The following is a 141970-nucleotide window of genomic DNA, read 5'->3' on the forward strand; positions in this document are numbered from 1 at the left end:
CACTGGAGCACCAGGGAAGTCCCCAGAGTGTTTTGTAAACTCCAAAGTCTACTGAAAACATGAGGGACTCTTATTTTTGGTGCACCTGGACCTAGGCAAAAGGAACCCAAAATAATGTTCCTATCAACCTGCCCTCAAGGCCTCCAGCTCCCATCAGCACAGGCCTGCCTTAGAACAGGGAGATTCCTGGGTGGGGCAGCTTGCTCAGAGGAAGGTGTAAAGACATGCTGTGCTGCCAACCCCATCTTTAGTTAGCATATCCTCAGTCAGATGGCCAGGTTGCAACACAACTGAGGCTGAGACAGTTTGCTTTGGTCTCATTCCAGGCCTAAGGCCACACCCTACACCAGTAGATGAGGTAGACTCCTGCAATCCTTCAGGCAACAAGTATTTATTGTGCGCCTGGCTGCTCTAGATCAAGGCCTGTACAGGTGCTGCGGATATCCTGGGAGCAAACACACTATGGCCTTATCGTTGTGGAGGTGACAGTCTGATGGGAGGCACACATTAATCAATCACCCAGGACAAGTGCAGGGTGCTGTGGAGAGGTGGAATGGGAGGTCCTGACATCAAGGTGGGAGGAGGGGTTGTGGGCATAACAAATTTCCTTTTAGAAGTGACATACGAGCTGAGCCCTGAACGCAGTGAGAGGCCATGTATGGTGTGGGAAGAGGCTACAGCATGTGCAAAGGGCCTGTGGTAGCACATGTGAAAGTCTGAAATAAGGCTGGTAGGTTTAGAGCACACAATACGAGGAGGAGAGGGATGCAAAAAGTAACCATGGTCACGAGGCAGGCAGAAACTAAATCGCCCTGTTCTCTCTAATGTGACACTTGCAAAAATGAAGAGACTAGACTGGCAGATTTCAAGCCTCTGAAAGCTGTTTCGCAGAAGGAGGGTGCTTAGAAGCCAGATGAGAGGAACTCCCCCAGCAAGTGGGATCTGAGTCAGACAGCACAGACTTCCTGGCCCAGAGGAGGCCCTAGGGGATTACTTTGTCTACTTCACCTGTAGTGGGGGTCTGCTAGGTAGCAGAAAGGGTATTTGCTCATTCACTTCTCTATCCTGTTCCTGTGCCACATCACTCCCCAATCTTGTTGTTTAGTGGGGGAGGACAGCAGACAGCTCAGTCAGGGTGAGTCCATTGTATGGAGAAGGGGCCGGGGCTGGGAAAGGCAGGGAGGGAAATGTTATCCGAAAAACTGGGTTTGCCTCTTGGTGGTGTCCAGCCGAAAGACACAACCAAGCCAAAGAGTGGGAGAAGGAAGGATTAATTACTTGCAACAAGTAAGGAAAACACAAGGGATCTTTCCCAAAGCAGCAAAATTGAAGTTTTAAGCTAAGGGTACATGCACACTCTTGAAGGGAATTGGGCAGTGTATGCATATTCATGAAGTGGCTTGAGCAGAGGAGATTCAGCATAGAATTGGGGCAAAGGTGGACAGAGTTCAAGCTTTAGTTGATTGAAGTCAGAAAAGGTCAACATCATCACTCCTTTTGTTCCGATCAGTCTGGGGTCTCCGCTGTAGTTTTCATCTTCCACCTGGGTGGGGGCCTTAATTCCTGCAGAATTCAAAGATATGCATCAGATTGTGATGTATATCCCCTGAGAGTTAGTGTTAGGGTGAGGGTTAGGAACTAGGACTCTGTTTAATCGCTGAGCTATTGTTTCTTGACTGCCGTTCCTTTGTTCCTGCCCTTAAAATCATTAATGACTGATACCTGTTTAAGGGCATGCTTTGTAGCCAGGCTTGGATCACAAAATGGATTAGGTCAAAAATGGCCTCACTTATGTCAAGAAAGCCAGGCCTGGTTCTCTCTCTCCGGGGACCCCCTACCCCATCTGCTTACAGAAAGATGCAGGTGTGGAGAGGTGTTTGGGGTGTTTCCAGGCTGCTCAGGGAAGGTGGAAAAGAGAGGGAAGGGGACAGCCAGTAGCAGCCAAGGAGAATGGTCAGGGTGGGGCATCTCTAGGGGACCCTACCCCTGGATTATGAGTCTCTTCTTTTTCCTGGAGGCACCTCAGGTCCCAACTGCCTCACCTGCTGAAGGACAAGACAGAAGGGCCCTGACGGTCACAGGTGGAACAGAGCTGCCAGTTCTCTGAAACCCCACCCCGCCCCCACCAACCAGAGATCGAACCCGTGCCCCCTTCAGTGGAAGTATGGAGTCCTAACCACTGGACTGCCAGGGAATTCCCTCTGACACTCTTTTGGGAAGAACTATTTGCTTGTCTGGGTCTTCCCTCTAAATTCTAACTCCTGGATGGCAGGGTCTGTGTCTTGCTTAATGTCATATCTCCCAGTGCCTGATGCAGATAATGTCTGTTGAATGAATGAATGAAAGGACAAACCGATAAATACTGTATAGTAGTGGTGATTTAGAGAGCAGGAGACTGGAGCTCACAGCTACTGATGCGACCCAGCTCTGAAGATCTGAGCCTTGATCTATGTTATTGCCAGATTCTTCCAAGGATGGGGTGGGGGTGGGGCAGCCTATTCCGATCTATAGGAGGGCAACTCAAAACTCAGAAACTTTTAAGGCAGGCCATGTGATGATTAAGGATAGAGCTCTGCGGCTGACTGCCTGGGTTCAAGTCCTGTTTCTGCCTCTTCCTAGCTCTGTGACCTTGGACAAATTACATACCACTCTCTTTGCCTCATTTTTCTCATCTGTAAAATGGGGAAACTAGTAGATCATAGGCTTGATGTGAGAATGAAGAAAGCTGAGGCTTTTGGAACACTGCTTGGCACACATTAAGTGCTCCACCCATGTCAGTAATTGTTGTCTAGGAAGGAGATGAGATACCTGGAAAGGGATTTATCCAGCCCTGATCCCTAAGCCCCAGCACAATGCCTTAGACCCAGAGCACCTAAAACAGATCTTGCAGAACTGGCTGAGTGGAGTCACTCCCAGTGGCCTCTTCCACGAAGCCCACCTGCATCAGTTACCAGATCCCCCAGGGAACCTCTGCCTTCTGCAAACAGAGAAGTGCTGACCTGAACATCGGGACTGACCGCCACTTGCTACACAGCGTCTTTGGGCAAGGTGCTTTCTTAATGTCCCCAAGCTTCTGCTTTCTTATTTGTAAAATGGAAATACTAAAACCCATCTGCCGGGGTTGATGTGGGGATTACGTTCTTGGCACCCAGTCGGTGCCTGGTGCCCGAATGCAATTGTCCCGGCAGCGATCTGCTCCTCCCTCCGGCCCGTGCCCCTCTCACCACCAGGCAGATTGGAGAGTCAGAGGCCACATTCCTGGCCTCCCGGCCTCCCAGGCCTTACAACCAAAACCTCGGGCAAGAGTTACATCCTCTTTGTGAAGACCAGCCGGAGAGCTCCATTCCTGGCCGCCTGAGTCAGGGTTCACCAGGGACTCCTGTCCCTGTCACCTCAGATGACTTCCATCCCCACAAGCTCTCTGCCAGATGGACTGAGCTGAGTTCTAAGGTGAACCCCATGGGAGGGGAGGAAGTTCTGCAGCCAGAGCGCTGGCCAGAGGCCTCAACCTGCTGGGGGCAGGGATGGGGTGTGGTAGCAGGTGGAAATTCCCATTCCCTCCGTCCCCATCTTTAGACACATGGCTGATCATCCAACTTGCTTACTCATTGGCACAATGGGAGGGGAAAGTTTAAAGAGAGATAGGCTTTGCATCCTGAAAATTTTAGTGCAGGGAGAACTAGGAGTTTCTACATTTATTCCATAAAGGTGCTTTGCACGAAGCCCCTGTGGAACTTTGGTATTCCTGTGGCTGGAAGGCGAAATCAGGCAGTAGGAACTCACTGTAGGCGGCTACAGGAAGTTCTCTGGGCACCCCTCCTTCAGCCCCAGGGGTGAATTTGGAAACAAGGTTAAAAGGGCTAATTGCATAAAAGGGACTAGAATCTAGTGCTTCCTGAGAGCATGTGACCCTGGACAAGTCATTTGATCTCAATTTCCCTGTTGTAAAACGGGAATAAATCCAAAGTGACTGTTGGTGTGAAGATTTAACAGGGAATACAAGTGGAGCGCTAATGTTGGGGAGACTAATGTTGAGGTGAACACAGCAGGGGACTTGTTTCATCCAACAACAAATATCTAAGGCCTACTATGTGCCAGGGTCTATATGCTAGGGACGAGGGGGACACTAATAAATAAGACAAGTATGGTCTCCCCCCGAATGAGAGGGTGCGGCGTGATGATTAAGGCAGCCAGGTTGGAAGCCCAGCTCTACCATTCACCAGCTGAGTGACCCTGGTCTAGCTCCACTCTTTGTGCCTCGATTTCCCAACAGTAAAACGAGCCATGCACCCACTTCATAGGGTGGTGAGGATTTCATGAACTGACATACGGAAAAATATTTATGTTACCTGAAAACTAGGTTCGCCTCTTGGTGGGTGTTGAGCCAAAAGACACAACCAAACCAAAGAGCCGGAGAAGGAAGAATTTATTATTTAAAGCACATTCTCACTGCTGTGGCCCGGGTTCAACCCCTGGTCAGGGAACTAAGATCCTGCAAGCCAGGCGGCTCGGCAAAAAAAAAAAATAATAATTAAAAAAAAAAAAGGTCAATAAGGAGAACACCAGGCATCTTTCCCAAAGGAGATTCAGCGTAGAACTGGAGCAAAGGTCAACAAAGTTCAGGCTTTACTTGATTAAAGTTGGGAGGGTCAACATCTTCATTCCATCCTCTTGACCTAGGCAGGAGCCTTAGTTCCTACAGAACTCTAAGATATGTATCAGATTGTTATGCAGATCCCTCGAGGAGGAACTAGGACTCTGTTTTATCGCTGGGCTATTGTTTCTTGACTGCTTTTCCTTTTTTCCTGCATTCCCTCACTTTCCTTAAACTCATGAATTACTGAGACCCTTTAACGATAAGCACCGAGGCCAGGATCCGATCACAAAATGGCTTAGGTCAAAAACGGCCTCTCTCATGTCAAGAAAGCCATGCCTGACCTCTTTCTCCAGGGACCCCCTACCCTATCTGCTTACATTTACAGCACCTACTATGCGCTCTGTTAGCACACACGTGATCTGTATAATAAAAGGAGCTGCAGGATGTGTAACAGGGCAAGAGATGATGTCCAGGCTGAGCTTGCTCAGCAAATGGGGTGGGCGTGGTCCTGAGGAGGAAAGGGCCCCCTGCAGGGGAGCAGGAGGAAAGGGTGAGGTGTGAAGACAGGGGTGTGAGATGAAGTGGAGCAGCAAACCAGTTGAAGGAGCTGGGGCACTGGGAGTTACTGGCAAGGGTTTTAAGGGTCAGGTTTGCAGATTTAAAGCCTTGCTTCCCCTTTGTATATATGGAAACATGGCACATTTGTCCTATTCATCAATGTACCCCTAGCCCCTGGCACAGAGATTAGGGTACTCCCTGGCTGATCCTCGCTCCCTCTCTGGTTTCCAGTCCCACTGACCTCCAGATCACTCAGGGCCTTTGCATCTGCGCCCTCTCTTCTCCCGGGAGTGGAGCCAGGGAGACTAGGGAGGGCTGAAGTTAGACCCAGGCCTGGGGCTGCCCACCTTCTCCCCACCCACACAGCCCCTTTGTGACCCCCATGAGTTAGGTGTGCCTGGGTTTGAATTCAATTTTTCCTGCTGTCAACATTCAACCTTAGTGCTGCCATCTAGTACGATACCCGGTTCATAGTATGTTCTCCGTAAATAAGTTTATTTCCTCTCTAAACATAATCTTCTCTCCGCCTCACCACCAGGGTGGGAGGGCATAAGGGTGGGGCGGGTGTGGCTAGGTAAGGACTCAGGGACCGAGGAGAAAGTGGGTTTTTTATTTACCACACTACTTGCAAAGGGGCAGAGTTTGGCCCCCAACTTAGTGTTTACAGGGTAGGGGAGTGGGAAAGTCGGCAACCCCCTGTGACCTGTAACGGGGGCAAGGGTCCCAAGGAGCGGGGCGCAGTGACTCCGCCTGGAGGGCAGAGGGCACCTAGCTATGCGCCCCTGGGAGAGGAATTGCTTTTCCTCGGCGGGGTCAACCGATCCCTGCTCTCGGGCTTAGGAGAGCAGAATGGAATAAGGGCTGGAGATGGGGGTGCATTTCTGCAAATCTCCGGGATCAGAGCTCTGGAGGCGGCGATGGAGAAAGTCCACAGCCAGGGCACCTCCAGGTGTGTGCTCGGGACTTAGTAGAGGCCCGCAGCCGCTCTAATGAGGGTGCCCCCAACCCACGCCCCTCTGAAGGGACGCGCTCCACCTCCACTCTCCTACCCTTCCCCACCTTCGCTCGCGCTCCGGGAGCCTCCAGGGCAGCCGGGAGGCGTGGCCTGCCGGCGGCCCATCCCCTTAATGTTCTCCGGCGCCACTGTGATTGGACAGACGCTTGTGACGTGCGGGGACTGCGGTGGGCCGGGGTGCTGCGGCAGCCGCAGCGCCTACCGCGGCTCGGGCTCGGGCTCCGGCTCCCGGGTATTTAAAGGGGACGCGGCGGCGGCCCGGGGTGGGGATGGGGGGCAAGTGGAGAGTGCGGCCCAGATGCACATCATCCACGGCCCCTCGGGAGTGGAGGGACTCGTGAGAGCCGGAGCCCAGAAATCCGGGGGCGGGTAAGACACCGCGTCCCCTCCAATTCCCGTATGCACCCCTTGCTCCATCCTGCGCCCAAATACCTCAGCTAGCCCCTCTCCCCACTCTTTACACTCCAAACTCAGCCAGGACAGACGTCTGCAGCCCCCGCTCCCCACGTGAGTCCTGGGTTTCCCGAGGTGGGGAGGGCTGGGGTCCCAGTGTGGGGTGGCGGTTGCGCCGAGTCTGAGAGCGCTCTTTCACGCGCGTGTCATTGGGGGAGTCTCCGGGGTGGAGGAATGAGCCCCCCTTCTCCTACCCCAGGAACGGGCTGTCCGAGTTTCGGTCCGTCCCCGACTCGGACAAGGCTTAGGAATCCGTGCTCCCTAGCTCCCTGCCACCCATGAGTCCCCTCGACTCCCGAGCTGCCCGCTCGCCGCCCCTCACTGGAGCGAAGCACCCGCCAGCTGGGGGTGTGCCAGAGTGCCTGCTTTCCAGCCACCTCTAAAAATATCTCTCCCCCCACTCCACCGGCAGCTGCCACCTCCTTGCCCATTGAGTATCCCCTCCTAGCTTGTCCACGCAGGCAGGGCGAGACCAGAGGTGACTCAGGGTCTCAGCTTCCTCACTGGCACTAGAGCTCCAGGACTTCAACCCAGTTAGTCAGGACTGCAAGCTCACAACCCAGGGGGGCAATAGGGAAAGTTCTGGCTGCAGTTTTCCCAAGAGGCAGTAGAGACCCCTGAGTTCTAATCTTGATTCTGATGCTGAGTGACCCAGGATGTTAGCTTGACCTCTCTGGGCCTCTCCTATTCACTGCTGGTGGTGGTGAGCAAGGAATAGACCATGATGAAGTTGGGAGTGCTGTCTGGGGGAGGGAGAGAATTCCGGCCTAGTGGTGGAATCTGGTTTCTAGTGGTTGATACTAAGAAGACGCGTTACTGTAGTATCTCTGGGGTCCTTGTCCCCACCACATCCTTATCCTGCACGTTTCTCGTAGAAAACCGTTAAAGCTGCTAAAACTCCATCCATCCATTAAGAGGGCACTTCAAACTTAGGACCTATGCTTGTTTCCCTCCCCCATCCCCAGGTGTCCTCCCACCCTATTCCCATAGATGTAATGTAGCAGCACTTGTGTAAAAAGGTGCACAGGGCGGGGTGGAAGCAGGGGGAGAGAAGCACTGCTTTTAGGTAGGACTAGAGCGCAGACTCCCTGCCAGCCTGATGAAACCCTTCTCTCTCTACTCTAGCCTGCAGGAGAAGCTCAGAGGTCCTGTCCCCCTTTCCTCTGAGGGACTCTTTTTTGTGACCACAAAAGGATTTGATCACTCAGGACAAAGCTAGCAGAAGTGAGTACCTTTTTAAATGTCACAGGAGCCAGATCCAAGTGGGGCCTGGGGTGCCTCTGACTACTCTGGGGTAGGGGTGGGTATCACAGCATGGCCTTCTCAGTTTTTTGAGGGGAGAAACCCAGGATGCCTGGCTTTCTGCTCTGGGGACCCAAACAAGGACAACTCACCAAATAAGTGTTTAACTGATTTCCCTGAATACTAGTATTAGATGAAAAAAATGCAAATATTTCTTTTGCTATGAGAAGTTTTGAACATGATTAAAAACCAGCAGACTATTCCACCAAATTTAAAAAAGAAAAGAAAAAGAACCAAGGGCAATGAAAGCTGGCTTCTGGGTGGCTCCTGGAGACTTTTTTTTTTTTGCGGTATGCGGGCCTCTCACTGTTGCGGCCTCTCCCGTTGCGGAGCACAGGCTCCAGACGCACAGGCTCCAGACGCACAGGCTCCGCGAGCATGGCCCACGGGCATGGCCCACGGGCATGGCCCACGGGCCCAGCCGCTCCGCGGCATGTGGGATGTGGGATCCTCCCGGACCGGGGCACGAACCCGCGTCCCTTGCATCGGCAGGCGGACTCTCAACCACTGCGCCACCAGGGAAGCCCCTGGAGACCCTTTTTTATCTTTGTATCTGCCCGGCACATGTCTGTCCGTGTTTGCTTTTACAAGGGGAGTGGCATCCCTTGACCTTTTCTCTTTGGATTTGCCTGGCCCCTGGGGAACATGTGATATCAGCCAGGATTCTGGAAGGCTGAAACTCCCTCTAGATGGAGCCTGGGGACAGCCCTCCTACCTCTAACCCCCCAAACGTGCCCTTCCTTCACCTCACATGCCTCCCTCCCCTTCTCTCCCATCTTTTTGAACTGTGTCTCTTCAATTCCTAGATTACAAGTTCTTACGGAAAAAGCTGAAACCCACATCCCATCCCTAGCGAAAGGGTTTAACGCATGTGTGGTCAGGGAGTGGGGAGGGATGGGGTACCTCAAGATGGAGAGCGAGAGAGCCCCTCCCTCCTGGGATAATCCCAGTCTCTGTTTTGAGGGCTACAGCTTCTCCTTGCTGTCCTGGGATGCTCTGGGGAGAGTCAACTTGACAGTCAGAGGGGTACCCAGTGTCACCCACTCTCACCACCAGAGGGCAGCAGCCAGCCAGACCTTTGCTCCTTTGCTCCTTAGCCTGTCTAGTCTCCTGGCTCCCAGTAGCTTTCCAGACCTGTCCCAGCTGCATCTAGTCTCTCATTTAACCCCAGGATGGAGGGGAGGCACTGGGAGTTGTGGGTTTGTAGCTGCACTGGTGAAGCCCCCACGAAGCCAAACCCTGTCCCCAAAGTTACATAGCAAAGTCCGGCAGAAATTTCAACCCAACTCCTGCTGACTGCCAGGCTCTAGAAGCACCAGGGAGGAAGACAGTCCCCGATCACCTGTGGTACCCAGGGGTCCCAGCCCCCCAGCTGTGGTGCAGTGAGCCTGGTCATCTGCCCCTTCCCCTTAGAGGGCAGAGGGCAGGCAAGGTTGTGGCTAGGTGTTCATGAACCAGGCTCTATGTGCCATCATAGCCTTGGGCAAGTTATTTAATGTCTGAGCCCTTCTCATCTGCTGAATTCATGAGATTGTGATGAGCAGGGAGAGAATATGAGTGAAGATGATCTGTAAACTATGATGCACCATACACAAGAATGGGGCAATGACCATACAGAGAAAAAAGCACTGGTCTCAGACTCTGAGATCTGGTTTTGAGATCTCTCTCTGCCACATACAGTGGGTGATGTCTGCACAAGTTGGTTAACCTTTCTAGGTCTCCAATAATATCATCTGTAACCTTTCCAGCATCGTGGGGGATTGCTAAGAGGGTGTCTAGCAAGGGCTTTGTGGTCCTTAGCCTATCTGAGGGGCGGTTTTTACTGAGTGGTTCCTGGGGCTCAGGAGAGGGGTTAGGACAAGGAAACAAAACCACCTGACTGGGCACCCTCAAACGGACCTTGTGTGGTTGTCAGGAGCTCTGGACGACGGCTGGAGGCCAACAGTCCCTACAGGTGGTGCCCAGGGTGATGTACTGACAATGAGCGGGTGTTTTCCAGTTGCTGGCCTCCGATGCCTGTCTAGGGTAAGTGGATCCCTCCAGGGGTCTCTTAGGATGAGGCCTCAGCTCCCATGTTCCCATCATGGGGAGGGAGGGGCCCTATCCAGCCCCTTTTAAGCCCGCCCTCACCTCTACTGTGCCTCCGCTAATCCCTGGAAGCGTCCATCCCAGGGGTGGGGCCCTGATGCTTTAAATCCTCAACTCCAGGGATCGTGGGCCACTGAACACTGAAACTCACAGATGGATGTTGGTGAGACCGGAAAGTGACTCTAGGGATGAAGTCAAAGGGACAATTATCTTAGGGAGGCAGATAGCAGGTTCAAATCCCAGTTTGGAAATTAGGAGCTTGGCCTTCTGTTTACAGGATGTGCCATCACAGGAATATTGGAAAGGGAGTTAGGAAGAAACCAGAAAGAGGGGTGGTTCTGTCTCAACTAATTGGGGTGGGGGGTTGAGAGGCAGAAAGGCAGCATGGTGGATATCCCGAAGCTGTACATAATCTCCTTGCTGCCCCTCTGTCACATAAAGCTGCTGTCAGGCAAAGAGGCAGGGACAGGCCGCAGAGGGCATCTCTCCATTGGCTTGCCTTCGTGCCCTCACACTTGCCCTGTTGCCTCCCATTCTCTCCCTTGTGTTTCCCACCCACCGCCCCCTGCCCCAGCATGATTAACCCAAGGTCCTGACTTCCTGTCCCTTCTTCCCCGTGCCCCCTGGCATGACTTCCTCCTAGCCCTCTTCCCCACTCCTGCCTCACCCCCCCCACCCATGTCCCCACTACCTGCTCCCTCCTCTGCCTTTTCAGCCACTGCTGCTCTCTCTCCTCTCCCTTACCTGTCTCCCAGGTATGTCGTGGCCTGGCGTGGGAGGCTCCGACTTCCCCAAGCCCCACTGCTTCTCCTGCTGCCCGCTTGCTTCGGACTCTGACAGAAACCCCACCTGCTGACAAGTTCCTCCCAGGGAATTGGCAAGTGATTAGTGATGAACTGTCAGCACAGGGCCCTAAAACTCCCCAGAGAAGTTGTGTCCCATCCTTGGACCCCTGCCCAGTGCCACTGGCTGGAAGCAGCTCACAGAGAGCCTGCCTGGATTTGGGATAGTCAACCCACCTGCCTGGTTCTTCCAAGAGCTAAAATCCAATTCTCTGGCCAGTGCAGAAGCCCAGGCACCTAACTCTCCAGGCCTGGCACCGATTGCCCACATGCCTTGGGTGGTGCCAACAAGTCTTCCCTGGCTCCTCCTGTCCACACCAGTCCCACAAGCCATCGGCTGTGCATGGCCAGAAAGGGGAACGAGGAGGCTGCTGCATTTGCGTGAATGGGTGGTTTCCCTTGACTATGTTTGTTAGGAAAGAGGGAGGAGAGAGTCCCTCCCACCCTCCCCGTATCCAGCGGACAGCTGAGGTCACTGGAAGTCTCCAGAATAGTCTAGTCCAGAAACCTCCCCGAAGGAGTGCCCCCTTGGAAGCTGCTCTTCCACTCTTTTAAGCTGACCCTCGTTAAGCCCCCATAGCCCCGGATGAGAGTAGAAGAAGCAGGTGCCGAAGAAGCCCTTCTGGGTTCACGAGGAGGATGGCCCCCTGAGGATAAACCCCAGCGCAGTTGACCGAGAGGTGCAGGGGGTGGGCGGGGAAGGCTGGGGGTGGGGACGGCGGTGCTTAACCTGCCTTGGGTCCTCCTCAGGTCTTGGACGTGCCAGCGCCTCTGGCCGAGGCCCGCTAACCAGCCTCTCCCCGGCCGGCTCCCGCCGCGCCCCCTCTCGCTTGCTCCCTCCTCCTCCTGCCCCTCTCTCCCCCGCTCCCAGGACAGCGGGATGGCTGCGCAGGGCGCACCGCGCTTCCTCCTGACCTTCGACTTTGACGAGACTATCGTGGATGAAAACAGCGACGACTCCATCGTGCGCGCCGCGCCGGGCCAGCGGCTGCCCGAGAGCCTGCGTGCCACCTACCGCGAGGGCTTCTACAATGAGTACATGCAGCGCGTCTTCCAGTACCTGGGCGAGCAGGGCGTGCGGCCGCGGGACCTGCGCGCCATCTACGAGGCCATCCCCCTGTCGCCCGGCATGGGCGAGCTGCTGCAGTTTGTGGCCAAGCAGGGCGCCTGCTTTGAGGTTATTCTTATCTCAGACGCCAACACCTTTGGCGTGGAGAGTGCGCTGCGCGCCGCCGGCCACCACAGCCTGTTCCGCCGCATCTTCAGCAACCCGTCGGGCCCCGACGCTCGGGGGCTGCTGGCGCTGCGGCCTTTCCACGCGCACAGCTGCGCTCGCTGCCCCGCCAACATGTGCAAGCACAAGGTGCTCAGCGACTACCTGCGCGAGCGGGCCCACGACGGCGTGCACTTCGAGCGCCTTTTCTACGTGGGCGACGGCGCCAACGACTTCTGTCCCATGGGGGTGCTGGCAGGAGGCGATGTGGCCTTCCCGCGCCGCGGCTACCCTATGCACCGCCTTATCCAGGAGGCGCAGAAGGCCGAGGCCAGCTCCTTCCGCGCCAGGGTGGTGCCCTGGGAAACAGCCACCGAAGTGCGCCTCCATCTGCAACAGGTGCTGAAGACGTGCTGAGGGCGTGGCCTGCAGGGGACACCCGGGCGGGGAGGAGGGTGGGGGTCGGGAAAGACAAACCTAGCTTTATTACCACCTTTCCCTTTCGCTTTGGTATGACCCTCCGGGAATTTCCGGAATCCTAGGTTCGTCCATAACCCAGCTCTGCTGCCTCCCCCAGTTCCACTGCAAGCAAATCCCGGAGTCTGCCCCACCCGGGTGGTGCGCATACCTGAGCAGGCAGCAGTGTTTCCAAAAACCTGGTACTCCCAGCTGGGAGGAAGGGGTTCCCTGGCGCGGTAGAGAAGGAACATCTCCCGCTGCGTTGGGTTAACTGTTGCCTTGGACTGCATGATCTCCCTCCCCAAGTCTTCTGTCAAGGGGACCCAGGTCCTGCACTCTCCACCACCCCCTCCCGGCACCGGACTCCCCGCGGAGAGAGGTGGCGCTCTCTGCCCACGGTCGCAGGCCTAGATCTTGCTTTACCTACTGTGACCCTACACTGCACTCCTTGCCTCCCTCCCGCCCCCCAACCCTGTCAGCATCCCCACAGGAAAAAAAGCCAGAGAGCACAGACACCTCCTGGTGGTCGAATGAGGTAGCACACTGTCCGGGGCTCGGGTCTGGCCAGCCAGGGACCTCACAGACCCCGAAGATATCTCCTCGCACCCCAGCCTCGTCTATGCAGCAAGAAACCAGGGACTTAACCAAAGTTGCCCCGCCGACTGGGCCCTCTGAGTCCCCCTTCTCCCGTATGGAACAGAAAGCCATGATGTTTTAAAGCAGAGCCAGCGGAAACCCAAGGCCCTCCTCCCTCTTTTGGTGTTTCAGAGCTATAAAGGAGGTGAAGGTGGCTGAGATCTCTTGCGCCGCAGCCCGAGGGATGAGGGTGAGGCGATCTCTGCTCTCAGAGAGCCCCACTTAAGTGAGGGAGCTGGTGCCCACTCTTGGAGGAGTGCCCAGCTTGGGGAACCAAGACTAAATACATAACAAAGCAAGCAACAGGCAAAAAAATCAGGGTGCAGCCTATCTTTGCAGAGGGGCACAGGGGTCTAGTGCAGAGGGCTCAATGAGCACCGAGGAGATGGGGGATACTGCTGCTTAGGGCAGGCAGAGGGGGCTCAATTAACAGGAGCCTTACAAGTGGGTTGCCTTTCAGTCCCTCGGTTCCCCAGCCCTGCAGGGCAATCATCAGGTCATCAGAGTTTTATTCAAAGTTGGCACTTGCAGCTGGAGACCCTGTCTTGCATGGCGTAAGGGTCCCCTGTGGATAAGGTCACAAAACTCCTTGGTTTCCAGTTCTTTCCTGTCTCCAGCAGGCTTCTGGAGAAGGAACAGATGCAGCTCACCGCCCAGGAGGCGTGCAGGCCTGGTCCAGTCTTGACTGTGGAGCTGGCTTCGGTGTGGGCCTCAAGAGGCTCACTCAAGGCTGTGCTTGGGTCAGCATCCCAGAGAGCCCAGACTGTCAGCAGCTGGGTTCCGCATAGTTCCCGGGAAAGAATCCAGACCCCTCTGAACAGACACCCTCACACCAGCCATCAGAGTAGCGGCGGGTGATGCAGATAACGGTGCCCTCAGAGAAGGAGAGTTCGTTGTCCTTCTGGCGGATGTATGGGTACAGTGTCACCACTGCAGGGCGGGAGGAGAAGGTGCCATGAGATGTGCCTCTTGCCCTGCCACAGGGATGCTGGTGCCCACATACTGCACCCTAGGGAGCAACGTGGGGAGTGGGGCAGGAGATGCCTTCTCCAAAGCCCCGGGACTCCTCCCCAGCTGAGATAAAATGCAATATCAGGCCGGCTGCTTCTCTTCTCTATGGGGGTGTGGGGAAGAACAGCCTCACCCCTTTGCAGCTGGAGGGGAGGATGGCTCTGGGCTAGAAGAAGGGGGAATCCTGACCCCAGGATCTGGTGCCTTTCAATCCCAGGAGTCAAGTACCTTTCTCCAAGTATGCATCAGGGACCCAGCTGGGTTCTTCAGGCCCAAAGCCTGGTGGTGGCGGAGGTGGCAGCCCCAAATCATCTACAACCAAGGGTGGAGGAGGGGGCAGGTCCAGGGGCATGGGCAGCTCTGGGGCTAGGGGGGAAACAGAAAGGCTGCAAGTGTCACACAGGCAACCCCCTCCATGCCAAGAGACTTCAGTGTTGGAGAGCAGGGCCCCAGGATCTACCCATTTTTTTTGCAATCTGCTTTCAGCCCCCATTCATCCTGGTCCTCCCACAATGCCTCTAGCAGGTAGTAGGTGCTCAGTAAATACAGTAACATTGAACAGTTGTAGGGCTGTCAGACTCTGCCACTTGGCTGAGTGAGCCAAGGCATTTACTTTAACCTCTCAGGCTCAGCTTCATCTATTAAATGGGAGTGTGAAGATCCTTGGAGGTTAAGTAAAAGTGAGAAAATGGATGAGAAGCTTTGACCCTGGGATCTGGTATAAAGCGGGGGCTAAATAATGTTAACTCCCTCCGCCGCCTTTCTTCCCGTTACTCCTGCCTAGGACAAAGTGGTCACTGACATAGACCCAGTTGGATCCAACAAGGGTGAGGGTGGGGAGAAGTATTGGGAGGTGAGAATGACCGGAAAGTTGAGCTAGGAGGAGATGGCAGAGTTCCTTACCCGTTGGGGGCAGGCACAGTTCCCCCAGCGGAGGGGGCGGCAGGAAACCGTCGGAGGCAGCAGGTGGAGGGGGTGGAGGGGGTGGAGGTGGGGATACTGCCTGCTCCTGAGTCGTGGAGACCCCACCGACACCTTCGGCGCTGCTGAAGACCAGAGAAAGCGGGCGCTCGGCTAGATTGAGGGCGGGGGGGGGGGGACACCTTCCTAACTCAGCACCCAACTGGCCCCGCCCCTTCCGTCATAAGCCCCGCCCCTGTGACCCAGAGTCCTCTTAACCCCCCACCCTTCACTACCACCCCCAACCTGGACCTGTGCGGCTCACCCGGCCGAGGCCAGGGAGGAGGCAGAGGAGGCGGCGGAGAGTTTGCCGTCCGGCACCACGGGGAGCTGCACAGGCTCGGGGATCCGGGGCGCTCTCCTGGGGGTGGGCAGAGACAAGGGGTGTCCTCAAGGGGAAGGCATCAGGCGAGCAGGCGGTCGGTGCGGGGGGCGGGGACGTGGCAACTGGCGGAGGAGGAAGTTTGGCGCCCGGCTTGAAGGGGGCTGTGGGGGAGTAGGGTTTCTGGGTGGGGCGGTGCAGGTGAGAATTGGGGGGAGGCCTCACCCCAGGGTGGCGGAGCCGGGTGTGGCAGGCGCCTTGATGCTCTTTCGAGACAGGGTCCCGGTCCGCGACAGCTGTGTGCTCAGATCCTGCGGGGGGAGCAGGGGGCGGGGCTGACACCCGGGGGCGCCTGCCATACCCCCTCATCCCAGAGAGGAAATGGGGGAGGGGCAGACGAGAACTGGGAGGCAGAGCGCGGACACAGCAAGTTCCCGGTTCCACTTCCCAGCCCCCTGTCCCGCCCCACCCCGCCCCACCCACCCTTGCTCGTTGCCTGGATCCCAGGCCTCAAGTCTGCCTAGGCTCGGACAGGCACGGTGAGAAGGCCACTTCCTCTGCATAGCCTCAGCGGCTGAGCCCCACCCCGCTCGCAAAGCATCTCAGCGCTCAGCTTGGTGGTCCCTAACTCTGAGAAACCCCAACTCCAGTGCGCGGCTGAGGAGGTAGAGGTTGACTTAGAAATGTCCCACCTGTCATTTTCGCAGGCCTGGGGAACTGGCTTTGGGGAGTTTGGGGCAGAGAGGAGCAGAACATTTAGAGTGTGCCAGTGACAAGCTGCAAACCCACATGCAAGGGAGCGCCTCTGTTAGTGACAGGGTTTCCCCAAGAGCGGGTGCATGGGGAATGATGTCCTCTGCCATCCTTCACAAGGGACAAGACAAAAAGGGACTCGAGCTCAAGCATAAAGAATTTAAGTTGGACAGACGAAGAACGTACTGGTGAGGAGACCTGGTGACTGAAGGAGGGAGTGTGCTTTCTCTTTCTGGGGGGAGACGGTGTGTTAAGGATATCAAGGGGCCATTTAGATACAGGGGAGCATCCAATCTAATCTGGAATGTTGGAGTGTGGGGACAAGTACTCAACAAAATGGGATGGGGGGGGTGTCCTCTCCCACCTCTCAGAAGGACATGAGCTTTCAAGAAAATGCCAGAGTCATTCACCATGTCCTTTGAGTGGCTGTGTCCCAGCCCCTTCCCACCCAACAGCAGGGTGACTGTTCGGTGCAGTGACCTCAAACCTCCAGACAGAGGAAGTTGCCGATCTCATGTGGCTGGCCCTCCATTCTCATGCACAGCCTGACATTCTCCCTCCCCCCCTTCCCTTTCACACACACCAGCCACCCACAAGGGGGGGGGGGTGCCCAGATGTCACTCGCAGCAGATCGTGTGATACAGGGTAAGGTCAGTCATGAAGAGAGGGGTCACGAATAATTTTTAAGGAAGAAGGGGGTGACGGGACTCCTCTAAGGAGGCCTTGTGGAGTAGGGGACCCACTTAGAGTGATGGCTCCAGGGAGTGAGGACGGAGAGGGACTGCAGCTTGGGACAAGAACATGGTTGTGGAAGAAAACTGAGGGTCTAGAGAGAAGAGAGCCATGAGGCAGAAGAGGGTGGGAGAACTTCCTTGGTGGTCCAGTGGTTAAGACTCCGCACTTTCACTGCAGGGGGCACAGGTTTGATCCCTGGTCAGGGAACTAAGATTCCCACGTGCTGCATGCCACAGCCAAAAAAAAAAAAAGAGGGTGGGCTGTGGAGAAGGAGGAGCCCCTCTCTCTACCTTGACCCCGTGACCGATGTCATCCAGGCAACCGAAATTGAGGGGTCTCCTGTAGTAGGGCGTGAGGGGAGGCAGGCTCTCAGGGGCGATGATTTTCTGGCTGGGGGGCAGCCGCTGGACGGTGGCTAAGGTACCGATCTCCCTTCGGGCCACCTTCTCCATATGCATGTTCACCATCTGCAAGACGGGGTTGGAGATGACAGTGGGGCAGCCTCTGCACAGCACCCTTCCCCTTAAGACTCTGGGGTGGGAGGGGCTTCCCTGGTGGCGCAGTGGTTGAGAATCCTCCTGCCAACGCAGGGGACACGGGTTCGTGCCCCGGTCCGGGAAGATCCCACGTGCCGTTGAGCGGCTGGGACCCTGAGCCACGGCACTACGCCTGCGCGTCCGGAGCCTGTGCTCCGCAACGGGAGAGGCCACAGCAGTGAGAGGCCCGCGTACCACCGCCAAAAAAAAAAAAAAAAAAAAGACTCTGGGGTGGGAGAATGGACCACTGGAGGCAGTGAAGTCCAGAGAAAGAGTGAGTTTTGTCCGCAAGGGCACACAGCATTTGGGGAAAGGGTTGCCAGTTGAGGATGGAGCCACTTTGGAGCAATTTCCTGGTGGAAGGGAACAAGGGCTATTATTAGCTGAGCAGGAACTGAAGAAGAGAAAACACAACATCCCTGGGGATGCTGGGAAGAGACTGGACTGGCTTGGGAGTAGAGGGGGATAAAGTGGGGGTGGCTGAGAATTGTGGCTGGATCAGCTCTTCCTTGGGGGGACAATAATATAAGTGAATTAACTTCCTCTTAGAATGTACTGTGGAGAAACCTACAGCACTGAGAGGGTGGGAACTCCAATCTGCTGGGGTGAGAGGAAGAGACACACCCACACTGAACATGTGAGTGATGCACAGGCCAGACCAATGTGTAGCTGGATCTGTGCGTGTGGTTTATGGGGCAATTCCTGGGCCAAGGATCCAGGAAGGAAGGAGGAGAGTGCGTATGCTAGATGGGCGGGGGGTGCTGTGTGGTGGTGGCAGTGCTTCCAGGGCTGAGGATGACCTTGCCAAGCAAGCACTCTGAGTCTGGGATATTTATAAAATCACCGCCTGTGTTTATATGGAAACAGTGTCCATTTGCCTCTTTCCTGTCCTACGCAGCCACCGTGATAGGGAGAGCCTGCTTTCTACCACGTAGGATAGAATCCAGAGAAAGATAAAGTTCTGCCATCAGGGAGTTCCTGGTCAGATGGGGCAGCAAGGCTCACCCCTGAGACACAGACACAAAGACGAGAAGGCACGAAAAGTTTGGGGAGTGCCAGCCTTCTGTGATAGAGGTGGGCATTTGGACATGGAGGGAGGCAAGAAAGAACAGAAGATGTAGAAGATGTCCAGGTGGGGCTGAAGAGTTGGGGTCTGAGGCGAACAGCCTTCCCACAGCCCTTACCTGGCCCAGCGTGCTCACACGGGCTTCCACCTGCCGCAGGGCTGATGCCTGAAGGTCCAACATACGCAGAGTGTGTCCAGCCAGGTTGCCCACCTGGTAGGCTACACTGGCCAGGGCCTGGGTGGTGAAGGCCATGGTCTCCTCCAGTGCCTTCCGTTTGTCTGTGGCCTGAAATACACACAGCCCTGGCCTGAGGCTAGCATGTTCCACTGGGGCCCTGGCTGGGCGGGCTGGGATGGGATGGGGCATAGGGAAGGTGGGGGCTGAGTTGGGAGAAAGTGGCAACCCTCAGATGTTTGAGGAGGTTTCTGTAAGAATGACATGGTAAGAAGGACTCAGGGGACATCAGGAAAGTGAATCTGCAGCCCTGAGGACTGGATGCAAGGAAAGGAAAAGGCACCCTTCTCAAATAGTCACACAGGATTGGCTCCACCATCCTCCTGAAGCGATTTTGGTTGGGGGGCTAGCTAAAGGGTGAATTGTAGAAAGGAAAGAGGAAGTCAATAGTGGCTGGAAGAGATATTCTCAGACTTGAAAACCAAACAACCAACCTCAGGCCCCCATCCCAGACCTTCTAACCAGAATCCCCTGGGCGTGAGGCCAATGCATCTGTACCTCTAAAAGTTCCTCAGGTGACTCCTGTGCTCCTGGTTTATCTCCAGTCTTCAAGTTGGTGTTTGGGAAGCAATAATCTGACCCATTTTATAGATAAGAAACGGAGGCCCAGGAAGGGTGACTTCAATCATTCATTCCTTCCAACAGCTTCCCAACACACTGAGAATAAAGCAACTTCTAACCTTGGCCCATATAGGGCCTCCCAAGGCTGCCTCCTGCTTTCTTCCTCACCCTCGTTGCCTTCCACTCTCCCTCACTCACGCCCCTCAAGCCAGATTGGCCATTGGGTCTCTCTTCCTGATCAAGCTAAGATTGTTTCTACCTCAGGACTTTTTTTTTTTTTTTTTTTTTGGCTGCGTTGGATCTTTGTTGCTGCGTGCGGGCTTTCTCTAGTTGCAGCGAGCGGGGGCTACTCTTCATTGCGGTGCACAAGCTTCTAGTTGCAGTGGCTTCTCTTGTTGCAGAGCATGGGCCCTAGGTGTGCAGGCTTCAGTAGTTGTCGCACATGGCCTCAGTAGTCATGGCACGTGGGCTCTAGAGCACAGGTTCAGTAGTTGTGGCGCACGGGCTTAGCTGCTGCGTGGCATATGGGATCCTCCCGGATCAGGGATCGAACCTATCTCCCCTGCATCGGCAGGCGAGCTCTTAACCACTGTGCCACCAGGGAAGTTCCTCTACCTCAGGACTTTGCACTTGCTGTATTTCTTTCTAGAATCCTTATTAAATCTCAGCGCTTCAGAGACACCTTCCTGCACCACCCTAAGATCTCCCCCAGCCCACTTCTGTATTGACTCACTATCAGATTTACTCTGTTCTCTTTTCTTCATAGCATTTAGCACTATCAGAAATGATTTATCTATGTACTTTATTATCTATACCCACATACACACACACACACACACACACACACACACACACACACACGTAAGCGTTGTGAGGGCAGAGAGCTCATCTGTCATATTCCGTATCCTGTCCTGGAATAGAGTGCCCAACACACAGACGATACTTAATGCATATGTGTCTGTGAGTTACTCAGTGGATTGAATGCAAACGCAGACACTTGCTGGGCATCTTCCTGCTGCATGCCAGGCACTGTGCCAGGTGCTGGCCAGGGCCACACTTCCAGTCAGTGGTGGTGGGGTGGGCAGGGTTGAAGACAGAAGAGAGTTGTTTTTCTGTCCCAGATCAGACTGTGCGGGCTGGGACAAAATTTCTCCAGTCATTTGGTTCCCCAGACAGCTTCCTCATCTCAGGTCAGGGACACGGAAGGTAGGGGGCCAATCCATGACAAGTCTGAGGAGAGGCCAGTGGAGTGGCCAGGAAGGCTGCACACTGGGGTCTCCTTGCTAAGGGCTCTCAGGTACTCCTCAGGGCCTGCAGTGGAGAACAGACCTAGAACCTGTCCGAGCAGGGTGCTGAGAGAGACCTGGGTGCCTCCAGTGTAGCCCAAGCCAAGCTCAAGCCAGAGGGCAGGCCCAGAACTTTCTGGACAGCACACACACACACACACACACACACACACACACACACACACACATACACACCGCCCCGCACCCCCTCCATGCTTTTCCCCTCAGGTGATCCTGCCTTTCTGTTCCAACTGAGGGAAAGAGCTGCTCGTTTGCATCTAATTTACATCTCATCAACATATGTTACCAAGTGCCTTGAAAAGGCAAAGAAATCAAACCAGAAAGCATAGCAGGTCTTATTCTAGTTCAAGACCTTCCTTTAGTAGGCAAGGAAATGAACAAAGGCCCAGAATGAAGCAGTGACTACTTCTCTGGTCTTAGCTGGCCTCTCCTGTACTGTCCCCTCCCTGGACTGGCATATGGAATTTATCACTGGACTTTTCCTGTCAGTCCAAACAGGAAAAATGTCTGCTTGGGCCCAGCTCTGGGAGGCTAGAGCCTGGATGCCTACTGACCCCTGGCTTTGGTCTTAATCGTGAGTGAGGTCTGGAGACAAGGTCTGGGATCCATCTTCATGGCTGACTGCTTATTCATCATGCAAATCACCCTGTCTACAAATTCAATGGACCCTGACCGAGAACTCTGCAGTTCACCCCAGCCTGTCCTTCCCCATTCCCCACGGGTTTCCTGACACCTGGTTGGGGTGGAGGGAGGGGTGAGGGAGGGAGGAAGGGTGTGGGAACAAGGCTTTGTTTAAGACCAGTTCTGAGAAGTCATCCAAACCCTTCCTTAGCATTTGCTCCCCAGACAAAGATCGTCAGAGAAGTCAGGAAAGGTAACTGGTTGTGTGGTCTAGTAGTTAGTGTTCTGCATGAAGGAAGCATAAATCTACAGATTCTGACCTGGGTCACGGCTTCCGATGCCCTGAGTGTTTTTGCAAGGGCTGCTTCACCTCACTAGAATTGACTTTTCATATCTATATGTGTCTTCCATCCTTCTGATGAAAGATGATGATGATGGTGATAATGGTAACAGCTGCCATTTATCCTGCCCTTCTTAAGGAGGAGGCGCTGGGCTAAATGCTTTAATACATTATTACATTTAACCCATATGACCACTGTGAAGGAGGGTATAAGCATCAGAGGGGAAACTTGTCCCAGGTCCAGGAGTTGGACATTGGTCTCAGCTCTTTGCGACCTCAAATTCTGTGTGCACACTGTGCAAACGAGAACCCATCTGGAAGTGCTTTGACATGTGCAGAAGTTACTGAAGGAATGGGAAAGCCAGCCTCCATCCTAGGCCACAGAAGGAGCATGCCTTCCAGTGCTTGGAGAATAGGGCTGGCTTACAAGCCACATTCCAGCCCATCTGCAGTAGCTACAATCAGTCACTCAATATCTACACGCGGGGTAGCATTTTCAACTAGAGGTTTGGGGGGTGCTGCTCTGGAGTCAGAGTTGCCGGTTCGAATCCAGATTCTACCACTAGCTTGGAGACCTTGGGAAAGTGAGTTAACTTCTCTGAAGCTCAGCCTCCTGGTTGTGAAGTAAGAGTGGTCCTCACCTCACAGACTGGGGTGAGGACTGAAGGAGGCAACTGAGGGCAGTTCGGGTGCAGAGCAAAGCGGCCTAACTGTTGTTATCATTGACTCTCTTTAATCTGCCATTTTCCCATAAGCACTTGCTCCTTTTATTATTTTTTTTTTTCTACACTCCTACTGAGCCGGGAGGTCCCAGTGCAAATAACTGTCTTAAAATCATACAGCGTGTCAGGGAGGGGAAGGCAGGGAGGAGACGGCTCATCTTCAGAAGTCAGGAGTCCTGGGCTGATGCCCGCTCTACCATTGCCAAGCTGTATGACTTGGACAAGTCACCTCACCTCCCCTAACTGTTGTTTCTTTATCTATGAAACTGGAATAATGATACTGTCTCACAAGGCGGTTAAGAGGGTTAATGAGATAACAGAGCTGCTCGATCGTTGCTGTTTCCCATGCTCCAGACTTGCGGTCCTGGGACAACCCCACAATTTAGAAAACTATTCTAAAATGCCACTATCGGGCTTCCCTGGTGGCGCAGTGGTTGAGAGTCCGCCTGCCGATGCAGGGGACGCGGGTTCGTGCCCCGGTCCGGGAAGATCCCACGTGCCGCGGAGCGGCTGGGCCCGTGAGCCATGGCCGCTGAGCCTGCGCATCCGGAGCCTGTGCTCCGCAACGGGAGAGGCCACAACAGTGAGAGGCCCGCGTACCGCAAAAAAAAAAAAAAAAAAAAAAAAAAAAGCCACTATCCTTATCTTTTGCCAGGAGCCTGTTCCTGGCAGTCGTATTGTCCGTCTCCTTGCCTCTGAGTCAGACCCCATCTCTTTAACGTGGCGTAGTCTGACATCTCTGGGCTCTCCCTCAGCTATCAGGAGCAGAACTTTCCCTCAGTCCATCTCAAGTTTATGACAATGGGAAGTTCTTCTGAAGTCTCACCTAGAGCCAGCTTGAACATGGAATGATGGCACCAACGGGTGTGTGAAGACAAGTCTTTGGGCCTCTGGATCTGAGTGCAAGGCTAGGAGGGAGATGAGCCTAGGATGAGGCCTCGTAGCAGGACGGGGGAGCGCTGCCTGGCGGGCATCTCTGAGGCTCTGGGGGAGAGAAGGGGCACGGTGGGGGCTTGGGGAACGTGAGTCAGCGTTAGTTTGCGGGACCGGGAGGGGGCCGACCTGGAGTGGGAGGATAGATCAGCCCAGGCCCGGACCGAGCACCTGTGAGGATGGGGTCCGGGCCCCTGGCGGGGCGGGGCCGCCGGGGCTGCGCCTGCTCTGCTTACCTGCACGTAGTTGTCCTCGCAGTAGTCTGCGACTCGCAGCAGGGAGCTGTAGTTGCCCCGCAGGGCCTCCCGGCCCGTGGGGATCTCGAACTCCTGCAGCTGCTGCAGTTCCGCCATGGCCCCCCGCCTCTGCCTGGCTCCCCGGGGAGCCCGCTGGTTTTGCGCCTCACCCTGCCCTTGATTGGTCGCTCTGCCTTCCCTCTCTCTCACTGCTTTTGGTTTCCTCTGCTCGAGAGACCCAAACCCACTTGCAAAGGGCAGACATGCTCATTCCGGTACAAGAGGAAGTTCGTCCCCGCTCCCTGAGCCTGTGCTTCTCTGTCCCCTGCCCAGGGGAAGGGGGAAGCTGGGGGCCCCTTGCGGGGGCCCAGCCCCCCAATCCCTCCCAGCAGAGGAAGCCAAGGTCGGGGCGGCTGTGATTGCTCCCTGGGCCTGGAGAGGAAACTGCAGCGGGGGCTGGGATGGGAGACAGGAGGAAGGGGGCTGGCCTGCTCTGGGGGTGGAGATGGATTTTCCACTCATGGAAGGGGAGGAAAGGGCAGAGGGTGGGGGCTTCCTTGGGAAGCTCGGGGATGAGTCACCAAGAGACAGGGGACTGGAGGGTGGAGAGGATATGGAGACCGGTTGTGCTGGGGGCCCTAGGGCGGTGGTGCCCCAACAATGGAAAACAGCCGATGCAGCAGCCAGGGAAACCAGGCTGGACACCGGGAAGATACAGCCAGAGGTCCCCTGAGATTCATTATCAAGTCTCTGAAGGGTTATCTGCAATGAAGAGCTGGTGTACCTACATGCTCTGTGCCTGATAGCGGCAGGACAAGAAGAAATTGACCCAGCGTAGAATAAGGGACTCAGATGGGACAACAGGAAGGACCTGGCTTTGAGAAGCACTAGGTTTAAATTCCAGATTAACAGGTCAGTCTTAGGAGGCAGCGGTGGCCGGAGCACTGAGCCCACCTCAGGAGGTCTGTGCTCCATTTGCTGCATTCACAGGAGACTCAGACTGGATGACCTCCGGGGTCCTGTCCTGATCTCAATTTCTTTCTTTTTTTTTTTTTTTTGCGGTATGCGGGCCTCTCACTGTTGTGGCCTCTCCCTTTGCGGAGCACAGGCTCCAGACGCGCAGGCCTAGTGGCCATGGCTCACGGACTTAGTTGCTCCGCGGCATGTGGGATCTTCCCGGACCGGGGCACGAACCCGTGTCTCCTGCATCGGCAGGCGGATTCTCAACCACTGCGCCACCAGGGAAGCCCTGATCTCAATTTCTTAGTGCTCAGAGCTGTGAGTGGGACTTGGATCCTGGAGCAGGGGAAGTTAGGATGGACTCAGGGCCTCCTCCCGGCCTCTATCACTGGGGAGTCTGTCATTCATTCTAGAGTCAGGAGAAAAAAGAGGATCCCTCACTGACCACATCGGTCCCTTAACATCTGCTCCTTGAGAGGGTTCCTTGTCATTGGACGGGCGTCAGCCTGAGCAGGAGCTCAGTGACTGTTAAATGGCATAGCCCTTGGGTGGTCCTGGGAGGAGACCGAGAGAGATCAGGACGTGGGCCCTGAGCTCAGGGACTGCTGAGGGAGACCCACATATGGGGCTCAAGAGGCGGCATGGAGGCAAAAATGTTTGGACACAGGTGTTAGAGGTGGCCATGGGCCCAAGGGCTGACAGGCACAGCGTCCTAAGTGAGTACATTTTTACTGAACGAGTGACTGAAGATTGAGCTGGGAGAACCTTGTAAGGTGAGATGGTGGGGCTCGAAATGGGGACACAAGGCTTCTCGGGTGAGGGAAGGGAGGAGCTGGTCTAGGAATTGCCTCATTGGGAAGAACAGCCTCAGAGCAGGCTCAGAGGTAGGGGAGGAGAGAGCTTGGGAGAGAAGGCCGGGGAAAGGGAGCAATCAGGGCTGGAGGGTGAGAATAGGGAAGCGGGCTCGAAGCCAGAGGGGTCACTACAGGAGGGGGGTCGATGCAGTGGGGCAGGGTGCCTGCAGCGGTGGCAGTCTTGGAGGCTCAGGCTGCTGGATGGGCTTAGAACCTTGAGCCTATGATCAGCTTAAGCATCAGAGATTTGGGCTTCCAAACCATCTGCTTTATCCAAAGACTTTCAGCTGATGAGGAGCTAGGAGGCTCAAACTCCATCTTGTCTGGGTTCGGGGACAAGACTTGACGTGCACGTTCTGTCTTGGCAGGTAAGAGGGGCTAAGGTTGCACTGGGCTGGGAGCTAGCCTTAGAGTTATTGGGTTAGGTACTAGGCAGGCCTTCCTGATAACCCTGTAGTAGTGACGATGAGGATGATGAGGATGATAAACGTGTTGTGTTCCTTATGTGCCAGGCAGTGTGTTAAAATATTTTACATGCATTATTTTCTTAGTACTCACAATAATCATATAAGGTAGGTAACATTATTATACCCATTTTGCAGACGGGGACACTAAGGCTCAAGGAGGATGAGCAACTTGCCTAAGGCCACACAGCTTGGAAGGAGCAGAGTCACAATCAGAGTTGGAATCTGGCAGATTCCAGAGTCTTTCTCTGAGCCACTAAACTACTCTCTCTTCTGACAGGATCTGGAGTTTCCTGAAAACGTCTCCCTGTGTCATTAGGTGGAACAATAACTTTGCTTCCCAAATCTGCCTCCCTGAAAGAAACTCTTCTCTCCCTTCTCCATGCTCTGATTCCCTTTTCCTCCATAGACAGGTCTTATCTAAAGGGCAAAGACTGTGTGTGCCTCCCCTATGAGGCTGGGAGCATCCTCTCCTCCGGAGGCTAGACTCATAATGGGGTGGGGGCGGGGGTGCAGTGAATCTACGGGTGAGTGATGAGAAGGTACGGTGAGCAGGGAAGAGGGTAGAAGCTGAGGTGTGGGGAGTACAGAGGAGGGAGCTGGAGGAGCCCAGGGGATTTGCAATCCCAGCTATGGAATCCTTTTCAGGACCCGGTCTCTCCAGAGCAGGATGGCCCAGGAGCTCAGCGAGAAGGAGCTCTTAAAGATGGAGGTGAAGCAGCTGAAGAAGGAAGTGAAGAACCCAAGAGCTCCGGTGAGCCTCCTATGACGGACAGCCCGGTGGTGGGCCTTCTCCAGGGCAGTAGAAAGAGCAGGAGGTGCCTCTGGAATGGGATGGGAAGTGGAAGGAGGCCAGAGTTTGATCCCACAAAGGTGCGTAAGAGATAACCTCAGAGCCTGGAGGGCTCCGTGTGTCCGGCCCTGTCCCTGGGACGGGCCTGGCCAAAAAGTCCCTCAGGGTAAGAGTCAGGCTTTGTGGTTCTGGTCAAGGAACTCACACCTGCCTGTGCCTCTCATCTTTCTCCTCTCCGGCCTCTACCCCCACCCTGCCCAGAAGCCTGCTTTCTTGGGACTGAACAAATCATGAATCCTGAGCCACAGACAAGGGCTAGAACCACACTTTACTTTCTCGCAGATTTCTAAGACAGGAAGGGAAATCAAGGATTACGTGGAGGCTGAAGCAGGAAACGACCCTCTTCTCAAAGGCATCCCTGAGGACAAGAATCCCTTCAAGGAAAAAGGCGGTTGTGTGATAAGCTGATGGCGCTGGAGGCCCTCACCCTGAATGCCTGCCCCTCCTCAGCCCCCTCCTTATCCAGAACCAAGTATCCTGGGACGCCCAGGGAACCAGTGGATGTTCACCTTCTCTTAGTCACAGAATGAGTAAAGATGCCTGGCTGCATGCATCATGAATCCCTTCCCCAGTCCTGCTTTGAACTCTTCTCTCCCATTACCACCTGCTAGGTCACTGCTGACCCCACTTGGAAACACTCCCAGGAAAGCTTCCCTGGCTCAGCAATTGACACCTAAACTCGTGGGGTCTGAAAAGACTGCAGTTCCCTGAGACCTGGGACAGTCCTTGGGAAACAGTTACTCCTCCCATTTCCCCCCTCCACTGTCTGCCTAGGAACCAGAATTCCCATTCAGAGCTTTTGGGTTGAGGACTGGAGTTGGGGGGTCCTTTGCCCCCCACCTCGTGTCCGGTCCTGTGGAACTCCCCCTAGTCATCTGGATCACCCCAGATGGCCTGGTGACAAAAAGAGCTCGTAACGTCATGATGTCGTGATTTTTGAATATTATTGACTGCCTGTTCCATGCTGGGCTAGGAAAGAAAAGTGAGCTAAATTCAAATGGCTCTTATTTTCGTGGACTTTAGCATAGAAGGCATGAAACAGGGATACAGTTTAATCAGTACGTGCTGCCGTGGGAAAAGGAAAGTCAAGGGTGGTGCAGGAACACACAGCAGGTGGACAGTCAGGGCAGTGTGAACTGTCAAAGTGAACTGATGCAGGCAAGTGGGGGGGTGGGGGGTGAGGACAGACCTGGGAGGGGTAAAACATGGGGCTGGAGAGGAAGATGAGGTCAAGTCTAAAGGATCTTGCTGTGAGCTCAGGTAAGAACTTTCTTTTTGACCCTCGTTGCAATAGGAAGCTGCTGAGGGTATTTAAGCTGCAGAAGGCCAGGTTTTGATTAGCATAAGGGGGGCTGGATCCTGCTAAGGTCTGGAAGACTAATTCCTAGGCCTTGTTAGCATAGAAGATTACTGTCTAAAGGAGCCACAGACAGACATTCATGATACAATGCATTCAGTGCAATGTCAGAGAGGTCTGCGTGGAGTATGAGGGGGACACAGAAGGGCTATCAAATCCAGCTGAGTGGCTGCATTGCATCCTGGGAGGGAGGACAGGAAAGGCCTCGAAAAGTAGGTGATATTTGGAGCTGAGTCCTAAGGGGTTAAGTTGTAAAGGGTGGATGGGTGATCTGGTCGAAGGGGCAGTATGAACAGAGGAATAGATAAAAGAAGAAGAAAAAAAGAACATGGGTTTGTATGCAAACACTCATCAGATCAGTTGTTGGAATGTCAAGAGAAAGGCCTAGAATTTTAGGATCTGCTGCTAGAGAGGTGGGGTTGGAGACCATCAGAGGGTCTCGTCTGCAATACTAAACCACTGAACCTGCTGGGAGTGGGTTGGTAATGTTTGCATTTAGAAGGGAAGAGCTTTTGACAAGATGGAAAAGAGAAAGAGTGGAGGCAGAGAGGGAGTTAAGGAGATGATTGTGAGCTCAGGGGAGAGGTGGGTTAGGGCCGTGGCTATAAGTCTAGAGGGGGAGTTCTTTGCGAAATAAAGCTTTCAGATCTTGACATCTCATTGAGAGATAGGCGAGGGACGGGGGATGGTCAAGGATGCTGACAAGTTTCTGGCTTGGGGGGTGAGAGAGAGAATTGAAAGCGAGTATCTGAAAACAAACCTAACATAATACATTGATCTGAAAACAAACCTAACATAATACATTGATCTGGAAGTGTTAACATTCCATATGGCTCCATCAGTAAGAAAGGAAAAACAGATGGGGGCTACAATCACATGGGTGTAGGTCATGGGCTACGGCTTCCTTCTTGGTTGGAGTTCTTGGTCCAAGGGTGGACTCCCACCTTCATTCCTCAGGACTCTGAACCCTTATCAGGGCTCCAGGTAGAGCAGTGGTTTCCTCTGCTCACCTTTGTTACCTGAAAAACCCAGTCTGCCTCCTGGTGGGTTTCAAGCTAAAAGACGCAACCAAGCCGCAGAGTGGGAGGAAGGATTTATTACTTACAACAAGTAAGGAGAACACCAGGGATCTTTCCCAAAACAGTAAAATTGGGGAAGTTTTAAGCTAAGGATACATGCATATTCAGGAAGGGTCCACAGGAATCCAAGCTTGAGTTGATTGAAGTCATGAGGGTCAGAAAAGGTCCCCATCATTATCGCTTAGGTTCCAGCTGATCTGGTGGTTCATCTGGTGGTCAGGCTAATCTTTACCAGTGAGGCAGAACTGGGAGTCTTTACAACTGATATGTTATCTTTGATACAGTACAATAACTTCTTTCACCTGATAACAGTTGTTTGCTTTTGCATTCTTTTGTTCCCTTAAGATCTTTAATTACTGGGACCTATTCAAGGGTAAGCATTGTGGCCAGGCTTAGATCACCAAATGGCTTAGACCAAAAATGGTCTCTCTTATGTCAAGAAAGCCATGCCCGGTTCTCTTTCTCCAGGGGCCCCTTACCTTATCTACTTACACCTTTACTCAGGGCACAGTGCCCCAGAGGTTCTCTAGGCTCCATCTGTACCCTCCTAGTCCCCCTAAGATGTGGTGGCCATCATAGGACCTCAAGATCAGTGGTGGGCCCAACCGCCTGACTCCCTTTTCTGTCTCTTTCCCTAGTGCCAGGGGAGCCTCCAGTGGCCAAAGGCAATCTCAGCTTCCACCTCAAAGGAATTAGTATTTTGTGCCCTGGTGACAGCATTCCTTCCTTCACATGAGCAAGTTCAGAGGACGAGAATGATGTTCTGAGGGTGGGTCATTGAAGTAATCTGAGCCACCCTTCTCCACCTCCCCCCACAGATCCCTGAGCCTTTTGCCATGAAAGGAAAGCACCAGCTGGATGCTGTTACTGGTTCAGGTCAGAGCACGTCCAGCAGGCTCTTCACAGCACCTCATCTTTGGAACATGGTATCTCCTCGCTGGCGCCAAACTGGGGCTTCACCAGGCCAGTGCTCACTCTGTAAGGCCACCAACGACCAGACTGACAAACCCCTAGGGACTTTTGCTTTACTGGGATGGAGGAAGAGGGCCGTGGAAAGACCAAGCAGAGAGGGTCAGAGGTGTAAGGACCCCAAGCAGAGACACGATCATTGAAATTCTTATGATCCTGAGCAGTAAAATGATGCCAAGCCAGGAAAAGGGAGGAAGGTGGGTAAGATGTTCTTGAACTTCTGATTTCCTGGTCAACTAACATCCGGCTGAATAATTCCCGAGTTTCAAATTCTCTAGCACCTTCCTTCCACACTGCACGTTCACTGGAGACTCCCAGGATGAGATTCCCAGGCATCAGAAGGAGGAGAGGAGAAGAGGAGACAGCTAGCTAGTTAATTCCAGGCTCAGCGCCTAGGGCTGGCTGCAGGTTGAAATCCTGCCTAGTGGATCAGGCAGCTCCCCCTCCACCCCTGCAGCCCTAGGGAGTAGAGTGGGGGCCCCGGGTCTTATCTGCTCAGCATGTGGGTGCCTCAGGCAGAGGGCAATTACCCAACCCTGACCTCAGGGTCTCTGGGAAAGTTAGTCAGAGCCCCCAGCCACCTCCCACCAGTTCCCCAGCTGAGCTTGAGGCCTGGGGACTTAGATCAGCTTTGTGGGTGTATTCCACCTGTGCTGTCACACGGGGACCCCTGCTTAGAAGGGCCCTGTGCTTCGTTTAACACTCTGTTGCTTCCATCTTGAAATCCTCAGTTTTTGAACAAGGGTCCCACACTTTCATTTTGTCCTGGGCCAACATGTGTCTGGTCCTGTGTAGGGAGACAGAGGCCCTGGCCTGCTGGAGAAGGCAGGATGCTTATCCAGGGGCAGGGTTTAAAGTGGGGTTCAAAATAGCATCGAAATGCTTGTACTCCCTGGCCCCCTCCACCATTTCTGAGTGTTAGAAGCTGGGGTCGGGGGTGGGGGGTGACTCTGCAGTAGTGTCTCAATGTCCCCCCGGCCCCTGTGACTTTTCTCTACCAGACCACGGAAATGAGTGAAGGGGGTGACATCACCTGCAGCATCGGAGCTGAGGAAACAAACCAGTGCGGCCAGGAGAGGAGAAAAAGGCCAAGAAGAGACGAGGACTCTGCCCACTCCCCCATGCCGTCTGATCAGATGCAAATTCCTCAAGACTCTACCTTCTACCCCTGCTCACACACTCATCTGTCTATCCCTTTGTTCCAACAGCCTCCCACTGAGCTCCCCTCCTCTGGCCCCTCTACTCCCACCCCCGACGCCTTGGCTGCAGTGTTTCTCTGTGGCTCCCTTGCTTACCTCCTGTAAGACCAAGTCAAGACTTGTGGGTTTAGGACCAAGGCCCTTCCCACACCATGGGTAAGGGTCCTGCTTACCCCTGCTTACCGCTGAGGCCTCAGCTCTCCTCACTGCTCACCCCACCTGCCCCCAGGGCTCCATCAGTGGAGCTTTTCTTAATTCCTCCACCAGCTCATGCTGGGCTTGAGACACCTTCTGTATCCAGCTAATTCATGTAGAGTCACAACTAGGTTTAAGCATCCCTTCTAGGAAAGCTTTTCCAGATTCTCCTGTTTACAGGCTTACTATGCGCCAGGCATTGTGTATTGAATATACACTATGTCATGTACAAATGAATAAACCAAAGAAGATAATGAATGGACAGCCCTGGGAATCTAGCATAAGGGAGGGGCCAGGCTAGGCACAGACCCGTCTTCCCTGGAGGTCCTGGTGTTCTGCCCTCTGCTGGTCACTCCAGGCAAGGACAACATCCTGCAGGCGCTACCTTCCCGGCAATGCTGTCTCTGGGGGCCCTTCTGTGAAATAAACCCATGGTAGGGGCTCCTCAGACTGTTGGCAAGGAGGAAAGAGAGGTTCTCCCCTTGGCTACTGGGGATGGAAAAGGAAGGAAAGGTGGAGGGGGGTCTCAGAGAGAGAAGTCTCAGAGAAGCTGAGCTAGGAGGGGAAGGAAGAGGGGATGGTGGTGGGTTCAGAAACATTAGTGAGTAGTTGTGAAATCACTTTAGTAGTTGTGACCAGATTTATTTTTTTTTTTTTAGTATTTCTTTCTTTCTTTATTATTTATTTATATTTATTTTGGCTGCGCCAGGCCTTAGTTGCAGCACACGGGATCTTCGTCGCGGCCCAAGGGATCTTTAGTTGTGGCAGGCAGGATCTTTAGTTGTGGCACGCAAACTCTTAGTTGCGGCATGCATGCAGGATCTAGTTCCCAATCAGGGATCAAACCTGGGCCCCCTGCATTGGGAGCGTGGAGTCTTACCCACTGGACCACCAGGGAAGTCCCGAGACCAGCTTAAAAAAAATAAAAACATAGAAAATATCAGAGGGCAATTTACATAGAATAAAGGTGAATATTGTTTCTCAAACTTTTATTCAGTTTTGTGGATGTGTGAACTGGTTTGTGAGGTAAAACAGATATCTTACTGATGATCTTTGTACAAACAAACAAACAAAAAATGGTGAAAGCCACTGGAGACATGATGAGAAAGGTCCTGGGGAGTAAGTCCTGAGTGGCCACGAGGATTCTCAGCAGAATCAAAGCTCAGAGAAAACCATAATTCAAAAAGACACATGCACCCCAGTGTTCATTGCAGCGCTATGTACAATATCCAGGTCATGGAAGCAACGCAAATGCCCATCGACAGATGAATGGATAAAGAAGGTGTGGTACATATATACAATGGAATATTACTCAGCCATAAAAAGGAACGGAATTGGGTCATTTGTAGAGACGTGGATGGATCTAGAGACTGTCATACAGAGTGAAGTAAGTCAGAAAGAGAAAAACAAATATCGTATATTAACGCATATATGTGGAACCTAGAAAAATGGTACAGATGAACCGGTTTGCAGGGCAGAAATTGAGACACAGATGTAGAGAACAAATGTATGGACACCAAGGGGGGAAAGTGGCAGGGGTGTGTGTGGGGGTGTGATGAATTGGGAGATTGGGATTGACATGTATACACTGATGTGTATAAAATTGATGACTAATAAGGACCTGCTGTATAAAAAATAAAATAAAATAAAATTCCAAAATAAAAATCAAAGCTCAGGGTGGAAGGCAGGGCAACTTTTGTGGAGCTCAACCTCTATCTCAGTGCAGAAATCTTCCTACACCCCATGTGACAAAGACCTTTGAGCTCCCTGACTCCAGACTTCCAAGCACCAGAAGCTCAAAATTTCTTAAGCTCCATTGATGGACAGCTCAGACTGTTAGAAAGTTCTTCCCATTTGCCCCTCCGACTTCCACCCGTGGGTCCTCATTCTCTGCGTCTGTTGCAACCAAGACTAGGAACAACTGGCAAATAAATTGACAACTAACAAGTGCTCTATACGTTTTATTTTCCTTCCCATCTAAGCATTTGTTTTTTTCTCAAGAATCTGACTTTCCATAGTCTTTATTATTCTGGTTATCTTTCTAGCAGTTAACATTATTGAGCCTATCATGGATGGGACACAGAGAAAAGGACTTTTTGCTTACTATTTTACTGAGTCTTACAGCACTGCTATGCAAAAGGCACCATGATTGTCATTTTACAGATGAGGCTCAGAATTTTGTTTTCCAGCTTTATTGAGATGTAATTGACATCTAACATTATACAAGTTTTATGTGTACAACATAATGATTTGATATACGCGTATACTTTGCCAAATGATTACCACAGTAAGTTTAGTTAACACATCCATCAACTCACATAGCTACAATTTCAGAACATTTAAATTGCTTACCCAAATACACCCAACCCAGTTAGTGGCAGGATGAAATTTATCAGTGTCTTTGTGTGATCCCTAGAATTGAACCTGATCCTCTGAATGTGGTTCGGCTGGCTCAGAATAGAGAGAGGATCTTTATCCTGACTCCCTCTTTAAGGATAACGTTTTTTTTTTTTTTGCGGTACGCGGGCCTCTCACTGCTGTGGCCTCTCCCGTTACGGAGCACAGGCTCCGGACGCGTAGGCTCAGCGGCCATGGCTCACGGGCCCAGCCGCTCCGCGGCATGTGGTATCTTCCCAGACCGGGACACGAACCCGTGTTCCCTGCATTGGCAGGCGGACTCTCAACCACTGCACCACCAGGGAAGCCCCAACTTTTTGACTTTTTAAATTGACATTCAGAATAGTGCATACAACATAACGCGCACCTTAACAAAATTTTGTAAAGTGAACAATCAATGTAACCTCCACCCAAGGACAAGAAATACAATAGTACCAGTACCCCTGGAAGACTGTTGCTGGCCTCTTTCCAATCATGGTCCTCTCTCTTCCCCAAAGTATTCCATATCCTCACTTATATGTGAATTACTCGTTTGCTTTGCTGGATAATTTTACCATCTAAGTTTGCAGCTCTAGACAATATACAGTAGTTAGTTTTGCCTGTTTAGAAACTTTATATTTTTTAATTAATTAATTTTATTTTTGGCTGCGTTGGGTCTTCATTGCTAAGTGCGGGCTTTCTCTAGTTGCAGCGAGCGGGGGCTACTCTGTTGCGGTGCGCAGGCTTCCCATTGTGGTGGCTTCTCTTGTTGCGGAGAACGGGCTGTAGGTGCGCGGGCTTCAGCAGTTGTGGCTCACGGGATCTAGAACGCAGGCTCAGTAGTCGTGGCTCTCTGCGGCATGTGAGATGTGGGATCGTCCCAGACCAGGGCTCAAAGCTGTGACCCCTGCATTGTCAGGCAGATTCGTAACCACTGCGCCACCAGGGAAGTCCCAAGAAACTTTATACAAATGGAATAATTTATCATTTAACCTTTTGTATCTACCTTCTTCTGTTCAATACTTAAAAAAAATATTCACCCATTTCTTTGCATGTAGTTGTCCATTTGTTTTGTTGCTGTGTAATAGTCCGTTGTGTGGCCTTACTGCAAATTATTTATCCATTCTACTGTAGGTGGACATTTGAGTTCCAATTTGGGGCTATTATGTTGCCCAAAACTCTTACGCATGTCTCTAAGTGCACAAAAGCACACATTTCTGTGGGTATATGTACAAGAGTGAAATTGCTAGATCATAGGGTATGATATCTTCAACTTTACTAGATATCAAACTGCTTTCCACCAATTTATGCTCCTTTGAGAATTCACATTCTTCCATAGTCTCGATAACATTCAGCATCGTCATTCTGGTGAGTGGTATCTCAATGGCATCTCATTGAGCTTTTAATTTGCATTTTCCTGATGACTGATGTGTTGCATCTTTTCACGTGTACCAGTTATTTTGGATTTCCTTTTTTTATGAAGTGCCAGTCCAAGTCTTTTGTTATTTTCCATTAGGTTGTTTGTCTTTTTTCTTACTGAATTTTAGGAGCTTTTAATATACTCTGGATACAAGTTGTCAGTTATGCATTACAAATATCTTTTCCTATATTCTATGGCTTACTTTTCACTTCCTCATTGGGGTCTTCTGATAAGAAAAACATAGAATATCATATTAATATGGTGACATATATCAAACTTTTAGAATCTTTTGTCTTGCTTAAGAAGACTTTCCTTACCCTGAGGTCATGAAGATATTCTATGTTGTCTTCCAAAGCTTTATTGCTCTTTTTTTCACATAAAGGTCTATAATTCACATGCAATGTATTGCTGTGTTAGTGTAAACTGGGAGGAATTTGATTTCATATTTTTCCATATGGACACTCAATTGTCCCAGAATAATTTATTGAACAAAAGGTCCTTTTCCCCACCGTTCTGTTGTGCTATATTTGTCATAAATCACTGGTCCAAGTATGTGTGCAGCTCTATCTGGGCTCTCTATTCTGTTCCATTGGTATGTTTGTCTTTCTTTTCACCAGTACCACACTGTCTTAATAGTTGATAATAAGTTTTAATATCTGTTAGTGCAAGTCCTCCCACGTCTCATGTTTAGGTATTTTTGAAGCTGGGATCGCTCATACACACAAATTCATTCAAATGTTTAAGGAGTGTGTGGGGTGGGGTGGGGTGGGGAGGAAGGGTGCTCAGGAGAGGGATGGGGCGAGCAGAGCGAGGATTCTGTTTCCATGGCATCCTCCCAAGGCGTGAGGCCATATAACTACAGTGCCATATAACTACAGTCCCCCTGTAGGGGGATCACAAATGCGTGAGCGGGCTCCCTCGTCACTTGTCCCCGAGAGACACACAGCTCTCAAAACCCAGATACCAATCCAAAGAAGACAATACTCCGTGTACGTCTCTTCCCCGCTACCCCAGAGGTAGAGCCTTTCCTGCAAATCACGTGCGCTTGGTCAGCACCCAAATCAGCGATCCTGGACAAATTGGCCAAAAGAGATTCGCTCAGCCCTGCGGGTGAACCCCATAGAGATTCCTATCGTCTGCTCGGGAGAAATAGCCCATCGATACGGCGAGAAACCGCCGCCAGAGATCCCTGACCGGCTGAAACGGATTGAAGAGTGGATTCCTTGTCTAAGGGATTTTTTTTTTTCCGACTGAAATGCAACCTCGCAGTCTACTGCCCGAGTAGTAGACAACCCAGACAGACACACTTCAATATCTGGCCGACTTCCGGGCGGACGGACCCCCAAACACACGTCCTCCTCCGCAGTCGGTTAGTCCCTCCCGCTCCCGTCGGCTCCTTTGGGCCATTTCGTTCGCGGTTTCCAGAGCAGAAGTGTTTGGCACTTCTGCATGTTAGCCAATAGGGTGAAGCATTCCCGGCAGCTTGCGGGGCGGGGGTGGGGGTGGCGGTGGCGGTGGCGTTTCCTAGACCAGAAGGCTGCCACTGTTCCCCGCCCGAAGCGGGATCCTCGGGATCCCTCGGGCACCTTCGGCTGTCCCCGGCAAGCTAAAGTCACGCTCCAACTCCCACAGACACTCACTCTTCCGCCCCGAGTCTCGCGCATGCGCACCACGACCTTCAGGCAGGCTCTGCTATGAAAGCATCTTGAGAAAGGGGGAGGGACCCTAAATCGCGGTCAGGTAGGTCACGGGGGGCCGCCGGCACGGCCTGAGATGGCCACGGCCGCCAGGGGCCTCCAAAACAGGAATGTAGAACCAAAAGGTTTTGAGAGGTCCCACCGAGATTTGAACTCGGATCGCTGGATTCAAAGTCCAGAGTGCTAACCATTACACCATGGGACCCGCTGGCTGCTTTAGGCGGTCGGGAGCCTCCTCAAGCCATATAGCGGGCGCGCCGGGCTGCCTTTCGAAAACGGAAGTAGACGCCGGTTTTACCGGCTCTGGGTCCTGGGCTCTGGTCCCCAAGCCGAACTGGCGGGCAGGAACGGAGCGAGGGCTTCAGCGTCCCCGGCGTCCTATACGATCCCGGTCCTAGGGTGTCATTTCTTGCTGCCTCTCTCCCTGCTCTCCTCCAGGGGTCCTCACCGGGTTTGGGGAAGCCCGAGGGGCGGCAGGCTGGCGGGGTCGGCATTAGCGGGGCTAGGCCCGCGATGTTGGACCGGAGAAGGCCGGCTCTGACCCATAGACCCCGAGCAAGAGGCTCGGCGCTCGCATCTTGGGCTTCGTATTGTTTATTTATTTACACAGCGACTACCCCGGGTAGGTTATCTTGGCCGAGCGGGGAGGGAAGCTGACTGGCACGTCGAGGGACAGCCGTTCAAGGCCCAGGTGCCCCAAGCGCGAATCGCCGCTAGGAAGTGCGCCCCACCTGATTCCTTGGCGTTCCACGTAGCTAGAGCCACAGAGAAATCTGTACAGAAAGTTCCGTTTCCATTTCCCTCTCCTACTTTAAACGCTACTTGGGGGCATGGTTCCTTTTAACGTGTAGATTCGAATCAGATCAGTGAAAGAGACAATCCCTTTTGGACTTTCTCATAAGCTTTAGTGAAGGTGTAAAAGGATAATGTTTCTTCAGGTCAATCTGGCGACAGATAAAATTTTATACGCCATTTGCTCAGCAATTGCACTTTTGGTAATTTATCCTAAGGGACTACTAGGACGAGTGCCAATTGGTCAAGGATGTTCTCAGCTGTGTGGTTTTTAATAGTAAAGAATAAAAATAAATGTCCATTGAGTGAAACTTAATTAAATAAATACTGACAATATCTATACAATAAATACTGTGCAGGAATTTAAGGGGGAATTTATTGTATTGGCATGAAAAGATATACTGTCCTAAAGAAACCAAAACCAAAACAAAAATCTACTTGCCAAATAGTGTGTATAATAAAATCCAACTTATACACAAACAGAAAAGCTGAATGAATACACATGTAATGAATATTTGCCATTTATTTGCCCTCGGCCACCTGATTGACTCCTTTTCTTGAGAGACTCAACATTGCATGGGACTGGGTGACAGCAGAGCTGTGCCCCAAGGTAGACACGCTCACTCTCCAGGCTTTTGGCAGCCAGAGTGAAAATGTGTGTCCTTAACTTGGCCAATTGGATTTAGAATCCAGAAGCAGGAAAGTTTTAGAACTTAGTTGGCTGCCGGTGGTGGCTGTGCCATCCAGAGTCTCAGGGGCAGTGATGGCAGCCGTGCCATGTCCACTGGCAGCAGAAGTGGCATCCTAACTAGACTGTCCAGGATCCTGACCTTGGCTGGGTTCCTGGTTGCCTAGTTCCCCTTCATTCTTGCTCATCTTTCTGAGTTTGCTTTCCCTCTGGTGCTGTGAACTATATAACATCCTCCTAATAAGTTCCTTTCCTATGTAAGGTACCCAGAGTCCCTTTCTGTTGCATAGAGTCAAGAACCTGCTTAGCCCAAATCCAAAAAGATCTGTTGATGACATTTATCTCCTGGGAGTAAACTTATGAAGTCTTGTTTTTTTGTATTGCGTGAAAAAATCGTTTATAATTCTTGTATATTGTCAGAAGAAACATTAATGATTTTCCATTTTGAAGAATGAACCAAATTCCCCTTCAGCTCCTATGAGATAAGGGTGTACCTCTCTTAAGGCTGGAGTGACTTAATATCAAATTGACTTAACATCAAATGACTTTAGCAGCTCTGGACCTCAGCTTTCCCATCTATTTCCTTCTTACAAGTGTTCTGTACTGGCTAGAGGGTATTGAAATTAATTTTTCAAAAGCTACTGTAGAAAGCTACCAAAGGGTGATGATTATATCCTTTGAAAGTATATGACAGTTTCTCTGTCCAGTGTGAGGGAGAAGGAATGACTGCCCTCCTAGTCCCACTCTCCCTACTCCACTCCCTAGTTCTTCTTTGCAGTCCCCTCCACTTGCTTTCTCAGCTTGAAAAAACTCTTACCAGCCCAAATGACATCCTCCACTTTCTCATTCCTCAAGGAACGTGAAAGGATCATCTCCCTTTCTGCTTTTGTCATGACTCACTGGAATTACAAGAAATTGTGTTCTGCGGCTCAGTCTCTCCCATCTTCCCTCTCTCTTCCCCTTGGTTGGGCTGTGAATTCCTTGGGACTTGCTTATCTTTATGTGTGGCTAGTGCCTTAACAGACATGTTCCCTGAATCCCCTTAGAGGGCACAGGAGAACTTAGGAGGAAGAAACAACATTCTAATTTTGTGTTCAGAGACGCTTTATAGCACCACATTCTCTCTCTATATATATATTTAATGATAACAGAGAAAATGGAGACAATATGTAATCTCCCTGCCCCGGTGTGACTAGCTTCTTTTAATATAAATCCACTGCATGTGACATCCCATGACGTCTTTGAGAACAGACTCTCAAGCTTCCACAGGGTGGCTCCTGAAGCTGGGGGAGTCCAGGGCTCTGCTGGAGGTGGGGTTAGTGTGGCTTCAGCTGTGGCATCCTAGCTGAGGGCTGAACTGGGGCAGAATGTACCCCAGAAAGTACAATGAGGCCAAGGGTTAAGAAAAGAGGGCTGAAATCTAGGATTAGGGACTTTAAAGATATTCTCCCAAGTTTCTTATGAGCCTGTAAATATATAGACAGTGGAGTAGGGACAATAATGCTTTGAGGAGTCAACATGGAAAGTATTCATATTCACTCTCAAGGCTGTGTTCAGACAGTTTCCTGTATCCATGCTAGGCTGCTCACAGCTGGGATAGAATGGGCCTTGTTCTGTGTCCTCGCCACTCAGGATAAGTGAGATCTGCCACAAGTCCCTACTTTGCCTTGGGAGCCCTGGTTTTGCCAGACAAGCCACCACTTTGTGCAGGGTGACAGCTTGCCCCTAGCCAACCCCTCCGGTCCAGGCCCCGGCTCTGGGCCTCGCATTCCCCAGGGCTCTGATGGGGAAATCTGACTGCTTAGTGGTTGGTTTGTTTTTTTTAATTGAAGTATAGTTGATTTACAATGTTGTGTTAGTTTCAGGTGTACAGCAAAGTGATCAGTTATATATAATATATACATATATATATTCTTTTTCAGATTCTTTTCCCTTATAGGTTATTACAAGATATTGAATATAGTTCCCTGTGCTATACAGTAGGTCCTTGTTGTTTATCTATTTTATACATAGTAGTGTATATCTGTTAATCTCAAACTCCTAATGTATCCCTCCCAGGCCACTTATTTTTTTGAACAACAACAAAAAGCAGCATTCACCTTTTATCCTTTTCTTGAGTGTTTTCACTTTCTCTTTTTAAAATAGCTGTCTTGGGACTTCCCTGGTGGCACAGTGGTTAAGAATCTGCTTGCCGATACAGGGGACACAGGTTCGATCCCTGGTCCAGGAAGATCACATGTGCCGCGGAGCAACTAAGCCAGTGTGCCAGAACTACAGAGCCTGTGCTTTAGAGCCCGCGAGCCACAACTACTGAGCTCACGTGCTGCAACTAGTGGAGCCTGTGCTCCGCAACAAGAGAAGCCACTGCAATGAAGATGGAAAGCAGCCAAAAATAAATTAATTAAAAAATAATAATTATCTTTTCAGATTACAAAGGTAAAATACTTATGGAAAATGTAGAAAATACAGTAAAGTAGAAGGAATATTTTTAAATAACTGCAATTCCAACAAGCACTTTTACATTTGATATTTCATTTCGTTTTTTAAATGCATTTTTACAGTCTCACTGTATATATAATTTTATGTTCTGCTTTTGCACTTAACATAATTAAAATGTTAAAAATATTTAAATGGATAATACAAAATTCAAAAGGTATAAAAGGAAAACACAGATAAATAAAACTTCCTGACTATAATTTTTTTCTGTTCTCAGAGGCAACTTCTGATATGGTCCTTCTAGAGATATTTCATTCTTACACAGATATACATGCCTATGCATAATCCTTTTCTGGAAAAAGAAATGAAAACATTGTTCTGCACCTGGTTTTACTTATTTAGCACCATATCTTGAGCATTGTTCCATAACAGTACATATGAAATATACCTCACTTTTTAAAAGGCATTTTATTTTGAGATATTATTTACATTAAGGAAAATGCATGAATCTTAACGGAATGAATTATTTTTTACAAATGTATACACTTGTGTGATCATCACCGAGATCAAGATATAGGGCGTTTCCATCACTCCAGAAAGTTCTGTGGTGCCTTTTTCCAGTTTTTACTGAAATCACTACTCTGGTTTCTATCACCAGAAATTAGCTTTGCCTATTATTATAGTATACGTATACTGTTTTGCAGTATCTATTGCGTGTGGCTTCTTTTGCTAAACACGTTTTCGAGATTCATCCATGCCACTTTATATACCAGCAGTATGTTTTTCATTGCTGAGAAGTACTCCACTGTATGAATATACCACAATTCGTTGGTCCATTCTTCAGTTGATGGACATTTGGGTTGTTTCCAGTTTGGGCCTAATATAAGTAAAGCTACTATGACCATCCCTTTACAAACCATTTTTGGTCTTGGGTATATAACTAGGAATGGAATTGCTGGGTTGTAGGGTAAGTGTACATTTAAGTTTATTAGGAACTGCCAAACAGCTTTCCAAAGTGCTTGTACTATTTTACACTCCCACCAGCAGTGTATGAGAGTCCCAGTTGCTTCACATCTTAGATAACAAGTGGTATTATTTGTCGTTTAAATTTAGCCATTCTAGGAAGTATATAATAATCTTTCCTTTTGCTTTCAATTTGCACTTCCCTAATGGTTACAATGTTGAATATATTTTTTAACATGCTCACTAGCCATTTGAATATCTTCTTTTCTAAGTGCTTCAAGTATTTTGCCCATTTAGAAAAAAAACTGTCTTTATCTTATTGATTTATAAGAATTATATATGTATACATACTTATATATATATGGATCCATTATGGATATATATATGATAATTATATATATGGATCCTTTATTAAATATTTGTACTGCAGATATTTTCTTCCAGTCTGTGGCTTGTCTTTTCTTTTTTTTTTTTAAATTTTGTTAATTTAAAAGAGTATATTTATTTATTTGGTTGTACTGGGTCTTAGTTGTGGTAGGTGGGCTCCTTTGTGGCGGCATACATGCGGAATCTAGTTCCCCGACCAGGGATCAAACCCGGGGCCCCTACATTGGGGGCGCAGAGTCTTAACCACTGTGCCACCAGGGAAGTTTCTTTACTTCTTTAATAGTGTCTTTTGATTAGCAGGTTTTCATTTCAATCAAGTCAAATTTATCTTTTCTTTTCCTTTTATGATTAATGCCTCTATGTTCTTGCATGCAGAGATCTGGGATACTTCCAAGCACACAGGATAGAAGAGGGCCTTGTGCAGTTAATACAGATTACTCAATTGTACAATGAAAACTTTGATAATCCCTTGGTAAAATTTCGAGAGGGATGTAGGTTTTATTTATTTTTTCTCTGTTTTACTTATTTATTTTTAAATTTTTATTTAGTTATTTTTTTATACAGCAGGTTCTTATGAGGGATGTAGGTTTTATATAGGAGAGTTGTCTGAAACTGGAGCAGGGAGGCCAAAGGGCAGAAAGGTAGCTGAAGCACCAGGCAAAGGATTAAGAAAAAGAGCTGTATATAGACATGAATACTGTGCAGGTCATTAGATGTAGGTTTGAACAGAAGAAATGGGGTAGAGAGCAGTGACTTCCTGGGAAGCTGGTGATCCTGAAGTTGTTACTGGTGTCTGAAACACAAACTGTGGGCCTATCAAGACTGTAGACTATCAAGAATGGGAAATGGTGGGAAAAAATCAGGATGTTGGCATGTGTTAATCTTCATGTTGGTCCTATGAGAGAGAGAAGTTTTAGGCTGAGGCAGCCTGTTTGAAAGTAGGTGTAGTATGGTTTTGCTGAGAGTGTCTTGCAATCCAAGTTTACTGGATGTCCTTTAATTTGGAGCCTTGCAGAACTAGAAAAGCTAAAATCTCCAACCCAAGAGAAAGCACCAGTGGAGACAGAAGACCTCGCAGGAGACCAATTTGAGTCCAATTTGAGACCAATTTGACCAGCCTACTACACTGCAATGCTTTAAATATTTTCTGCCCATTAAGAGGAAAAACCTGGGGGCAAAGAGCAAATTGTAGATAGTCTTTCTGTACCTTAAATGACTGTTTTTGTTTGTTTGTTTGTTCTGCGGTACGCGGGCCTCTCACTGCTGTGGCCTCTCCCGTTGTGGGGCACAGGCTCCGGACGCGCAGGCTCAGCGGCCATGGCTCACGGGCCCAGCCACTCCGTGGCATGTGGGATCTTCCCCGACTGGGGCGCGAACCCGTGTCCTCTACATCGGCAGGCAGAACCTCAACCACTGTGCCACCAGGGAAGCTCCCTAGATGACTCTTTTGAAGAGCATCAAGGCAGAGGCCAGGTGCAGAGAACTGTGGGCTTGGAATCCCTAATACATATTCCTGTCGGTCATAGGACACCTGTGCTGTGCCCCACCTCTGGGCTTCAACCTATATATGACAGTTTAAGACAGTTTGGGTCAAGTTTCTGGTACTTGCAGACAAATGCATTCTCATAGATACACTTGGTAGTGGCTTGTATATGTTGTTGGTCTATCAACAATCAAAAAACAGTTGGGGAGGTACCTTCCTGAGTCAGGGAGAGACCGTATCCAGAATGAGGCAGACCCCAGTCCCATTTCCACTTCAGCCACAGGAAATAGACACGCCTCTGCATGCAAAAAAAGGCCGTTAGCCCAGTAGCCAATAGGATCCCTCCTTTCTGGAAGTCTTAGGAATTTTCCTTTCCTGAGCAGGAGGGTGGGAATAAGTAGAGGGGAAACAGAGAGTGGAGAGAGTGGACTTGAGCTCCCCTGGAGGCCCACACAATTATTTGCACCAAGTTGTCCAGGAATTAGGGGTTTAGCCGCAAGTATCAGAGGCCCTTCACTGTCCTGGAAGGATACCTTTGTCACTGGTTTGGTCCAGGCTGCTCAGTTGTGTCTGAAATTAAAGGATGGAGGCAGGCCTATGCGGCGGTTATTTTCTGTGATCTGATTTTTGCTTCCAAACCATCCAAAGAGAAAACCTTTTATTTATGCCTTTCTGTTTTGAAAACACACAGACACACAGAATGGTTGTATTATTTAGGACACTTTGCTTATAAGTCACAGGAGCCAACTGAAATTCGATTAAGCAAAAAAAAAAAAAAAAGGAGAATTATAAGGGTATATAGTGTTTCACAAAACCTCAGGGAAGGAGTGTAGCCAGAGCTCAGGAAAGACCCAGAAGTCCGCCAGGAGTCTCTCATTTCAGCTCCTTTTTGTGCTTATGTCGAATTCTTTTCTCACTGTAGACTGGCCTTCTCTGCTCCCCGGTCTGCACAGTAAGGGGCTGCCCCGCTGCTCCTGCGAGTGATTCCTGCCATCCAGCCACCCACAGAGCCCCACTGGATGTTCTCAGGCCCAATTCAAATTCCAAGAGAGACAATCTGCTTGGCTATTGGTACAGCTTCTCTTAATCCAATATATTTTGACTAGGGAATGGAGAAACACACTCTCTGGGTAGTTGATCTATTCCTGGAGAAAAATTCTTGGAGAACTGGCTCACAGTTTAGGCAAATACCCTCCATTTTAAGAAATCCTCTCTGCTGGAGTAGAAGGTTCCAGTTCTTGGGACAGGGAAGAGGATCTTCCTGGAACCTACCGATGGTAACCACAGCACATCACAACAGTCCCTGCTGGGGGATGTTTTAGGATGCTACAATTGCCATGCAAGAACACACTTTTATCTCCCTGTCTCAAGAATGCAAGAAATTCACCTGGAAGGCAGACATTTTTTTTTGGAACCAGGCCTGGGACAAATTAAATATTTGTCTAAATATTTAATTTACATTTTAGCTATGTTTATATATTTAAATATTTAAAAGCTATAAAAACTGAAGCTAGCAAATTGTTAAATGTTCTATCCTCTTACCTTGACAAATATATCTTTAAAAAGGCAAAATCCAGGGGCAGGGGCTTTCCTGGTGGCGCAGTGGTTGAGAGTCCGCCTGCCGATGCAGGGGACACGGGTTCGTGCCCCGGTCCGGGAGGATCCCACATGCCGCGCAGCGGCTGGGCCCGTGAGCCATGGCCGCTGAGCCTGCGTGTCCGGAGCCTGTGCTCCGCAACGGGAAAGGCCACAACAATGAGAGGCCCGCGTACCACAAAAAAAAAAAAAAAAAAAAAAAAAAAAAAAGGCAAAATCCAAAATATTGTAAAGCTGTGATTTTTGTAGTTATTTTATTTTCCCCCATTAAAAAAAAAAAAACTGGGGGGGGGGGCGTGCCCTGCGGCATGTGGTATCTTAGTGCCCCAACCACGGATTGAACCTGGGCCCCCTTCACTGGAAGCGTGGAGTCTTCACCCCTGGACCACCAGGGAGGTCCCTTTTGTAGTTACTTTAATTTTTAAAAATTTAAGCCATTAAATATTTTTATAAAAATAATTACAATTTTTGGGCTTCCCTGGTGGCGCAGTGGTTGAGAATCCGCCTGCCGATGCAGGAGACACGGGTTCGTGCCCTGGTCCGGGAAGATCCCACATGCCGCGGAGCAACTAAGCCCGTGAGCCATGGCCGCTGAGCCTGCGCGTCCGGAGCCTGTGCTCCGCAACGGGAGAGGCCACAACAGTGAGAGGCCCGCATACCGCAAAAAAAAAAAAAAAAAAAAAAAAAAAATTACAATTTTTGCATTCAATAACCACTTAATTCCCAGTGTAAGGAATTGGTATTGGGACTTCCCTGGTGGCACAGTGGTTAAGAATCCACCTGCCAATGCAAGGGACATGGGTTCGTGCCCTGGTCCGGGAAGATCCCACGTGCTGCAGAGCAACTAAGCCCAAGCGCCACAACTACTGAGCCTGCGCTTGCAGCCCGCGCACCTAAAGCCTGTGCTCCACAAGAGAAACCGCCGCAATAAGAAGGGTGCGCACTGCAGTGAAGAGCAACCCCTGGCCCTCCCCCCACCTCAACTAGAGAAAGCCCACGCGCAGCAATTAAGACCCAATGCAGCCAAAAATAAATAAATAAAAAAAAAGAATTGGTATCACACTTCAAGCATGATACATCTAGAACTACATGTATAAAAATTAGAGTAATAAAAATTGCTTACTATTTTTTTTTTATTTTTAAAAACTATCCAGTTTAGAATGTTTATTTTTGGCACGAGGCATTGAGGACTCTTTTACATTAAAAATTAAGGTAAGATCTTACTCCAATAAAGATCTATTAAAAAAAAAAAAAAACAAAATGTCTCCTAGTATCTTGTTCAAAGATCTTCGCTTATTATTTTTAAATGTTCTTAAGCCACACGTGCAATTGTTGTGAACAGCACACTAATTTTCTAGTACTTTTGGAACCATGAATTGAAAGGCAAGAAAATAGACACTAGGTAGTGAGCAAGACTCTATTGCTATTTATGTTATCTGAGAGGAAGAATTTGACAAATTTAAAAATGTGTCTTTTTTTTTTTACCTAAGCACTTTGCTGTTCAAATCTTACCAGCATTCCAAAGCACTGTCCACAGACTTGCAGGGCGTTTACACGCAGTCGTCTTTTGTTTTGAGAACACAGGGCAAAAGGAATGGAGAGGGCTTCCCTGGTGGCTCAGTGGTCCAGAATCCGCCTGCCAACCCGGGGTACATGGGTTCGAGCCCTGGGCCGGGAAGATCCCACATGCTGCGGAGCAACTAAGCCCATGCGCCACAACTCCTGAAGCCCACACGCCTAGAGCCTGTGCTCCGCAACAAGAGAAGCCACTGCAACGAGAAGCCCGTGCACTGCAATGAGGAGTAGCCCCCGCTCGCCGCAACTAGAAAAAGCCAGCGTGCAGCAATCAACACCCAACGCATCCAAAGATAAATTAAAATAAATAAATTCATTTTCTTAAAAAAAGGAATGGAGAAACATTTCTCTAGACCCTGAATAGTGTTTTGTCCCAAGAGGGGATATTTAGGGAAACAGGTTATGCTGTCCCGGCGCTAAGCACTAGATCCTGAGTGACAGAGATGCCCAAATGTTCATCAGTAAATACATGTGTTTGTTCTTTTCCTCCAGTTTTACTGAGATATAATTGACCGACAGCACTGTATAGTTTAAGTAGAGCATAATGATTTGACTTACATACATCATGAAATGATTATCACCATAAGTTTAGTGAAAATCTATCATCTCATATAGGTACAAAATTAAAGAAAGAGAAAAATAATATTTTTTCCTCCGATGAGAACTCTTAGGATTTACTCTCTTAACCACTTTCATATATTACACACGGTAGTGTTCGTTATATTTATCATGTTGTACATTATGTCCCTAGTACTTATTTATCTTATAACTGGAAGTTTGTACCTTCTGACCACCTTCATCCAACTTTGCCTTCCCCTACCCCTAACCCCTGGTAACCACAAATCTGATCTCTTCTGTGAGTTTGTTTTTATTTATTCGGTTGCGCTGGGTCTTAGTTGCAGCAAGCAGGCTCCTTAGTTGCTGCTCACTGGCTCCTTAGTTGTGTCATGTGAACTCTTAGTTGCAGCATGCATGTGGGATCTAGTTCCCTGACCAGGGATCGAACCTGGGCCCCCTGCATTGGGAGCGCGGAGTCTTAACCACTGCGCCACCAAGGAAGTCCCTGTTTGTTTGTTTTTAACATCTTTATTGGAGTATAATTGCTTTACAATGGTGTGTTAGTTTCTGCTTTATAACAAAGTGAATCAGTTATACATATACATGTGTCTCCATATCTCTTCCCTCTTGCATCTCCCTCCCTCCCACCCCTCCCTATCCCACCCCTGTTTGTTTGTTTTTTTATTTTATTTTATTTTTTTATTTTTATTTTTATTTTTATTTTTTTGTGTGATATGCGGGCCTCTCACTGTTGTGGCCTCTCCCGTTGCGGAGCACAGGCTCCGGACGCGCAGGCTCAGCGGCCATGGCTCACGGGCCCAGCCGCTCCGCGGCATGTGGGATCTTCCTGGACCAGGGCACGAACCCGTGTTCCCTGCATCGGCAGGCGGATTCTCAACCACTGCGCCACCAGGGAAGCCCCTGTTTGTTTGTTTTTGAAGTAAATACATGTGTCTGTGATATGCAGGGTTCTCTAAAGCACAGGATCCAGGTGGGGGCTCGTCTTGCCTGGGTCTAAGGACAGTACTGAATGGAGCAATCCAACATCGTCCCCCTATATAGCTACGGTGTTGTACATAAAATACATACTATTGCACTAAATGATTATGCGTGTTAGAGTTATAAAACACTTTAGCAATAGAATGTTTATGACATACACAATGGAATGAGGTATGTGCTTTATTCCTGTTTGGGAGAATAAAGAATGATTGCCAGTCTGTATTTGTATCTGAGACATGCTAAATTGAAGTTAAGCCAATTTCTTTACAGCAGGATTTCTCAGAGCCTTGAATATACTAATGTGAATTGCGACTGTCCAAGAGGGAGATAGAGCGTGCAGTATTTTTCAAAATTATTTGACCACCAAAACATTTTTCATGAAGTTTTGTTAATATCTCACAGACGCATTTTCAGAGATCCTGAACTACCCTAGTCCGTCTTCAGTAGGAAAGAGTAGAAACCAAAAGGCAGAGCCAGTGCAGCACTGGGAGAATCTGCTGACTCCCAAGATAACCGAGAGAGCCTGCCTCATCGTGATGGCTCCACGCTGTAGATGACATGGGTCTTGAGTGGTCAGCAACTGATCTCAAGGCCCTGGAATTTAGTGGCTTGGCCACTGCACTTACACTGTTCGTCACGGCACCTCAGCACAGGGTCCAAGTTCAATCCCAGGCATTATGGAATCTGTCTTTATGATAGGGAGTCTGATGCCAGGGAAACCTCTATTCCGGCAGTGAGCGGACTACCCCAGTGATCTCATCCCTCCAACTGCCTGCGTCCCATCCGCGTGCCGGGCTCCAGGTGAGCTGACTCCCTCCTCACCTGCCTGGTCCGCCTCTCATCCTCTGATCCGATTCCACTAGTGGACTGAACTGAACCAGCCTTCCACCTTCTCCGGGCAAGGACCCTGGGTTATTCACATTATTTGAGTCCACAAGGTAGGACCAAAAAAAATTTGTGGATGGCAGCGATGCTGGAGATGATCTGTGATATAATTTCCACCAAATAACCCTCAAGGACCCAGCAGCCATCATTTTGACTGAGGATACCAACCCATCATATACTCTTTCGTGTGAGATGAAATGAGATAATGTGAGATACTTTATGTACAAATGTTTCATAAATGGTAAGACATCATACAAACAATAATGAATACAGTCTCCATTGCCCTGATCAGTGATTGGTCCATTTCTAATGACCCTTAACTTTTGATTGATATTTCCGGTACCTGAGCCAGACCCATCTGCCCTGTCCGTCTTATCTGGAGTTCAAATTCTGATAGCCCATCCACCAGTTCCTCTGTTTTAGATACCTGCAACCGGTCGGCCGAGCGCTCTTCCGGTGCCTGGACAACCTTTACGTGGCACATTGGAGATGGTTCTTGAAGTAGTGGAGAGCCAGCTTGAACTGGACCTGAGCTTTGGTGTTGGTCCGGTATGCGCTGTAGCTCTTCTCCAGGGCTGCCAGCTCTGGGTCCGCCACTGGAGAACGGGGCTGGTGACCTATAATCACATTTGAGCAGGACCCCACAAGCAGGCTCCCGAGCCCATCAATAAAGAACTCTGCCAAGAGAGGGAAAGTGCGAGAAGGGAAATGTGAGCTTCCACCAGAGACCCAGGGCCATACTGCAGGTCTGGGAGGAGAGTCAGGGGGAGGGGACACAGTTTATACCCCTGGGGAGCTTCGGCCCCCGTGAAGCCACCTGCCCAGGCTACTGAGTTGGAAGGACAGACAGTGATATGGGTAGAGAGACACAGATTGGCTTCCATCTGGACGGAACTGGACTCCAGGACTGAGGGGAATGAGAGGGGAAGTTCACCAGTTGCAGTTAAACAGGAGAGGATGTCTGGAAAAAATGAGGGAGGGGCCAGAGCTGTAGGGAAAGGAAGGGGAAGGTTGTCTTGGAGAAGCAGAACGGCCTGGGGGAGACAAGAAGGCAGAGAGGGTGGAGGGAGGCAAGAGAGACCACGAGCTCTCCATTTGAGGGAGAAAGGGTGAGCTCCCCACTTGGGGGAGAAAAGGCAAGCTCCCCTGAGCAGTGGCACACAGCCCTCCCTCCTTGGGAAAAAACAGGCTTCTGAGATCCGTCCACAGCACAGCTCCCTCCCTCCCTCTTCCAGCCTCCCCACCTGAGTGAGCCACTCGCTGCAGGCGGGGGTCGAAGCCAACTCTTTGGAGCCGCTCTGTGTGGGCCAGGAAGAAGTTGACAACACCACTGGTCACCACGCAGCTGGGGAAGCCTTGCAGGTGCCGGAAAGATCCTGACCGCCGGTGGAGACAGTCCCCGTTCTCACTGTGCTCCAGGAACAGCTTAAACTGGAACATGTTTCCAAGCACACTGCCGCCTACCTAGCCGGTGGGCAGAGAAATGCACATTACAGAACAGACCCCATATCCATGTAGCCGCTGTCAAGAAGCCTCACTGGACTGCACCTCAGTTATGACGAGAATCACACCCTTTACCTACCGTTCATGCTACACTTACACCAAGTCCAAGCTCACTCCTTCAAGAAGGTGACTCACTCCCTTCCAGTACAAGCAGTGCGTGGTTTTTAGGTGCAAGCGAGAGGCAGCCTGCTCGTGCAGGGGTCCCTGTGTGGACTTCCTGCAGCCAGTAGTTTGTCTCAAGCTGCCTGCCTCCCATTCTCTGCTGCCGGCTCACCTCTCTGTGCTGCCTGTCCCTGCACTCGTGGGAGATGCATGCATCTAGCGGTTGGAGCCCCAGCAAAACAGGACGAGCAATTCTATCTATTCCTGAACCATCACAATCACCCAGGGTGGCACAGCAGCCTGACTGTCTGCCATCACCTGTTCTTTCCCTCCCCCCCTTAGTAAATGAACCCTCTTGCGTTTTAACCGGACTAAATTAAAGTCTAGCCAACTACCCCCTCTAAAGATGAAATTTTCCCACTTCCCTTGCAAGGTCTGACCATGTGTCTAAGTCCTGGCTGAAAGGATGTGATCCAGAACAGATGTCTGCAACTTTTATAAAGATCACAATCTTAAAAGAGAACTTCTTGTCCTTCACGTCCCCTCTCCCCATTTCTTCCGACCATGCAGCTGAGGACCACAAAGATGGACAAACAAAGGGGAAGGAAGCTGGTCCAGGATGACCCTGGAAGGAGAGTTGAGTGCCAGCTTGCATTCTTACACGGGTGGGAACTGCATCTTCTATGTCATTTACGCTATTGTGACTGGGTCTCTAGAGACATCTTAGTCAAGCCAGATGCTTTGGGGCCTGTCCACCTGGAGTATGAAGTAACTGTGGTCACTGTGCTACTTCTTATACATTTTCCTTCTTTTTAACAGCTTTATTGAGATATCTTTGACATCTTAAAATTGTATATATTTAAGGTGTACAGCTTGATGTTTTGATGTATGTATACATTGTGAAAAGATCACCACACTCAAGCTAATTAACAAATCCATCACCTCTACATAGTAATCTCTGCAAATTTCAAGAATGCAGCATTATTAGTTATTGTCACCTTTTTCTTCTCTTTTCTATATGTGACTTGACTTCTGATGTTTTTGTTATTTTTTTAATGTCCTTAAGGCCACATAGTCTTTTACAGCCTTGTGCCATTTTCATTTTTGTAATGGTGTGTGACAGCTCCGGCCACTCCAGGCAGGAAGGTAGAAGTAATAAACACACCTTTTTTTTTTTTTTTTGCGGTACGCGGGCCTCTCACTGTTGTGGCCTCTCCCGTTGCGGAGCACAGGCTCCGGACGCGCAGGCTCCGGACGCGCAGGCTCAGCGGCCATGGCTCACGGGCCCAGCCGCTCCGCGGCATGTGGGATCTTCCCGGACCGGGGCACAAACCCGTGTCCCCTGCATCGGCAGGCGGACTCTCAACCACTGTGCCACCAGGGAAGCCCTAAACACACCATTTCAAAAACAGAACAACGGTGAGTTTTGGGCGTGGGTGTTGGTGTAATTTGCTCAAAGAAACTAAGAACAGAGGCAGAGCAGAACTCGCATGTCTGATTCCCGCGTGATGGTCTCAACCCCAGAGCTGTGGGCTTCCCTGGTGGCGCAGTGGTTGAGAATCCGCCTGCCGATGCAGGGGACACGGGTTCGTGCCTTGGTCTGGGAAGATCCCACATGCCACGGAGCAACTAAGCCCGTGCGCCACAACTACTGAGCCTGCGCGTCTGGAGCCTATGCTCTGCAATAAGAGAGGCCGCAACAGTGAGAGGCCCGCGCACCGCGATGAAGAGCGGCCCCCGCTCGCCGCAACTAGAGAAAGCCCTCGCACAGAAACGAAGACCCAACACAGCCAAAATAAATAAATAAATCAACCCCAGAGCTGTCACATCACCTCCTGCACCGGGCCCTCCCCCGCCCCTTCCGCCCTCCCTTCTCTCTTTCCCTCCTCTTCTTTTGCATACTTTCCTCTCTTCCTTTCTCCTCCCCTTCCCCTCTCGCTTGTCAGATTGCAATGGGGTAGAACCAGCAACTCTCCCTTACCACGTCCAGTTCCGTCTTCTCTAGGACATCCACCAGCACCTCAATCTTGGTCTTGTCGTTGAAGAGAAAGTCATCGTCCACCCAGAGAACGTATTTGGTGGTGACCTGAGATATGGCCAGGTTCCTACCAGCAAACCAACCCTGTGAGTGGAGTGAGGTTAGATGGTGGCTGCCTGCCCTGCTACATATCAGCGTCACCTGGGAGCTTTCTCAGTTCCCAACAACCAGGCTGCACCACAAACAGTGGCCGAGAACTTCTGGGTTAAAGGGAGTCCATGTCTCAGAGACACTGGGAGAAGGACAGGAACTCTCTGGATCAAAGACTGAGACAAAGGCAGAAAGTCCTTCCTTGGCCCTGTGGCTAATACGGACCGACGGAAGTCCCCTTTCACCCGAGAGCGTCTCTGTGGCCCTCCCGCCTTTTCCCCTCATGCAGCCTGGAAGCTGTTGGAGGGGGAGACACTCTGGTACGTATGATATCCACTATCCGCTTCCTCCTGTGTGTGCTTGAAAGATGGTGCATGGGGGAAAGAGACGCTCCAGCGAGGGGGGAATTATAGGGATAAGAGGTTTCTCTGCTGTTGGACCTGTATGTCAGGAAACCTTAGACTGTCAGACACCTCAAGTCACTTAGAAGGCCCTCAATCAATTTCCACACCAAGTGTGAGAAGAGGCAGATTAACCACCCTGTTAATGCAGAAAAGGGAGAGTGGCCTGACTAACTCTGTGGATTTGGAATCAGCAAGGGGACTCCCCTCCCATGCCAGCACCCTCCTGCCTTGGGAAGGCCACTGAAGCAGCCGCATTCAGGGCGGAACCTGACTGTGGGCCCTCTTGTCCCGGGATCCAGGTGTCTCCCCATCTGGGAGGGACATACCTTCCCATAAGGCATGGTGTAATACTCCACGTGGCTGTCATTAATTCTCAGGGGCTCCTTGCTGTCATCAGCCACGATCACGGTCAAGTCTGGGTAATACTCACGAACGCTCTGGAGCATGGTCATGAGCTTGTGGGGACGGAGGAAAGTTTTGGTGGCAATGGTCACCAGGTCTCTGAGCTTCCTCTCTGAGCAGGAAAGGGTAGATGTCAGAGCTCTGTCTTCGGGAAGCCTCACTTGTCTGACTTGCATCATTCTGGGGGCACGTGGGTCGTCTGGTGCGGTGGCATCAGCTGAAGTTAACGCATGCTGAAAGCTACACCCTGACCTATTGTTTGTGGGTGAATGCAACAGAACCCGACTGCAGAGCCACTTCTCAGAATGACAGAAATCAGAAATCATTCCATAAACCCTTCTCAGTACATGCTGCACCATTACCCAGCTTCTCCTGGGTCTGTGGGAGTGAGTGGAAATGAGACAGGGAGACAAGAGTACAGCCACTTTGGAAAAAGACCGGTCTTGGGTAAACAAGCCTTGCAAACTAAAGAACAAAGGCCCTGGGGGCCCGAGTCCCAGAGGAAAAAAACCAGACTCACAGGAATAAAAGATTAACTTTATCTCTGTGCCACTAACAGTATACCTAGTTGCCACAAGACAAGAAGCTCAACTGTAAATTTTAACCTGATCTGTTCCTGGGCTTTCTTACAGAAAATTCTCATGCATCTCTTCCCCCTCCCAGAAGCCCTCCCTACTCCTGACAGCCACCATGGAGCCCTCTGCTCCTGATCAAAGACGTTGGATGATTTCTGGAAACTATCCGTGATCATGAGACAAACCTCCCTTTTGTTATAAAAGCAACTCTCCCCTTCTACTCGGGGAGCTGGCACATTTTTCCCACCTTCTCTCTCGCTCTCTCTCTTTTTTAAAATTTTTGAATTTTATTTTATTTTTTATACAGAAGGTTCTTATTAGTTATCCATTTTATACATATTAGTGTATACATGTCAATCCCAATCTCCCAGTTCATCCCACCATCACCACCACCACCCCCCGCCGCTTGGTGTCCATACGTTCGTTCTCTACATCTGTGTCTCAATTTCTGCCCTGCAAACCGATTCATCTGTACCTTTTTTCTAGGTTCCATATATATGCATTAATATACAATATTTGTTTTTCTCTTTCTGACTTACTTCACTCTGTATGACAGTCTCTAGATCCATCCACGTCTCTACAAATGACCCAATTTCGTTCCTTTTTATGGCTGAGTAATATTGCATTGTATACATGTACCACATCTTCTTTATCCATTCGTCTGTCGATGGACACTTAGGTTGCTTCCATGTCCTGGCTATTGTAAATAGAGTTGCAATAAACATTGTGGTACATGACTCTTTTTGAATTATGGTTTTCTCAGGGTATATGCCCAGTAGTGGGATTGCTGGGTTGTATGGTAGTTCTATTTTTAGTTTTTAAGGAACCTCCATACTGTTCTCCATAGTGGCTGTACCAGTTTACATTCCCACCAACAGTGCAAGAGGGTTCCCTTTTCTCCACACCCTCTCCAGCATTTGTTGTTTGTAGATTTTCTGATGATGCCCATTCTAACTGGTGTGAGGTGATACCTCATTGTAGTTTTGATTTGCATTTCTCCAATAATTAGTGATGTTTAGCAGCTTTTCATGTGCTTCTTGGCCATCTGTATGTCTTCTTTGGAGAAATGTCTATTTAGGTCTTTTGCCCATTTTTGGATTGGGTTGTTTATTTTTTAAATATTGAGCCGCATGAGCTGTTTATATATTTTGGAGATTAATCTTTTGTCTGTTTATTCGTTTTGCAAATATTTTCTCCCATTCTAAGGGTTGTCTTTTTCTCTTGTTTATGGTTTCCTTTGCTGTGCAAAAACGTTTAAGTTTCATTAAGTCTCATTCGTTTATTTTTGTTTTTATTTCCATTAATCTAGGAGGTGAGTCAAAAAAGATCTTGCTGTGATTTATGTCAAAGAGTGTTCTTCCTATGTTTGCCTCTAAGAGTTTTATAGTGTCCAGTCTTACATTTATGCATCTCTATGCATAAATGCATAGATGCAAAATGCATCTCTAATGCATTTTGAGTTTATTTCTGTGTATGGTGTTAGGGAGTGTTCTAATTTCATTCTTTTACATGTAGCTGTCCAGTTTTCCCAGCACCACTTATTGAAGAGACTGTTTTTTTCATTGTATATCCTTGCCTCCTTTGTCATAGATTAGTTGACCATAAGGTGCGTGGGTTTATCTCTGGGCTTTCTATCCTGTTTCATTGATCTATATTTCTGTTTTTGTGCCAGTACCATATTATCTTGATTACTGTAGCTTTGTAGTATAGTCTGAAGTCAGGGAGTCTGATTCCTCTAGCTCCATTTTTTTTCCCTCAAGAACGCTTTGGCTATTCAGGGCCTTTTGTGTCTCCATACAAATTTTAAGATTTTTTTGGTTCTAGTTCTGTAAAAAATGCCATTGGTAATTTGATAGGGATTGCATTGAATCTGTATATTGCTTTGGGTAGTATAGTCATTGTCACAATATTGATTCTTCCAATCCAAGAACATGGTATATCTTTCCATCTGTTTGTATCATCTTTAATTTCTCTCATCAGTGTCTTATAGTTTTCTGCATACAGGTCTTTTGTCTCCATAGGTAGGTTTATTCCTAGGTATTTTATTCTTTTTGTTGCAGTGGTAAATGGGAGTGTCTCCTTAATTTCTCTTCCAGATTTTTCATCATTAGTGTATAGGAATGCAAGAGATTTCTGTGCATTAATTTTGTATCCTGCAACTTTACCAAATTCATTGATTAGTTCTAGTAGTTTTCTGTTGGCATCTTTAGGATTCTCTATGTATAGTATCATGTCATCTGCAAACAGTGACAGTTTTACTTCTTCTTTTCCAATTTGGATTCCTTTTATTTCTTTTTCTTCTCTGATTGCCATGGCTAGGACTTCAAAAAACTATGTTGAATAACAGTAGTGAGAGTGGATATCCTTGTCTTCTTCCTGATCTTAGAGGAAATGCTTTCAGTTTTTCACCATTGAGAATGATGTTTGCTGTGGGTTTGTCATATATGGCTTTTATTATGTTGAGGTAGGTTCCCTCTATGCCCACTTTCTGGAGAGTTTTTATCACAACTGGGTGTTGAATTTTGTCAAAAGCTTTTTCTGCATCTATTGAGATGATCATATGGTTTTTCTTCTTCAATTTGTTAATATGGTGTATCACATTGATTGATTTGCATATAATGAAGAATCCTTGCATCCCTGGGATCAATCCCACTTGATCATGGTGTATGATACTTTTAATGTGTTGTTGAAATCTGATTGCTAGTATTTTGTTGAGGATTTTTGCATCTATATTCATCAGTGATATTGGTCTGTAATTTTCTTTTTTTGTAGTATCTTTGGCTGGTTTTGGTGTCAGGGTGATGGTGGCCTCATAGAATGAGTTTGGGAGTGTTCCTTCCTCTGCAATTTTTTGGAAGAGCTTGAGAAGGATGGGTATTAACTCTTCCCTAAATGTTTGATAGAATTCACCTGTGAAGCCATCTGGTCCTGGTCTTTTGTTTGTTGGAAGATTTTTAATCACAGTTTCAATTTCATTACTTGTGATTGGTCTGTTCATATTTTCCATTTCTTCCTGGTTCGGTCTTGGAAGGTTATACCTTTCTAAGAATTTGTCCATTTCTTCTAGGTTGTCCATTTTATTGGCATAGTGTTGCTTGTTGTAGTCTCTGAGGATGCTTTGTATTTCTGCAGTGTCTGTTGTAACTTCTCCTTTTTCATTTCTCCTTTTATTGATTTGAGCCCTCTCCCTCTTTTTCTTGATGAGCCTAGCTAATGGTTTGTCAATTTGGTTTATCTTCTCAAAGAACCAGCTTTTAGTTTTATTGATCTTTGCTATTGTCTTCTTTGTTTGTATTTCATTTATTTCTGCTCTTATCTTTATGATTTCTTTCCTTCTACAACTTGTGTTTTGTTTGTTCTTCTTTCTCTAGTTGCTTTAGATGTAAGGTTAGATTGTTTATTTGAGATTTTTCTTGTTTCCTGAGGTAGGCTTGTATTGCTATAAACTTCCCTCTTAGAACTGCTTTTGCTGCATCCCATAGGTTTTGGATCATCATGTTTTTGTTGTCATTTGTCTCTAGGTATTTTTTTTATTTCCTCTTTGATTTCTTCAGTGATCTCTTGGTTATTTAGTAACATATTCTTTAGCCTCCATGTGTTTGTGTTTTTTACGTTTTTTCCCTGTAACTGATTTCTAATCTCATAGCGTTGTGGTTCAGAAAAGATGCTTGATATGATTTCAGTTTTCTTAAATTTACTGAGGCTTGATTTGTGACCCAAGATGTGCTCTATCCTGGAGAATGTTCCATGTGCACTTGAGAAGAAAGTGTAATCTGCTGTTTTTTGATGGAATGTCTTATAAATATCAATTAACTCTATCTGGTCTGTTGTGTCCTTTAAAACATGTTTCCTTATTAATTTTCTGTTTGGATGATCTGTCCACTGGTGTAAGTGAGGTGTTGAAGTCCCCCACTATTATTGTGTTACTGCCAATTTCCTCTTTTATAGCTGTTAGCAGTTGCCTTATGTATTGAGGTGCTCCTATGTTGGGTGCATATATATTTATAATTGTTACATCTTTTTCTTAGATTGATCCCTTGACCATTATGTAGTGTCCTTCCTTGTCTCTTGTCACATTCTTTATTTTAAAGTCTATTTTATCTGATATGAGTATTGCTACTCCAGCTTTCTTTTGATTTCCATTTGCATGGAATATCTTCTTCCATCCCCTCACTTTCAGTTTGTATGTGTCCCTAGGTCTGAAGTGGGTCTCTTGTAGACAGCATATATATGGGTCTTGTTTTTGTATCCATTCAGCGAGCCTGTGTCTTTTGCTTGGAGCATTTAAGCCATTCATGTTTAAGGTAATTATCAAGATGTATGTTCCTATGACCATTTTCTTAATTGTTATGGGTTTGTTTTTGTAGGTCCTTTTCTTCTCTTGTGTTTCCCACGTAGAGAAGTTCCTTTAGCACTTGTTGTAGAGCTGCTTTGGTGGTGCTGAATTCTCTTAGCATTTGCATGTCTGTAAAGCTTTTGATTTCTCTGTCGAACCTGAATGAGATCCTTGCCAGGTAGAATAATCTTGGTTGTAGGTTCTTCCCTTTCATCACTTTAAATGTATCATGACACTCCCTTCTGGCTTGTAGAGTTTCTGCTGAGAAATCAGATGTGAACCTTATGGGAGTTCCGTTGTATGTTATTTGTCATTTTTCCCTTGCTGCTTTCAAAAATGTTTCTTCTTTAATTTTTGTCAGTTTGATTACTATGTGTCTCAGCACGTTTCTCCTTGGGTTTATCGTGTATGGGACTCTCTGCGCTTCCTGGACTTGCGTGGCTATTTCCTTTCCCATGTTAGGGAAGTTTTCAACTATAATCTCTTCAAATATTTAATCAGGTCCTTCCTCTCTTTCTTCTCCTTTTGGGACCCCTATAATGTGAATGTTGTTGCATTTAGTGTTGTCCCAGAGGTCTCTTAAGCTGTCTTCATTTCCTTTCATTCTTTTTTCTTTATTCTGTTCCACAGCAGTGAATTCCACCATTCTGTCTTCCAGGTCACCTATCCATTCTTCTGCCTCTGTTATCCTGCTATTGATTCCTTCTAGTGTATTTTTCATTTCAGTTATCGTATTGTTCATCTCTGTTTGTTTGCTCTTTAATTCTTCTAGGTGTTTGTTAAACATTTCTTGCATCTTCTTGATCTTTGCCGCCATTCTTTTTCCAAGGTCCTGGATCATCTTCACTATCATTATTCTGAATTCTTTTTCTGGAAGGTTGCCTATCTCCACTTCATTTAGTTGTTTTTCTGGGGTTTCACCTTGTTCCTTCATCTGGTACTTAGTCCTCTGCCTTTTCATTTTGTCTGTCTTTCTGTGAATGTGGTTTTCATTCCACAGGCTACAGGATTATAGTTCTTCTTGCTTCTACTGTCTGCCCTCTGGTGGATGAGGCTATCCAAGAGGCTGGTCTCCTGCCTTCTCTCTTGTGCACAAACTATCTCTTTTAATAAAAAGCTCTGCATGCTTAAGAGTCTTGCGGAAGCAATATTCATTTCTATGGTATTACTGCTGCCCAGAAACCTGGAAAGGGCTCAGTAACAGAAAGTGTCAAGTAAATCATGTTCAAGAGCATGGCAAATGAATCCTCTCCTACCTTTTCTCTTCTCAGGCCACATGATAAGTTTGGTTCTTTTGTTATAGTAAAGAGAGAATCAGGGGCCTGAATTACCATAGGAGTTGGTCAAGGTAGGGGACTCCCAGCCAAGTTGGTGGTATAGAATTTTGCTTTGAAATTCCATATTGTTCCAAACACATAGCAGTGATAAAGAAAAATGCAGACATAGCCGTGCTCAAAACTAGACAACATTTCTTCCAGGAACAGATATCAACAGCTGTGAGAGGAGCTGGAGCTGGGCTTGTGGCAATCTGAGGTCAGAACAGCAGAGGAGGCTGGGAGGCCGAGTCTGAGTGTTTTAATGGAATAAATGTGTCTCATAAGGTATATGGGTCCACAGCCAGGCTTTTTGCTAGAAGCCACGGACTGAAGCCAGGCTGCACTCCCTCCATCTCTCACCATATACTACCTGCTGGGCAAGGAACCCCAATCATCCATCATCCCTGTACACACCTCTGGGTGCAGAGATGACACCACATCACAGCCAAGCCCTGTGCCAAGCCACCCTCAGGCCCAGCAACTGGCTCTTCAGTGACGCCAATATCGCTAAGGGACAGGGACCCCAACACTCCAGTATGAAATGATGGACTAGGAATCTTGGGCTACTGGGAGTAGAAGCAATTGTAAAGCTGCGAGATGGGAACAAATCAGGAGAGTGAGAGAGAGGAAAGAGGGAGAAAGAGGGAGAGAGGAGAAAACGAAACAAACAAGCAAAAGCCTCCTACTCAAGATGAGCCACCAGCAAAAACTCCAAGACACTCAAAGAAAACTACAGCCAGCAAATCTACCCTGCACAGTGTGTATCTAACACTCTAGATAGAAAAAATAATAGAGGAAACTGAAAAGGATTTAAAATGAGAATGTTTATAATCTTTAAAGTGACAAATCACAGAATCACCTATATGAAAAAGAAAATATGGAACAAAAACAGGCATAAATGAAACGAGAATATTTAGATATGAAACCAACTTAAAAATACTGAAGATAAATGTAAAGAACCAAAAGGGACACCTGACTTCAGATATTTAAAATTTTTTAACAAACATAAGAGAATGCTATGAACAACTCTATGACCAAAAAAACGCAATTTACATCAAATTTAAGACAACTTTACAGAAACATTTAAAAAATTGACTCAACGTACATACAGATCAATAATCATTAAAGACACAGAACTGATAGTTTTAAATTTCTTCCCTTTCTCTCACTCCTTCCCATCCACATTCCCATCCTTAACCACCTTCCCCAAAACTTGAACAACAACAACAAAAAGACATAAGGATCAGATAAGTTGTAATAAACTCCAAGAGACGTATTATTCCTATTTTATTACAATTCACTTCAGCAAACAGTGAAAAAAGGAAAGCTATCCAACTTGTCTTATGAGACTTGTATAATATTGATAACAAAACTGGGCAAGGACATTACAGAAAAAATAGTCTCAGTTTTGAATACAGATGCAAGAATCCTATATAAAATGGCATCAAATTTAATTCAGCATTTAATCAACTAATACATTGCAATCAAGATGGGTTTATTCCAGAAATACAGGAACAATTTCAACAGCAGAAAATCAATCAATGTAAGTCACTACATAAACCCAATTAAAGGAGAAAAATTATTTCAATGGGTACAGACAGTTTATCTGATAAAATTCAATACTCATTCATATAAAAACTGTCTGCAAGGAAATAGAAAGTAGAAATAGAAAAATTCTTAGCAGCAGTAATAGAAGGAAAGGGACTTCCCTGGTGGTCCAGAGGTTAAGACTTCGCCTTCCAATGCTAGGGGTGCAGGTTCAATCCCTAGTCGAGGAGCTAAGACCCCACATGCCTCGCAGCCAATAAACCAAAACATAAAACAGAAGCAATATTATAACAAATTCAATAAAGACTTTTAAAAAATGGTCCACATCAGAAATAGAAGGAAAGAAGGAAACTTTCTTACCCTGACACATCTACCACACTCCTACCCAACAAACATGAATGGTAGAGCATTCAAACGTTCTTAAAGTCAGGAACAAGCAAAAGTGCCTGCTACCACTGCTATTATTCAACACTGTACAGGAGATTTTAGCAAAATGAAGTAAGACAAGAAAACTAAACAAATGATAAGAACTGGAAAAGAAGAGACAAAAATTATTATTTGTTCAGGAGACTCTATGTTAAAAACAATCACTAATATGAGTGCAAGAATGATGCTGCTTGTAAGTTCAACATTTAAAAATCACTAATATCCTATATACCAACAGCAACCAATTAAAATGTAGAAGAAAAAGATCTAATTTATAAAAGCAATAAGAAATATAAAGTACCTAAGACTAAATCCAATAAAGTGTGCAACTCCTTTACAAATAAACTACAAAATAAATTATTGAAGAACCTATGAAGAGACTATGACATGGAGATTATAACATGGAGAGGTATACCAGATTCATGGTTGGGAATATTCAACTTCATAAAACTGTCTATTCATCTCTAATTAATCTACAAATTCCATGAAATTCTCATCAAAATCTCAAGGGAGGGTTTCCCTGGTGGCGCAGTGGTTGAGAATCTGCCTGCCAATGCAGAGGACACAGGTTCGAGCCCTGGTCTGGTAAGATCCCACATGCCGCGGAGCGACTAGGCCCGTGAGCCACAACTACTGAGCCTGCGCGTTTGGAGCCTGTGCTCTACAACAAGAGAGGCCTCAATAGTGAGAGGCCCACGCGCCGCGATGAAGAGTGGCCCTCGCTTGCCGCAACTAGAGAAAGCCCTCACACAGAAATGAAGACCCAACACAGCCATAAATAAATAAATTAATTAATTTTTAAAAAAAATCTCAAGGGATTTTGGAGGATCTTGATGAGCTGGTGCCAAAACTCTAATGAAAAAGTAAAAGACCAAAAAGGGCTGAGAAAATTTTGCTAAATGAAGTACAGTCATCCTGAAGTATAGAATTTATCCCAACTAGATACAAAACCTGTTATAAAGTGTACGGAAACATTGTGGAATGAGCCCAAGGATAAACAGATCAATGTGACCTAAGAAAGGTTCAGACCCCTGCATGCATGTAAGTGGGTGTGGGAGGGGCCGGCTGTACGAGCAGGAGGCGGCTGCACCACTAGGTCTGTGGTGGTGGGAAAACAGGCTCTCCATACACAAAAAATTAGGTTCTCTTCACATGCCACACGTAAGTATTTAAATGTAAGGACCAAACATGTGCAACTTTTGAAAAAAATACAGGAGAGTATCTTTATGGCTCCAACGTAGGAAAGAATTTCTTGAATAAGGCACAAAAAGCAAAAGCTAGAAAAAACCCAACAAATCAATTTTATTAAAGGATAAAGCTTTATAATAACAAAAGACCCCAAAGCAAAATCAAAAGACAAGCCATGGACTGACAAAAGGTCAGAAACTAGAACTTCATGCCATACAATGTAACTTTTATGAGAAGTTCAAAAATGCATTGTACCACACTGTATATGCTGTGTGTGTGTGTACACATGTGTAAGAATAGAAATCTACATATTAAAATGTACAAAATCAGGGAAAAGAAAGATCATGACTGCTGGAAAAAGGGAGGGGAATAAGATTGTGGTGATTTCCATTTTATCAGTAACACTTTATCTTTAAAACAAATCTGAAGCCTGAAAAGGTTTTTTGTGAACTCCTTGTACTTATTTCTTTAATTTTTGAGATAGTTATGATGTTAAGCCCATACTTTAAATCCCTCTCCATAGATATTTAATACTATTACTTTAAAATAACAATTTATATTTTGAAAAGAATCTATTTGAATAGATTACATTTTGAATATATAGGTAATACAGTAAAAATATGTCAACTGTTCAAAATTCTAAATGTATTGAAAGTTATACCATGAAAATACCTCTTCCCATCCCTGTTCCCAACTACTTGGTTTCTACCCAGGAGTTTACCAGTATTACTAATTTCTTGTTTAATTTTCTGTAATCAAGCAGTTATGTCTTCTTTCCCCCTTTCTTTTTACAGAAATGGTAGCTTACTCTTTACTCTTTTCTGTACATCTTGGAAAGCATTTTGTATCAGAATAAAAACCTTCCTGCTCCTGTTTTCCACCTCCGTCCTCCTGAATGGCACTGCGGGGCATTTCATTATACCGATGGACCACACTTGATTTAACCAGTGCCTCCCACTTTTAAGGTTTTTGTCATTGCAAACAATGCTGCAATAAATACCTTCAAACAAATATCATTTCACACAGATGTAAGCATCTTAGGATAATTTCTAGAAGCCACATGATAAGTGGCTGGACCAAAGCACATATACATTAAAAATGCTGATAGGACTTCCCTGGCAGTGCAGTGGTTAAGAATATGCACTTCCACAGCAGGGGGCGTGGGTTCCATCCCTGGTCAGGGAACTAAGATACCACTCGCAGTTTATGTTTCCCCACTCCTCCAATACAATATGAATGTAGTTTTCATTTACACTTTTCTTAGCATGAAATTGAGCATATATTTTAATGGCTAAAAGTATTATTGAATTTAACTTTTTGTGAATAGGCTTATTCTTTTCTTATTGTTCTTTTCTTATTGATGTTCTTTTCTTATTGATTCACAAGTGCTCTTAAGTAAAATTAGACCTTTGACTTTAATGTGTGTGGAAGATATTTTTTCCCAATTTGTCCTTTGTCATTTGACTTTGCATATGGTAAGTTTCTGTCATAAAAACGTTTAAAATTGTTATGTTTTTAGTCTTTTCCTTATGGCCTCTGGGTTTTGTGTCATATTTAGAAAAGTCTTATACGGCAAAGTATTTATTTATTTATTTGGCTGCGCCGCACGGCATGCGGGATCTTAGTTCCCGGACCAGGGATCGAACCCATGCCCCCTGCAGTGGAAACATGGAGTCCTAACCACTGGACCGCCAGGCAAGTCCCTCCAAAGTTATTTTTAAACTCCACGTTTTTTTCTAGTACTTAAAAAAAAAAAGAGAGATTTGCCTATTTGGAATTTATCTTGGTATGAGCTGTGAGATAGATTCAACTTGTTCTTTTCCACATAGTTACTCAGTTATCCTGCATGATTTCTTGAATAATCCATCTTTTCTCCCTTTAATTTGAAAAGCTACCTTTATCACATGGTAAAATATCAACATGTCTATTTCTAGATTTCTAATTTGATTCCATTGATGTGTATATTGCTGCTCTAGTACGACTCTATTTTTATAATTATTCTCCTCCTCCATCTCAGATGGGATCCCTTCTGAATCTCGCCAATATTCTATAGGACCCACCATGAAGCCCCAGGGACAAGGGCCTTACCTGGTCCAGGGTCATATAACTTGGGCATAACAGGAAGGCGGATGGTCACCGGAAACTTGGCCACTGAGGACTTGGACTCCAGACTCACTGGAGAGAGAAATAAGGTCACGGTGGGTGCACTGTGTCTGGGTCACTCCCCACGCTGCCCGGGAAGCCGACAGGATGTGGGAGTGGACTGGTGGAAGGAGGCTGAGGACCGCATAGTCTATGGCAGTGTGGCTCAGACCTGCTGTGCATCCCTGGGGCAACCTGCTGATCACCTCCAAAACTCACACTTCCTCCCCGTAAGAATCTGTCGGGTAGCGGCCGGAAAGGCAGCCGCCCCCTCGCCCGTCACACACCGCACGTTCATGGGGAACCTGGTGCTAAACCTTTCGTAGACGACCTGCTTCTGGGTCGGGGTTTCGTACGTAGCAGAGCAGCTCCCTCGCTGCGATCTATTGCAAGTCAGCCCTCGACACAAGGGTTTGTAAAAAACAAACAAACAAAAAACAAGAATCTGTCGGGTAAAGTGGGCTTGGAATCAGAAGGATGGATTAAGTTTGACTTTGCCTTGTTATCTGAAATTCCTTGGGTAAATCACTTCACCTCCTTCTCCATCTACAAAACCAGGATAATACTACCTGCCCCATTTTATACCTCACAGGGTCATTTTTGTGATAAGAAACGTTTGAAAATCTGAAGGGGAAGAGAACTCTGCCTCTAGTTTGTGCTCATGGGAAATCTGTCCCACACTTCATTTTTTCTGTTGGTGTCCTGGGAATGCATCCTGTGTAGCTGCTCAAAATGGGAACGGGTGCCTTTAATTCATCCAGAAAGAAACTGGGGCTTCCCTGACGGTGGCAGGAGTTGTTCTCCCAGGAATTCTGGGGATGGGAATGGGGACTGGGATGAGAGGAGGAAGACAAAGCCACTGACCTGGGGGCTGCCAGTTTCCCACATCCCTCTTTCCTGTTACTGCCCAGGACAAGATACTGATGCATAGACTGCCCCCCATCTACTGCAGCCAAAATCTTCAGGTTTGCTTGCTACTGAGAATGAGGAACAGAACTGGATGGTTTCTAGGGACACAGCATGAATGACCTGTCTTCATGGAGAGCCGAGCAGGCATTTTGCCTGTCCTTTCCTTCGAGTCACTCTGTATGGTCAATGGCAACGTGGGGGATAGCACTGGGTACAGTAATTGGGAAGTTAGGTGTTTAGAGTTAGAAACAGGAGCCAGAGTGGCAGGCTTCCTGGAGGAGGAAGACTTTGAGGGCCTGATGGTGTTTTTCTAGGTCCCTAAGCATTTTGGACAGGTCCCTAAGCATCCAAGGACAGCCTCTCACCTACATCCACCCTGTAGCGCTGATACTCTGTGCTTGTGTATGTCACGTGCTGGAGTATGAAATTCAAAAGCTTCTGGTTACTGGTCGAAATGTTCAGCTGCTTCTGGCCTCTGCCCTGCACCACACTGTCTGGGATGTCAGCAAGGGTGTTCAGTGTCCCCAGAGAAGCTGTCAGGGTGACCTAGGGTGGATGAGATAGAAAGACGAAATGCTAAGAACAGCACATACCCAGAATGGCCAGCAGAGAGCAGAGCACATAAACACAAGAGGAGAAGGATCACGGGTGCCCCTGAAACCTAGGGTCTGGCTCTGTGGTTGCTGCCCCAGCCCCAGTAAAGAAGAATCAAGTCCTAGGACCTGGTGTGTTCAAGGGCCATTTCTGAAGCATTCTTAACTCTTGCCTTGCAGGATACCATTCTTAAAGATTTCTTCCTACCCCTTCCGACCCCAGCTGCTCATATATATATTTATTCATTTTTATTTATTTATTTATTTTTAAATGTATTTATTTATGGCTGCATTGGGTCTTCGTTGCTGCGCGCGGGCTTTCTCTAGTTGTGGCGAGCGGGGGCTACTCTTTGTTGCAGCGCGCTGGCTTCTCATTTCTCATTTCAGTGGCTGCTCTTGTTGCTGAGCATGGGCTCTAGGTGTGCAGGCTTCAGTAGTTGCGGCACGCGGGCTCAGTAGTTGTGCTGCACAGGCTTAGTTGCTCTGCAGCATGTGGGATCTTCCCAGACCAGGGATTGAACCTGTGTCCCCTGCATTGGCAGGCAGATTCTTTTTTTTTTTTTTAACTTATTTTTGGCTGCGTTGGGTCTTCGTTGCTGCGCGCGGGCTTTCTCTAGTTGCAGCGAGCGGGGGCTACTCTTCATTATGGTGCGTGGGCTTCTCATTGTGGTGGCTTCTCTTGTTGCAGAGCACGGGCTCTAGGCACGCAGGCTCAGTAGTTGTGGTATGCGGGGTCTAGAGCGCAGACTCAGTAGTTGTGGCGCACGGGCTTAGTTGCTCCTCAGCATGTGGGATCTTCCCGGACCAGGGCTCGAACCTGTGTCCCCTGCATTGGCAGGTGGATTCCCAACCACTGTGTCACCAGGGAAGTCCCATTGGCAGGCAGATTCTTAACCACAGCATCACCAGGGAATTCCCATGGCTGCTCCTTTTGAATTCCATTTGCCGACTCCTCCTTGTCTATCTGACCTCCAAAGAGTTTTTCAGGGTTTGGTTCTGTGTCCTCTTTCCTTCTTAATCTATACCTTCTCACTAGAGGAGGCAGCAGCTTTAAATACTGTTCATATGCTGATGGTTTAAAAATGTACATCTTCAGGGACTTCCCTCTGGTGCAGTGGTTAAGAATACGCCTGCCAATGCAGAGGACAAGGATTCGATCCCTGGTCTGAAAGATCCCACATGCCGTGGAGCAACTAAGCCCGTGCGCCACAACTACTGAGCCTGTGCTCTAGAGTCTGTGAGCCACAACTACTGAGCCCACGCGCCACAACTACTGAAGCCCGCGCGCCTAGAGCCCATGCTCTGAAACAAGGGAAGCCACCGCAATGAGATGCCCGCGCACCGCAATGAAGAGTAGCCCCCACTCGCCGCAACTAGAGAAAGCCCGCGTGCAGCAATGAAGACCCAACGCAGCCAAAATTAAATAAATAAATAAATAAATAAAATATATATATTTAAAGTACATCTTCAGCTCCTATCTTTCTGAGATCCAGCTGCCTCGTTCGTTGCTCTGCTAGGAAGTTTCACAAGCAGCTCAAACTGATATCTTCAAAACTGAACTATGTTTTTTTCTCGACAAACCTGTTTTCCACCCCGTTGTCCCTGGCTCTCCTTGCCTTGCGAATGGTACCTCCACCCACTCAGCTGTTCCAGTTCCCAAATGAAGTCATTCTTGTCCTGCTCTTTCCCCCACGCCTATAGCCAATCCATGAGAGTCCTGCCCGGTCCACCTTCAACATGTAGCTAGAATCTGTCTGCTTCTCTCCACCCCCACTGCTACTCTCTTCCTTTGCCTTCTTGTGTGCTGCAACAGCCAGTGATCTTTCGGAAAAGTAACTTAGACTACATCATTCCTGCTGAAAACACTTTAGTCATTCGAGAGATACTTTCTGAGATCCAAACTACAGGCACTGGGAAAAGAGTAGTGAATTAGACAGACTCCCTGCCTTCAAGAAGCTTATAGTCTAGTGAGGAACAGCGGCAATTAGCATATCATGACACATATAAAGTAATTCAGGTATGATAAGTGCCATGAAGAAGGTAACACACACACACACAAAAGAAGGTGAGACAGAGTGACAAAGGCGTAGGGGGCAGCGGCGGTGCAGGTAGTTGGGGGGGAGGTGGTCAGAGGCGCCCTCTGGAGGACAGAGCAGCTTTGCTCAGTCACCACCCATTACAGCCTCGTGTGGCATGCAGAAGGGGAAAAACTAAAAATGGTATTTCCCAGACTCCTTTTCAGTTAGGGTTCTGATTGTGATTTACATCCTACCCCTTAGACATACTTGCGTAGACCTTGATTTGGAGCTATCTTAAATGGGAAAGAAGGGCAGGCCAAAAGCATCCACCTTGCTGGTGCTGACCCGAACAGAGGTAACACAGCCCGGCTGTGGTGGCAGCTTCCTCTTGTAGCTGAAGGCAGCAGGACCCTTGGTGGCCCAGTCCTCTGGAAGTCCTCCCTGGAACTCCAGCTACCCCATGGCTGGAAAATTCATGACTTCTACAGGCACCCTTCCCCCTCTCCCCACCATGGACTCACATCTAATATCTAATCAGGATAGAGACTCTGTCAAAATCTGAAACCAGCTACCATGGGGGGAAGAGGGCACAGGCAGTGAGCCAAGGACACAATGTCAAGTGCAAAAGGGAGCTGGGAAGGGAACTCTTGCCTCATAGATGGGAGCATCTGGTCCTTCAAACTGGAGACCTGGAGAACACAGGAAAAAGGACAAAAAACACCATTTGAGAGGATGCCAAGGACTCCCTGATGCTCTCACATTCCTGGCTGACTCCTACACGTCCCTCCAGAGTCCCTTTAAGTGTCACCTATCCAGGGAGTTTTGCTGACCACTCCCCTCTCCCCGGGGCTCTATTAGATGGTGTCTCATGGTCCTTCTCAAATTCCAGCAGTTCTAAAGCCTCCAATGATCACCCTCAGTTTTGGATGGGTGCTGTGAATCAATCCAGTCCCTTCCAGGTATCTCTGTTACTGAAGGGAAGGAAGCAATAAATAAATAATGAATCATCCTTATATGAGTTTCCTGGAATAGTCAAATTCATAGAGACAGAAAATAGAACGGTGGTTGCCAGGGAGTTACTGTTAAATGGGTGCAGAGTTTCAGTTGGAAAGATGAAAAAGTTCTAGAGATGGTTGCTGGTGATGGTTGCAGAACAATGTGAATGTACTTAATGCCACAGAACTAGACACTTAAAAATGGTTAAAATGATAAATTTTATGTTATGTATGTTTTACCACAATAAAAAAAGAACTACCCAAAGTGGCAAATCATTTTTTAAATGACTATTCAAAAACACTAGCAATTCATCCCAAATGATTTTATTTTAGAATCTATCTCTGTTCTTAAAATATGATCAATTCAAGCTCTAATTCAGACATAGTCTTCTTATGTGGCCTTAGATAACTCTGTGAAGTTGGCAAAATAATATTTACCTCACAGGGATGTGATGCTGAACTAAAAGAGTGTGTAAAATTCCCTCGCAGAGGGGAGTTTTAACTGGCATAAATATCCTTTGCCATATGCACTCCCTGGAGATGGGCTCATGCTTTGCCTGCTCCCATGATGCTGGAGGCCACCAAAAAGCCAATTATGACCCAAGATTCCTCAATGCACATAGATTTCTGTCCTCTTCTATGTTATCTCGGATACCCAGGGAGGTCACAGCTACTAAGGGCGACTTCCAGTGGTGGAAAGAGTGAGGCTAATGAAATGGTTTCATTTCATTAAATGAAACCATGTCAAGCTTCACTGTGCTGGGTACACAGCAGGTACCCAATGAATGACTGTTCTCTTCTGCTTTCTCCTTTTGCTTAAGTAGGAATAAGAAAGTTGCTCGGGGGCTTCCCTGGTGGCGCAGTGGTTGAGGGTCCGCCTGCCGATGCAGGAGACACGGGTTCGTGCCCTGGTCCGGGAGGATCCCACATGCCGCGGAGCGACTAAGCCCGTGAGCCGTGGCCGCTGGGCCTGCGCGTCCGGAGCCTGTGCTCCGCAGCGGGAGAGGCCACAACAGTGAGAGGCCCGCATACCGCAAAAAAAAAAAAAGAAAGTTGCTCGGGTCTTTTCTGAACGGAGATGTACCTACCTGGGATGGGAACCGTGTGCAGGGGCATCACGTCCACCCCGTGGACAGGGTACCCGAAGGGCAGGTTGGGCCGAGCCAGCAGGGGCGGTGGGCGAGGCAGCCCTTCTCTGCAGAGAAACAAAACCATTGGCAGCTGCTTTGACGCCTGTCCCTAGTTAGTTCTTAAAGTGATGCCTGGACCCAGAGCTTTGTGCTGCCAATGGTGAGAAACTGAAAGTAGATTGGCCGGATCTGCCCTCCATTTTCTCTCCTCCTTTATTCCTGCCCCTGCCTCCAGCCTCTAATTCCACGAAGGAATTGAAGCAGATTACAGCAAAGCACATTCAAAAATCAAAATCACATCCAGCGGGCTTCCCTGGTGGCGCAGTGGTTGAGAGTCCGCCTGCCGATGCAGGGGACGCGAGTTCATGCCCCGGTCCGGGAAGATCCCACATGCCGCGGAGCGGCTGGGCCCGTGAGCCATGGCCGCTGAGCCTGCGCGTCCGGAGCCTGTGCTCCGCAACGGGAGAGGCCACAACAGTGAGAGGCCCGCGTACCGCAAAAAAAAAAAAGAAAAAAAAAATCACAACCAGCGAAAAAGAAACAAAATAATCAGACCATATCGGCCAACCCAGCAGCACTTGCTAAACACCAAGACACATCTGAACTTCTTGGTAGCCAAGGTACAAAGTAATTGACAATCAATACGCTGGACAAAGGACAAAGCAGACCAATGCCTGAACGGTGGTAAAACTTTTCTTGTCACTGACTGAACAAATAAAATATGTAAAACTTTATCTAGGAGTGGATGTTGTCTCAATATTTTTAGAGCAACACAGTGACCATTTCCAGGTGGCTTTGCTGTTGTAGCAACCTTCAGTCAAAGACATAACACAATCCAGTGATACTGACTGTCTGAGGGACTAAGGTAATACGGTTGATAGGTAGGCTTCAGGGATCCGCTTAACAATGGAAATCATTTAGATTACCTGGAAGAAAGATTAGACTACTGAAGTATTTACAGGAACATGAAAAAGACAAAATTTGTAAATGGAAAGGTACAGAAATAGGCAATTAACAGAAGAGGAAATGAAATACAAATGGCTAATAAATATATGAAACATGCTCAGCTGCAATATTAATCAGGGAAACGCAACCTTAAAAACAATGATACCTTTTCCTTGAAGTTTTAAAATTTTATGATAGCGAGTGTTGATTAGGTAGAGAGTATGTAAATAAGGTACTACACTTACTGACTCTTCACGAAAGTGTGAATTAATATTGGTCCTCTTGAACGCAATCTGGCCATATTTATTAAAAGCAGAAATAAGCATATCTTATGACTGAGCAATTCAGATGCTAGGTAAGGGGAGAAACTTGTGGGTGTCAACAGAAGGACATGCATAAGGAGGTTTGTTCCAGCATTGCCTGAAGTGAACATCCTTATACACATCTTAATAAATGAAGGAAAGAACGTAAGTATAATGTAATATTATTATAAATTATGTACATGTAATAAAGAAAATTTTGCAAAACTACGAATATCTTTCAATAGGGGAATGGCTTAATAAAATTCATTGCATTCATATTCATAGCTGTATAGCAATTAAAAGGAATGAGCTGGATGTATAGACCGCTCTTAAAAATATATCATTGAGGGCTTCCCTGGTGGCGCAGTGGTTGGGGGTCCGTCTGCCGATGCAGGGGACATGGGTTCAAGCCCCGGTCCGGGAGGATCCCACATGCCGTGGAGCGGCTGGGCCCGTGGGCTGTGGCCGCTGGGCCTGCGCGTCCGGAGCCTGTGCTCCGCGGCGGGAGAGGCCACAGCGGTGAGAGGCCTGCGTACCGCAAAAAAAATATATATATATATATCATTGAGGCTCCTGGGCTTCCCTGGTGGCGCAGTGGTTGAGAGTCCGCCTGCCGATGCAGGGGACGCGGGTTCGTGCCCCGGTCCGGGAAGATCCCACGTGCCGCGGAGCGGCTGGGCCCGTGAGCCATGGCCGCTGAGCCTGTGCGTCCGGAGCCTGTGCTCCGCAACGGGAGAGGCCACAACAGTGAGAGGCCCGCGTACCGCAAAGAAAAAAAAAAAAAAAAATTGAGGCTCCTGGTGTTGCTTGTGTGCTCATTTGGTGCGGACCCGGTACCTCTTTTGCGAAATGGCAGCTGAGGAGACTCCGGCGCTCGGATGACGGACAAAGAACCCAAGGGAGGAGTCAAGACTGAGAATGGTTATCACGTGATCTGAAGGGGGCGGGGTAGGATGATTCCTCCGCGCAGTTTCAGATGAAGAGGCACACACCACTTAGCAAGTGGACGCAAGCCTACGTGACCAGCAGGGTTTGTCCACGAGGCAGATCCGATTCCAATTTGTTGAGCAGCCAATCAATGAGAAAGACACACCCACACAGTTGGAAATGGAGGCTGGAGAAACCTCTGATGTGTCCCAGCAGCAGACAGGAGGTGTCCACTAAAAAGAGAACCTGCTACTTTGTTCCTCCAGACCAAGGAGACATTCTCAGAAGACCACAATTTGGTTCTGCCACATCCTGACCACTACAGTATCGTTTTCTCTGTTTTTTCATTTTCCCCTTCCCCATTCCTGGTGTGTGTGACAAGTGTATGTGCACAAACATATTGCTTGCTTGCTTTCTGGCCGCACAGTGCTCCTACCAGAGATGGAACCCGGGCCAAGGCAGTGGAAACTTGGGGTCTTAACCACTGGACTGCCAGGGAATTCCCACGTGTTGCATGTTTTAAAACTAAATAGCCAGTGGTATGTTTTGATTGGCATCAAATGGAGATGGGATGGGGAAACACTGGTTATGAGAATATACCCCCTTCTCCATTAGCAACAGGTTCACTCAGCTCTTGTCTTCATATTCAGTAAGTTATTTTGCTCTCACTGTTTAACACAAGAATAACAAGATTAAAAAATCCTTGCATACCTTGTTCTATTGGAGAATTTTAATGTTTTTCATTTATCTTTGTAAAACCAAGGACAATTTTATAACCCTCCTGCCCGTAACTGTTACAGGTAAAGGACTCTGTATTTAAGGAGGTATAAATTCCTCGAAAAGAAATGCGTCCTGGATAGTTTTTCTCTTCAAGTCAAACACCTTGTTGTTTAAATAAACTTCTTGTTTAAAATGGAAAAAAAAAAAAAAAAAAAAGGGACTTCCCCGGTGGCGCCGTGGTTAAGACTCCGCGCTCCCAATGCAGGGGGCCTGGGTTCGATCCTTGGTCAGAGAACTAGATCCCACATGCATGCCACAACTAAGAGTTCACATGCTACAACTAAGGAGCCCGCCTGCTGCAACTAAGACCCGACGCAACCCAATAAATAAATAAATAAATATTTTTTAAAATAATAAAACGAAGAAAATCATTGAATGAAAGCAAATTTCAGAGTCATTTGTTCTTATGGTACCAATTACATTAAAAATACACACACAAGGTACTTCCCTGGTGGCGCAAAGGTTAAGAATTCGCCTGCCAATTCAGGGGACACGGGTTCGAGCCCTGGTCCGGGAAGATCCCACATGCCGCAGAGCAACTAAGCCCATGCGCCACAACTACTGAGCCTGCGTGCTGCAACTACTGAAGCTCGTGAGCCTAGAGCCCGTGCTCTGCTACAAGAAAAGCCACCACAGTGAGACAGACGCCTGCGCACCGCAGCAAAGAGTAGCTCCCACTCGCCGCAACCAGAGAAAGCCCGTGTGCAACAACAAAGACCCAACGCAGCCAAAAACTAACTAAATAAATTTATATATAAATATATATATATATATACACAAAACATCAGCAGTATATGTTTATATGGATATATATATAAACACATAAATATCTGTGTGATTATGTGTGTTCATCTTTGTGTGTAACAGTATAAAAATTAGTGTGGAATAACATCCCTTTTACTGCCCAGGCCCCCCATCACCCCCAGAAGAATCTCTACTTGCTGTTACCAAGAAGTTGTAGAGTGCCCTATCCCCCCAGGTGTGCTGGGACAGAAAAACTTTTGGGAGCCACTGATCTAGGCCAATCAAGTTTGTACTTGCTGAGCTGAGACAGGCAGGTTTCTAGCCTGAAGATGCCAAACGAAACTCAGAGGAAGAGAGTGTGTGAAACAGAGAATGTGGAAACAATCCTTGTTGACTGATGTGTTTTGCTAAGAACAGCGCTAGGAGGATCTGGGCAGGGACATCGTTAGGCTCCAAGAGTGTCTGTGTCCAGACTCCTGGCCTGAGAGCAGTCTGGTCCCGCTCAGCTGATATCTACTGGGATGCGGTACCCAAGCTCTGATAGCTTGGTTTACACCTGTATTGCCAGATAAAAACCCAGGTCTGAGTCCTACCCATCCCACAAGTTCCAGACCTGCCCCATACCAGCAAGAAGCCACTGGACTGTCAGCGGTGTGCAAAAGAACAGAGTGAGCCGGCAGATGGAATTTGTGCATATGAGTGTAGTTTATCCAGAGTGTAATTACAACTGGGGAGTGGGGGGCATCCCTCAGACTGCAGGGGAAAATGTGAAGATCTTGAGCCGTTGAAGGATTGAGGTGAGGAGAAAGACACCATTAGCCCCAAGCAGGATCTTCCTTCCTGAGCATGGGGGACTGACTAGCAGATAAATTTCCCAGAGTCGAGCCTCTTGGATACCCCTAAATTGGTGGCCAGCGTATCAGCCACTGAAAGCAGGTGCCTCAATGACTTGGCCCAGCCCGCTGTCCCCTGGAAAGCTTGGACACTTTGTGTGAAAGGGGCTTGTAAGGCAAAATCTTGCTTACTCACTTGCCTGTCACCAAGGGACACACAGCCATTGATATTCATGTATAATAGTGGTGTGTGAGATCTGGTTGTACTGACACAGGAGAGTCAATTGTTGAATTTGCAGGAACTTTGGAAGCCAGCTTTTAAACACAGCCAGTAATAAAAATTAAATTATATACATTTAAAATTAAATACAATGGGAACACAGGTAATAAATACTCAAAACTCTCCACTTCCAAATTATTTTACTACATTTTCCTATTATTCTGCTCTTGAGGTTATTTTCATCTATCGTATCTGTATGGGGGAGGTATTTTATAACTGGAATTCACTGATACCTTGTCTGTAGCTTGAAATCAGCCATAGTGTGATTATTAAACCACAGAAATTGGCAAACACTACAAGCCACTCTCAAAAGCCCATTGCTAAACATTTACCACCACTGTTCATACTTCTCCCCCCAGCATACACAAATACACCTCCACACACGCACACAACCACACAAATGTCCACCCCTCTTCTAAAAACACAAACTAATACACTGTACAAACTTTCTGCACCTTGATGCAGAAAGGTGCAGATCTACTTCACCTTCTAAAGGCTCAGCGGGATCCTACTTCATTCCTTTTTAATGCCTGAAGTTTCATCCTCCAAACTGCTTCTCTTCCCTCGGGAAGTAAATCACACCCAGAGCTCTGTCCAGAGTCACACATCACCCCATGCCTCTTATTCATTCATTTCTTGACTTGCCCGGCCCCATGCTAAACTGAGGACAAAGAGATCAATAAAGTCCCTTTCCTGGAAGGGTGAGAACCCAGAGCCAGACTCCAAAAGCTAGAATACAAAGTCATCTGTTCAGTAACAGAAGTCAGGCCAGCTCTGAATGTCACCTTTTTCCTGAGTGTTCGTTTTTCAGTTCTCAAAGCTAGATGCTGCTCTCCCTCTTAACACCTACCACATCCCTCCCTCTGACTGCTATTATAACATTGAGTTGGGATTGAACTCTTGAGTTCCATGCAATTTGCTGAAAACACTCCCTGGGCCAGAGACTGCCCGTGTGCTCTGTGATGATGGTGGCTCAGGGAAGCTGTAATGAGGAGAGTGGCCACTTGACCCTGGCGGGAGAGCACACTCTGTATCCCTCTATTATACTGTAAGCTCATTGAGAGGTGTTGTCTAGATCAGATTGATCTTTATACCTAACTCAGAGCCTTACTCAGTGCCACGAGTCTCCCAGCCCAGCTACCTCCTTAATGGCCTGAGACCCAATTCATGTCAGTTACCATTACTGGACTCTGTTTTTGTTCATACCCGGATTGCCAGGTATAATCCCAAGAGAGCTGGGCATTTCCAACAGGTGAAGGAGGGGGCAAGTGAGATCATGGCCAGTCCTTGGCCTTCCCAGTTTGGAATCTGTTCCTTCTTGTAATTCCTTCTGTCCAGCTCCCTCCAGACCAGTCCCCACTCCCAGCTGGTACCTCCTCTTATCCCTCCCTGCCTCCCAGCCCACCTGCTCCAATCTCTTCAAAGCTTCCTCCCTGCCCTCCCTTCCGCCACCGTGCACTTCCTGCCAGGTGCACACCTGAGGCACTCCCTGCTGGGGACGGCGTGACTTCTCTCCCTCTGCAGCCCTGTGCCACCCGGGACACAGACAGAGCCATCTTCCCTCATAAACGTGCCCCCGCGTTGCCCCTCCCACCATCCACTTATTCTACAGATGCCTGTTAGCCCTACTCTGTGCCAAGCACCTCAAGTCCCCGAACACCGGGACCTCACAGACAGTGGCAAAGGGAGACCAGGAGGCAAACGGTGGGAACCATCCTGGCAGGAAGCAGGCAGACCGTGTTACAGGGGCACAGGGCCAGGGCACAGGTTCTGCTTGGTGTGAGAGCTTATCGTATCATCTGTCTATCTATATATTTTTCTTACCTCCTCTACCAGCCTTTAACTTCACTGAGGCTAGAAAGGCCTTCCATGGATCCACTTACTCAACGCCAACCTGAGGGACGATTATCATCCCCACAGCACAGAGGAGGTTAAGCTGCTTGCCCAGGGTCGCCTAGCTGAGACCTGGAGGATGCGGCCAGTCTGTTCCTTGGCCGCACTGTTAGCCACTGAGCCCCACGCTCCTTGCACAGCCACGTGGGGCCAGGGCTCACGCCCCCGCCAGGATCGCCGGCACTGGCTTCCTGATCTCCAGCACTCCCTCCTGCCGCCCTTCCCTCTTCTGGGGAGTCTTGCATTTGTCTGGAGTCTGGGGTAGTGACTGATTCCCCCAACCAAACCTCGAGGGGCCTGACTGTCCCTTTCCCTTCCTTAATTCAAGACTTAGGCTCAGTCAACTGAGCAGTAAGGCAGTGGCCTAGGGACCGTTCATCAAAGACGCACAGACAACATCTGTCGCGGCAGTAGAAGGAAAGTTTACCTCCCCCCCAGCTACTCAACAGGTCTCCCTGCCTTCCCTTTGCCTTCCCTCCAGGTTATCCTCCAGAGAAAAGCCAGAGTGATGTTTTATATATGAAAGTATCTCATAGAATAACTTGCCACTTTTTAAATCTGTTCAATTCTTTGCGTCACCCAGAAAGCAAAATGCATACTCCTCCTGCTGGTTTACCAGGGCCGTCACCACTGGCCCCTCTGGACTCGTACCGCCAGCCTGCAGCTGATGCACTAGGCAGCAATGGCTATGGCCTGCTTTCATGTCATGCAGCCATCAAGAGAGGCCCATTCTGGCTTTGGGCCCTGTGTTAACTCTTCCTTCTAGGATGCTCTTCTGGGATGGGGGATTGTGGGAGACTTCCTGTTTGATAAACAAATCAGAGTTCAAGGTCACCTTCTTTCATGGTCCCATTAAATTTTATGCCCTCAACCACACTATTTTAATTTACCTCTCCACATAGCACTTATAATGATCTACTATTTAGGTGATTTATGTATTTCTTTTCTTTTTCTTTTTCTTTTTTTTTGGCCGCACTGCACAGCATGCGGGATCTTAGTTCCCCAATCAGGGATTGAACTTGCACCCCCTGCAGTGGAAGCGCAGAGTCTTAACCGCTGGACCACCAGGGAAGTCCCTCTTAATGTATTACGTATTGCCTGTGAAGAACTATAAGAATGATCATATTAATAATAAACCACAACAATGACAGCAGGTAATATTTTTGCAGTGCTTCTATATGTCAGGCCCTTTATGAGTTACTAGCCTTTTGTATGTTAACACAGTGTTCCTTGCAATAAACCTATGAAGGAGGTATCTCTGTTACAGTTTTTCATATGAAGATACTGAAGTACCATGAGGCTAAGTAACTTGCCATCCAGCCTGCTCCAGAGTTCAAGTCCTTAATCACAATGCTATTATTCATTACAGCACGCTTTCCACTGAAACTCATAAATGATTGCTGGGAGGGAAGAAAAAGGGAAAAGACCTGCTCAGCCATTCCGTGCTCCCCTGGTTCTTGATTTCTCACCCTGGCCATCCTGCCACCTATGGATTTGGCAGAAGTGCCAACATCCTTCCTACAAATTCCCTCTTGATATGAGCCAGACACAATCCATCTCTGCTCTTTTCAACTGACAATCCTGGCTGATACACCCTGAAGGTTTAACTTCGGGCTTCGCACATAGCAGAGGGACAGTACATTCTTAACATATAAATCAATAAGATAATGCAACATGGTGAGACTCTAAAGGTACGTGCTCTGATGGCCTGGGTGCGTGGAGACTGTGCCACCAACACCGCACTGACGTTTCAAAGTCTCTTCATTCCTTGGCTCTTTCTTTATTGTGCAATGCTTGAGACATGCCAAGTGTGGTGAGGTTTTTGTTTTGTTTTGGTTTGGTTTTGCCACGCGGCAGCACGGCTTGCAGGCTCTTAGCTCCCCAGCCAGGGATCAAACCCAGGCCCCTGGCAATGAGAGCGCCAAGTACTAACACTAGACTGCCAGGGAATTCCCACGTTTTATAAATCTTTATTGAGGGACTATTCCCTCAGTTCTCTTTACTTGGTTTATTCCTAATAGTTCCTACCAGGGACCCTGCAAGAGCGGGAGTGCCTTCCTTCTCTGCCTGGACCCACACCCTCAGGAGACGGTAGGGAGAGCCTCTGTTCCACCTCAGGGCCCAAGAGCCCTCATAGTCTGCGTTACCTCCTCTGAAAGTGTTCAAATTCAGCCTGTCTCCTCACTTTCACCGCAGGGAGTTCACTCTGGCCATAAGCATCCTCAAAGTTATATCTTCCCTGATGTTCCGAGGCTTCACATTTGCACTGGTTTTTCGGGAAGAGCCTAGAACAAGACGAAGACTGAGATCACGAATTGGGTGGGTGGGCTGGTGGGTAAGGCGGGGCCTGAAGCCTAACTGAGTGTGTTGCTCCCCTCAGACTCTCCCTTCCCATAGCCACCGTCCGGGTTGGGTTGGGACTCTAGAATGCCAGCAGTGGCTGTTCCCAAAGACACAGGGAGGCGAAGGAAGGGGAAAGGGCAAGAAGGCCCCCCTCTCAAAACCAACTTATGGTTACCAAAGGGGAAAGGTGGGGAGAAGGGATAAATTAGGAGCTTGGGATTAACATCGACACACTACTATAGATAAAATAGATAACCAACAAGGACCTACTGTATGGCACAGGGAACTCTACACAATATTCTGTATATAACTGAATCACTTTGCTGAACACCTGAAACTAACACAACATTGTAAATCAACTAGACTCCAATAAAATAATAAAAAGTACATTTCATAATCCAAAAAAAAAAAAAAAAAAAGGCCCCCTCTCTTGAGTCATCTCCTGCACCAAACTTCTGCCACACTGCGCGTGCGCGGCTTGTGTGATTCTAGTTCCCCGAACAGGGATCGAGCCCAGGCCTGGCAGTGAAAGTTCACGGCCCTAACCACTGGACGGCCAGGGAATTCCCCAAGCTTCTTTAAACTTGAGAGTCGCAGGAATGTCAGTGGCATCTCAGCACCCCCAACCAGAAGAGGAGGCCAGAGGGACAGAAAGGCAACATCTTTCCTGTAGTTTGGGTTAAACAGGCCCTTCAAAATCATAAGGGACTTCGTTGGGAACAGAGTCCGTGCCCTGCAGACCAAGCCCTTTCCTGGTTCCGTGGTTTGGAATCACGTTCGCAATCATCACAGGTGCAGGAAGGTAGAGAACTGGTTGTAAAGTGGGCACAACAGGACACTGTGAGCCACAGGAAGGAGAGGTCAGACCAAGGTGGAATAACTTGCTATCTCACCAGATTCCATCATAGGTAAAGAGGCTCCTGACATGTTCCTCAGGTAGAAGCTTCAGCCCCCCGGCAGCCAGAGTAGGGTGAGGGAGCTGTGGTTTGCGGTTACTGGACTCTGTATAAAGGTACACACTTCTGAACATAAATAACACAACGCTCAGGGCCAAGAGTAAGACCGACATCTTGAGGATCCACAGACATCTGTTGGGATACAAAAGAGCAAAGGCTGCTAAAGTCATTTTTCTTGCTTATGTAAACAAAAAAGACTTGATTGTGTAATATAGACGGGAACAGTAACTGGAGGCAAAATGTCAGTTAAACCTGTATCTTACACTACTTAGCAAGATTGATTTCTGTTAAATAGAAGAGTAAAGAATCAATTTGCAACAGAGAGACTCAATAAAAAATCACAAATAAAAGAATAGGCCAATGAAATTAAATAAAAAGAAAAATAAAACCTTAAAAAAAAAAAAAAAAAAAAAAAAAAAAAAAAAGAATAGGCCAAAAGAGCCCAAGGGGAAATAAAGAGTAGGGTTTGCGATATTAATGTCGGCACAGTTGAATTTGAGGCCAAAAAATTATTAAGTGGGACCAAAAGGATCAGTTATCATGATCACGTGCATGATCCACAAAACAGATGTAGAGTTTCATGAACTTTATCCATTAAATAATAGCATTAAAGCACACAAAGCAAAGAATGGCAGGATATGGAAGGAGAAGGATTACAAATACAAAGATAGTCATAGATTCTAACATTCTCACATCTAATACTCTAAAGTCTCAGTCCTTAACGGATCAAGTCTCAAAAATATATAAAGCAATAGAGCAACTAAATTATAGAACTCATATTCTGTTAAAGAGCTTTTAGAACATTTACAAAAATGGGCCATTTATTTGAACACAAAAAAACCCATAATAAAGTAGAAATCGTTCAGATTATACACTCCACACTTTGACAAGTACAATCAAAATGAAACCTATCATAATAAGCCCCCTCTCCCAACAATGTGGAAAATTTTTTTTTAAGTTTTCCAAAGCAAGTGTTTGAATCAAGGACAACATCAGAACAAAAATATAAAGCTAATGAAGGTACTACATACAAAACTGCAGAACACACTAAAACTATACTGAGTGGAAAATCTGAAGCTTTAAATACAAATTTCTGATCACAAGACATAAAAATTAATAAATTAAACAATCAAATAAGAAGTTTGAAAATGGATAACAAAATGAATCTAAGAAAAGCAGAAACAAGAACTTAATAACAATGCAAATGGAAAGTGGCCAATTAGAAAAAAACCTGAAATGAAATAATCGCTAAATCTAAGCACCGAGGAGAAGATTTTTGAGATATCTGCCTACTTTATAACCTCCCTGCTCTAAGACTCTTCTCCTGGCCAACAGAGGTGACACCTATGAGCCTAGTTGTACCACATGATGCTCCCCTGGCCATGGCTGATTGGACCAAGGGGGGACACCTCTGAGCTGGGCTGATCAGCCAGAACTTCTTCCCAGGAATCGGGAAGCAGAGATATTGATCAGCTAAACCTGGTCCCCTGAACTGAGAATAGAGGGGAGGAGAGAAGGGAAAGAAGATAGAAGATGAGTGACACAAGAAGCCTAGATCTTGAATAGCTAGATGAAAGAGATGACTTTCTAGAAAACCACAAATAACCTAAACAGATCTGTAAAAGTGAAAAAATTTGAGGAAGTTGTCAAAGGCCTATGCACTCAACAAAGTCCCAAATCCATGTTTCATAAGTAACTCAATACCGATTTATAAAAACCAGTTTTAGGGACTTCCCTGTTGGCTCAGTGGTTAGGACTCACGCTCCCAATGCAGGGGGCCCAGGTTCAATCCCTGGTCCCACGTGCATGCCCCAACCAAGAGTTCACATGCCACAACTAAGAAGCCGACAAGCCTCAACTAAGGAGCACACGTGCCACAACTAAGTAGCCAGTGAGCCACAACTAAGACCCGGCACAACCAAATAAATAAATCAAATAAATATTTTTTTTTTTTAAAGTTTTACAGCGATGCAAATGTAAGTACAGATGAATAATGATGTAAATATGCTAAACAAATATTAGCAAATAGAGTACAGTGGTATCCTAAATGAAAGATTCACCACTAACAAATGGAGTTTTCTCTAGGAGAGCAAGGATGGCTCAGTGCTATACTGTGGCTGAACCACTCGGACTCCATTTTGTCAGCTTATCTTAGGCCCACAGTCCTACTCGCTCCCCTTTCTTTTCTTTTCTTTTTTTAAAAAAATGACAGCATCATCAAATTCATTACACAGTTTTCAACCTAACAAAAAGAAACAAATCACCGACAACAGAGGGACGTGGTCTTGACCTTTTTGAGGGTTGGGTTTTTGTCCTTTTGCCGTCAGGAAATAAAACTAAGAATTATGTCACTGAGTAAAAACGGAAGTGGGGAGAAAAAAATTCTCCAGGTAAATGGCTTTTCTGGTATTCTACAGTTTTTTTTCTCCTTGAACTGTTACCTGCTCCCTTTTCCATGTCACTGAGCTTTAGCCTACTCACAAGGAACGTGCCCAAGCAAGGTAAGTTTCCTATCAACTTTCCCCCCGAACCTTTCAGTCCTGGAAGGATACCTTTTGCTGATGCAGATGGTTAATGATCATGAGAGCCCCAAGGGGAGGCGGAAAAAAACCCGGTTCCCATCAATATGGACATGATTCTCCCTGGTAGTCAGATTCTATTTTTAGCTTTGGCCCTTTAAATCCCCCTGTACCCTTTTCTGCAGCACAGAGTGCAGCTTTGAATGCCTCTGGATCAAATGCCAGATCCAGCCCATATGTAAGTTACCCACAATCAACTTCATAACTGCACTTCATGGAGTTGCCTGCTTCATTTTCCGGTATCAAAGTTCCTTCTCAGTTAGAAGGATATTATTCGAGGTCTCTGCCTCCCAACAATCACACAATTTATTAATAAATTTCACCAAGAGAAAATTCAGGTCAGAAGAAAACTCAATATGATTATATTGACAGATGATTTTTTTTTAAATAAATTTATTTATTTATTTTTGGCTGCGTTGGGTCTTCGTTGCTGCACGCCAACTTCTCATTGCGGTGGCTTCTCTTGTTGCAGAGCACGGGCTCTAGGCACACGGGCTTCAGTAGTTGTGGCTCGCGGGCTTTAGAGCACAGGCTCAGTAGTTGTGGTGCACAGGCTCAGTAGTTGTGGCGCACAGGCTTAGTTGCTCCGAGGCATGTGGAATCTTCCCTGACCGGGGATAGAACCCATGTTCCCTGCACTGACAGGCAGATTCTTAACCACTGCGCCACCAGGGAAGTCCTTGACAGGTGATTTAAAAAGCAGTTAATAAAATCCAACATCCATTCTTAATTTCTTAAACATCCCTCATTTTAGAAAGGACCTAAAACAGTCTCCCAAGGCAACAGAAAAGCAAAAATAAACAAATGGAACCTAATCAAACTTACAAGCTTTTGCACAACGAAGGAAACCATAAACAAAACAAAAAGACAACCTACGGACTGGGAGAAAATATTTGCAAATGATGTGACTGACAAGGGTTTAATTTCCAAAACATACAAACATACAATTCAATAACAAAAAAACAAACAACTCAATCAAAAATGGGCAGAAGACCTAAATAGACATTTCTCCAGAGAAGACATACAGATGGCCAAGAGGCATATGAAAAGATGCTCATCATCGCTAATTATTAGAGAAATGCAAATCAAAACTACAATGAGGTACCACCTCACACCAGTCAGAATGGCCACCATTAAAAAGTCTACAAATGGGCTTCCCTGGTGGCGCAGTGGTTGAGAGTCCGCCTGCCGATGCAGGGGATACGGGTTCGTGCCCCGGTCCGGGAAGATCCCACGTGCCGCGGAGCAGCTGGGCCCGTGAGCCATGGCCGCTGAGCCTGCGCATCCGGAGCCTGTGCTCCGCAACGGGAGAGGCCACAACAGTGAGAGGCCCGCGTACCGCAAATAAATAAATAAATAAATAAAGTCTATAAATAATAAATGTTGGAGAGGGTGTGGAGAAAGGGAACTCTCCTACACTGCTGCTGAGAATGTAAATTGGTGCAGCCACTATGGAGAAACTAAAAACAGAGCTACTATATGATTCAGCAATTCCACTCCTGGGCATATACCCAAACAAAACTATAATTTGAAGATACATGCACCCCTATGTCCATAGCAGTACTATTTACAATAGCCAGACCCCCTGGAAACAGCCTAAATGTCCATTGCCAGATGAATGGATAAAGAAATGTGGGGTGTGTGTGTGTGTGTGTGTGTGCGCACACACACACACACACACACTGGAATATTACTCAGCCATAAAAAATAAAATAATAATACCATTTGCAGCAACATGGATGGACCTGGAGATTACTGAGCAAAGTAAGTCAGAAGGAGAAAGATGAATACCATATGATATCACTTATATGTGGAATCTAAAATATGACACAAATGAACATATCTATAAAATTGAAACAGACTCACAGACATAGAGAACAGACTTGTGGTTGCCAAGGGAGAAGTGGGAGTGGGGGAGTGAAGGACTGGGAGTTTGGGATTAGCAGATGCAAACTATTATATAGAGAATGGATAAAAAACATGGTGCTACTGCATAGCACAGGGAACTATATTCAATATCCTATGATGAACCATAATGAAAAAATATGAAAAAGAATATATATATGTACAACTGAGTCACTTTGCTGTACAGCAGAAATTAACACATGGTAAATCAACTATAATAAAAATGTTTTAAAAAGAAAGGACCTAGAAGAAATGACAGTCGTACACTAATAATCATGAGCACACCTAACATCTGGATCTTGTTTTACATACAGTATTCCCTTCTAAAGGAAATCAGAGCCCCTTGGAGAAATGGCTGATTCTGGCTTTGGGGCAAGGAAAATTCAAAGCAAGTCTGGAATATCCTGTGGTGTCAGAAAGGAAGGAAGCTATCTAAGAAGACCACAGTTATGTCCAAAGAAAAAGAAGCCAGTTTAGGGTCTTCTACCAGCCATATTTGGGACAATTGATACCTCAACAAGAACAATGGCTATAATTAACTATAACATATTGAATAAAATAAAACCCATGAAGCGAACAATACCCAAGGGAAAAAAAATGCAAGGGGTGAGTGGGGCACTTAAAAAAAAAAAACCTTTTTAATTATAGAAAAAAATCCAAGTACATACAAAAAATAAAGAGAAAAATAAAATGAATTTTACTGTACCCATTACCCACCTTCTACTCCTGTACAAAACGGATTTATCTATTTCTTTACCTATTTTCCTCACTTCTCAAATCATTTTGAAGAAAATCTTGACATTATAGCATTTCATCAGTAAATATTCTATCTCTGAAGGGTAATGTGGTAGTTTTGTACTCAAATGAACCGAGCTGGAACCACATTTCCTTGCATTCCCTTCTCTGTGTCACGCCAGGTTAGTGGTGGCCACAAGAGAAATTTGCATGACATTTAGAGGCACTGCAGGTACTGGCAAGTTCCACCCACTTGATCCTCTTTCCCTCGACTCTGGGTCCAGCACTCCTTCCCAACTACTGGCCCTGCTGACCAGCTACCCCAGGTTCACTATCAGAACTTTCTCTGAGAATTCAGTAGTGGTAACCATGAGGAACAAGCTTTCATATACCTCTCCAGCAACTCTGTTTGTGGCTGTACTCCAGAAAGACAGATGCTTCTGAATTCTTTTCTCTTTTAAAAATTTATTTATTTTTATTTATTTTTTTTAAAAAAATTTTTGGCTGCATTGGGTCTTTGTGGTTGCACACGGGCTTTCTCTAGTTGCGGCGAACGGGGTCTACTCTTCGTTGTGGTGTGCAGGCTTCTCATTGTGGTGGCTTCTCTTGTTGCAGAGCACGGGCTCTAGGTGTGCGGGCTTCAGTAGTTGTGGCTCATGGGCTCTAGAGCGCAGGCTCAGTAGTTGTGGCACTCGGGCTTAGTTTCTCCGTGGCATGTGGTATCTCCCCAGACCACAGCTCAAACCCATGCCCCCTGCACTGGCAGGTGGATTTTTAACCACTGCACCACCAGGGAAACCTTGCTTTTGAATTCTTGCAAGTTCCAGCTCATTCACCTGTGACAAGATGGCTGGTGACTTTTCTCTAATTCTTTTTTTTTTTTTTTTTTTTGGAACTTTTTTCCCCAACTTGTCCCACAATTGTGTTAATTCCTATAAAAAAATATTTCTTATTCTGCAATACTCATAGACGTTCTCCTTCTTTGCTTAAGGCTTCAGATAAGGGTTCTTACACAGACACACAATACCATTATCTAAAAATCTAACAATCATTCTCTAATACCATCAAATGTCCACAGAGTTTAAATTTCCCTTTTGTCTTTCTTTGTTGTTTTTTTTTAAGGATCAAAGCAGAATCCAAATAAGGTCCATACACTGGTTGATATGTCTCATCAGTTCCTTTTAATATACAGATTCCCCTATATCTCTCTTTAATTTTTTCTTGCAACTTATTTGTTGAAGGAACCATGTTGTTTATCCTGCATGATTTGGATTTTCCACATCTGGACTGTGCTGATTTCAGCCCCCTGGGTCATGTTCCTTCGTCCCCTGTATTTTCTATAAATTTGTAGTTAGATCAAGAGGCTCAATCAAATTCAGGTTTGATTTCTGAGAAAACTACTTCATAGGTGATGGTGTGTGCCCCTCCATCCGGGAGGCGAGGCTCAGAATAGCTCATCATCTCTCTTTCAGGGGATATTAGCAGCCATCTGATGACTGCCCAAATCACTGGTTCTGAGTATTTTTGGTCTCAGGACCTCTTTATAATCTTAAAAATTATGGAGGACCCCCAAAGAGCTTTTGTTTTTGTGGCTTATATCTGTCAATGTTTACCATTTTGGAAATTAAATTTGAGGAGTTTTTAGAAGTATTTATTAATTTAGAAGTAAAATAATAAACCCATTACATGTTAATGCAAATAACATATTTTATGAAAAAAACTACATTTTTCCAAATAAAATGTAGTGAGAAAAGTGGCATCGTTTTACATTTTTGCCTATCTAATGTTTAGCTTAATAGATAAAATGAATCCTCATATTGTTTCTGCATTCAATCTGTTATGATATGTTGTTTGGTTGAAGTATATGAAGAAAATACGGCCCCACACAGATGTATACTGGAAACTGGATGTATACTGGATGTAACTGGAAAAGGGAGAAACAATTTTTTTTTTTTTTTTTTTTTTTCTTTTGCGGTATGCGGGCTTCTCACTGCTGTGGCCTCTCCTGTTGCGGAGCACAGGCTCCGGACGCGCAGGCTCAGCGGCCATGGCTCACGGGCCCAGCCGCTCCGCGGCATGTGGGATCTTCCCGGACCGGGGCACAAACCCGTGTCCTCTGCATCGGCAGGCGGACTCACAACCTCTGCACCACCAGGGAAGCCCAAGGGAGAAACATTTTAATCGCGTTTTCAGATAATTGTGGATATTCATCAAGAAGTGGTAGTTTCTTAAAAGGTTAGCAGCAGTGTGGAATCTGAAACCATATGAATGAATTTTTTGTACACTGTTACATTAAAGTCCACTGGTATGACTTGGACTTTGAATGGACCTTTTACCTACTCATGATTTTATTACACTATGCATTAGTCATATGGAAAATATTGGTTAACTGAGTTATGCTGATCCCCCAAATGCTGATGCATTTATTTATTTATTTATTTATTCGCTGTGTTGGGTCTTCATCGCTGCGCGCGGGCTTTCTCTAGTTGCGACAAGCGGGGGCTACTTTTCCTTGTGGTGCGCAGGCTTCTCCTTGCAGTGGCTTCTCTTGTTGTGGAGCACGGGCTGTAGGCGTGAGGGCTTCAGTAGGTGCAGCATGTGAGCTCAGTAATTGTGGCTCACGGGCTTAGTTGCTCCACGGCATGTGGGATCTTCCCGGACCAGGGCTCGAACCCGTGTCCCCTACATTGGCAGGCAGATTCTTAGCCACTGCGCCACCAGGGAAGCCCTGCTGATACATTTTTAATGCAATACCGAGAATTCACTTTCATTAATATCAACACCAATCTCATCAGAAAAGTCTCTAAATATTAAGACTGTCAAACTCATTGCGGTGGAAATAAGTTTTACAAAGTTCTAATTTTTTGGAAAGCTTGAACTTTTTGATTGGCAACTAATACTGGCAACTGGCAGATCACTTGGTCCATTTTTTTGAGAAGACATCTACCCAATACAGAAGTCTGAATAACCAGTTTATTCTTATTCATTCTTATTCTTTCAAGAAAAAAAAAGATTTCCTTTAAAAAGCAGCTACTCAGGGCTTCCCTGGTGGTGCAGTGGTTGAGAGTACGCCTGCCGATGCGGGGGACACGGGTTCGTGCCCTGGTCCGGGAAGATCCCACATGCCGCGGAGCGGCTGGGCCCGTGAGCCATGGCCGCTGAGCCTGCGCGTCCGGAGCCGGTGCTCCGCAACGGAAGAGGTCACAACAGTGAGAGGCCCGCGTACCGCAAAAAAAAAAAAAAAAATGTAGTCAAGACTCAGAGACCTCACTACCAGTTTATAGGCAATAACAGCGGATAAAGAAGCAAACTGAATAACACCATCAACAACTATCAGACACATCAGGATGTGGACCGTTCTGTAAGACAACTGGCCTGGACTCTTCAAAAAGACAATGCTATGAAAAGAGAAAAAAGAAAAAAGTGGAGGGATGGGATAGCTTTTGATAGTTTAAGGAGACTAAAAAGATCAAACAACAAAATGCAACGTGTGAACTTTGATTGGATCACTGTTTCAAAAAACAGTTATGAAAGACATTTAGCACTAATTATTAGAGAAATGAAAATCAAAACTACAGTGAGGTACCATCTCACATTAGTCAGAATGGCCATAATTAAAAAGTCTACAAATAACAAATGCTGCAGAGGGTGTGAAGAAAACAGAACCCTCCTACACTGTTGGTTGAGATGTGAATTGGTGCAGCCGCTACGGAAAACAGTATGGAGGTTCCTCAAACTAAAAACGGAGTTGCCATATGATCCTGCAATCCCACTCCTGGGCAAATATACGGAGAAAACTATAATTCGAGAAGACACATGCACCACAATGTTCACTGCAGCACTATTTACAATAGTGCTATTTACAATAGCCAAGGCATGGATGCAACCTAAATGTCTATCGATAGATGAATGGATAAAAGAAGATGTGGTATATATGTATATAACACACACACACACACACACACACACACACACACACACACATATACACAATGGAATACTACTTGGCCATAAAAAAGAATGAAATAATGCCATTTGCAGCATGTTGATTGGACCTAGAGATTATCACACTAAGTGAAGTAAGTCAGAGAAAAATATCATATGATAATGACTTATATGTAGAATCTAAAATATGACACAAATGAACTTATCTACAAAATAGACTCACAGGGGAGTTCCCTGGTGGCCTAGTGGTTAGGATTCTGTGCTTTCACTGCCATGGCCTCAGTTCAATCTCTAGTCATGGAACTGAGATCCCACAAGGCCGCACAGAGCAACCAAAAGAAAAAAACACAGACATAGAGAATGGACTTGTGGTTGCCAAGGGGGAGGGGGGTGGAGGAGGGAAGGATTGGGAGTTTGGGATTAGAAGATGCAAAGTATTATATATAGAATGGATAAGCAACAAGGTCCTACTGTATAGCACAGGGAACTATATTCAATATCCTGTGATAAACCATAATGGGAAAGAATATGAAAAAGAATGTACATATGTGCATAACTGAATCATTTTGCTATACAACAGAAATTAGCACATTATTGTAAATCAACTATACTTCAATAAAATAAATTTTAAAAGCCATTTAGGGGACAATTGTGAATATTTGAGCATGGGCTGAATGTTAGATCATGTTAGGGAATTGTTCATTTTTTTTAGCTGAGATCATTATATTATGATTATATAGGAGAATGCTGTTATTCTTAGAAGTATGGTCAAGTATTTAAGGGTGAAGTGTTAAGATGTCTGAAAATTATTTTCAATGGTTCAGCCATTTGAAAGAAGGGGTGAGAGATAAAGCAAATGTAAAATATTAATCTAGGTGGATCTAGGTGCAGGCTGTATGAGTGTATTCAGTAACATTGTTTCAAGCTTTCTTTAGTTTGACAATTTTAAAAATAAAACTTTGGGATTTATAAACAATTAAGTAAAAGTTCCTCAGGTAAAATAAGAATAGGTGGAGGCTTTCTTAACATGGCAAAAGATTTACCTTTCAAGCCAAAGCCAGCATTATGCAAAACTCCATTATATCCAGGAACAAGATAAGAATGCCCACTGCTATTAGTTAATATTATCATGAAAGTATTAATAAATGCAATAAAATTAGCTTATGGACTAAAAAAGATATATAACTAAAAGGATAATTAAAAATATAATTATTTACAAGATGTAGTAATTGCATACTTGGAAAAACTAAAATGTTTTAAATGGGAAACTATTAGAAACTGAGATTTAAGTAAGGTATCTAGTTACAAAATAAATATTTTAAAAATAATAATAATTATAGTTATAATTTAATGACCACGTACTATGTTTTACCCCTCTGCCAAGAGCTTTGTGTGTATCATCTCATTTAATTCTCACAACAACATAATAAAGACATTCCATTACTCCACCCAATTAACAGATGAATTAGCTGAGGGTAAAAGCAACTTGCACAGTTGGTTGGTGTTAGATGCAGGATTCAAAACCAGACCACCCTTTTAAACACTACGTTACCCAGTTTTCTATAAGCCAACAACCATGAGTCAAAACGTAATGAAAGGGATTTCCCTGGTGGCGCAGTGGTTAAGAATCCACCTGCCAATGCAGGGGACACGGGTTCTATCCCTGGTCCAGGAAGATCCCACATGCCAGGGAGCAACTAAGCTCGTGAGCCACACTACTGAGCCCACACGCTGCAACTACCGAGCCCACGTGCTGCACTACTGAAGCCCACGCCTAGAGCCCGTGCTCCACAACAAGAGAAGCCACCGCGATGAGAAGCCGGCGCACTGCAATGAAGAGTAGCCCCCGCTCGGTGCAATTAGAGAAAGCCCACTAACAGCAATAAAGACCCAACGCAGCCATAAATAAATAAAAGAGTTAAGAAAAACCAGTATATTAGGGAAGTACTAAGTGGAGATAAATTTCTTATTCTTCACTAGAATAATTCCACATTGTGAAAATGGAACTTTACCCTATATTAATATCTAAATTCAATACAATAACTACATAAATGAACCCACAACAAAATTTTGTTTTCATTTGTCAAAATGACTCTAACTGGAAGTAACACATGAGAATAGCAAGGAAAATATTATACATAAGGAGAGCCATACTACTAAAGAATAAAATTATTGTAAAGCTAGAGTTAACTAAAAGCATGTTATTGATTCAAGAATAAGCATATAGGTAAATGGAATAAACCAAAGTCCAGAAATACTTGGGACTTCCCTGGTGGTCCAGTGGTTAAGAATCCGCCTTCCAATGCAGGGGACGCAGGTTTGATCTCTGGTTGGGGAACTAAGATCTCACATGCCAGGGGGCAACTAAGCCCACACACCACAACTAAGCCTCTGCACGGCAACTAGAGAGCTCGCCGTGCCACATCTACTGAGCCCAAGCACCACAACTAGAGAGAAGCCCACGTGCCGCAACAAAAGATATCATGTGCTGCAGCTAAGACCTGACGCGGCCAAATAAATATTAAAAACAAAAAGGCCAGAAATACTTGAGTGGAATTTTATGTGGAATTTTCACTATTTTGTTATATATTTCTGTAACATCTGAATTTTCTAAAATGGCATTCAGAACAAGATAGATATATTGAAACTACTCAAGTTATAGACATGCCTGCAGAAAAAAGGCCTTTACTTCCTCTTAGTTAATTTCATCTGATCAGACCCGTCTCAGCTTGGAGTTTTGATTTACCAAAGCTGGTTCCAGCTAGGGACAGCATTTTGTGATGCAGTCATTAATAGGAATGGTTCGGTAGGAGATTCCTAATAAAATGTTCAACAGCCGAATTTTTAACAGACGACTACAAATGTTCTACACTGTTAAAATCACACTGTTTACGTGCTTCCGTGGGGATATTAAAATTATAATTGTATGGGTCTGCTATTCTGGTTGGACCATATTTGAGAAACATTCGAAAAAGGGCCAAAATCCAATTTATAAAGTCAGTGAGAAATAAGGAAATGAGCTTGTCATATGTATCAGCTGATGTCAACTTGTCCCTTCAAGCCAGGTGAAGCTGTTAGCCCTCCCAAGTGGTTCTCCTAGTCCAACTACAGAGAGCTTTGGGACCAGGCAGAAACCAGAGAGGCAGCCTGAGTCCTGAGTCAAAGGTGGTGACCCTCATTGCCCCAAAGCACTCTTGTACCCGAGCAAGTAGGGTCTGATGTTAAGCTGTCTCTGCAGACAGTGGAAACCGATGAGCCACGATTTTCCTTTTGTCTAAAAAAGTAGTCTCATGATTCTGTGTGCTTTATTACAATAATCCCTTTGTGAACCGTGACACTTTGACAGCATAGAGACATCTACAAAGAGAAAGATTTAAATATTTAAAGATGCATCAGAACTTTAAAAAATGTCTGTACAGTGAAAAAACCCCTGAAACCAAAATGGTAGTATTGGACTACTGAAATGGTTCCTAACAAATATGAGAGCAAAGGTTTAATCTTAATTCACCGATGAGAAAAACACCAAGACACCAAGTAATAAATGGGCAGAGAATATGCAGAAATGACTGACTAAAGAATAAGTACATTTAGTAGGTGAACACACAGGAGAATATTTGTTCTCACTTGTAAGTTAAAAAGATTGATATTGAAAATAACACTGAAGTAGCATTTTATGCCTATTAAGTTAATAACCAAAAAGGGTGGGACTTCCCTGGTGGCACAGTGGTTAAGAATCCACCTGCCAATGCAGGGGACACGGGTTCGAGCCCTGGTCAGGGAAGATCCCACATGCTGCAGAGCAACTAAGCCCGAGCACCACAACTATTGAGCCTGCGCTCTAGAGCCCGTGAGCCACAACTACTGAGCCCACGTGCCACAACTACTGTAAGCCCGTGCGCCTAGAGCCCGTGCTCCGCAACGAGAAGTCACCGCAATGAGTGGGCCGTGCACCACAACGAAGAGTAGCCCCCGCTCGCTGCAACTAGAGAAAGCCCACGCACAGCCACGAAGACCAAACGTAGCCAAATAAATAAAATAAATATATTAATTAATTAATTAATTAAAAATAAAAAAATAACCAAAAAGGTTTGGTGAAATTGTGGGCAAAGGTGATATATACACACTACTTTTAAATATTTTAGTCAGGAATTTTTGGTTGCAAGTAACAGAAACTTAGTCAAATTATTTACATAATAACTATGAGTTATTATGTAATTATATAATACCTATGAATTGCTTCACTATATTAAGAACACAAATAACATTATCTTTTTTTCCTTGAACTAAATTAGAATTGGCTATACCCCATCCTCTACTGTGATTGGTAGAAAGTCAGAAAAACATTCTCTAGTCTGAGAGCCTTAGAGGCAAAAGAGACTTCTGCCTCCAATAACAACGGACTGGGCAATTCAGACCAACTTTCTCACTGCTGACAACTAGAAAAGCTGAACCACAACAACAACAAATCTGTCTGAAAGGATCAGATGGCTACCAAGACAGTGAAGAATTACTGGGACTGGATTCAAGAGATAACGGAGGCTAAGAATGGAGGCTACTTTTTCCTCTGGATGTGTTTGCTGATTCCTAAGTGGGCGGCTCACAGGCTGAGCATGTTTATCTCAGCCCCTTGGGGTTAAGGGAATAAACGTTAGAGTCCCAAAATCCACCGTGAGTGGAGATGGGCGGGGGTGGGGGTTCCTGGTGAATCCCCTTTGCTTTGCATTGGAACTGCAATGGCTTACACCTCAGAGGAGTGAACCAGAATCAGATAGGAATTCCCAGGCATGGCCACAAGGCTTCCTGTCATCTCTTGAAGTTGGATTGAGGCAATCGCACATTGCTAGTGAACCCAGTGCCTAGCAGAATGAAACATAAATCATCTCTGGCAGAAGTTATCCTAGGTCTCAGATTATTTTCACGAACTATTTTGTAAAGACATTGTTTGGCACATGTGGAGATAGCATTTTTAAAAAGAGGAAAATAAGGCAATAAAAGCACAGGGCTGGGCTTCCCTGGTGGCGCAGTGGTTGAGAGTCCGCCTGCCGATGCAGGAGACACGGGTTCGTGCCCCGGTCCGGGAGGATCCCACGTGCCGCGGAGCGGCTGGGCCCGTGAGCCATGGCCGCTGGGCCTGCGCGTCCGGAGCCTGTGCTTCGCAACGGGAGAGGCCGCGACAGTGAGAGGCCCGCGTACCGCAAAAAAAAAAAAAAAAAAAAAAACACAGGGCTTCAGGTACTGGAGTTATCAGACATATATTTTAAAGTAAACAGACTTACTATTAAAGAACTATAAATTAATTATTGAGAATTTTAACACAAAATTGGAGAATACAAAAAGAAATAGACAGAAATTTTAGAAATACAAAATAAAACAACACTTTTTTTTTTTTTTTTTTTTGCGGTCCGCGGGCCTCTCACTGTTGTGGCCTCTCCGGTTGAGGAGCACAGGCCCCGGACGCGCAAGCTCAGCGGCCATGGCTCACGGGCCCAGCCGCTCCGCAGCATCGGCAGGTGGACTCTCAACCACTGCGCCACCAGGGAAGCCCCTAAAATAACACTATTGAAAAGTTAAGTGGATGAATTTAACAGACAATTAGACAAGACTGGAGGATAAGTCAGACTGTAACTGCCAAGGCGGGCGGAGGGGTGGGAAGAATAAATAAGGAATTTGAGATTAACAGATATACACTGCTATATCTAAAGCAGATGAACAACAAGGACCTACTGTACAGCACAAGGAACTGTATTCAGTGTCTTGTAATAACCTATTTTGGAAAAGAAGCTGAAAAAGAATATATATATAGGTATGTGTATAACTGAATCGCTTTGCTGTACACCTGCAACATTGTAAATCAACTATCCTTCAATAAAAAAATAAAATAAGAGCGGCAGGCGGAGTGGGCACTGCCGCCTGAGACCAAGGCCTGAAGAGAGCTGAGACGCGCCCCAGGAGCGCAGTTCGGGGCTGAAACTCGCCTGCGTTTCGTGCAGAAGGCCGGAGCAAGGGCGTAGAGAAGCGGCGCGCAGGCGAGGGGGTCTGCAGTCCGCTCGGGGTCGGGCGCGCGCGGGTCCGGCGCACTGTAGTCGGAGCGCGCAGCCCGCCCGGGCAAGTTCTGCTGCAGGCGGAGTATTGAACACTAAGTAATGGCTATGCAGACAGATACAGCTTGAAGCAAATGCAGATACTCCAGTGGAAGAAGCGAGCTTTGGCCCACAACCTATTTCTCGATTAGAGCAATGTGGCATACATGCCAATGATGTGAAGAAATGGGAAGAAGCTGGATTCCATACTGTGGAGGCTGTTGCCTATGCATCAAAGAAGGAGCTAATAAATATTAAGGGGATTAGTGAAGCCAAAGCTGATAAAATTCTGACCGAGGCAGCTAAATTAGTTCCAATGGGTTTCACCACGGCAACTGAGTTCCACCAAAGGCGGTCTGAGATCATACAGATTACTACCGGCTCCAAAGAGCTTGACAAACTACTTCAAGGAGGAATTGAGACTGGATCCATCACAGAGATGTTTGGAGAATTCCGAACTGGGAAGACCCAGATCTGTCATACGTTGGCTGTAACATGCCAGCTTCCCACTGACCGAGGTGGAGGTGAAGGAAAGGCCATGTGCATTGACACCGAGGGTACCTTTAGGCCAGAACGGCTGCTAGCAGTGGCTGAGAGATATGGCCTCTCTGGCAGTGATGTCCTGGATAATGTAGCATATGCTTGAGGGTTCAACACAGACCACCAGACCCAGCTCCTTTATCAAGCATCAGCCATGATGGTAGAATCCAGGTATGCACTAATTGTAGACAGTGCCACCGCCCTCTACAGAACAGACTATTCGGGTCGAGGTGAGCTTTCAGCCAGGCAGATGAACTTGGCCAGGTTTCTGCGGATGCTTCTGCGACTTGCTGATGAGTTTGGAGTAGCAGTGGTCATCACCAACCAGGTGGTAGCCCAAGTGGATGGAGCAGCCATGTTTGCTGCAGATCCTAAAAAACCTATTGGAGGAAATATCATTGCTCATGCCTCAACAACAAGACTGTACCTGAGAAAAGGAAGAGGGGAAATCAGAATCTTCAAAATCTATGACTCTCCTTGTCTTCTTGAAGCTGAAGCTATGTTTGCCATCAGTGCAGATGGAGTAGGAGATGCCAAGGACTGAATCATTGGTTTTTTTTCCTGTGATAAACCTTAAGTGCTGCAGCCTAATGGAGAGGACTGCTCCCACAGGTCTCTTCCTGTTGTGACTGCCACGAAAAGATTTCCAGGAAAGCAGCTATATTATAGCGGCTTTTCTTATGGTGTAAACACAAGACAGGTCAGTAGTCACAAGCTGACCTGAAATGTTTATTCCTTCTAGAGTATATTAAGCTCTATGTGAATTCTTTGGTTTGGGGGTGTAGGTATGAAGTACCTTTGACAACATAGTGCCTTGAGGTTGACTCAGGACTAACTGCTATTGGCCAATCTTATGTCTCTAAGAGAACTAACTAAAACTGGAGAGACCTGACTTCTCTCACTGTCTGAATAATGTTGGGGAAAAAATGCCTGAGCTATGTGGCAAAGGGAGTGGGTCTCCTCACAGTTTTTTTTTTTCTCTGTCAGTAAAACTTTTAAATCAGAATCAGGTAAAGTTTGTGTCTAAATTCGCTTATTTAAGAATGTTTTTTTAGATAAGGGGTATTGAGTAGGCCTGAGAGCAATTCAAGATAGTTCTGGAATCTTAAACATTTCAGAAGCTCATCAAGTAAGTAGATTCTATGTGGGACTGCTAATAAAGTAGTTATTTGTAGTGCATGTGCTGTTTATAGGAGTTATTCTGGTACAAGCTGAATATTTCAGGATAGGGCCTTCATAATATAGTTTTGGCTCTGGGTAGGGTGATCAGTTTCTATTGCTTTAAAATTGAAAACTTAAAAGGGAAGTGCCACATTCAGATGATTCATTTTATACTCCTCTAACCTAATAGATCTCTCAAGATGGCTACACCATGGCTTTCCTGTGGCCTTAGTTGTGTTTTTTTTTTTAGAAGATGTTGGGGGTAGGAGTTTATTAATTTATTTTATTTATTTATTTTTGCTGTGTTGGGTCTTCGTTTCTGTGCAAGGGCTTTCTCTAGCTGCGGCAAGGGGGGGGCCACTCTTCATCGCGGTGCACGGGCCTCTCGCTATCGTGGCCTCTCCTGTTGCGGAGCCCAGGCTCCAGACGCGCAGGCTCAGTAATTGTGGCTCACGGGCCCAGCCACTCCACGGGATGCGGGATCCTCCCAGACCAGGGCTCGAACCCGTGTCCCCTGCATTAGCAGGCAGAGTGTCAACCACTGAGTCCCCAGGGATGCCCTGGCCTTTGTTTTTATTCTTTAAGTTTTGTATTGTATAGGGCTGCTTCTTGCCCAGATTAGTCTACTTCAGAGGTTTGAGATACTCCTTCCTCTTCAAACTTCTACTCAGGATGGGTTCTAACCAACTCTTCCAATTTCAAAGGGCCTCTCGACTAGTATTAGGAGGAGAGGCAGTGCAAATCTCTGCTGTTGCCTGTGTCGATCCTACTATATGTCGGGAGATAGGAAGACACAATTTAATGCAACTTTGTTTTAAAAACAGTTCTGTTCCCTGACTTTATAGAACAGAGTACCTCCTAAGCCTTCTTTCATTTCTACATTACAGAACAAACCTGGGGTGAAATAATAAAGCCACAGTAACAGAAAAAAATAAATAAATAAAATAATAAAATAAGAAGATAACTGCCAAAATGAATGACAGAGGAACAAAAGATCTCAAATTACTGAAAAGAATTAAGGACACAGAGGATACAGTGAGCACTGGAGTATTAGAGGAGAGAGAATGGGGCAGAGTAATGCTTGGAAAAAAAAAATGATCGAAAACTTTCCAAATTAATGAAGGAGTTTTCAAGAAATTCTATTTAAGCCACAAGGAAGAAAATTTTAAAATAAATACACACCAAAGAACATTATATCAGTAGTAAAAATTAAAATACAAGGAGAATCGAGGCTAGTCACACTTGGGTATCAAGCTATTGCCTTAATGTGCTAGAGTCCTCCAAGAGTAACTGCTGACTTTACTCACTGGCTGTAGCCCTCATGGCATAGTCAGTCACCAGGTTAGTGACATGTATCAGATTGACTTACACAACTGTTAGATCCACTTATGCCCACAAATCAGGGGAATGTTTAGGAGCCCTCTGTTATAGGAGTGTGTAGAAGCTGTCAAGTGACCTAAATTCTAGTCTTGGCACTGACTTTCTCAGTGACTTAGTCTGGTTCCATGAAAAGGCTAGTCTTTCCCATCTGATAGTCTTTGGTGGCTTTTTTTTTTTTACATTTTATTTTTATTTTTTATTTATTTTATTTTATTTATTTATTTTGGCTACACCGGGTCTTAGATGCGGCACATGGGATCTTTAGCTGTGGCATGCGGACTTCTTAGTTGTGGCATGCATGTGGGATCTAGTTCCCCGACTCGGGATCAAACCCGAGCCCCCTGCATTGGGAAGGCGGAGTCTTACCCACTGACCACCAGGGAAGTCCCTGGTGGCTTTTTAAAGATTTGTTTTATCCAACAAGTGGAGTACCCGCTATGTCACTCTTCTGCACGAGTGAACAACTTTTACACTGTAATGGGGGGAGATGGACTGTGAAGATGATAAACATAGCTTTTTAATTGGAGTGAGGGTAATGAAAATGGTTGCCTTCTCTCCCCAGTCACCGAGGATACTTTGGGAAAGTTGATATGAGGCATTACCACTTAAAGAAAAACCAGAGCTTCTGCCCAGCTGTCAACCTTGATAAATTGTGGAACCTTAGTCAGTGAGCAGACATGAGTAAATGCTGTCAAGAACAAGACTGGAGCAGCTCCTATCGCTGACGTGGTGCCATCAGGCTACTACAAAGTTCTAGGGGAGGGAAAGCTCCCAAAGCAGCCTGTCAAGTGAAGGCCAAATTCTTCAGCAGAAGAGCTGAGATTAAGGGTGTGGGTGGGGCATGTGTCCTGGTAGCTTGAACCCACATGGTGGGAGATTAATTAAATGTTAACAAGTGCTTTTCAATAAATAAATAAATAAAATACAAGGAGAACAGCCAGAAGAGAAAAGATTACCTTTAAAAGAGATTGTTAGTTAACTTTCCAGCAGATTATACGGGAAGCCAGAGACACTGAAATATCTTCTATACCATCAGAACTATTCAAAAATGAAGGTGCCCATAAAGGCATTTTCAGACAAGCAACATTTGAGGGAATCTGTCACCAGTATACTTGCACTAAAGTAACTACTTTAGTGGCAAATTATTCCAGAAGGAAGATCATAAGGAAAGAAGGAAGAGAAATAAAAATGACAAATAAGTGGGTAAGTCTAGATGACTACTGACTGTATAAAATAATACTGTTTTGTTCCTAAACAAAACAGTAAAAAAAATCATAAAGCACAATATAACCAAAAAAAGGGTAAAGTAATGACATGTAAATCAGGAAAGGCAGCAAACAGACTAAAATTGTTCCAAGGTCTTTGCATTATCTAGGAAGAAGATTAAAAATACCAAGTAATTTTAGACTATGGTAGGTCAAGAATATGTTATAATCTATAGAGTAACCACTATAGAAATAGTACAAATAAGAAATAATATTCAATAGGAAAATGGAACAATAATACAAAATAGCACAAGAAAAGAGAAGAACATAGATCAGGTAGAACAAATAGAAAGCACTCGTTGAGATGTTAGATTTAAACCAATTGTATCAATAGTTACATAAATGTAAATTGATTAAATGCTCTAATTAAAACATATGGTAATAAGACTGCATGGAAAAAAGAAGCCCAATTATACACGCTTTGCAGGAGACGCATCTAAAACAGTGATATAGAAACACTGAGAGTAAAAAGGAAGATAAATATACCAAGTGTAATGAAGATAAAGTTGATATCTCTATATTAGTATCAAATGAAGTAGACTTTTAAGACAAAAAGCCAAAACCACAGATAAATACCTCAAGTTATAAAATATTCAGTTCACAGGAAGAGATAACAATTCTTTATTCTAATAACATAGCCTCAAAATACATAAAGCAAAATCCTGAAAGAATTAAAAGGAGAAATAGACATATCCACAATTATGGTGTGATATTTTAACATACTACCTGGCTCAGCAACATAGGTTCCTTTCAAGAGTAAACTTGCAATAAGAGCAAATATATAACATTCAGAATTGTTCAAGCTGGCTTAGGGAGAAGTTTGTGTCTCTAACCTAGGGGGTACAACTCATTCCTCCATCTACGCAATAGATGTGAAATAAACACTAATAGCACAGTGATTTTAAAGATGAAACCAAGGGCTTCCCTGGTGGCGCAGTGGTTGAGAGTCCGCCTGCCGATGCTGGGGACACGGGTTCGTGCCCCGGTCCGGGAAGATCCCACATGCCGCGGAGCGGCTGGGCCCGTGAGCCATGGCCGCTGAGCCTGCACGTCGGGAGCCTGTGCTCCGCGACGGGAGAGGCCACAACAGTGAGAGGCCCGTGTACAGCAAAAAAAAAAAAAAAAAAAAAAAATTGTGGTTTTAAAAAATTGTCTTCAAATGAAAAGAAAAGCAAGACAACAGTAATTATCATTGGTACTACATATTATTACTGAAAATAATTCTGTCCTATAGAGAAGGGGAGTATTAAAAAATGATCAGCAGATGATGTCAAATATGCTAGAGTCATAACTTCTCCAAGAGGTCATGTCAGTTGTATTCCCAGTACCTAGTAAGATGGCTCGCACGTGATAGGATTATCAAACTTTTGTGGAATGAAATATTATGAATAAAATGTCCCACACAATCAAAAAAATATTGGCTTTATCCTCAAATGGAGTTGGATTCCAACCTGCTCCTTCCATTGTAGTCCTTGGGCAAACTTCATTTCATTCTCCATTTCCACAACTATGGCATGGACATAATTCTTCAAAGAGTGCTTGGGTGAGCACTAGAGGCACAATCTAGAACAGGGCGTATACGTAACAAATAAGTGCTCCACACTGAAGGAAATGAAATGAATTTACCAACTAACGGCCCTCTTGTTTGTATTTCCCATCAGTTGGAAAACTGTTTTTGGAGACACCCTACTCAACATAACGCCGCTTCATCTTCCCTGACTCATATGCCACACGCTGCATTTGCCGATGAAGGTCCTGAGGTATTACCAAAGAATAAAAAACATGAAAACCTACATTATTCCTGCCGGCTAGCCTAAGTCACTGGCGTTTTAGTTTTAAATAAAACTTACTAATATGCAAAAAAACACACTAACATTTACTGAGTTTACTGCATGCTATTGTAGTGATCATTTCCTGGGTTGGTAGGGTGTGTTGGAGTCAACTGGCCTATCTCAGAGGGACAAAAATCAGATATACCTATTTCAAAGCCAGATACTTTTTAATAATAAAGAAAACTAAAAAGGCAAAGAAAAGCTTAAAAGAAATAGTTTCTTCGGAGGAAGAAACGTTAGTTCCCCAAGACCACACGGGCCGGCCGCCTTAAGATCATAGAGAAGTAACTTAAACAGCGACAACATCAGTTAAAACCCAGACCTTTTGTTCACGATTCCAGCTGTCTATATGTGAAAGGAAAGTCAAGTTTGCCGAGGACTTGCCAGCTTTAAATTCGTTGGCACAGTTTGGAGCCTGGTGCCAGGACTCCTCATCACTCATTAAGTAATGCGGGGCGAAGGAATGAGGAAGGTGCTGGAATGAAAGCCTTAGCCAGGGACTTGCGGTGACACAAGGGCTGCCTCCTTCCCCTGGCTCCGCCACAGCCTCTGTACGACGTGTGCTTCATTTTAATGCTCATAAAACATCATCTTGCCCGCACCTGCACAAGCTCTGCCCATCTGTCCTTGGGTAAAGTTTAATGTGTTGCAGGCAGAGAGGAAATGGCCTACAATGAACCATTAAGTTCTCCTGGTAGCATATGTGTGCCGGTCAGACAGGAGAGGAGGGCCCGCAATTTCGCGTCATTTCTGTGAAATTCGTCTGTGCCTACTTCACAGAACCGCTGTAAGAATAAAACTTCACAGATTTGAAAAAAAAAAAAAAAAAAATCATCTGACCAACACGTTTTTGCATTGTCCGGAGACACCTTCCTTGTTAGCATTAAATGATCATTCTAGTTTTGAAAAAGAAAAAGAAAAAGTAAACTTTGGGGATAAAAAGGCACAAAATGTATTTCTGATCCTTCTTCCTGGTTTATGAAAACTAAATAAGCCCTCCAAGTCGACTTTTCCCCCGTTAATTATTATGCTATTCCTTAGAGGCTTTAGCGCCCGGAGCCCCAAAACAGACGGTCACTCTGCCTCGAGGCTGTCGCCTGAACCTGAAAACCTACTTTTCGAAACGCCTGACTCCAAAACCCCGGGCTGTTTTTCTGAAGCTGCGTAAGAAGGAGCAGCCTCGGTTTCCCGACTGCCCAGAGCCCGCGGTCCCTTCGCCGGGGACCCACATCGCCAGGGACCCAAATGTCCAGCCCTGATCAGAGCGTCCGGGTTCCAGGCCGCCCCCCCAAGCTCGGCACCACCGCGCTACGCACTCCAAGCACGAGAGGCAACTTCCACGACGAATTTTCCACTTCGAAAACCAGTGTTCCCTGGAGCGCAGCGCTAGATAACAGGCAGGGGCTCTCAATACCGTCCCCAGGTGCTGTCTCCTCGCTGCCCCACCTACGTAGCGGACCGGTTGGACTTAATTTAGAGACCGGCTGCCCCCTCCCTCAGCCCTGGCTTCCGCGACCCCCGCACCTGGCCGTTCCCCGACGGCGCGTCCCGCTGGCCAAGTCTGACCTCCCACTTTTCTCTGCTTCGGGGACACTCACCCGCACGAAGCCATCCCGAAACCCGCCGCCTCGCACGTTCCGAGGTGGTGGAGCCGGGCAGCCACCCCACCGATTGTCCAGCCTTGCCACCGACCCGGGGTGGAGGAAGCCGCGAGAGCTTGGGTCGGACCCGTCCACGTCACCACCAACCCCCGCCCACCTCCTGGGTTTGCCTTCCGCCCAGCTTGGCGCCAGTCCGTCCCAGCACCTTTGCGGTCTTTTGGGGACGACCGCACCTTGAATGATCTTAGTTCCCGGACCAGAGATCAAACCCAGTGCCCCCTGCAGTGGAAGCCCTGAGTCCTAACCAAGGGACCGCCAGGGAATTGCCGAAAAGGTGACAGTAATGACCACAGCCCCTGCTTGTGATAGATACTAGGCGAGGGCTTGGGGGCTAAACGCTTTATTTACGTTGTACCATTTATTCGTCGCAACAGCCCCAAGAGACGAGTGCTGTTATTAGCCCCGCTTTTAGGACGGGGAAGCTGAGGAGAAGTGGGGTGATCAGCTAGTAGGTGGAAGAGCTGGGATTCGAAGTGAGTCTGGGTGACTCGGAAGACCCGGGCGAGTGGAGCAGTTCTGTTCGTTGTACGCGGAACCCCCACGCCGGCCAGACGCAACCTTGTTGGTGGTCCGAGGTGAAAGAAGGGGTCTTTCTGCGGAGAACCGCGTGGACCCGGCGTTTTACCCCGCGGCACCCGCGCTTCCCTTCTCCCGGCCGGGTCACCCGCCCTGGGCTGTCGGAGCCCGTCCTCGCAGCGCTCTTCGAACGCGTAGCGCACCCGACCCAAGGGCTGCAGCCCCGCTCCCGCGCTTCTCTCCCAACTTCCCAGCCTCGGTCTGAGAACACTTCTCCCGCTCGGTGGGTAAACGGAGTTCCCGCTCCACCTTAAGGAGCAACAAAATACCCGCGCCCTCCTCTAGCCTCCCTACCATCGCGGCCTCTCGCTTTCCTTCCCATTGCAACCGTATCCACCTGTCCGCGAGCCTCACTGCCTCCCGCGCAGCTCACGCTTGAGTTGCCCCGCCTCCACCTCGCTCCACACCCCACACCCCACCGGAACAGTTCCGGCAAAAGACGCGGGGAGGAAAACTGGAGTGGGTTGAATCCCTGTCAACAGCCCCTTCCAGCCACTGAATGCCTCTGTGTCTGGAAGAGTCTGGTGAATTTCACATGAAATTAGCGTTTGCCAGACCCTTTTCATAAGCCAGGTGCGGTGCTGGGCGGCTTCCTGTGGTTCAAGTGCGATTGTACTGTATTTTACTATGACCCAGCTTAAGTCACAAACATAACCTTGTTTTAAACTAGACAAAACAATGGCATTGGGCTCCCCAGGTGGCACCGTGGTTAAGAATCTGCCTGCCAATGCAGGGGACACGGGTTCGAGCCCTTGTCCGGGAAGATCCCACATGCCACGGAGCAACTAAGCCCCTGTGCCACAGCTACTGAGCCTGCGCTCTAGAGTCTGCGAGCCACAACTACGGAGCCCATGCGCCAGAACTACCGAAGCCCTTGCGCCACAACTACTGAAGCCCGCACACCTAGAGCCCATTTTCCACAACAAGAGAAGCCACCACAATGAGAAGCCCGAGCACTCCAACGAAGAGTAGCCCCAGATTGCCACAACTAGAGAAAGCCCCAGCGCAGCAACAAAGACCCAACACAGCCAAAAATTAATAAATAAAATAAATAAATTTATTTTAAAAGATAAAGCAAAGGCATTTAAAATGCTTGCAAAGGGCTACCCTGGTGGCGCAGTGGTTGAGAGTCCGCCTGCCGATGCAGGGGACACGAGTTCGTGCCCCGATCTCGGAAGATCCCGCATGCCGCGGAGCGGCTGGGCACGTGAGCCGTGGCCGCTGAGCCTGCGCGTCCGGAGCCTGTGCTCCGCAACGGGAGAGACCACAACAGTGAGAGGCCCGCGTACCACACACAAAAAAAGAGTGGGACATGGTGGCGTCCCTCCTCCTACCTGCAATGCAAGACTCCCCTGTTCCCTGGGTCCCTCCATGTCCCCTTCTCAGGGTCTCAACCTATCAGTCACCTCCCCTATCTCCTATATCTCCAACTTCTCCCTCTCTATTGGACCCTTACAGGCAATATTTAAACATGTTTGTGCCTCTTTCATTAAAAAAGAAAAATCCTCCTCATTTTTTTTTCAGCTACTAGTCTCCTTCCTCCCTTCACAGCCAGATTCTCTGAAGTGTTGTTTGTGATACAAGGCATGGAACAATAACGCAACCTACTGTATATGGTATGTTCATCAGCAGTTGAACAAAAGGAGGTGTATATAAACCAACTCTCTAGACTTAGGATTTTGAGGACACTGCTGAGAGATTGAGAAAGATGAAGGCTGAAAAGCATACATTAGACTTAGCAACATGAAGGCCATTGGTGATCTTAGCAAAACCCAATTTTGTGATACTGTGGAGTGGAATCCATAATGGGGATTCACTCTTCCTTGCATCCATGCTCTTTGTAATATGACTTTGCATTTCCTCTGTGCTGCTGCTATTGCTATGGGGAAAAAAATACCCTGGTTCCAGAAGAATGAGTGATGGATGAGTAGAGCTGCTCCAGCTGACCCACTGACCTGTGAGCATGAGTGTGATGATTAATATGTACTGCTATATGCCACTGAGTTTGGGGGGTTGTATGTTACACAGCACTGTTGTAGCTGTTGCAGCCTGATAACACTGTGCCTTCCCCACAAATCAGTCATGGGCCTCGAAATAGGTCAGTCTAGAAACCAAAGCTGTTCACCAATGGCTGTCTTAAGACCCTTCTTCCATTTCTCGTCTTCCTTTATTTTAGCAGTGGAAGAAGAATGGAAGGTTGTAGGAAGATGTCAGCTCTTGGAATTTTTGTGAGGATCCCATATTTCCATATCAGAATTTGGGATCTTGGATCTGTGGGTTTGGACCTGGTGGAAGGTATCTTCAAATATGTCAAAGCCTTTTGTTCCAGGAACTGCCATATGGAATTTTAAAGTAACAAAATTTTGTTTCAGTTTTTTCTTTTCTTTTTTTTTTTTTTTGCGGTACACGGGGCTCTCACTGTTGTGGCCTCTCCCGTTGCAGAGCACAGGCTCCAGACGCGCAAGCTCAGCGGCCATGGCTCATGGGCCCAGCCGCTCCGTGGCACATGGGATCTTCCTGGACCGGGGCACGAACCTGTGTCCCCTGCATCGGCAGGCGGACTCTCAACCACTGCGCCACCAGGGAAGCCCTTGTTTCAGTTTTGTAAGAATGGGTATCCACTTTTTTTCTTGGTTGATATTTATGATCATAGATTCCTAATGTTCAGTACTGATGGTCATAAATAGTTTCTTATACTTCTGAAAATAGTAAAATGCTCATTATTAAATTCTGAAACCCCTTCCATCAATTTCTATTATTTTCTGAGTTATGTCTCCCTGGCACTGGTCCCAAAGTTCCATCAGCAGCAGTAGTTTTAGCCATATTTCATAGCTAAGTCATCTATAAAATTTTTATTTCTAAATTATTCCATCTTTGTAATGCCAACCTAGTGTAGTTTCTTAGAGATCTTTCTCTAATCTGTGTGGCACATGCACTAAAAAATGTGAGGGATGGGCTTCCCTGGTGGCGCAGTGGTTGAGAATCCGCCTGCCGATGCAGGAGACACGGGTTCGTGCCCTGGTCCGGGAAGATCCCACATGCCGCGGAGCAACTAAGCCCGTGAGCCATGGCCGCTAGGCCTGCACGTCCGGAGCCTGTGCTCCGCAACGGGAGAGGCCACAACAGTGAGAGGCCCGCATACCGCAAAAAAAAAAAAAAAAGTGAGGGATAATTGAGCTGGCTCCATAAATAAGTGCCCTTTCTAGGTAGGAACTTGAATTGTCTGGCTAGAAAGGGGACTGCTGTGGCTGGATGGGGAGATTAAAAACCACCTTGGGCTACAAACCCTGTGTCAAAGACCATGAGTGCTCATCATCCTCAGTGTTTCCCTCTTTTTCCTGACACAAAGCTCAATAATATACCCCAGCCTCAGCTGTAGTGATGAGAAGCTGCCCAAATTTTATGATGGGGTTACCCTCTTGTCCTCTGCTGTTTGGCTCTATTACCCACTGTAACTGATTCATAACGCTTCAACCAGTGCCCACAGCTCCCTCCCCCCTCTATGGGACCACAGGGTCTTTATGCCATTGTGTTCGTGAATTTCAGGCCATTGTCTGTATTTGGAAAGTTTATTAAATACCCACATCATTTGTAAATCCTCATACCAGTGACTCCAGATTCTGCTCATATCCCCCAGACACGTTAAGGAAATGTCTTGGTTTCTCAGAGCTGAGACTCACTTAAGTGCTCTGTTCTGCCCTGTGCACAAGCCCAGACAGAAAGCAAGGGCAAAGATGGTTTTTTAAATAAATTTATTTTTCGCTGCATTGGGTCTTCGTTGCTGCACGCAGGCTTTCTCTAGTTGCGGCGAGCGGGGGCTACTCTTCGTTGCAGTGCCCGGGCTTCTCATTGCGGTGGCTTCTCTTGTTGCAGAGCACGGGCTCTAGGCGTGCGGGCTTCAGTAGTTGTGGCACGCGGCTCCGTACTTGTGGCTCGCGGACTCTAGAGCACAGGCTCAGTAGTTGTGGTGCACGGGCTTAGCTGCTCCGCGGCATGTGGGATCTTCCGAGACCAGGGCTTGAACCCGTGTCCCCTGCATTGGCAGCCGGATTTTTAACCACTGAGCCACCAGGGAAGCCTGGCAAAGATGTTCTAGGTATACCGTTGTTTTTTTTATCATCTGGAGCCGTCATTCTCTTTTTAATGTAAATACAGGGAATATGGCGCTAGGTGAACCAGTCACAATTACCACCAAAGCTTCATAGGAGGCTTCTGTCCATGCTTGGAACCAGACACCCATTTCTCAGTATACCCCCACAGGCTCCCAACTTCTCCAGAGTCTCTGTGCCGAAGAGCAGAATGACCTCCCAAGCCAAAGGACACCTAATGGCATTGTCTACCTGTAACCTGACTCCCCTGGGAAAACTACCTATTTGCATTCATCCTGTAGTTAATTCAGAAGCCCCAAGGAGACCCAAGTGGCCAGGTGATGAGTGGGTAGAGCTTGTTTGCCGTTTATTGTGAGCACTGTACAAAGGTGCCTTATTCAACCAGATGGAACTGTGTAAGCCTTGGGGTACCTGTAATACCACAGGGCTTGGTTGGGTACCTGGTGGCAGTCCCAGCCCTGGGAACAGTGGAAACACCAAACAGAGGTGGTGAGCTGGAGTGGAGCTTTGCCTTCTAAGCATAGAAAAGCTCTGGTGCTTCTGACCACTCCTCTTTATCTGGAAGAGATTACCAAACCAAGGCCCAGCTGTCCCATTATTCACTGTCTTATGTACTTTGTCTTAGCTTACACACACATCCTCAAGATCTTAAGCTCCTTCTGGCATTCAGGCACTTACAAGAAAGCTGCTGGAGCCCCAGCCAAGCTGTCCACATACAGGGAAGCAGGAAGGAAATATACTGAATTATCTCTACAAGACACAGAGACTCTCCAAAGTGTGGTTTGAACAAACTAAAAGTTTTACTTACCTTGTATAACAAGATATCCAGAGGAAGGTAATCTAGAACTGGAATGGCAGCTTTCTATCACCAGGAACCCAGGTTCCTCCAGTGCCTCACTCTGCTATCCCTGGGGTGTGGCTCCATCCTCCTCCTCTTATAATGGCTGCTAAGGTTGGAGCCATCCACTCCATGTTCCTGGGAGTGGGGGAGGAAGGACCAAGTACACAAATCTGAGACAACCAGTGGAGTTTACCCCTCCTTAATAAGCCAGTGACTTCCACTGACATCTCATTGACCAGAATTGTATCACATGACCATCCCTAGCTCTAAGATAGGTTGGAAAATGTGTTTTTTTCAGCTGAACTTACTGACATCCTGAGTACAATTGAGATTCTGTTATGAAGAAAGGGAGAATGGATATTGGAAAGCACCCCGAAGTTCCTATCACAGCCAGAGAAGACTGTCACTTGGATTTAGATATGCATGCAACACCCAAGGAGAGGAGCCTACCCTAATTCCCTTAATGGAAGATGTCTACTTTTAGCTCAAGGCAGGGCTTGAATTTGAGCCATTTATTGAACCTCACCCTTTTCCTATAACGCCAACTATGTAAATTTCTTTGATTAACAAGTGTCACAGAGTTTGTACTGCTTATCTGTGGAAACTCCCAGCTAACAAAGTAATATAAAACCTGATTCAGAACAAGTGGGTTCTTTTTTTTTTTAAATTTTTTATTGGAGTATAGTTGATTTACAATGTTGTGTTAGTTTCTGCTGTAGGGCAAAGTGAATCAGTTATACATATACATATATCTAATCTTTTTTAGATTCTTTTCCCATATAGGTAATTACAGAGTATTGAGTAGAGTTCCCTGTGCTATACAGTAGGTCCTTATTAGTTATCTATTCTTTTTTTTTTTTTTTCTTTTTTTTGCGGTATGCGGGCCTCTCACTGCTGTGGCCTCTCCCGTTGCGGAGCACAGGCTCCGGACGCGCAGGCCTAGCGGCCATGGCTCACGGGCTTAATTGCTCCGCGGCATGTGGGATCTTCCCGGACCAGGGCACGAACCCGTGTCCCCTGCATCGGCAGGCGGATTCTCAACCACTGCGCCACCAGGGAAGCCCTATCTATTCTTTATATAGTAGCATGTACATGTCAATACCAATCTCCCAATTTATCCCTCCCCTCCTTTCCCCGCTGGTAACCATAAGTTTGTTTTCTACATCTGTGACTCTATCAGAACAAGTGGGTTCTGTATGATTCCAAAAGAGGCAGCCATACAAAAGTACCATAATATATTCATAACCCAAGATAATATTGGGGTTCCCACAGAAGGAAAGCCCACAGAGATACTCCCCCCAAAGATAAACTTATAAGTAAAAATTATAAAGCATATAAGGAAACCCAACCCATTAAGAAATGTGTTGCAACAAATTGTGAACTAGAAATAACCAGACAATTTGGAATAGACTTTGAAATGAGTGTATTTACATTTTTCAGAGAGAATAAAGAAAAAATTGAACCGTTAAAACAAAGCCAGAATATTATGCGGGGAAAAAATCCCATGCAGATTTGAAAAAGATTCAAATAGAAAGTCTATAAATGGGGGGAAAGCATTAAAATGAAAATCAGTGGACAGATAAAAACTATTTGGACTTAGCTGAAAAGAGAGTCCATGAACTGGAAGACAGATCTGAAGAAATTCCCCAGAATTCTACAGAGAGAGATAAAGAACTTGAAAAAAAGATGAAAAATAGGTTCAGAAACATGAAGGTTAAATGAGAATGTTCAGAATACATCTAATGGGAGTTCTATTAGAATAGAATAGCAATAATGGAAAGTCACAACATTCAAAGAGTTAATGGCTAAGAATTTTCTAGAATTGAAGGAGTATGCATCCTCAGTTTGAAAAGCACACACCAAGTTCTGAATAGGATAAATGAAAACAAATCAACATATTGTGCTGAAACTGCAGTAGATCAAGGATTAAAATGGAAAACTTTAAACTACCAGAAAAAGAGGCAAATGTTAGAAATATGTACAGCTATATTAGAAACCATGATAGATAGGAGGACTAAATTCATATATAAAAGACAACCTATTGGGAATTCCCTGGCAGTCCAGTGATTCGAACTCCGCACTTTCACCGTCCAGGGGCCGGGGGTTCGATCCCTGGTCAGGGAACTAAAATCCTGCAAGCTGCAAGGTATGGCCAAAAAAAAAACAGCCTATCAACTAGGATTATTAAAATGAGCTATATGATGCTCGTAAGGCACACCCCAAACCAAAATAAAAACAAAAGGGGCACAGGAAGGTTAAACATAAAAGGATGGAAAATATTTACTCAGCAAACAGCTAACTAAAAGAAAGCTGGTAGAGCAATATTAAAATCAGACAGTAAAATCTTAGGCAATGAATATTAACAGAGACAAGGAGTAATATTTTGTAAAGATAAAAGGAACACTCTTAAAAGAATAGATAGTAATCAGGAAATCTTCTGTCTCCTTATAACAGAACCTCAAAAATGTAATTATAAGGAGAAATTAACAAGCATCCAATTATAGTTGATTTTTTTTTTTTTTTTTTTTTTTAGCGGTACGCGGGCCTCTCACTGTTGTGGCCTCTCCTGTTGCGGAGCACAGGCTCCGGACGCGCAGGCTCAGCGGCCATGGCTCACAGGCCCAGCCGCTCCGCGGCATGTGGGATCTTCCCGGACCGGGGCACGAACCCATGTGCCCTGCATCGGCAGGCAGACTCTCAACCACTGCGCCACCAGGGAAGCCCTGGAGATTTTAACATAGTTCAAGCAGACAAAATTCTAGTGAGGATTTACTAGAATCGAATAATCCAGTTAACAACCTTGATCAAGTGTGTGCGCGCGCGCATGCACGCTTATGTACACTGACATATATACACATACACACATGTATGTACTCAAAAGATAGAGAATATACATTCTTTTTAAGCACACACACAAACATTTACGAAATGGACTGTTTCCTGTGCCCCCCAAAATCTCCAAAAAGTCAGCATTTTATAGACCACATTCTCTAACCACAATGCAGGGCAGTTAGAATCACACACACACACACACACACACACACACACACACGCGCGCGCCAGGAACCCTTATTAATTTGTAAACTGAGACACATACTTTAAAATGATGCATGCCTTAAAGAGGAAATCTCAAATGGAAATTGCTAAACATTTAGAAATGAACTGTGGTGTGGTTCTGGTTTTTACCAATAAGCTGAACTAACTATGGAGGGAAAACCATGAAATGGGAAGATTGTGAAAAAACCTAGGGGTGGAGGGGTGGGTGGAAGGTATAGGACAGCAGCTTTGGCTCGAGGCTAGCCGAAGGTGGTTACATAAACTCAAGGAGGAGCTATTGGAGTTATGCCATTACCTTGGAACAACTAGTGCCTGGCCACACCTGTGGTGACTCAGAGCTGTTCCAAGTGTCCTCAGAGTAAAATCAGGGCAGCACAAGTGAGGTGCTAAGGAAAACAAGGAGGCCAACCAACCTGGTTATTCACTTCTCCCCAAACCTCCAGGAGACAGTTTCAGTTCCTAATTCAATGAAATCATGACTGTGCGTTTCAGTGAGAACATTCCTCCTTGTTCACTAGGACCTTCACATCCCCAAACACAAAAGGTCATGGGGGATGGGAAGAAAAATTATTCGAGCAAATTTTTATGTGTAATAGTAAGAGGACTGCTTCATCCTTCACTCCATGGCTCCCCAATCCGTGCTTCCAGGCTAAGGGGAAGAAGATGGCATATACTGGCCACAGGTTTAAGGCATATGCCCTTTAGACCCAAGTGAAAGGTAACCCTGACTTGGGCCATGAACTTCAGAGGCCCTGTTGTGTTTCTCCTGTGGGGGCACTCATGGGAGGAAGAGTCTAGGCCAAGTGGATGTACCAACCCAGAGCCCACACACACTCAGGCCACTCTCTAGGTGCCCAGGCCCCTGGAATTCCCTGCCCACTTCCGGAATCTGAACAGGCCTCTTCCCTGGGCCTGTGTCACCACCATCAACATATACATCCCTAGACTCACAGAGTGGCCAAGCATTAGCTGTTTGCAGGGCATGTGTGGATGGCGCTTGAGATGTGAAGGTTTGGTCTATACAAATTTATGGAAAGACAAAGGAAGTGGTTGGAAAGGGAAGGGGCTAGAGACCATGGGCTGCAGCTGGAGGTTGGTTTGCCTTGCACTACAGAGATCCAAAAACTCTAAGTTCAAATTTGAGTTTCCCCTGCTAATCTGTACCTCTTAATCCCCTACACCTATTTCGCCCCTCCCCCTATCCCTCTCCCCTGTGGTAACCTCTAGTTTGTTCTCTGTATCTGTGAGGCTGTTTCTGTTATACTTGTTTGTTTCATTTTTTAGATTCCACATATAAGTGAAAACATACAGTATTTCTCTTTCTCGGGCTGACTTAGTTCATAATACCCTCCAGGTCCATTCATGTTGTTGCAAATGCCAACATTCATTTCTATGGTTAATACTCCATTGTATATATACATATATATATATACATATATATATATATATATATATATATACCACATCCTCTTTATCCATTCATCTGTTGATGGGCACTTATTTTTTATTAATATTTATTTATTTGGCTGCGCCAGGTCTTAGTTGCTGCGGCATGTGAGATCTTTTAGTTGGGGGCATGCGGGATCTTTAGTTGCAGCATGTGGGATCTAGTTCCTTGACCAGGGATGGAACTCCAGCCCCCTGCATTGGGAGCACAGAGTCTTAGCCACTGGTCCATCAGAGAAGTCCCTGTTGATGGACATTTAGGTTGCTTTCATATCTTGGCTATTGTAAATAGTGCTGCAATTAACACAGGAATGCACATATCTTTTCATTTTCTTCAGATAAATACCCAGAAGTGGAACTGCTGGATCTATGGTAGTCCTATTTTTAATTTTTTGAGGAACTTCCATACTGTTTTCCATGGAAGCTGTACCAATTTATATTTCCACCAACAGTGTATTAGGGTTGTAAAGTACAGCACAGGCAATATAGTCAATATTTTGTAATAACTTTGTATCGAATTGCCATTTGTACACCTGAAACTAATATAATATTGTAAGCCAACTATATTTCAATAAAAATAGTAATACAGAAATAGAGAATAGATGCACTGGGGCTTCCCTGGTGGCACAGTGGTTAAGAATCCGCCTGCCAATGCAGGAGACATGGGTTCGAGCCCTGGTCTGGGAAGATCCCACATGCCGCGTTGCAACTAAGCCCAGGCGGGGCACCACAACTACTAAGCCTGCGCTCTAGAGCCCGCGAGCCACAACTACTGAGCCCACGTGCCACAACTATTGAAGACCTCGCGCCTAGAGCCCATGCTCCCAACAAGAGAAGCCACCACAATGAGAAGACTGTGCACCACAATGAAGAGTAGCCCCTGCTCGCCGCAACCAGAGAAAAGCCCACGTGCAGCAACAAAGACCCAGCGCAGCCAAAAATAAATAAATTTATTTAAACCCGAACGTGTCTTATCCCCGTGTGGACAAAGCACTGCCCTCCGTGACGGCGAAGGGTCCAATGTAGTCCACCCACCTTGCCTCCAGGTAGCCAGCTGGTTCCCAGGGAATTGGGGGAGCTTAATATTAGTCTCTGCTGTTGGCAGGTATGGCACTCAGCAGTGGCAGAAGCCAAATCAACCTTGGGAAGGGAAGAACGTGTCTCCACTATGGCCACTTTGTACCTGGGCCCATTGAGCAAGCACTAGGGTGACTGGGCAGGGAAAACAACCCCATGCCTGGTATTTACATCAATCCTAGTTAGGACCCTCCAGAGCAGAGAAGATCTGATATAATCAACCTGCTTCTGACTGGCCAAGTTGGTTTCCTAAAGATGGTACCATTTTGAGGGTTTAGCCATTGTTTCTCCTGCTGACAGGTCAGACACTCAGAGGTAGCAGCAGAACATAGATCAGCCTCGATGATGGGAGCCCATGCACAGGGCCATGCCTGGCTGCATCCCTGCCATTATGGCCACCCTGCTTGTGGGCCCATTGGCAAGCATGGGGTGGGGCTGGGGAAGGACAGAGGCTGGCTGGCATCCACTGAATGAGTTAGTGTATCCACCTGGTTGTTGAGTGCCTCTGAGGTGGATGCCCTCTTACGGTTATTGATGGAAAACATAAATATATGCACACTGATGTCCACTCCCACCGGTCCATCCACACACATCTTCTCTAGACCTCTTTTCTCTAGTCTTTCAATCTTGCTTCTTCCAGACCCCAGAGCATCCAGCCAAGCTATTCTTTATTATCCAGACATTCATGTATCTCTTAACCTCTGACCACTTTACCATATATACTATGATGCTGCCATTAAGATACAGCCTGTATCAGTTAGCTTTTGCTACGTAAAAAGCTTCTCCAGTCTGAATGGCTTAAAAACAACAAGCACTTATTTTTTCTCATGATACTGTGGGTAGACTGGGCAGCTCCTCTGCTCTGGACTGGACTCAGCTGGAGCTGGGGCTGAATAATCTGAGAGCCTCATGGCATGTCTGATTGTTGGCAGGCTGAGTGGTCTAAGGAGACCTCAGCTGGAATTGAGGACTCTTCACATTTAGGAACCCTTCTGAGGGAGAAAGCTTCCTAAATTCAGTGAGGGCAAACCCTCCCCAAGTCTCTGCTTTCATCACTTTTGCTAACGTAACATCCTACAGAGCAAGCCACCTGGCCCAACCCAGACTGAAAGGGTGAAAAACAGGATCTACCTCTTCATGGAAGGATTGGCAGTCACAATTGAAAGGGGTGTGCATACATGCACTGGAGGAATTTGTGGCCACTATTGCAATCTACTATGTGGCTTTAAGACAAAGAAAAAGTCAAGGGTGTGGCTATCACACCCTTTCAAAAAGACCTCTGAAAAGATTAAGGCAGGGCCTAATAAATCCATTCAGCTAGACAGAAGGGTTCCTGGAATGCTTAACTGTAAACCCACAGAAGAGTGATATGCCAGTTCTTTGTTTGTTTTGCCTTTTTTTTTTAACTTTTTATATTGGAGTCTAGTTGATTAACAATGTTGTGTCAGTTTCAGGTGTACAGCAAAGTGATTCAGTTATACATATAAATGTATCTGTTCTTTTTCAAATTCTTTTCCCATTTAGGTTGTTACATAATATTGAGCTGGGTTCCCTGTGCTATACAATAGGTCTTTGCTGGTTATCCATTTTTTAAAAAATGGATAACCAACAAAGACTTTTCTTTTTAAAATTGGTTAACTAATTAATTTATTTTTGGCTGCGTTGGGTCCTCGTCGCTGCACGCGCGGGCCCTATCTAGTGGAAGCGAGCAGGGTCCTCTCACCGCGGTGAGCTCTCTTGTTGTGGAGCATGGGCTCCAGGCGTGCTGGCTCAGTAGCTGTGGCACACGGGCCTAGTCGCTCAGCGGCATGTGGGATCCTCCCGGACCAGGGATCGAACTCGCATCCCCTGCATCGGCAGGCAGACTCCCAACCACTGTGCCACCAGAGAAGTCCCCATCCATTTTAAATATAGCAGTGTGTACATGTCAATCCCAAACTCCCTAACTACCCCTTCCCCCAACCATTCCCCCTGGTAACCATAAGTTCATTCTCTAAGTCTGTGAGTCTGTTTCTGTTTTGTAAATAAGTTCAATTCAATCTTTTTTTTTTTTTAAGATTCCTCATGTAGGCGATATCATACGATATTTCTTTCTCTGTCTGACTTAACTTCACTCGGTATGACAGTCTCTAGGTCCATCCATGTTGCTGCAGATGGCATTATTATTATTCTTTTAATGCTATACAGTATGAAACTACTTATTTGGTTGCTCCGGGTCTTAGTTGTGGCAGGCGGGCTCCTTTAGGTGCAGAAGCCAGGCTCCTTAGTTGCGGCACACCAACCGTTAGTTACAGCATGCATGTGGGATCTAGTTCCCTAGCCAGGAATCGAACCTGAGCCCCCTGCACTGGGAGTGTGGAGTCTTAACAACTGCACCCCAAAGGAACTCCTGCAAATGGCATTATTTTGTTCTTTTTTTATGGCTGAATGATATTCCATTGTATATATGTACCACATCTTCTTTATCTATTCCTCTATCAATGGACATTTAGGTTGCTTCCATGTCTTGGCTATTGTAAACAGCTGATATGCCTGTTCATAAATATCCAATATTAAGTCTAGAGAGCATAAAAGAATTGTGAGCATGGCTTCTGGCCCAAGAAGTTGTCTGAAATCAAATACATAAGAAATATTCATTTCTGGCAGTTATGTTGACAAAGTGGCCCCAACTTGGACTGAAAGAGACAGGAGATGTAAAAGAACTTCGATGCCCCCAAGTTTCTACTGTGAAAGGAAAATCAAAATGGAGTCTGCATTGCTAAGACCACTCTCCACAATGGAGCCAGCAGGCCACTAGGGAAGTGTGATGTATGCACTTCTCAGCCTGTATGGAATCTGACCTTTTGACCTGACGAAGTCACACAGAACACCTACCAGAAACTCAAGATATGTATTGGACCCTTACGCTAGAATAACTTGTGATAATCTATCTACTTATCAGACACCTACCCTAAAACAACTTGGGATTCCTTGAGGACAAATATTTTCCGATTTTCATCAAAGTCAATCACAATTCTCACCAAGCAACTTTTAACAACCTAGTGGCTTTTTGTATTTATAAACCCCTGACTCTCTCCTCCTTGGAACACTCTTTCAGTATTACCCAAATCTGTGCCTCTCAAATTGCAATTCTTTTTTTTTTAAATTAATTAATTTATTTTTGGTTGCACTGGGTCTTCGTTGCTGCCCGCAGGCTTTCTCTAATAGTGGCGAGCGGGGGCTACTCTTCGTTTCGGTGCGCGGGCTTCTCATTGCGGTGGCCTCTCTTGTTGCGGAGCACGGGCTCTAAGTGCGCGGGCTTCAGCAGTTCTAGAGCACAGGCTCAGTAGTTGTGGCGCACGGGCTTAGTTGCTCTGAGCATGTGGGATCTTCTCGGACCAGGGATCGAACCCGTGTCCCCTGCATTGGCAGGTGGATTCTTAACCACTGCACCACCAGGGAAGCCATCAAATCACAATTCTCAAGACCCCAATTAAGTAAATAAGTACATTCTTTTCTTATTTGCAGCTCCTGCAGTATTATTATCATTATTATTTTCAGTGACACTAAAGACAAGAAGGCTAACAAAGCTTCTCTGCCAACACAGAGGGCATAGTTTCAATGCCTGCTTCCAAAGTGACCAAGGAGAATGAGAAAGGAAGCATCTTGTGAATACTGAGCTAGGTCTGACACGAAGGACGCCCAGGTGGTAAACACTCCACTGAGAACGTCACAATGCCAAATGCAATGGTCCCTTCTCTACACTCATGCTATTTGTCTTCTTAGGAGCTTTTAGCAGTTGATTGCTCCCTCTTTCTAGGAACCCATTCTTCTTTTGGTTTCTACTCCACCACATCTTTCAGGTTTCCCTCCTACACCCTGGCAGCTGCTTTCCAGTCTTCTTTACTGGCTCTGTTAATCCGCTCAAACTCAAAATGTAATCCAAGGTCATTCCTGAGAGTCCTTTCTCCAACTATACAGTATCCCTAGGAAATTTCATCCAGCATAGCATTATATACCATGTCCATGCCAATGACTATCAAATCTGTATCTCTAGTTCTGACACTAACCACCCAGAGTTAGCACAGACACCACAGGTTTAAGGGCACAATTTCCCAAACTGCTCTTACTTCATATGCCAAGTGCAGGGGTGTCCAGACCACCCGCACTTCTGACCAACTGGCTACAAATTCAGGGGTCACCACACCCCCTCAGATTCAATAATTTGCTGGAATGACTCACAGAACTCAGGAAACTCTATACTATTACAGGTTTCTTATAAAGGATACAAATCAGGACCCGCTAAATGAAGAGACACACAGCAGAAGGTCTGGGAATAAAATTAGACGAGCTAGGGCTTCCCTGGTGGTGCAGTGGTTGAGAGTTCGCCTGCCGATGCAGGGGACACGGGTTCGTGCCCCGGTCCAGGAAGATCCCACATGCCGCGGAGCGGCTAGGCCCGTGAGCCACGGCCGCTGAGCCTGCGCGTCCGGACCCTGTGCTCCACAACGGGAGAGGCCACAACAGTGAGAGGCCCGTGTAGTTTAAAAAAAAAAAAAAAAATTAGATGAGCTATTCTCGCTCAGCTTAAGGCTGAGCTAGTTTGTCCTGCATTCCTTCATTCTGGAAAAACATTGTTGTATATGTTAGTCAGCTGGGGCTGCCATCACAAAATACCATAAACTGGGTGACTTAACCAAAAGAAAGTTTTTTTCTCACAGTTCTGGAGGCTGGAAGTCTGGGAGCAGTATGCCAGCATGGTCAGGTTCTGGTGAGAGCTCTCTTCCTGGCCTGCAGACAGCCACCTTCTCGTTGTATGCTCAGATGGTGGAGAGAGAGACTAGAAGTTCTCTTGTATATCTTTTTTTTTCTTTTGGTGGGGGAGGCACACTACTTAGCATGCAATGTGGAATCTTAGTTCCCCTACCAGGGATCAAACCTGAGCCCCCTGCAGTGAAGTGCGGATTCTTAACCACTGGACCGCCAGGGAAGTCTTGTGTATCTTCTTTTAAAGGCACTAATTCATTGTTTAGGGTCCCATCCTCATGAACTCATCTAAAACTAATTACCTCCCAAAGGCCCCATCTCCAAATACCATTACACTGGTTAGGGCTCCAGGGTATGAATTTGGAGAGGACACAATTCTTCCACAGCACTGCAGTTTTTTGTTATCTTATTTTTCTGCGAGACCTAGATCTCTTACACATATCTTGGTGGTTTGTGATGTCCCCCAGAAGCATGTCCTAGGTGACTGAGATAGGACCTGAATGTCTTGGACCTCTTTGATGTTTGCTTGGGTTCTCTTTCTTCTACTGTATTGTATCCTTTGTCATAACAAGTACACTTTGCTAAGTCTCATGAGTCCTTTCAATCATCTGGTCGTGTGTAACTGCTGCATCCTCTTCCTGCTGAGCCACCTGTTTGGCTTCCACCGCTTCTGTGAACTCCTTCCCGAAGGTCAGATGCGTCTAAGGGCAGAGAGCGATCACGAGGTGAGGCAGAGTAATGGCTTCGACAGCGCTGCTGCAGGGCCCCCACGGCCGCAGGAAGAAGAGGCCACAAATGGCTCTAGCAGCTGGAGACAATGTGAGGTCAGAACGCCCTTCCACCTCCACATCCGCGCCCAAACCGAGTTCACAGCCCAGAATCCTCGGCCGCCCCAAGTGCCCCTGCACCTCATTCTGGCACCCTCAGGTAGCACACAGCCCACGGGCTCCAGAAGGTATCTACTCGACGGACCGCCTCCCTAGGGGAGGAGACCTGTGGGCTCCAGGACCCCCACCACCGACTAGTGCTTTTCCAAGGTCCTTTGACGGCCTGCTTGAAGCCCCCAGAGAAGCCAGATGGAAAACTGAGCCCCTGAGCGTGAGGGATGCAGCTGGTTCTCAGGGATTCAAGAGCGTGATGCTCTCTGCTTGTGACTTAACCAGTCCACTGCTTTCTCACAGCATCTCCACCACAAAACAGGAAGAGGACGAGAGAGACGATTTCCAAATCATGGTTTTGCAAATCATGGTTTTCCCTATGTGAGTGCCTCTGACAAAGGGTTTAAAAGAAAGAGAAGGCAGGTAAAGATATTGCTGAGGGTGAAGGTTTAAAATTCTTATTATGCACAGGTCTTCCCTAATAACATAAATAACTAAGAGACTTGGCTGAAATAAATGTCCCTAACGATAGTGCAAACAGTGAGAATAGATCTCAGGACTCCCAATGCCTAGCCTAAAGCAATTTACTAACTAACCCAATTTTTTATTAAAAAAGAAGAAGGGGAAAACAGCTTTCGTTCTTCTATCAAATTCTACTTCTTTTATTTCTTCCTCTACTCTCCTAACTTCTGCTTTTTCTAATATAAGCAGTTCAAAACTTCTACTGAAGACTACATTCTGTTCCCTGTTTCTTCCAGAATTTTTAACACCCTCAACTCCCAAACTATGCCTGTTCTGTTGTCTGCCGTTTCTACTCTTGTTCAAAGTTTGAGGAAGAAAACCCAATCCTGAGAAATGAAAAGTGAAATATATAATTGGAAAATAAAATTTCTCTCTAGAAGGGCCAGCTGAAGGCAGCAAATTTCTCATAAAATCTAATTTTATTCTCATGCTTCTTAGATATGGTTTCTTGTGGTCAGCCCAAATTTCCCCATCCAGAATGAAAAGAGCTTGGCAAACAATCTGAGCTGTTCTGAGAACACTCTGAGATCCCAGACAGACCATGTCCTAGAAGTAAGGTTACACACACTCTAGGAATAAAGTAAAAAATTAAATAGACTCACTCTAAGAAAACCTACGTCAGGGTTACCTATTAGCAATTTAACTGCCTGCCAAAACCAAATGTAATATTCTTTATGGGAAGATAAAATAATCCAGAACCTCTATAACATATTATCACAATGTCCAATACACAATAAAAATTACTGGACATGGGGGCTTCCCTGGTGGCGCAATGATTAAGAATCCACCTGCCAATGCAGTGGACACAGGTTTGAGCCCTGGTCCAGGATGATCCCACATGTCGTGGAGCAACTAAGCCCGTGTACCACAAATACTGAGCCTGCGCTCCAGAGCCTGTGAGCCACAACTACTGAGCCCATGAGTCACAACTACTAAAGCCGCGCACCTAGAGCCTGTGCTCTGCAACAGGAGAAGCCTCCACGATGAGACGCCCACACACTGCAACGAAGAGTAGCCCCTGCTCCGCACAACTAGAGAAAGCCTGCGCAGCAACGAAGACCCAACACAGCCAGAAAATAAATAAATGAAATAAATTTTTTAAAAAATTTTGTAAAACGAAAAAAAAAATTACTGGACATGAGAAGGAAAAAAGTAACTCATAACCTGTAGCTAAAAGTCAATAGAAGCAGCTTCTTCATTGTATTTGTAGCTACTTCAGACAATTCCTCACTCCATGATACCCTACAGTTCTCTTTTTACACTTTGAGTTACCTCTTTTACCATTTTATACCTAGCTTCACCTAGTTAACAATTCTTTTTCTTTCCCATTGTTGAGGTATAATTGACATATAACATGATGAGGTATAATTGACATATTAGTTTCAGATGTGCAACACAATGATTCCCTATTTATATATATTGCAAAATGATCAACACAGTAAGTCTAGTTGACAGCTGTCACCATCCACAGTCACAACATTTTTTTTCTTGTGATGAGAACCTTTAAGATTTACCCTCTTAGCAACTTTCATGTATGCAATATGATATTATTAGCTATAGTCACCATGCTGTACATTGCTTATAACTGGAAGTTTGTACCTTTTGACCTCCTTCACCTATTTTGACCACCATCCATCCTCCACCTCTGGCAACCACCAATCTGTTCTCTGAATCTATGAATATGTTTTTTTGGTTCTTTGTTTTTCAGGTTTTTAAAGATTCTACATGTAAGTGAGATCATATGATATTTGTCTTTCTCTGTCTGACTTATTTCACTTAGCATAATGCCCTCAAGGTCCATCCCTGTTACAAATGGCAAGATTTCTTTTTTCTTTTTAAATTAATTAATTTATTTATTTTTGGCTGCGTTGGGTCTTCATTGATGCACATAGGCTTTCTCTAGTTGCAGTGAGTGGGGGCTACTCTTTGTTGCAGTGTGCGGGCTTGTCATTGCAGTGGCTTCTCTTGTTGTGGAGCACGGGCTCTAGGCACGCGAGCTTCAGTAGTTGTGGCACTTGGGCTCAGTAGTTGTGGCTTGCAGGCTCTAGAGCACAGGCTCAGTAGTTGTGCATGGGCTTAGTTGCTCCATGGCATGTGGAAGCCTCCTGGACTGGGGCTCAAACCTGTGTCCCCTGAATTGGCAGGCAGATTCTTAACCACTGTGCCACCAGGGAAGTCCCCAAGATTTCTTTCTTCTTTACGCCTGAATAATATTATGTTGTGTGCGTGTGTGTGTGTGTGTGTGTGTGTGTGTGTATCTCACATTTTCTTTATATGTTCACCCATTGATGGGCACTTAGGTTGTTTCCATATCTTGGCTATTGTATATAATGCTGTAATGAACATAGGGGTGCATGATAACAATTCTTAATAACAAATAAGTTCTATCTTTTCAAATAACTGATAAGATTTCTGTCTCCTCACTGGACCAGCAGCAAAAAGAATAACAACAGCAGTGAGTTAAAACACATCAATTATGTCAAAATTCATGAACTAATAATAATACTTTTTAAAAAAATCTTTGGCTTTGGAGAATGCTTAGAAACCAAATTGTTATTCAGAAAACAGGTAAATAAAGGTGAAATTTTAAGCATTTATCCTGTCTTTCCTGTATGAACTGTTCCTCAGGGCAACCAAATAGTTGATGAGGGAAAAGTTTTTATGATAGAGACATTCCAGTTAGTAAATAAAGAAGGAATGATAGAATTAGAAAATGGCTAATCAAATAATAAAACTAGGCAGTGATTGTAAGCAGCTGCTGAAAACATTAGGTGAAAAGCTGCATATTTTCACTCTTACGTGTGCATAATAGTAATATGATTTTTTAAATGTCTAAATAAGTCTTAAAAGACTCTTTTAATAAAATAAAATTTCGGGCTTCCCTGGTGCCGCAGTGGTTGAGAGTCCGCCTGCCGATGCAGAGGACACGGCTTCGTGCCCCGGTCCGGGAAGATCCCACATGCCGCGGAGCGGCTGGGCCCGTGAGCCATGGCTGCTGAGCCTGCGCGTCCGGAGCCTGTGCTCCGCAACGGGAGAGGCCACAGCAGTGAGAGGCCCGCGTACCACAAATAAAATAAAATAAAATAAAATAAAATAAAATAAAATAAAATTTCTAAGTGAAAGGAAGCAATGACAAGAGGCTCAACATCAACAGCCATCTCAGAAATGTAAACCAAAACCATACTGAGATACCACTTCATATCCACTAGAGTGGCTATAAGCAAAAAGACAGACAAAAATAACAAGTATTGGGCTTCCCTGGTGGCGCAGTGGTTGGGAGTCCGCCACCGATGCAGGGGACACGGGTTCGTGCCCCGGTCCGGGAGGATCCCGCGTGCTGCAGAGCGGCTGGGCCCGTGGGCCATGGCCGCTGGGCCTGCGCGTCCGGAGCCTGCGCTCCGCGATGGGAGAGGTCACAGCAGTGAGAGGCCCGTGTACCACAAAAAAAAATAAAATAAAATAACAAGTATTGGTGAGGATGTGAAAAAACTGGAACCCTCATACGTTGCTAGTAGGAAAATAAAATGATGCAGCTACTTTGGAAAACAGTTTGGCACTTCCTCAAAAAGTTAAACATAGAATTACCATATAACCCAGCAATTCCATTCATGGGTATATACCCAAGGAAAAAAGTATGTATGTCCACACAAAAACTTGCACAGGAATGTTTACAGCAGCATTATTCACAACAGGCAAAAAGTAGAAACAACCCAAACATCCATCAACTTATGAATAAACAAAATGTGGTATATCCATACAGTGCAATATTACTTGGTAATAAAAAGAAATGAAAAACTAACTTATCTACAACATGAATGAACCTTGAAAACATTATTATGTTAAGTGAAAAGAAGCCAGTCATAAAGACCACATATTGTATGACTCCATTTATATGAAATGTCCAGAACAGGCAAATCTATAGAGACAGGAAGTAAGTCAGTGGTTGCCAGGGGCTAGAGGATGTGATCTCTAATGGGGTTTCTTTGGAGGGAGGGACGAAAATGTTCTAAAGTTAGATTGTGGTAATAGATGAATATGAATCTCTATGAATATACAAACACCATGGAATTGTATACTTAAATGGGTGAATTTTATGTTATGGAATTATATGGGTATATGGGACTATATGGTTACCAAAACAAACAAACAAAAAGAAGCAATGAAGGGACTTTCTTTTCATGGTGATTAATGCTGCATCTTACAACTGATATCATTTTGGCATTGATTAAATATGGTAGTTTGTTTTCTTAATTATCAAAGCAATCCTGGAACTTAAGTATTAATAGCTCTATCTTGCAGATGAGTGAACAGTTGTGGATTTGAGGTTAGGTCTACATGGCTCCCGCACTCTGCCTAAGAGTTTGAGTGACTGCAAACCCAGGGTTAGTGCACGGCAGGAAGGAGGCTGTGGTCTGAAGGAGCCAAAGTCAAGGCTGAGCCTACAGGAAAAGTAGAGCTGATTTTGACCCTGGGAGTCCAGGTGGAGGAGAATTAAACAGGTGCTGATTTCTTCTAGGCTGGTCAAGAAGATAGTTCCTAGCTTTGGGACATGAAAAAAATGGGGTTGGCGGCAGAGATAATCATCCTAAACTCAGTAGTCTCTCCTCAGGCCCCAGTCCAGGTGCCGACTCCTCCACCGAGTAAACACTATGGGCTCCACCCCCAACCCGCAGTGTCAGGGCATCTTAGTTCTTCCCCTGGGGTTGGGGTCAGGGTCGCATACCAGCTCTGACTCTCCCTGGGAAGCTTTCACTCTTCTGACGGAACACTACAGCCAGAAAGAAGGCTTCTTCTCTCCTCCTGGTGCAGGGGCTCTTCCCTTTCGGCAGGGCTGGTTCTGTCCCAGGAGAAGATTGAAGATGCTCTCACAGGAGAGCGGGGCCTAGTAGACAGCTGTTTGGACAGTTTCTGGACCCGCCTTCCAAGCCATGCCTTGAGACTGGCTTAGAATTTTGGCTCCAAACAATTAGTACACCTATAAAAGCCATCTTGGCAAGGAGGAGAGAAGGCAAATGAGTTAGGTGTTTGCATCTAAATGTACGGTTTCACCTCCACATGATGTCCAGAAACCAAGGACCCTCTGAGCAAGGCCCTTAATCCTGGAGAGTGAAAATAAAATGTAAACCCATCCTGAGTTCCCTCTTTCCTCCCGTCTCTGGATTAGGTTTCCAGCCTTTATCAGTTTCTTAGCCTGTTTTGTTCCCCACCGCAACTCCCACCAGATCTGCTGTATCAACTTATTTTCCCTTCTTGAGGCTCAGTTTGCACTCAGTGACATGGGTAGATTCGTCTCTGCCCTGGAAACCATTGCTGCTGGGAATGTTGCCACTTCCTTGCTCTTCCCAGCCTCCTGCAGGAGCGTCTGGCTCAGTTCCCTGCCTCATCTACCCCCCTTCCCCTGCTGAACTGTCAGGACTCAGCCCTGGGCTCTCCTCACCCTGCATTCTCCCTTCGGAGTGGGGCAGAGGTAGGGCTCTCCGCTTCAGTCAGGAAAGGAAAGACACAACAGTTCAGCTGATTGGAATGAATGATGCAGCACCTGGAATCACATATCTGCACGGGTCAGGCTATCAGGTGGAAAGATGGGAGGTAGAATCTGCATACTTAGGTACCTTCCCTCTCCTTGCCGAGAGCAGCGAGACCCACTTGGTGGGATCAGAAATAATAGGGAGGGGGGCTTCCCTGGTGGCGCAGTGGTTGAGAATCCGCCTGCCAATGCAGGGGATACGGGTTCGTGCCCCGGTCCGGGAGGATCCCACATGCCGCGGAGCTGCTGGGCCCGTGAGCCATGGCCGCTAGGCCTGTGCATCCGGAGCCTGTGCTCCGCAACGGGAGAGGCCACAACAGTGAGAGGCCCGCGTACCGCAAAAAACAAACAAACAAACAAACAAAAAAAAAACAAACAAAAAAAGAAGTAATAGGGAGGCCTACACAGCCCCACAAACCTCTGCCCCACTCTACCTTGTCACACTGCCCGGCTGAGCCCCACTGGCTGGCCTCTCGAGGTCTAAGATTGTCTCTCCCACCGACCCAGGTTCTTCCCTTCCTTCCACAGCCACATGACTTCATGAGCAGTCTCTGCAGGGATCATTCCACCCTTTATCCAGTCCTCCCCATGTCTTGCCTGCATTGCACACTCAGCTTCATCCCTAGGTGGCTCAGCAATTTCTTTCCTATATAACTTGTACCATCCTAGACCATCTCACCTTGTACCTGACCCACTGTGGGAGCTCTACCACTCTGTGATCTATGCCAGGACCAGCTTAGGAGTTGTCACTTGTATTCTTGATCATTATCTTCGGTGTCCATAATTGTCCAAATCCAGTAAGTATGGGCAGGGGGTTGGGGGTGGGGGCAAAAGAATCACCGGGTTGGGTTGGCGGTGCCTGATCTTCTCTGTTACTCTCCAATTCCAGTGGTCCAGTCTCCCAGGGGTAGATGTGGAAAGGAAAAATGTGAAGTGAGAAGGGTTCATTATGTGGTTTGGGTCTCTCACAGCCATTCTGGGTCTCCTCTCCTCCTCCCCAACCTTGTAATTAAGCAATTTATTTAAATGGGAGGTACTTTCTAGAAAATTGCCACATTCAGAGACCAAACTGCCTTTCTTAAGTGTGCTTTGCTGGAAACTGAACCTCGGTTGTCTGGTTAGTTGTCTTTTCCAGTTTTTCCTTTAAGAGTCCATACTAGGGGCTTCCCTGGTGGTGCAGTGGTTGAGAATCTACCTGCCAATGCAGGGAACACGGGTTCGAGCCCTGGTCCGGGAAGATCCCACATGCCATGGAGCAACTGGGCCCATGAGCCACAACTACTGAACCTGCGCGTCTGAAGCCTGTGCTCTGCAACAAGAGAGGCCGCGATATTGAGAGGCCCGCACACCGCTATGAAGAGTGGTCCCCGCTCGCTGCAGCTAGAGAAAGCCCTCGCACAGAAACGAAGACCCAACACAGCCATAAATAAATAAAATTTAATTTAATTTAAAAAAAAAAAAAGGGTCCATACTAGGGGGTCTTCCCTGGTGGCGCAGTGGTAAGAATCTGCCTGCCAATGCAGGGGACACGGGTTCACACCCTGGTCAGGGAAGATCCCACGTGCCGCAGAGCAACTAAGCCCATGTGCCACAACTACCGAGCTCTAGAGCCTGTGAACCACAACTACTGAAGCCCGCGCGCCTAGAGCCCGTGCTCCACAACGAGAAGCTACCGCAATAAGAAGCCTGTACACTACAACAAAGAGTAGCCCCCGCTCACCGCAACTAGAGAAAAAGCCTGCACACAGCAACGAAGACCCAATGCAGCCAAAAATAAATAAATAAAATAAATAAATTTATTTTTTTTAAAAAAAGAGTCCATACTAGGCATCAATGGCCCTTGCAGCCAGGGGATGATATGGGGCGTGAAAGATCCAGTGAATGTTCCAGGTGCTGCCCACTGCTGCTGTACTTTTTGCTGCAAAGGCAATGCCATTGTCTGATTTTATGTGTTCAGGGAATCCAAAAACATTACTCAGTCCATCTAAGAGTCCTTGAATGGTACGGCACCCATCTCTTGCACAGACAGAGATGGTTGTGCCACCCCAAGAAGATATCCATGGACCCCCAAAGGTATCTACATCCTAATCCCTGGAACCTGTGAACATGTTACCTGGGAAGGGGAATTAGAGTTACAGACGGAATTCAGGTTGCTGAGTTTGAGGTGAGGAGATTATCCTGGATTTTCTGGGTGGGCCCAATGAAATCACAAGGATCCTTATAAGTGAAAGAGGGAGGCTGGAGGGTCAGCGTCAGAATGGTGCATGTGAGAAAGACTGGATCGGCCATTGCTAGCTTTGAAGATGGAAGGAGCCAGTAGTCAAGAGTGTGAGCACCCTCTAGAAACTGGAAAAGCCAGGGAAAAGGGTTCTCCCTCACAGCTTCCAGGAAGGAATGCAGGCCTGCCAACATCTTGATGTTAGCCCAGTGAGACCCATTTTGTATTTCTGAACTACAGAACTGTAAGATAATTAACTGTATGTTGACTTAAGCCTCTAAACGTGTGGCAATTTGTTACAGCCACAATAGGGAAAGAACACGAGTCTGCTGCAGCCAGCGCCCAGCAGCGCCCTCAAGAAAGAGTAGGGGGGCTTCCCTGGTGGCGCAGTGGTTGAGAACCCGCCTGCCGATGCAGGGGACACGGGTTTGTGCCCTGGTCCGGGAAGATCCCACATGCCGTGGAGCAGCTGGGCTTGTGAGCCAGGGCCGCTGAGCCAGCGCGTCCGGAGCCTGCGCTCCCCAACGGGAGAGGCCACAACAGTGAGAAGCCCACGTATCGCAAAAAAAAAAAAAAGAAAGAGTAGGGGCCTATGCAGTCTACTTGCCCAGGGCCAGCCCTGTCTGGTACCCCTAACTGTACACTCTAAAGTCCCCTTTGCTACTCAACTATGTAGCTGGCAGTCCAGGCCCATTTTCCAGGCTTCCTTAGCCTCCTGGGCTGGAATCATTAGGCCTTGTTTTAGGGCCCAGTTCTGAATTGTACATGGATGACCACACCCTGTGTGACAGCGTATCTACAAAGTTGTGGTCCTCACCTGGGCAGTGCAGACCAGCTTGTCGATTCCACCGATGTTCATCCTTAAAGGGTCTCTTTCCCCACAGGTCATGAACAGGGCGTGTGGCTCTTGTGCAATCTGCTGCCATGGTGTTCGGCCCCACAGGGCCTGAGACTTGATGATCTGGTCAACTCCGGCCAGGCACCAGACTACACTGCTAGTCCCATGAGTTAATAAATAGATCACAAGGTACATTTCGGGCGGTGTTTTCAAGACAAGCGCCGAACTCTGCACTCTGCCTGCTGAGCAGAATTCCTCTGCCCATGTGGTCTGAAACCATTTTCTAGGGCTGCCACAACAAAATACCACACACTAGGGCCTTCCCTGGTGGCGCAGTGGTTGAGAGTCCTCCTGCCGATGCAGGGGACGCGGGTTCGTGCCCCGGTCCGGGAAGATCCCACATGCCATGGAGCAGCTGGGCCCGTGAGCCGTGGCCCCTGAGCCTGCGCGTCCGGAGCGTGTGCTCCGCAACGGGAGAGGCCACAACAGTGAGAGGCCCGCATACCGCAAAAAAAAAAAAAAAAAAAAAAGAAAAAAAAAAAAAACCACACACTGGGTGCCTTAAACAACAGAAATTTATTTTCCCACAGTTCTACAGGCTAAAAGTCCAAGATCAAGGTGTCAGCGAGTTTGGTTTCTACTGAGGCCTCTGTCCTTGGCTTGCACACGGCAACCTTCTCGCCGTATCTCCATATGGCCTTTCCTCTGTGTTGCACGTCCTGGGTGCCTCTGTCCAAAATTTCCTCTTTTTATAAGGACACCAGGCAGACTGGATTAGGACCCGCTCTAACACCCTCATTTTAACTTAATCACCTCTTTAAAGCCCCTCTCTCCAAATGCAATCCAATTCTGAGGTACTGGGGGTTAGGGGTTTTGTTTGGCTGTGCCACGCAGATTGCAGGATCTTAGTTCCCCAACCAGGGATCGAATCCGTGCCCCCCTGCATGGGAATTCTGGGGGTTAGGGCTTTGACACATGAATTTTAAGGGGACACAATTCAGACCATAACAGTTTCCAAAAACTTTGGTTGGGTTAATGGTCCCAGATTCATGATGGGGTTAATCTTCCAACCCTGTTCACTCAGAAACTGAACCATCTTATCTAAGGCAGTCAGTATGCTGTCCTTAGCTCTTCCAGTCAGAATAACGTCTCGGGCTTCCCTGGTGGCGCAGTGGTTGAGAGTCCGCCTGCCGATGCAGGGGACACGGGTTCGTGGCCCGGTCCGGAGCCTGTGTTCCGCGACAGTGAGAGGACCGCGTACCGCAAAAAAAAAAAAAAAAAGAATAACGCCTCCATGTCCAATGGTACTGGACCTTGCTGGTGAGATGTTAGGCTTTTTAGGTCTCGATCTATCCACTGGTGACAAGTTGTGGGAGAGATTAGACCACCTTGCAGCAGCCCAGTGACAACACTGTAACCTGAGCCACGTGAAGGCAAATCAGCTCTGATCAACTGGATGCAGTGGGATGCTGGAGTCGGCGTTAGCAACGCTCCCCCACAGTGTATGAGGCTGCTCCAGTCTGCACAGTGGGGCACTAGGCCACATTGAGCTTGTAGGGGTCCACAGGAAGATGTCAGGTGCCAATGGCTTTTTCACTGACCACATAGGGTTATTTAAGGTGATAATACTTCGGGGCTTTTTAATTAATTGATTGATTGATTTTTGGCTGTGTTGGGTCTTCATTGCTGCACACAGGCTTTCTCTAGTTGTGGCAAGCGGGGGCTACTCTTTTTTTTTAACAACTTTATTGGAGTATAATTGCTTTACAATGGTGTGTTAGTTTCTGCTTTATAACAAAGTGAATCAGTTATACCTATACATATGTTCCCATCTCTCTTCCCTCTTGCGTCTCCCTCCCTCCCACCCCTCTAGGTGGTCAAAAAGCACTGAGCTGATCTCTTTGTGCTGTGTGGCTGCTTCCCACTAGCTATCTATTTTACGTTTGGTAGTGTATATATGTCCATGTCACTCTCTCACTTTGTCACAGCTTATCCTTCCCCCTCCCCATATCCTCAAGTCCATTCTCTAGTAGGTCTGTGTCTTTATTCCTGTCTCACCCCTAGGTTCTTCATGACCTTTTTTTTTTTTTTTTTTTTAGATTCCATATATATGTGTTAGCATACGGTATTTGTTTTTCTCTTTCTGACTTACTTCACTCCGTATGACAGACTCTAGGTCCATCCACCTCACTACAAATAACTCAATTTTGTTTCTTTTTATGGCTGTGTAATATTACATTGTATATATGTGCCACATCTTCTTTATCCATTCATCTGTTTATGGACACTTAGGTTGCTTCCATGTCCTGGCTATTGTAAATAGAGCTGCAATGAACATTTTGGTACATGACTCTGTTTGAATTATGGTTTTCTCAGAGTAGATGCCCAGTAGTGGGATTGCTGGGTTGTATGGTAGTTCTATTTGTAGTTTTTTAAGGAACCTCCATATTGTTCCCCACAGTGGCCGTATCAATTTACATTTCCACCAACAGTGCAAGAGTGTTCCCTTTTCTCCACGCCCTCTCCAGCATTCATTGTTTCTAGATTTTTTGATGATGGCCATTCTGACCAGTGTGAGATGATATCTCATTGTAGTTTTGATTTGCATTTCTCTAATGATTAACGATGTTGAGCATTCTTTCATATGTTTGTTGGCAATCTGTATATCTTCTTTGGAGAAATGTCTATTTAGGTCTTCTGCCCATTTTTGGATTGAGTTGTTTGTTTTTTTGATATTGAGCTGCATGAGCTGCTTGTAAATTTTGGAGATTAATCCTTTGTCAGTTGCTTCATTTGCAAATATTTTCTCCCATTCTGAGGGTTGTCTTTTGGTCTTGTTTATGGTTTCCTTTGCTGTGCAAAAGCTTTTAAGTTTCATTAGATCCCATTTGTTTATTTTTGTTTTTATTTCCATTTCCCTAGGAGGTGGGTCAAAAAGGATCTTGCTGTGATTTATGTCATAGAGTGTTCTGCTTATGTTTTCCTCTAAGAGTTTGATAGTGTCTGGTCTTACATTTAGGTCTTTAATCCATTTTGAGTTTATTTTTGTGTATGGTGTTAGGGAGTGTTCTAATTTCACACTTTTACATGTACCTGTCCAGTTTTCCCAGCACCTCTTATTGAAGAGACTGTCTTTTCTCCATTGTATATTCTTGCCTCCTTTATCAAAGATAAGGTGACCATATGTGCGTGGGTTTATCTCTGGGCTTTCTATCCTGTTCCGTTGATCTATATTTCTGTTTTTGTGCCAGTACTATACTGTCTTGATGACTGGAGCTTTGTAGTATAGTCTGAAGTCAGGGAGCCTGTTTCCTCCAGTTCCATTTTTCGTTCTCAAGACTGCTTTGGTTATTCGGGGTCTTTTGTGTTTCCATACAAATTGTGAAATTTTTTGTTCTAGTTCTGTGAAAAATGCCAGTGGTAGTTTGATAGGGATTGCATTAAATCTGTAGATTGCTTTGGGTAGTACAGTCATTTTCACAATGTTGATTATTCCAGTCCAAGAACATGGTATATCTCTCCATCTATTTGTATCATCTTTAATTTCTTTCATCAGTGTCTTATAATTTTCTGCATACAGGTCTTTTGTCTCCTTAGGTAAGTTTAGTCCTAGATACTTTATTCTTTTTGTTGCAGTGGTAAATGGGAGTGTTTTCTTAATTTCACTTTAAGATTTTTCATCACTAGTGTATAGGAATGCCAGAGATTTCTGTGCATTAATTTTGTATCCTGCTACTTTACTAAATTCACTGATTAGCTCTAATAGTTATCTGGTAGCATCTTTAGGATTCTCTATGTATAGTATCATGTCATCTGCAAACAGTGACACCTTTACTTCTTCTTTTCCAATTTGGATTTCTTTTATTTCTTTTTTTTCTCTGATTGCTGTGGCTAAAACTTCCAAAACTATATGTTGAATAATAGTGGTGAGAGTGGGCAACCTTGTCTTGTTCCTGATCTTAGTGGAAATGGTTTCAGTTTTTCACCATTGAGGATGATGTTGGCTGTGGGTTTGTCATATAATGGCCTTTATTATGTTGAGGAAAGTTCCCTCTATGCCTACTTTCTGCAGGGTTTTTGTCATAAATGGGTGTTGAATTTTGTCGAAAGCTTTCTCTGCATTGATTGAGATGATCATGTGGTTTTTCTCAATTTGTTAATATGGTGTATCACATTGATTGATTTGCGTATAATGAAGAATCCTTGCATTCCTGGAGTAAACCCCACTTGATCATGGTGTATGATCCTTTTAATGTGCTGTTGGATTCTGTTTGCTAGTATTTTGTTGAGGATTTCTGCCTGTGTTCATCAGTGATATTGGCTTGTAGTTTTCTTTCTTTGTGACGTCTTTGTCTGCTTTTATTTGTTTTTGTTTTTGTTTTGTTTTTGTGGTACACGGGCCTCTCACTGTTGTGGCCTCTCCCGTTGCGGAGCACAGGCTCCGGACACGCAGGCTTAGCGGCCATGGCTCACGGGCCCAGCTGCTCTGTGGCATATGGGATCTTCCTGGACCAGGGCACAAACCCGTGTCCCCTGCATCGGCAGGCGGATTCTCAACCACTGCGCCACCAGGGAAGCCCTTTGTCTGCTTTTGGTATCAGGGTGTTGGTGGCCTTGTAGAATGAGTTTGGGAGTGTTCCTCCCTCTGCTATATTTTGGAAGAGTTTGAGAAGGATAGGTGGTTAGCTCTTCTCTAAATGTTTGAAAGAATTCACCTGTGAAGCCATCTGGTCCTGAGCTTTTGTTTGTTGGAAGATTTTTAATCACAGTTTCAATTTCAGTGCTTGTGATTGGTCTGTTCATATTTTCTATTTCTTCCTGGTTCTGTCTCGGCAGGTTGTGCATTTCTAAGAATTTGTCCATTTCTTCCAGGTTGTCCATTTTATTGGCATACAGTTGCTTGTAGTAATCTCTCATGATCCTTTGTATTTCTGCAGTATCAGTTGTTACTTCTCCTTTTTCATTTCTAATTCTATTGATTTGAGTCTTCTCCCTTTTTTTCTTGATGAATCTGGCTAATGGTTTATCAATTCTGTTTATCTTCTCAAAGAACCACCTTTTAGTTTTATTGATCTTTGCTATCATTTCCTTCATTTCTTTTTCATTTATTTCTGATCTGATCTGATCTTTATGATTTCTTTCCTTCTGCTAACTTTGGGGTTTTTTGTTCTTCTTTCTCTAATTGCTTTAGGTGCATGGTTAGGTTGTTTATTTGAGATGTTTCCTGTTTCTTAAGGTAGGATTGTATTGCTATATACTTCCCTCTTAGAACTGCTTTTGCTGCATCCCATAGGTTTGGGGTCGTCGTGTCTCCATTGTCATTTGTTCCTAGGTATTTTTTGATTTCCTCTTTGATTTCTTCAGTGATCACTTGGTTATTAAGTGGTGTACTGTTTAGCCTCCATGTGTTTGTATTTTTTACAGATCTTTTCCTATAATTGATATCTAGTCTCATAGTGTTGTGGTCAGAAAAGATACTTGATACAATTTCAACTTTCTTAAATTTACCAAGTCTTGATTTGTGACCCAAGATATGATCTATCCTGGAGAATGTTCCATGAGCACTTGAGAAGAATGTGTATTCTGTTGTTTTTGGATGGAATGTCCTATAGATATCAATTAGTAAGTCCATCTTGTTTAATGTATCATTTAAAGCTTGTGTTTCCTTATTTATTTTCTTTCTGGATGATTTGTCCATTGGTGAAAGTGGGGTGTTAAAGTCCCCTACTATGATTGTGTTACTGTCGATTTCTCCTTTTATGGCTGTTAGCATTTCCCTTATGTATTGAATTGAAAACTTCCCTAATATGGGAAAGGAAATAGTTAATCAAGTCCAGGAAGCACAGAGAGTCCCATACAAGATAAATCCAAGGAGAAACACATCAAGACACATTTAATCAAACTATCACAAATTAAATACAAAGAAAACATATTAAAAGCAGCAAGGGAAAAACAACAAATAACACACAAGGGAATCCCCATAAGGTTAACAGCTGATCTTTCAGCAGAAACTCTGCAAGCCAGAAGGGAGTGGCAAGACATATTTAAAGTGATGAAGGAGAAAAACCTACAACCAATATTACTCTACCCAGCAAGGATCGATCTCATTCAGATTTGATGGAGAAATTAAAACCTTTACAGACAAGCAAAAGTTGAGAGAGTTCAGCACCACCAAACCAGCTTTACAACAAATGCTAAAGGAACTTCTCTAGGCTGGAAACACGAGAAGGAAAAGACCTACAATAACAAACCCAAAACAATTAAGAAAATGGTAATAGGAACATACATATCGATAATTACCTTAAATGTAAATGGATTAAATGCTCCCACCAAAAGACACAGACTTGCTGAATGGATACAAAAACAAGACCCATATATATGCTGTCTACAAGAGACCCACTTCAGACCTAGCGACACATACAGACTGAAAGTGAGGGGATGGAAAAAGATATTCCATGCAAATGGAAATCAAAAGAAAGCTGGAGTAGCAATTCTCATATCAGACAAAATAGACTTTAGAATAAAGACTATTACAAGAGACAAAGAAGGACACTACATAATGATCAAGGGATCGATCCAAGAAGATATAACAATTGTAAATATTTATGCACCCAACATAGGAGCACCTCAATACATAAGGCAAATACTAACAGCCGTAAAAGGGGAAATTGACAGTAACACAATCACAGTAGGAGACTTTAACACCTCACTTTCACCAATGGGGGCTACTCTTCATTGCAGTGCGCAGGCTTCTCATTGCCGTGGTTTCTCTTGTTGCGGAGCACAGGCTCTAGGCGCATGGACTTCAGTAGTTGTGGCACGTGGGCTCTAGAGTGCAGGCTCAGTAGTTGTGGCACACGGGCTTAGCTGCTCCGCGGCATGTGGGATCTTCTCGGACCAGGGCTCGAAACTGTGTCCCCTGCATTGGCAGGTGGATTCTCAACCACCGAGCCACCAGAGAAGCCCCAATAACACTTCTTACACATCTCTGACTCCATTAGCTTCTTGGTCAGTATAGTGACCTGCTACCCCTTCTTTGGCCCCTACCTCATAGCATCCTGTATTGGTTCACAGTCATAAGAGTAGGCCAGGGAAGCCTGCTGGGCTCCTGACTGTGGACTTGTCCCACTACCACTGTTCTAATTGTGGCATTTCCCCATTGGGAACATTCTTTGTAGTCAAAAGCAGTATCAGTGACAACCACTTGAGTGTGTATTGGCCCAAAGGGCCCACTCATCGAGTTACAGTTGTCCACTGTCCAAGCTGAGCGTTAGTCCCCAATCCAGTGGCAGTAGTTTTCCAGCCATGTCCCTGGGTGTTTCCTGGCACCACAGACTTGTACCTCAGTGTCCAAAAGGACTGAAAAGTTTTGGCAACCTTGGTTGCCATCAGGTCCCCAGCACATCTTGACTAGTGCATACAGCCTCCAGCCCTCCTTAGGGAAGAGGGGACCTTGGCTTCTGCCATAGTCCTGTTTGTTCTTGAAAGCGTGACATCTGGTTAGACAGGCGAAGTGAAGGCATCGGACCAACACAAGTGTAAACAGCGTAGACCTCAGCTGGGCCTCTCAGCCCTCCTGGTCCTCCTATTTGTTCACAGTAAATGTCACAGCTGGCCAGGCATCTTCACCTGCTACAGCCCAGATCTTTAACATTTGTAGCCCTCTAATGGCCCAAGAGTGAGAATTTCCTTCATGGGCAAGTCATCAATCTCCTGTTTGGGAACTCCCTGACGTAAATGCTAGGTCCACATTGTCCTACAGCCTGGATCTTCAGTCTGTTTCTGTCCTCTTTAGTCTGAAGGGCATTTACCTCGACCTCTGTCAGGCCTCTGACCTGAGGAGTTGGTTGCCCACAGTAGCTAAATAGTTTTCTGGACTTAATTGTCCCTGACGATTGGTGCCAATTGACCAAGCCAGTCAGTCTGACCCTGAGTAACTATCTCATCACCTTGGCACTCATGGTTTCCACTGAAATTCCAGGCTAGGGTTCCAGTGACCCCAAGCAAATTTAGAGGTTCTCCTTCTGTCATCCATTGATGCTTATCAGACAAGGGAAGCTCCTGTAGGGTAGGCCATTGTTTCATTGTGGAGGTAAACACCCACTAACTGGGCTTCCCTGGTGGTGCAGTGGTTAAGAATCTGCCTGGGGCCTCCCTAGGGCACAGTGGTTGAGAATCTGCCAATGCAGGGGACACGGGTTCAAACCCTGGTTTGGGAAGATCCCACATGCCGCAGAGCAAATAAGCCTGTGTGCTACAACTACTGAGACTGCGCTCTAGAGTCCATGAACCGTAACTACTGAGCCCGCGTGCTGCAACTACTGAAGCCCATGCTCCACAACAAGAGAAGCCACGGCAACAAGAAGGCCATGCACCGCAACTAAGAGTAGCCCCTGCTCTCTACAACTAGAGAAAGCCCAAGAGCAACAACGAAGACGCAGTGCAGCCCTCATCCCTCCTGCCACAAGAGGACACAGCTGGAAGACAACTGTCTGAACCAGAAAGCAGGTCCTCACCAGACACAAAATCTGTGGGCAACTTGATCTTGAACTTCCCAGCCTCCAGAATAGTAAAAAAAATTTCCATGGTTTATAAGGCACGCAATCTATGGTGCTCTGTTATAGCAGCCCCAGCTAAGATGCTGGGCTTTTGTCCAAACCTAATGTTCCTCCTTTCCCACTCATTGTAAGAGCAGATCACAGGACAGTTCTGCATTAACTGACTGTACTTGACCACCAGGGAGTATTTTATCTCGGGTTATCCCCACAGGTGGGAGGGAAGCAGTTTTGCTTTCCCAGTGGTGCAGAAGGGTGAACAATGACCATGCTATGTTTTTATCAGTGTTATGGGGTCCTCTAACTCTAACCATGAACATGAAGGTTCTTGGGGCAATAGTCAAGTGCCACTTGTCCCCTTAACACCAGATGTTTCACTAACCAGGGTGCTACCATCCAAGTATCCTAATCCACAGCTGGTAGGGTCTCACCTGTCTTTTTCCAAAAGGGCATTGTGGTCTTATCAACCGCCAGGAGAAGGAGGATTAAAAATCCCATGTAGGACTTCCCTGGTGGTGTAGCGGTTAAGAATCCACCGGCTAATGCAGGGGACACGGGTTCAAGCCCTGGTCCAGGAAGATCCCACATGCCGTGGAGCAACTAAGCCCATGCACCGCAACTACTGAGCCTGCGTACTAGAGCCCGCAAGCCACAACTACTGAAGCCCTCGTGCCTAGAGCCCATGCTCTGCAACAAGAGAAATCACTGTAATGAGAAGCCCTGTGCACCACAACGAAGAGTAGCCCCCCCTTGCCACAAATAGACAAAGCCCTTGTGCAACAACGAAGACCCAACGCTGCCAAAAATAAATTAAAAAAAAAAACAAAACCCATGTAGGCAGCCTGTCAGGTAGGCCCAAGTAGTATGTCTTCTGTAGTAAGTTGCATGGTGTCCCCCCAAAAGATATGCCCACCCCAGACCTTAGAATGTGACCTTAATAGAAATAAGGGTCTTTGCAGATATGTGCAAGGATCTCGAGATGAGATCATCCTGGATGAGGGTAGACCCTAAATCCAGTGAGGACTGTCTTTAGAGGAGACAGAAAAACAGAGACAGAGCCACAGAGAAGACCATGTTGGCAGAGATTGGAGTGATCTGTCTTCAAGCCACGGAGGGCCAATGATTGCCGTTAACTACCAGAAGCTGGAAGACAGGCATGAGATGGATGTCCCTAAGGGCCTCCAAGAAGGAACAGACCTGCTGACACCTTGATGTGACTTGCTGTTTGGGGGTAATTTGTTACAAGTGGCCCAAGGAAACTAATATGGCCTCTTTTACAGCAAGATGACTAGGCCATCTTTGACCAACTTTTGCCAAGAGTTACAAGTTCTGAATTAGGACATAGAGTTTCTTGTTTAAAAAAAAAAAAAAGCAGCTTTTCCTTGACTGTCAGAGAAAATCATTGTTTCAAGACACTTGACTTGGCAAGCAGGCCTGAGTCTCGCTGAGGCCCATGGGTTGTGGTCGCTGCCACTGGCAGGCATCCAAGGCCACTAAGAACGAGACCTCTAAACTCACCAGACAAGATACCAGCACAGAGTGAAAATTTTGGACACCAGAGGAATTTTCTAACACTTCATGCACAGTCACAGTTCAAACAGGTGACACATTTCAATACCAATTGCATGTTTATACAATAGTTCATACAATGAATGGGCTGGACCCTTGGCTTGCAAAGTTACTTTAACCGTTTTTTTTCCTCTCGTCACTGCAAGTTTTTTGCCCAAACTCCATCAGGTGCTTTGTCGCAGAAACAGAGACCAAGGAGTTTTAACACAGGCACTGCAGTAGCTGGAAGCCGAGGGAGCAACTTGCACCAATAAGCAGCTTTGCACTTACTTTGGGTTTTAAGTGGTCATTAATTCAGCCTCAAACTCACTTTTAACACCTGAAAGCTCCAATCCTACCTCTAGCCACTTGACCTCCAACATTCATCAAGTGGCATTAGCTATCAGATCCCTGGAAGTCCCGTCCCCTAATGCGACCCACAAAGCACACAGCCCCTGAATAGATAGGATCTCTGCCCTCTTGCCAATAATATACTTGCCCCCGGACCCGAGTTACCAGGTCCGGGGGCAAGTATATTATTCCCTAGCCTGGCCCACGCAGCCTCCAGTCTTCTAAGGGCATTTTAACTTTATGAGCTCCACACTGGGCACCAATTTGTCAAACTCATGTACACGTGACAAGGCAGGGCCAAGGTCAAGGTCTAACGGATTTGACCAGCAAAGATACAAAGAGATTTACAGTTTATTACTTACATGCATGGTGAAAAGAAGAAAAAGGGTTTCCAGTAAACCTTTCATCTTGTCTCACATGAACCAATGACGATTTCTCTCACAGAGATGCTCGTTAGCCTTGTTGTGAAAGGTAGTTTCTACAATCAAATGTCTGTGTGACCTTAGTAACAACCACTCTGAACTTCAGCTGCTTCATCTATAAAATGGGAATAACATTCACTTTACAATTGTTGTAAGGGTTAAATAAATAATCCATCATGTAAAGTCCTTAATGCCTTAAATGTGTAACAAGCACAATATTTATCTCAACAAACACTGGCCACCATTAGGAAAGTATCCACAGGGTTTCATTCCCATGTTTAACCACCTTAATTATTCCTGTTTTCTTTCTTTCTTTTTTTTTTTGGCCGCACCTCAAGTGGCTTGCAGGATTTCAGTTCCCCGACCAGGGATCTTAGTTCCCCGTCCAGCAGTGAAAGCACTGGACCACCAGAGAATTCCCTAAGCTTCTTTTTCCTTCCACCTTAATTATTCCTAAAAAAAAGTCAGGGAACCAATAAATATTAATCTCCTATATAAAGCTTCCACTAAGATTTGAAAATCACGTCCCAACATTTATCCAATTATTTGGGAAGGCACTGTAACAGCAACACTAAATCTAGCCCAATGACCTTATCGCATCCAGTCACTTTGCAGAGGAAGAGGGTTAAGTATGGTATCACCATACTTAGCAAATATCCCTCACTGTCCCCTGTGGAAGTCAAGTTTTCACTCATCTGCTCATTATGCAGGGCTGCTAAAAAACCTAAGTGGGAGGGACAGTTCTCAGTGTGTTCCTTCTACACCAGACTTCTGGGGGTAGCCACATCTATTCACTCAAAAGATAACCTGGAATGTTTCTTTAAGCGTGGCGTTGTCCAGTACCATCATGTCATCTTTTAAGGATGGGTGATAGAGTGGAAAAGGCTGCACCGAGAATCAGGAGAGCCCAGTTCGGGTCCAGGTTGTGTCACACAAGGCTGTCCCTCAACCAATCTGGCCTTCAAAAAAGGAAAAAAAAATAAGGGAGGGAAGGGTCACAGTAGACGATGACCAAGCTCCCTTCCAGGAAACCCCCCCAAAACAGCCATTGGCACCGTTTTTCTTAGGGCAGGGGTCAGGAAAAGCAACTGCAACTCCTCTGCAGACATTATCCAACATCTTCTTTAACGGTGGAGGCCTTACGCCAATATGCAAAGTAAATTAGGAGCAAG

General features: G+C 46.4%; 4 protein-coding genes, 2 non-coding genes and 2 pseudogenes across 19 annotated transcripts; 5 read left to right on the top strand and 3 right to left on the bottom strand.

The window, feature by feature from the left end:
- The first annotated feature begins 6312 nt into the window (after window positions 1-6312).
- PHOSPHO1 (phosphoethanolamine/phosphocholine phosphatase 1) lies at window positions 6313-17688 on the top strand. Of its 6 annotated transcripts, none has more exons than XM_067022057.1 (6): window positions 6365-6539; window positions 7749-7847; window positions 9841-9950; window positions 10769-10890; window positions 11606-12467; window positions 16330-17688. In XM_067022057.1, exons 3-6 carry the CDS (start codon window positions 9906-9908, stop codon window positions 16399-16401), a joined length of 1101 nt encoding a protein of 366 aa, XP_066878158.1. In that variant the 5' UTR covers window positions 6365-6539; window positions 7749-7847; window positions 9841-9905; the 3' UTR covers window positions 16402-17688. The 6 variants fall into 6 exon arrangements, with proteins under 6 accessions (XP_066878161.1, XP_066878158.1, XP_066878160.1 ...); XM_067022059.1 differs by lacking the exon at window positions 16330-17688 and adding an exon at window positions 6645-6677 and having other exon boundaries at window positions 6366-6539; window positions 11606-13317; XM_067022058.1 differs by lacking the exon at window positions 16330-17688 and having other exon boundaries at window positions 6368-6539; window positions 11606-13317.
- Window positions 13479-24021, bottom strand: ABI3 (ABI family member 3). Of its 6 annotated transcripts, XM_067022063.1 has the most exons (9): window positions 23502-23971; window positions 23159-23316; window positions 18665-18832; window positions 17235-17411; window positions 15682-15767; window positions 15400-15495; window positions 15078-15220; window positions 14403-14540; window positions 13479-14093 (listed from the first exon to the last, which is right to left on the bottom strand). In XM_067022063.1, the coding sequence occupies exons 3-9, from the start codon at window positions 18797-18799 to the stop codon at window positions 13930-13932; spliced, it is 939 nt and encodes a 312-aa protein (XP_066878164.1). In that variant the 5' UTR covers window positions 18800-18832; window positions 23159-23316; window positions 23502-23971; the 3' UTR covers window positions 13479-13929. The 6 variants fall into 6 exon arrangements, 4 of the variants coding, with proteins under 4 accessions (XP_066878164.1, XP_058903086.1, XP_066878163.1 ...); XR_010838334.1 differs by lacking the exon at window positions 23159-23316 and having other exon boundaries at window positions 15078-15248; window positions 23502-23973; XR_010838335.1 differs by lacking the exon at window positions 23159-23316 and having other exon boundaries at window positions 13479-14172; window positions 15078-15248; window positions 23502-23973.
- Window positions 24022-24107: 86 nt separating this feature from the next.
- On the top strand, window positions 24108-27594 carry GNGT2 (G protein subunit gamma transducin 2). 4 transcript variants are annotated; one of them, XM_067022065.1, is made up of 4 exons: window positions 24108-24413; window positions 25595-25683; window positions 26428-26533; window positions 26915-27594. In XM_067022065.1, exons 3-4 carry the CDS (start codon window positions 26450-26452, stop codon window positions 27038-27040), a joined length of 210 nt encoding a protein of 69 aa, XP_066878166.1. In that variant the 5' UTR covers window positions 24108-24413; window positions 25595-25683; window positions 26428-26449; the 3' UTR covers window positions 27041-27594. The 4 variants fall into 4 exon arrangements, with proteins under 4 accessions (XP_066878166.1, XP_066878168.1, XP_058903126.1 ...); XM_067022067.1 differs by lacking the exon at window positions 25595-25683 and having other exon boundaries at window positions 26444-26533; XM_059047143.2 differs by lacking the exon at window positions 24108-24413 and having other exon boundaries at window positions 25385-25683.
- Window positions 27595-37057: 9463 nt separating this feature from the next.
- On the bottom strand, window positions 37058-37129 carry TRNAQ-UUG (transfer RNA glutamine (anticodon UUG)). Its single transcript has one exon. It is a non-coding gene; the product is annotated as a tRNA-Gln (tRNA).
- An 11217-nt stretch (window positions 37130-48346) lies between these two features.
- On the bottom strand, window positions 48347-104163 carry B4GALNT2 (beta-1,4-N-acetyl-galactosaminyltransferase 2 (SID blood group)). The gene is made up of 11 exons (XM_059047100.2): window positions 104025-104163; window positions 80942-81136; window positions 79853-79990; window positions 70960-71066; window positions 69528-69565; window positions 66631-66811; window positions 65303-65389; window positions 53750-53937; window positions 52873-53013; window positions 50531-50750; window positions 48347-49963 (listed from the first exon to the last, which is right to left on the bottom strand). Exons 1-11 carry the CDS (start codon window positions 104036-104038, stop codon window positions 49758-49760), a joined length of 1515 nt encoding a protein of 504 aa, XP_058903083.2. The 5' UTR covers window positions 104039-104163; the 3' UTR covers window positions 48347-49757.
- On the top strand, window positions 73077-73412 carry LOC131746143 (small ubiquitin-related modifier 2 pseudogene; annotated as a pseudogene).
- On the top strand, window positions 96322-97332 carry LOC131746136 (DNA repair protein RAD51 homolog 1 pseudogene; annotated as a pseudogene).
- On the top strand, window positions 99175-99303 carry LOC131747147 (small nucleolar RNA SNORA3/SNORA45 family). The gene has a single exon (XR_009332777.1). It is a non-coding gene; the product is annotated as a small nucleolar RNA SNORA3/SNORA45 family (small nucleolar RNA).
- Window positions 104164-141970: the final 37807 nt, after the last annotated feature.

Source organism: Kogia breviceps, chromosome 19 (genome assembly GCF_026419965.1).
Source record: "Kogia breviceps isolate mKogBre1 chromosome 19, mKogBre1 haplotype 1, whole genome shotgun sequence".
In the NCBI taxonomy this organism is placed as follows: domain Eukaryota; kingdom Metazoa; phylum Chordata; class Mammalia; order Artiodactyla; family Physeteridae; genus Kogia; species Kogia breviceps.

Bases quoted from the DNA above. Each gene is read 5' to 3' on its own strand.
- B4GALNT2 (XM_059047100.2), bottom strand. The intron at 69,566-70,959 runs GTAGGTACATCT...TGTGTTCTCCAG, and splicing joins GCACACGGTTCCCATCCCAG to GTCTCCAGTTTGAAGGACCA. The intron at 49,964-50,530 runs GTGGGGAGGCTG...CTCTCTTGGCAG, and splicing joins GCAGCGAGTGGCTCACTCAG to AGTTCTTTATTGATGGGCTC.
- ABI3 (XM_059047103.2), bottom strand. From the start codon at position 23,618: ATGGCGGAACTGCAGCAGCTGCAGGAGTTCGAGATCCCCACGGGCCGG. The intron at 18,833-23,501 runs GTAAGCAGAGCA...TGTGTATTTCAG, and splicing joins GCGAGGACAACTACGTGCAG to GCCACAGACAAACGGAAGGC. The intron at 14,094-14,402 runs GTACTTGACTCC...CCCGCCCTGCAG, and splicing joins TGATGCATACTTGGAGAAAG to TGGTGACACTGTACCCATAC.
- PHOSPHO1 (XM_067022057.1), top strand. From the start codon at position 9,906: ATGAGCGGGTGTTTTCCAGTTGCTGGCCTCCGATGCCTGTCTAGG. The intron at 9,951-10,768 runs GTAAGTGGATCC...CCTGTCTCCCAG, and splicing joins GCCTCCGATGCCTGTCTAGG to GTATGTCGTGGCCTGGCGTG. The intron at 10,891-11,605 runs GCAAGTGATTAG...GGTCCTCCTCAG, and splicing joins AAGTTCCTCCCAGGGAATTG to GTCTTGGACGTGCCAGCGCC.
- GNGT2 (XM_067022065.1), top strand. From the start codon at position 26,450: ATGGCCCAGGAGCTCAGCGAGAAGGAGCTCTTAAAGATGGAGGTGAAG. The intron at 26,534-26,914 runs GTGAGCCTCCTA...ACTTTCTCGCAG, and splicing joins TGAAGAACCCAAGAGCTCCG to ATTTCTAAGACAGGAAGGGA.